Here is a 144179-nt window from a genome sequence, read left to right as displayed (position 1 = left end):
ACCCTTTACTCTCAGTCTAGGTCAGGAGTTCCTAACCTTTTTTATGCAATGGACCCCTACCATTAATTGGACAGTCTGTGGACCCCAGCTTGCGAATCCTTGCTCTAGGTGATTTGTATGATCTGTCCTGGGATCTTGCTACACATGATCCAATTCAGATGAGAAATGCAACCAGTCAGACTAAGCAATGAATTTCAAGCTAGGTTTTCATTGACCTTAGACTCATTTGGGAAGTAAATAAGGAGTCTGAGACAAGTTAGAAAAGGTGTCAAAAGTTGGGGGAAGGAAAAGGTGGAGCTGTCAGTTACTGTGAAGTGGTTTAAACAAGTGATTTTTGTTTCATAATAGTGCCTTTGATTTCTTGTTCTGACAGCAGTTTATTTGTGATCATCTTTTTTTTGGATTCTGCAAGCTTTTATTGAGGATAGAAGTCGGGCTCCTATTGACTTTGAGAATACAGAAGTTCTTGGGTCCATTCTGAGCTCTGTGACACCAAGATTTTAGATTTTAGCTTTGGCAAGTTGGTTCTCTTGCTATGAGTTTATATATGCAATGCTTACACTTCAGCATCCAGTCATTGCCTGCCTGGGCTCTGCTCCATTACATTTTGGACCTATTTATTCAATACTATCAAGATATTAAAGCAACAGCCTCACAATGTACTTTTTCCTGACATATAGATTTAGTCGTACTCTCTTTTGCTGTTCTTCAGATTAAAATAAATCATATTTGAGTTGTGAGTGTGAAGCAGCCTCTGGGTTGTGCTTGATCCAGCCCAAGTCTCCAGTTTGCTCTTCATTCTATTCTCGTGGCTGCTTGGCGAGAATCCAGATGCAAAGTGAGTGATTGTACCCTCTGTTTCCTCCCTGTGCTGCCCAGGAACGAAAGAGGGGAATGCACTGACATCTGAAGAGCGCTTTGCCTGTGGTTCTCTTCAAAGATGTTGGTAGAGTATAAGCAATAAACAATCTGCTGGAAGGATTGGTTGGTCAAACAGCATTCGTGGGAGAAAAGGAAACGTCAACGTTGTTGGCTTGAAACACAGCATCAGGTTGAACATAAATGTGTTTCACACCGATGTAATGTATTTGAAGCTGAACGTGGTACTCCACGGCATTGATGCTTGTGTGATGAAGGTTGTATTTTATTTTCTCCTTGTTTCTATATTACCTTCAATGGTCACTTTACAATCCTCCAAATTCACTGAAAAGACAAGGTGGTGGGGGTGGGGGGCAATGTCGGTGTTCCTTCCCAGGCCAAACTCTGTCAGGGGAAGAGATTACTGGGTAGAGAAAAGAAAAATCAAGGATGTGTTCAAAGACGTTAAGGAAATGCAAAATCCCCTCTAACTCCTGGGAATATCTGGCCCATGACTACTTAGGGTGAAGGAGGAAAATCCAGGGTGGAATTGAGGACTTTGAGGCCATGCATCAGGAATGCACAAGAGGCTCTGCAGAAGCAGTGGAGGGATTGGACCATCTCACAAGCTACACATTCTGCCAGCCACCCCTTGCCCCAGCTCTGGAACAACTTACAGTCTCCACATTGGCTTCCTTAGACACTTCAGAACCCACCAAACTGGAAGGATGTCATCATCGGTCACAAGGAACTGCCTGCAGAGACGAAGTAGATATTTAGACCTGATGTTGCTAAGGTTGTTCTGTTACAGGACCACTGCCAGTTAGAACTTAAGACATGCGTACAACTCCAGATCATAGCACCTGTGAGTACCCAGGCAAATGCACATGGCCAATGGAACATTATTTGAAAGGGATGAGACATAAATCAAATAAAGGCAAAGATTTGTATCAGCCATGATCTGATTAAAATGCAGGAGAACCCAGAAGGGACCAAAAAAGGGGTTAGTCTTTTTCTTCTGTCCAGTTCTGAATGTTTAAAACATCTATTTCAGCTCTTTCCATGCTGAATACAATGAAAGGAAATGTTTCTTTCTTCTGTTTAGTCAATAAGATTCATTTAGATTTTGTTCTGTCATAACTTTTTACATGATTGAAATGATTTCCAGATTTATTTCTCTCTAAGGGCTATCTTGCTTCTGGAATCAATATCAGAGCAGGCCTCACATCAGCTATTCCTCACAGACAATGGGGAGGGGGTGGGGGGCGCTGTGTGGGAGAAGGATGTCTTGTTCTTCCATTTCCTCTTCTTTCAAGCAATTCTCTAATTAGCAATGCAACACAATATCTTAAACTTTTCTTTAACAGTATAGTATTTCTTTTGTTGGATCCAATATATTGTACATTATTTGTTTTGAATATCCTTGCTGGGTTTGTATTATATTGGGACACAGTTGTCATGAGCTTGAGGGCTTCTGCATCGTGCTGAAAAGTGTTGGCTTCCAGGTTTCTCGAGCACCAGTATTTACTAAACGTTGTCTTAAAGTGAGTCGTTAAGCCCTTGTGCTCTGTTTAATCTTGTCAAGTTAATTCTGACTGGCACGGGTTTCCACATTCTATGATTATTTAAAGGGGACTATCATTTTAGAATTTTGGCAGATTCCTTGTGTTTGTGTCAGCTGCTCCTGGGGTGAGTCGCTACCAGCGCCCACAGTGACAGAGCCTGGCATCACTTTACACCTGAGTTGAGTCGATGCCAGTGCCCATTGTGGCACTCAGTGTTACAGAGCTGGTGAATACTATGTTGACTGTTGTCTAGGAGCTTTAGGCCAAATGTTACTTCTTTATTTAAAACTAATGACGAGCACTATATGGGTTTACCTCACACTTGACGATTTTCCCTCTCTACATACCTAAAAGAATAAGAATTAGAGACAGCAGTACTCACAGAACCCTTTGAGCCTGCTCTGCCATTGATGACCTACCTCAATGCCATCTTCCAGCATGGCTCCAACATCTTTTGACCTCCATGAAGCCCAGAAATCTGTTGCTTGTCTGTCATAGAGTCATACAGCATGGAAACAGGCCCCTTGGCCCAAAGTCTATATCAACCAAGTCTGTCATCTAAGCTATTTCCATCTGCCTGCAGTTGGCCCAAATCCCTCTAAGACTTTCCTATCCTTGTAACATCCAAATTCCTTTCAAATGTTGTTAATGAACCTGCCTCAACCATTTCCTCTGATGGCTTATTCCATATACACACCACTCTCTGGTTTTAAAAATTCTCCCCTTTCACCCTAAATGTATGTCTCTAGCTCTTGATTTCTCAATCTGGGGAACAAAAGACTTGCGCATTGACCCAATCTGTGCCCTCAGGATTTAATATACCTCTATAAGATCAGGGGATGGGATGAGGCCTGGCCCCTGCACACAAAGCACGCAGGCCCCCTGGCATGTGGACACGCCCTGATGCTCGTGAACCAGATCCCCAACTACGGGTAAGTAGCCCCACTGCCTTGTGGGCATCCTCGGGGATATACAAAGACTACTGGAGTAACCCCAGACAGCAAATCCGGAGTGGAGCCCCTCAGACGACTGGACATCATTAAACATCCTTCCGGCAGATCCTGTAGCCAAGCTGGTGCCAAAAGTATTGCTTTGCTTTCCTGTGGACCACATTGGTGAGGCCTTGAGAGGGATTTTGATGACTCGGCATCTCAGGATACCTTCTGCTCAGGCTTGTAATGATGATGATCATCACTCATTGTCCTTTGAGGCAGACAGATGCCAACCACCAGTGAGATCATCCCTCATTCTCCTGAGCTTGAAAGTATAAAGTCATAGCCTGCTCAAACTCTCTCCATCATTCAGTCCTTTGAGACAGGGAAACCTTCTCATAAATCTCCTCTGCAGCCTTTGGCAGGGTGACTAAAACTAAATACAATATTCAAATGTGACCTCACCAATATTTTGTACCATGGTTTTGTTGTGGTTTGTGTTGTTTTGCTGAGCATTATGGGAATGCTGTGTTGGCACTGGAATGTGTGGTAACACCTATGGGCCAGGCCCACAGTATATCGTTAGGATGTGGTGGTTGTTAACACAAATGATGCTTTTTGTTCTATGCTTCAATGTATATGTGATAAATAAACAAATCTGAATCTGAACTGCAATATAACATCCCAATGACTACACTCAATGTACTGAATAATGAAAGCCAGGGTACAAAAAGACTTCCTCACCACACAGTCTACCTGCGATGCAGGTTTCACAGAACCATGTACTTGTACTCAAAGATCTTTCTGTTCTACAACACTCCCCAGGGCACTACCATTCACTGTGAGAGTCCTATCCTGATTTGTCTTCCCAAAATGCAACACCTCCCACTTATCTGAATTAATCTCCTTCCTTCTAACCTGAATGAACTCTATGATCGAGCTTCTGCAGTCATTCAAAGTAGAGAAATCCAAAAGTACTGAGTGAAGAAATTTCTTTTCATTTCACTCACGAATGGCATCCCTCTTGTTCTCAATTTGGACCCACTAGACCAGGGGTTCCCAACCTTTTTTTTATGCCATTGACCAGTAACATTAAGCAAGGGGCCCATGGGCCCCAGGTTAGGAACTTCTGCACTAAACGTACACCCTTCACTCAGGGAAAGCAACTTCCCTGAATCTATCCTGGCAAGCCCTTGAAGGATTTTGTAAGTTTTAAATAGACCTCTGCTCACTCTGCGAAACACTAAAACTTATTGGCAAACTGTTTCTGTTCTATCCTCTGGCAATGCAGAAATAAAAGATGCCTATGTTCTTTCTAGCACTGAGTATGATCATTCCATTCACTTTGACACCTATTCTTTAATGTGGAGTTCAGAAAGGAATACAAGAGCATAGGTAGCAAATGTGGGGAAGACTATGTCTACAGAGGCTTTGAACTAACCTCTGTTTTCAATTCGAGCTTTTTTCCAATAACCTGGAGTAGAGATCTGGAAGTTCACTTATGTGTAAAATGGAACACTTTCTTCTGCAGTGTGCTACTACTGCTACTATACCAGGAGTGTAGCACCTACTGTGTTGGAATAGGCATTCAGGATATGGCTGGGTGCACTTTAAAATCCTCATTATAACATGGATCCTGCCTGCATTTTATGAAATTTGTCATAATTCATGACTCACGAACAACCATAGCCACAACAACCCTGGAGAAACACTAGGGTGGGATGGTAGCAAAACGGTTAGCCCAATGCCTTACATCAGTGTTTCTCAAATTGTTTTAGCCCAACACCCCCTAAAGCACTTGCCACGCCCCCCATAAAGCACGTTCATACTTACCAATATTCCTATTAGGCACAAAATACTTTCTGGCACCCCTGTTTTAAACTTGTATTTGTCTTTAAACCCAGCGTACGCTCTACCTGTGCACTGTATGGCAGCTTCGGTATTAATGTGATCCTTGAGCTTGATGGTTTTTAGCAAGAGTTTAAATATCTGGTTCAAGTTGTGACAGCAAATTGCTTAAGACCCCACGCATAACAATGTCCAAGCAGTTTGTGTTTTCTGTGAATATATGGTTCACTGCACTGAAGTCTCTTTCAACAAGGTAGTAGGCTGGAAATGCAATAAAGAGCAGTTTGGCGCTTCTGCAAACACCAGGGAACCATATGACAGTGTAGCCACATAGCACAGAAGCCAACATTTTTGAAAATCATTTTTGCTTCTTCATCATTCTGAATTTTGATAATTTCTTCTTGCAAGCTCTCTTCCTGTTCTTCCACCTTGCAAGGAAATGGGTTGATTACTCAATCCGGAATTTCCAGATCGTTCAAATCCTTGAATTGATTCTGAAAGTCCTTCGTCAGTGACTCCAGATGTAAGCAGTTTCAAATCACTGTCTGTGAAAGAGAGTGCAGGGAAACTGTGAGAACATTCTTCTCCCAAAGTTCTGCTCATATATTTCCAATTTCCCTATAAAAGTGGACACTGCACTATTTGCCTGGATTAAAATGAAAATTTCACTCTGTAGTTTCATATTTAGAATGTTCATTTTGTCATACGGATCAGCTAGGTATGCCACATCTCCACATGGAATTTCAATCTTTTCCCAAGCTCTAGTTGACTTTGAGCAAAAATTCAACCGGAGTGTCAAAAAGATCAAAGAAGCATTTTAAGCAGCAGCCTTTTGACAGCCAACGCACTTCAGTGTGAAGAAGCAAGCATTCAAACCCTTCATCATTATCTTGGCATAACTGGTGAAATATTCTGCTATTTAATGGATGAGCTTTAATTTTGTTGTAGATATTACAAGATAAAGTAGATATTACAAGAGTCATGTTTGAAAAAAGTCACTGGCTGAGGTTTTTGTCTGCAAGACGTTGATGATGAATTACACAATGGATTGCAAACAGACTTGGAATTTCTTCTTTCATAAATAGCACTAAACCAGCATGGCCATCTGTCATATTTGGTGCTCCATCAGTTGCACAAGAAATCATGTTTCTAATCAGAATACTTTTATCCTCAATATACATTTTGAGCTCACCGTAGATTGATTCTCTGTTGATATTTGCTTTTAACATTTTTACAAAAGAGAACCTCTTCATAAACTTTTTCATTTTGATAAACCGTACATATGCCATTAGCAATGCCTCATTGTCTCACACAGTTGACTAATCCAAGTTCTGTTTTCTGTAGCTCTGTGCATAGTTGCTACTCAACGTCTTCACTCATTTCATCAATACGACGAGCTACAGAGTTATTACTCAGAGGAATTGATTTAAAAATACTGGGATCCATTTTGAGAACAGTGGTGAGCACTTCTGATACAGCAGGCATTATTAATCTTTCACCAATTGCATGAGATTTTCCACACTTGGCTATCATTTTGGAAAAGCAAAGAGACCACTACCAAGGTCATTTTTAGCTTTCTTGGCAAATGGCTTGAGTGTGCAATGTTTTTCAAATGCTTCTTTCATCTTCTGGAACTGAGTAATACCATAAGTAGCCCTTCCAGGGGGTCTTTTATGGAAGTGTACCTGCAATCTTGATGGTTTCATGGGTTCATTAGACAGTACAATATTACAAATAAGACACATGGGGCATCGCTGATCTGACGGAAATGGAATAAACCATGCTCCAGGTACGTAACATTATATTGATGCACTTTCTGTAGATTCTGTTTCTTAGCAGGATTAGAATTCAAGGCGTCACCACCTTTAGGCTCAAAGAGATTGTGCCGTATGCATTTATCCATTATTAATGGGCTCAATTAAAATTTAAAAGAAATTAACACTATCTGGGAATGCCTTTTGGATGTTGACAATGACAGTGCACTGACACAGGTAGAATGATGGTGGCGACACACAAGGGATCGGTGATGTGAAGATGAAGATGATCACAACAGCGAAAATTCTGTTGACAAGGATTTGGATTGGAATCTGAACGTTAGTCGGGATAGAGCTGATGTTCAGCAAGCTACCTTTATACTATTCCAGTTAGCACGATTGATCAATCGCGTAAGGTCTCATAATTCCCAAAGATGGTTCTTGACCGCAGATATGAAGCCAAGGTCGCTTTGAACACTTCAAGAGGAATCCTCGGAGTTGGCGGGTCACTGATTGGCTCTATTTCACCATTTGGTTCCGGCCAGCACTGTAACCAGTTGAATGCAATTAATTCTATTGAGCAATGTGTAACCGGTTTTCCATAGATCTGTACAGAAAGTTGAGAGGGTGTACTTGACTTACCAACTGTTAAATTGCATGAACTCATTCCATGCCGTGAAACAAGGGGAACTGCTGGGCACCCTGGCTGCTAATTTATGCATCCCCAATAATGTCGGTTCAATTGGTAAGGCCAGATGAGATTGCCAATTTTCAGACATGTTGTGACGATGTGTGCTCACAGCCTGCAGAGCTATGGTTCTTCCTGTGTTTCAATGCTTTGTCCTTTTGAGTGACCCTAATGACTTCTATTTCTACTAACAGCCCCTTAGAGAACATAGACACCCCGTTGGGGGACAGGACCGTGCCCGCTGGGGATCAAAGCTTTACAGCAAGCGAGATTAGAGTTCAATTCCCACCACTGTCTGTAAGGGGTCTGAATGTTCTCCATGGTAACGCATGGATTTCCTCTGGGTGCTCCAGATTCCCCCAGGTTCCAAAGACATAGAGGTAGGAAATTGTAGGCATACAACGTTGGTGCTGGAAGCATGGACATACTTGTAGGCTGCCCCCAGCATATCCTTGGACTATATTGGTCATTGATGCAAATGATGCATTTCACTGTATGCTTCCGTGTTTCAATGTATATGCAACAAACAAATTTAATCTTTAATCTTTTCTTTAGTAGGCTCTTTGTGGCTTAGTTGTTCATTTCCTCAGAGGTGTCACTTAACATTGCCTTTTGGGCTCCTCTCTGTTTTATAGAAGTGATTCACAACTTCTGGGAACAATTTGGTGGCTTGCTGCTTTTATCTGCTTCAAAGAGAGTCTGAAAGGGATTTTTACATAGACCCAATTTGTTTCAGTTGCTTATTTGAGCTATGATATTCATTCAGCATGCAAACCAAATACCTGGGGAAAAAGACATGAGATCTTATTTAATGCAAAGTGCGTACTAGGTGACCACTTTGCTGAGAAACCCACGCTCCACCTGTCAAGTCCATCTGGTGCTCTCTGCAAGCCACTTTAATCCCTCTTCCTATTCCCACATTGGTCTGACTATCCTTGGTGTCCTTCACTACCTGGATGAGGGTAAATACAAACTAGAAGAATGGTATCTCATATTCTGCCTGGGTAATCTACATGTTGAATTCAGGTAAACCGCTCCCCCTTTGACCCTTTTCTCTCTATTCCTGATCTCCATCCAGTTCCTCCTACGCCCACCCAGTCCCCATCACCCTGCTTCTTTCCCCTCTCCCACCCATTCCAGCCATCCATCACTCACACACTACTTCCTCTTGATTCCTTCCCTTCCCTTACTTATACTGACTTTCTCCCCTCTATCTTTCATACCAGATGAGGAGTTTTGGTGCAAGATGTCAACGTCCATTTCCTTCAATGGATGATGCTTGGGCCATTGAGTTCCTCTAACATCTTACTTGTTGAACGACGTTTTATACAAAACTTTGAATAAATACCTGTATACCACAAATCAGAAAACAAAACAATTGATTTTTAATACAGATCAGAATAAAGAAACTACATCATGGAATGATTTGATTTTATCTGATTTTCATCGGTTTGTTTAGCTTACAACATGAGGAAAGTTCCCATAGAGTTCAACACACCTCGTCTTTGTTCCAAAATAGGAGAACTATATTCCGCAAGTCTATTTTGCAAGTTTCCTGCTGACAAAACAATCAGCATGTCAAAGTTCAAAGTATATTTATTATCGAAGTACATATATGTTCCATATACTAGCCTGAGACTTATCTTCCTCTGGGCATTCATAGTAAACAGAAAGAACCACAATAGAATCAATTAAAAATGCACATGACAGAGATGGAAAAATAACCAGTGTGCAAAAGACAACAAACTGTGCAAATGCAAAAAGAAAAGTAAGTAGATAAATTAGTAAACAAAAAATGTTGAGAACGCAAATTGTAGAGTCCTTAAAAATGAGTCTATGGGTTTTGGAATCAGTGTTGGGGTGAGTGAAGTTATTCCCTCTATTTCAAGAGCCTGATGATTGAGGGGTAATAACCTTTCCCGAATCTGGTGGTGTGGGACTTCCTGACGACAGCAGTGAGAAGAGAGCACCTTTCTGCCGTACAAAGAATCAGGGTATATTCTGGAGTTATGTTACATATATAGCAAATATTAATTTCAACAACAACCAGTCCTCAGATCTGAATGTGGACGGTAGATTGAATTTAAAATGCAGCTCAGAACAATGGCCTTCCTGGCTGACTGCAAGCCAGGAAACGTCCATTAACTTGAGGTGTCTGCATATGCATGATTGCATCTCAGAGACAGCGGTGATTAACACTCATTTTGGGTGTGTTGGTGTGATGATCTAGGAGTTTGAACATTATGTGCAACTTAAAGGAGGCATTATGAATGCAGTGTAACTGTAAAACTTGTCCTGTTGTTACCTTTGTTCTTTAACATATAAATATGTGATGCAATATTGGGGTTGGGAGGCTCTTCCAAGGGTGTCTCCAGTATGAAGCTTGCTTGTTGTGCTGAATAAAGACTCTTACATCACCGGCTTCTGTGTGTTTCTGGTGACTTTAGTCACAGTCACAACACATACCACTTGTTTTTTCAAAACATCTCAGCCCTGCTGGTTTCTCTTTTGGGAATATAATTAATTATTTAAAGAAGTTAAATCCTAGTCAGTATCAGGTACCTCTGAACATTACTTTGGTCCATGGATGCTCAACACTGAGGTAGAGAATCCCCTCCTTCTAGTTATTCCCATCGCTCTCCTAGCACAACTTAACTTCTTAAATAATTTGTACTACAGTTTTACCCTTTGCACATTCAAAGTTATATCAATTTGAATGTGATGTACTAGCCTGCCTCATGGTAGTTAGTACTTTCTATCATAATGTCTAGGAGACACCAGGATCTTCAGAACAAGGCTCTACATTTTATTGGATACTACAACTAACAAGTGTGCTTATGTCATACACATGGAATGCCTTTGATCATATGCATACAAATATACCACTGTTTTCTCCCTTTGGAAAAAAATTCTCATATGCCAACAGCAAATGGGTTCATTTAGTGAAGTAGCTTTCTCAGATAGACCTTCGTAATTGTTTTTAGGTCTCTGATGTGGTAGTAACTTCTTAGCCTGATGGATTTATGACATCCCGAGGCAACACATTGTTGACTTGTGTTCCCCCTGCTGATGTAGTTCTCCATACATCCATGGAAGAACTTCATCTTCATGTATTCCTTCAGCATGATCTGGTGTATCTCTTCTTGCAATCATTTGGACCACGTGGAGATCCTTTTTCCCAAGGTTTAATACTTCAGATGTTTACTACCACATCAACACCCTATTTCCTTTGATCATGCAGTATTTGCTCAATGTTCATTTTGCTTGAACTACTTATCTTTGGTTGTTCCAGTGGGTTGCCAGGATATGAAACCTGATTTTGTTTCTCAACTGCTGTTTTTCACTTGTCTTGAAATTAGGCTGTGGTAAACTAAAGTGCTTTAGAAATCTGCAGCTGCTCCACTGTGTTGATGGATGTGATAAAATGTGACATCTTATTATACGTCTACATCAAGGAAGCTAAGTAGTGATTCACAGTCAAACTCAAACAACATCAGAATAATGCACAAGCAAAGAACTGAAATGAATTGTAACAAGGCACGAGCTACTGACAGTGTTAATATTTGAGGATTGCAGATTATCTTGAAGTTATTTGTGAACTTTCTGCAATTTTAACAGCAGCAAAGGTCTACTGATTCATTTTTATCATCCAATAGGGAACAAGAAGGACGCCTGAGTGTTGGAGAAAATCTTTGAGGAAGCAAATGTTCTCGGGACGTGTAAGCTTCACAATGATTCAATAATTGGCTGACATATTTAAATATGGCATGACTCAATGCCGGTTTTACTCCGGCACAGCTGTAGGTGTCTTGTTGTCTTTGTATAGTTCACGTATTTTATTCAGAAAGAAGCTATATGGTGTTGGGGCAGTACATAGTGATAGAAAGTAGAACGTATCAGCAGTATCCTTTAGGGTACATAGCCCTCTTTGAAATGGTCACAAAATTCACCTCCATTTCTGTTGGGATACCTTTGGTGGTTTTGTTCTGCACTCTCAGCAATGCGTACATGTTGATACAAAACCTTCTTTTATCTTTTGACTTAGAATCTTCTGTCAGAGATAGAGCACTGCAATAGGCTCTACAGCGCCACCAATTAGATCCATGCATCAATTAACCTACTGACCTGTACGCCTTTGGATTGTAGGAGGAAACCGGAGCACCCGGAGGAAACCCTGCACAATCATAGGGAGAACATACAAGCTCCTTACAAATAGCAGCAAGAATTGAACCTGGGCTGCTGGTGCTGTAATAGACCCTCAGCACGCTAACCACTATGCTATTGTGCTGTCCTTCTGATCCTTGCCAATTTCTGGTCAGCATTTGAAGCCCCTGGCAATAGCCTCTATACTGACAATACCAGTATGTTATTGGATGTAACGCATCTGATGATTCATTTTCTCAGATTGTTGAGAATGACAATAATATTCTACATCCCCACTCCATTTCAGGTGTGGTCGAAGAGATTGGTTTAAGGCAATCCTTAGAGGAAGAGTAAGAGGTGGAAAAATATGAAACAAATTAGGAAGCAAATTATATATCTTAGAGCTCCCACAGCTGGAAGGAAATTGGTGCAGGGGAAATTGTTTGGTAATAGCAGCCAGCAATGATCCCTACTATGACCAATGTGACCACTTGCTGGGAAGAAACTCATTTATGCTTGAGATCAAGGACGTCATCCTTCAATATTTGTTACATCCAGCAGAAGTGTACATGTGCTAACATAGCTAAAAGCAGAGAAAATGACACATTGCATTAACTCTAGGGGCAATTGATTTCTAAGGTGCTAGTCACTTTGCTGCACTGAAAATCACCACTTGTTCCATTGGTCCCTGGCAAATTTTGAGTGCCTAGATTGCACTCTTTAAAGGAGTGGGAAGCTCCCTTAATGTGTCAGTCGGGGCTCAAAGGCCAGCTTTATGGCCCTGTCTCTAATTTGTCATTGTGGAGCAGAGCTTGTCCACCAAGCAACATTTCTTAGCGGTCTATACAATAGTCCTTAAAGCAGGAGGTGAGGACCACCTACTCAATGCTCTGTGATATCTTTATTCTCTCTATATGTGTGTGACAGCAGGAGTGGGAGTACAGGGTCAGAGATGGTCTCAGCAAATGACTGAGTGGGAATCAATAGCCTCATGGAGATGCCTCATTTCCAGGCAATCCTTGTTTCACTAGGGTCACATTACAGACACAGTGCCTGATTGCCAAAGGCTCCCGCTACCATATGTATCTCCTACTCAGTGTAACTGCAGAGTCCTCACTCTCAACGCACATGCAATCGTTGGGTTCATCAGTGAAGACCTGGCACAGAAACCTGCTCATGATTACAAAGCACATGAAAACACGATAAGGCGCAAAAGTAACAACTTACACAAGTCACATGACACATTTATCCAATTGCGATCTCTCAGAACACACAAGTGCTGAAATGATTCAGACTAAAGCACTTCCTCGGGAGCAAGTTGTTCCACTTACAGACTGGCATCAGTTGTACAAATACAAAAAGGGAATTTATTTTGGAACAGTTCCCATGTCACGTTGCTAAGCCACTTTAAACAAGATGTGGCATAGAGAGGTTCCTGTGGGCAAAATTATTGTTACAACACATGAGAATGTTCTACATGTAAACTGGGCATGTAATTAGCTCTTCTACTGAGAGAGGTTGGATGTAGCTTGAATTTATAGAACACCACTGTGTTCTGGGCACTATAGGGAGCACTGAGTGAGCAGGAAACATCTACATAATTGTTGCTGTCAATGTGCCCCTACATTATTGGGTAGGGACAATAACGTGTCCATCACTCATGCTTGAAGCAGAACTGTATAAGAGTCTGGGACTTGGTGTCTAATGCCTCTGTTCACTATTGCTTCATTATAAGGTGGCCGATGATGGAACAGTTAGATCTGCTGACCACAGCTCCAGGATCTAGGTTCAGTCCTGACCTTCGCTGCCGTCAGTGTAGAGTTTGCAAATCCCCCTCATTACTGTGGGTTTCTGGTTTCCTCCCTCATCACAAAGATGTGTTGGTAGGTGAACTGACTGGAGGAATTTGACCCTTGGTGTAAGTAAGGGGTAGTGGGTGGCCAAATGAGCAGGAAAGGGGGTGTATGATGAGGGTGAAGGGAACTGATTGGGCTGTCTGCTGGGAACTGGCAGGGTCTGAATGCCCTTCTGTGTTGTGATAACTAGGAGTCCCAGGAAGCTAAGAGACTAAGGAAAGGATTCTTAGCCTTGGTCCAGTCAAGGACTGGAGTGAGTGTGTGTCTGGGAAAGGCAGGAAGCTTTCCTTCAATCCCTTGTTAAGCAACCTCATACACACCTTGTCCTCACCTATCACCCCACCAGCCTCCAGATCCAGCATATTATCCTCTGCAACTTCCGCCACCTTCAACAGGACCCCACCACTAAGCACATCTTTCCCTCTCTACCCCTCTCTGCTTTCGCAGGGATCGTTCCCTCCATGACTGCCTGGTCCACACGTCCCTCCCCACAGATCTTCCACCTGGCACTTATCCCTGCAAGCGTAAGTGCTACACCTGTCCCTACACCTCATCACTTACCACCATTCAGGGCCCCAAACAGTCCTTCCAGGTGAGGTAACACTTCACTTGTGAGTCTGTTGGGGTAATCTATTGCATCCAGTGCTCCCGGTGAAGCCTCCTCTACATCGGCGAGACCCGACGCAGGTCGGGGGACCCCTTCGTTGAGCACCTCCACTCCATCCGCCACAACAGACAGGATCTCCCGGTTGCCACCCACATCAACTCTGCTTCACATTCCCATTCGAATATGTCCATACATGGCCTCCTCTACTGCCATGATGAGGCCAAACTTTGGTTGGAGGAACAACATCTCATATACCATCTGGGTAGCCTCCAGCCCCTTGGTATGAACATCGAATTCTCCAACTTCCGGTAATTCCCTCCCTCTCCCTTCCCCCATCCCACCTTCACTCTGTCTCCTCTTCTAGCTGCCTGTCACCTCTCATTACTCTGCCTTCTTCTACTACCCATAGTGCTTTCCCCTTAGATTCCTTCTTCACCTCTCCTGCCTATCCCTCCTTGCTTCCCCTCCCCCACCCCTTGATCTTTCCTCTGATTGGTTTTCCACCCTCCCCCCACCTTCTTTATAGGGCCCCTGCCCCCTCCTTCTTCAGTCCTGACGAAGGGTCTCGACCTGAAACGTTGACTGCTCCTTTCAACGGATGCTGCCCGACCTGCTGAGTTCATCCAGCTTTTTTGTACGTCTCATACACACCCAGTGGCCACTTTACTAGGTACCTCCTGAACCTAATTAAGTGGCCACTGAGTGTATGTTTATGGTCTTCTGCTGCGGCAGCCCATCCACATAAAGGACTGAAGGGTCTCAGCCAGAAATGCCGACTGTACTTTTTTCCATAATGCTGCCTGGCTTGCTGAGTTCCTCCAGCATTTTATGTGTGATGCTCGGATTTCTAGCATCTGCAGATTCTCTCTTGTTTGCATGTAAAGTTTCTTTGTGTTGTGCATTCAGAGATGCTCTCCTGCACACCACTGTTACAACATGTGGTTATCTGAGTTACTGTTGCCTTCCTGTCAGCTTGAACATTTCCCTCCGACCTCTCTCATTGACAAGGCAGTTTTGCTTACAGAACTGTCACTCACTGGATTTTTTTTTTGTTTTTCACATCATTCTCCATAAACTTTTAACACTGTTTTGCATGAAAACTCAAGAGATGAGCAGTTTCTGAGATACTCAAATCACCCTGAGTGACACTAGCTATCATTCCATGGTCAAAGTCACTTAGATCACATTTCTTCCCTGTTTTGCCGTTTGGTCCGAACAACAACTGAACCTCTTGACCATGTCTGCATGCTTTTATCCATTGAGTTGCTGCCACATGATTGTCTGATTAGATATTTGCATTAACGAGCAGATGTACAGGTGTACCTAATAAAGTGGCTACTGAGTGAATAACACTTTCCCTTCATGTCAATGACTCATCACTTTTACCTCTTACCTGTCCGTGGTCACCGTGATCTTCTTGTGTGCTGTAAGGATAACCCCATTGGTTATTGATCCAACTCAGTTTTATGAGGGTGGTTCTGGTGAAGGGTTTCTGTTTCTCTCTCCACAGATGCTGGTTGACCCGCTGAGTGTTTCTGTCCTCATTTCAGATTTCCAATATCGGCAAAGTTTTATTTTAAATTCACTCTGGAGATTTGTTCTTTCATTGTTGCTGGGTCTAAAAGCTGCAGCTTCCTTCCTAACGACACTATGGGAGTAATTTCATCAGAAGGACAGCAGCATGTCAAGAAAGTGGCTGGTGTGGTATACTGCATCTGGTGCTCCCGGTGTGGCCTTTTATATATTGGTGAGACCCGACACAGACTGGGAGACCGTTTTGCTGAACACCTACGCTCGGTCTGCCAGAGAAAGCAGGATCTCCCAGTGACCACACATTTTAATTCCACGTCCCATTCCCATTCTGATATGTCTATCCATGGCCTCCTCTACTGTCAAGATGAATCCAAACTCAGGTTGGAGGAACAACACCTTATATACTGGCTGGGTAGCCTCCAACCTGATGGCATGAACATCGACTTCTCTAGCTTCTGTTAATGCCCCTCCTCCCCTTCTTACCCCATCCCTGACATATTTAGTTGTTTGCCTGTTCTCCATCTCCCTCTGGTGCTCCCCCCCCTTTCTTTCTCCTGAGGCCTCCCGTCCCATGATCCTTTCCCTTCTCCAGCTCTGTATCTTTTTCGCCAATCACCTTTCCAACTCTTAGCTTCATCCCACCCCCTCCGGTCTTCTCCTATCATTTCGCATTTCCCCCTCCCCCCACTACTTTCAAATCTCTTACTATCTTTCCTTTCAGTTAGTCCTGACGAAGGGTCTCAGCCCGAAACGTCGACAGTGCTTCTCCTGATGGATGCTGCCTGACCTGCTGTGTTCCACCAGTATTTTGTGTGTGTTGCTTGACGAAGGGTCTCGGCCTCAAACGTCGACAGTGCTTCTCCTGATAGATGCTGCCTGGCCTGCTGTATTCCACCAGCATTTTGTGTGTGTTGCTTGACGAAGGGTCTCAGCCCGAAACGTCGACAGTGCTTCTCCTGATAGATGCTGCCTGACCTGCTGTGTTCCACCAGCATTTTGTGTGTGTTGCTTGACAAAGGGTCTCGGCCTCAAACGTCGACAGTGCTTCTCCTGATAGATGCTGCCTGGCCTGCTGTGTTCCACCAGCATTTTGGGTGTGTTGAAGGTGGCTCACTGTCACCTTTTCAAAAGGAATTAAGGACAGGCAACAAATGTGGATTTGCCAGCTGGAATAGGGGTGGCATGGTAGCATAGTGGTTAGTACAACGCTTTTCAGGGCCAGCTGTAAGTCAAGGGTTCAAATCCCGCTGCTGTCTGCGCGTCTTCACTGTGACTGCAAGGTTTTCCTCCATATGCTTCGGTTTCTTCCCACATTCCAGAAATGTACAGCTAGGGTCGATGAGTCGTGGGCGCGCTGTGCTGGCGCATGAAGTGTGGCGATACTTAATCTCTGATTTGATTTGACTCAAGCAACGCACTTCACTGTATGTTTCAATATAGTGACAAATAAAGCTAATCTTTTAATTTTTAATCTTTATCTTTGCCCCGAGCCTGAATAAGCACTAAATGCAAATGACAAATCTCTCTGACTCAACTCCTAACTGCAGGGCTGGTACAGAATTCATAATGCCTTGATAGCACTCTCCACCTGGGAACTCAGATATCCATGTTTGTTCCATTTATAATAGGGCCTAACGGCCCAATAGGCAGAGCTCAACATTCAGTTCCATTGGAAGAGCCAGTGTCGTACTTGAAGGAGTGGGGAATGCTGGGCATCGACAAAACTAACACTGTGCTACTGCTGAGCTGAATATCTGCCACCCAGCAAGCAGCATCAACGTGACGTTCTGAACAAGTCAGTTTACCCACGCAGATATTCCAACTTTCTGAGTAATCCAGCACAGAATCAGTCCCTTTGGCCTGTCTCATATATGCCGACCATAGTGCCCACCAAATTAGTCCCAATTGCCCGCATTTTGCCTACATCTCTTTAAACCCCTCCTATTAAATCTATTCTTGTATCTGCCTCAACTACTTCCTCTGGCAGCCCATTCCATACATGCAGCACTTATAAAATCCCTTTAGAATGTTTCCTTGCAATGCTTTGTTGAAAGAGACACAGGCCTGGATCAGGACTCATTTATTTTATGGGCCAAATATGGCCACGCACAGAAACAGCATGAGACCCAGAGAATGGAGGTGGTGATTTCCCCGTCAGTCACTTCTGTGATTGTTCGGCTGGAAGTGGCTGGTTGACTTTACTCTCCTACCTCTTGGAATGAAACCCCAGTCACTGCCTTTACTGGAGAGAACATTCTGAACTTATCGTGAGAAACTGCTTCGGGTTTATCCATGAGTCTGGAGACACAAGAGACTGCAGATGTTGGAGAGATGGAGTAGTACACGAAGGATCTGGAGGAGCACAGTGAGAGAAATGCTTATTGGTAATTGCAGTGACTTGTGTTTGCTGATACTAAACCAGTCTCCAGGTCTGGTGTACTAAGTTTCAAATGTTCATTTAATATCAGAGAACATATACAGATTACAACCTGAAATTCATGCTCTTCACAGACATCCATGAAACAAGAAACTCCACAGAATGAGTGTGGTGAACTACATATACCTGTCTGGACACGCCCACTGATGACTGCTCCTGTGGCTCCTCCCACAGACCCCTGTATAAAGGTGATGGAGGTCTGAGCCCAGCCTCTCTGTCTCCAGGATGTAGTATGGTGGTCAAGCACTGCTTGTTCCTTCTTCCAGTCAATAAAAGCCGATACCTCGCCTTTACGTCTCAGAGTGAGTTATTGATGGTGCATCAATGAGTGATGGAAAAGTGGAAGTCCGAAGCCCCTCCTCTCCCCTCCCCTCGCACAAGTGGCAGTAAAGGCATTGATCTTGCCCATCCCTCCTCCACTCATGCCAATGCCAATCTGAATAATTCTGCTGGAACGCTCCATACCCCTTCCTACACACAGTTTCAGTTCAAGGTTTGTGTCAGCAGGGGTAGGGATGGAGGAGTAGAGGGCGAGTCAGTGACTGGGAGTCTGTCTCACGGAAAGCAAGTGATGAGATGGGCAAAAGGCCCCTTGTTTCCGTATGCATCAGGGACAAAGGCCTCTTCTTACTTGTCCCTGCACAAACGTCACGACGCTGGCAAACATCCAGTTGCAAGTGCTCTTGTACTCTGTACTCTATATTCTGGGGGCTTTTGGGAAGCCGTATGGTGTCAGACAATGTGGTCTGAATTCCACGCCAGGTATCTTAACCTTCTCCCCTCTGCTATCTTGAAAATGTCTAATCTACAGATTTGTTCAATGAATCTAGGTCATTGGGTATAATTTATGTTACTTACATCTCATCTGCCAGCCTCATGCTGGGTACGCTGCTGTTCGTTGTCATCAGCCAGGAAATTACTCCAGTTCATTTTAAGTAAATTTTGATGGAGGCTGTGCCTGTTTGAATTTCCTATGCAGTAATCATGACAAATTTGCAAGCTGCCTCAGTAATTTTTTTTAAACTAATATTGATTTGCTGTGAAGTAATCTGAAAAATTAAAGACTTATGTTACAATTGGCGCTGCAGTACATAATGGCCCTTTTTATCATGAGTTGCCTTGGAAATGGACTGTTAATCAGAATTAACTCATTGAGAGCTACGTTAGGGTTTGTGCTTGTCGATGGAGCAATGTTGGGGAATTGATTGCTTTGTTTAGCAGAACTGACTTCACAGTGCCAGACGACAGACTAAGGTGACAGCCATTCCAGTTATGAAAGAAACAGTTTTCTCAAAGCGTGATGCCTAACAGAATTGTAAATGTGTTCTTTATAAGTTGATTAATGGCTTGAAAGCACCTGGAACCAGTCTGTACAGTCTCCAACCACTGAAGCTGTCTCTAGAATTTCCTCCCTAAAAAGGAGGCAGGGGTCAAATGCAGGCAGCTGGGATTAAGTGAATCGCTGGAGAAGTGAAAGGGATGCAGGAGTATACTTAAAAAGGACATCAGTAAGGTAAAACGGGGGCATGAGATAGCTTTGGCAGAGAATTGTAAGGAGTATTCAAAGAGATTTTATAAGTATATTAAGGGAACTTAGAATAACTAGAGGCCTTTCACAGACAAAGGAAGACATCTGTGTGTAAAACCACAGTCTTCAATGAGTGTTTCTCCTCTGTTTTCACTGTGATACAAGATAGGAAGAAAATGGAACTCAGAAATGTTTATGGGGATGTCTGGGGATAGTCTGCATTATGTCTTAAAATGTATGAAGATAGATAAATCTTCAGACCTGGTCAAGTATGCACAAGAACATTATGGGAAACAAGAGGAACAGCGGGAGCTCTGCTGGAGGCATATGCATCATTGTTATTTAAGAAGGGCGACACAGAAAAACCACGGGATCTACAGCTCATCGCTGCAGCCGGATCTACAGCTCATCGCTGCACCCACCTGCTTCAAAAGGGTGACAGCTATCCCAGTGCCCAAGATGAGCAGGGTGAGCTGTCTCAGCAACTATCATCCAGTTGCATTCGCATCGACTGTGGTGAACTGGTTTGAGAGGTTGGTCATGGCCAGAATCAACTCATGCCAAAGCAAGGACATGGACCCGCTGCAATTTGCCTTCCTCCTCAATGGATCTACAGTAGATGTAATCTCACTGGCTCTCCACCTGACCTTTGACTGCCTAGACAATAGCAATACCTTCGTAAGGCTGCTGTTTGTTGATTACGGCTTAGTTTTCAACACAATTATATACTCAGTTCTAACCAACAAGCTCCAAAACCTGGGTCTCATTACCTCCCTCTGCAAATGAATCCTTGGCTTCCTCATCAGGAGACCTCAGTCAGCGTGGATCAGTAGTAACATCTCCTCCTCGCTGACAGCTGTCACTGGTGCATTGCTCTACTCTTTCTGTACCCATAACCACGTGGCTAGGCACAGCTCAATTGGCATCTATAAATTTGCCAATGACACAACTATTGTTGGCAGAATTTCAGATGGTGTACAGGAGTGGGATAGATCAGCTGGTTGAGTGGTGTCACTGCAACAACCCTGCACTCAGTGTCAGAAAGACCAAAGAATAGATTGTGGACTTCAGGAATGGGAAGGCAAGAAAACATGCACCAGTCCTAAACGAGGGATCAGCAGTGGAATAAGTGAGCAGTTTTAAGTTCCTGGGTGTCAACATCTCTGAGGATCTATCCTTGGCCCAACATATCGATGCCATTACAAAAAAGAACCAACAGTGGCTATATTTCATTAGGAGTTTGTGGAGGCTTGACATATCGCCAAAGATTCTCACGTTTCTCCAGAAGTAACACGGACAGTGTTCTAACTGGTAGTATCAGAGTTTGGTACAGAGGGGCCACTGCACAGGACCAGAAAATCTGCTGCAAGTTGCAAACTCAACCAGCCAATTATGAGTACTAGCCTCCCAGCAGCAAGGACATCTTCAGAAGGTGATTCTGATTCTGATTCTGACCAGTGAGCCTAACATTTATGGTAGTTAAGTTGCCAGAGGGGATTCTTGGAGATAAGAGATACACTCAGTGCCTACTTTATTAGGTACCTCCTGTACTGAATAAAGTGGCCACTGAGTGTATGTTCATGGTCTTCCGCAGCTGTAGCCCACCCATTTAAAGGTTCGAAGTGTTGTACATTAGAGATTTTCTTTTCCACACCACTGTTGTAACGCAAGGTTATTTAGGTTACTGTCCTCTTCCTGTCAGCTTGAACTAGCTTGGCCATACTCCTCTGACCTCTCTCATTAACAAGGCATTTTCACCCACAGAACTGCTCACTGGATGTTTTATTTTGTTTTTCATACCATTCTCAATAAGCTTTGGAGATTGTTATACATGAAAACCCCAGATCAACAGTTTCTGAGATACTCAAACCACCCAGTTTGACACCAACAAGCATGCTACAGTCAAAATGCCAAAAAAAATCTTTTATTTAATATTTTTTTGCTGAATCAAAGTTGGTGATGAATCAACATGTCAGAGAGAGATTGAAATTTGGTTGAGTGATGACACAACAATGACCTCTCACTAAATGTCAGCAAGACTATAGAGTTGATTATTGACTTCAGACGGAGGAAACTGAAGGTCCATGGGCCAGTCCTCATCAGGAGATCAGAGGCGGAGAGAGTTGGGAACTTTAAATTCCTCATTTCAGAGATTCTGTTCTGGGTCCAGCGTGTAAATGCAATTGCGAAGAAAGCACTGAAGCGCCTCTACTTCCTTAGAAGTTTGCAAAGATTCGGCATGATAGCTAAAACTTTAACATACTCCTATTGGCGTGTGCTGGAGAGTACTGTAGATTGACTTGTAGCACCACGACCTAGTGTGGAAACACCAAAGGAAAATCCTACAAGAAGTAGTGGATATGTCCAAGATCATCATGAGGAAAGCCTTCCCACCATTGAGCACATCTACACAGAGAGCTGTCTCAGGAAAGCAAATTCCATCATCAAGGAATCCACCATCTAGGTCATACTCCAAACTGATGTTTGGAGGCAGAGCACAATAACTGCGAAGTGGGTTTAACAACTGATTGGGAAAATTTTGTTCTTTGTGAGGTAAGAGGTAAATACTGGTCATGATATCAGGGGTAACTCTCCAGCTCTGCTTGGAAAGAGTGCCATGAGATTTTTCACATTTGCACATCCGGGCTGGCAGGTCCTTGCATGAGGGCAGCTCCAGCACAGTATTGCACTGACAACTTCCAACTAGCTCTCTGGCCATAAACCCACAGTCTCCAGCCTTTGGCTGGAATGTATCCAATAAACCACAGCCAACAGAGAGACAATCAAATTCTTCCCCATGTCACTGTTCCCTTGATGCTAAACAGGAATCTTTTATGATACTGATGGCAATGCAAAACTTCATGGCTATTGATGTAGGCAGAGGGTTTTGGAATGCTTAATCAGGCATTGAGATGAAAGAGCATGAGTAGAAGGTGCACGTTTTAATTACCATCACTACTCTCACCATATGTCATCCCCTTATCATACTAGCCTGCAATGACTCAATAAATTTGATTACACTCAGTGGACTGTTATTAATTAAGGATTAATGAATGTTTTTAGTTGCAGAAGATATAATTGCAATATTTGTTGTCTTTTCAAACAATATGGTTACAAAAATAGATTAAGTATTTAGACAGGAGAGAAAGGACCTGTAGTATGAAGCACTACTTTGAAATTTTCTTTGCTCTTGACAATTGCACACTTTGAAATGCTTGAATTAAGCATATTGCCTGCTTACTGAATCTTTAAAATCGGTATCACATCTGCCTTTAGGATGGGCTGAGGTTCACTTTGTTGCGGGTGCAATCTATTTGGTTCAGTACTACTAAGTGCTGTGAGCTGTTCACACAGAAGTGATGTTGATCGTATCCAAGAGGATCTCCTCAGACCAAGCCTCCAGGTCTCAACTATTTACCAGCTCTGGTGAATCATGGTCTTTCCAGATAGCATTTCATTCCCTAACAATAGTTTCAGACTGCAGAAAGTCTATGGAAAGACACAATTTGGTCCCTTGTATCTCCTCCAATTTCAGAGTGTCTCAAAGTGCATACGTTCTGCTGAGAAGTCTGAGTTGGAGCAGATAGTTATGTGGTGATGGATATAATTGAATGTGTGCATTGTTCCTCTCCGGGCCAGGCAGGGTCATGTCTCTGTTAGAACATGAAACTGTACTACACATGAACAGGCCCTTCAGCACACAATGCCTGTGCCAAACTCAGTGCTGAATTAAACTAACTCTCTTCTGCCTGTGCATGATCCGTATTCCTCCATTCCCATCTTTGACTATCTCTAAGTCTCTTAAACTCCACTACCTCCACCACTACATCTGGCAGCCCATTACAGGCACCGACCACTTTCTCTGTGAATTACTTGCCATGCACATCTCCTTTCAACTCTTTCCCTCTCACCATAAATGCATGCCTCGTAGTATTCGATTCCTACCCTTGGAAAAATATACTGAATGTCTACCCTCTCTATGCTTCTCATAATATTATAAATTTCCATAAGGTTTACCTCAACCTCTGATACTCCGGAGGAAGAAATCCAAGTTTATTCAACTTTTCCTTATAACTTATGCCCTTTAACAAAGGAAGCACCCTGGTAATCCTCTTCTGTACCCTTTCCAAATCCTCCCCACTCTTCCTGTAATGGGGTGAACAGAAATGAAGGATTATATTGTGTTATGCTTTCTAACTTCAGAAAGTAATCAAAAGAAAAACACGAGAGCCGGGGTTACTCATGTACTTCATTTATTTTCTTTAGTGAGGCACTCACATTTGATGTGGTGGTGTAATGACTAATGCCATTCACGTAATTCTTACATATGACCAATAATGAATTATGTAAACAAACAATACATGCTTAATCAAACAATATATAATATTTCTCAACTATATCAAAGATAGAATGCACCTCAACTCAGATATGTAACATATTGATCTCTAGTCATCTATATATATATATATAATATACTGCATAATATCTACTATCTAATAGAACTACTATATAAACATCTATAACATAGTAATTTTTAAATGGTCTCATTCAGGACTAAAGATTTAATTGCTGCAGAGGATTTCTTACTCTATGGGACAATGGTGGGGGGGGTGGTCACTCTGCTTGGCAGGTGAGACTTGTGGCTGTGAATCAATCTCAGTTTCTGAGGCCTTCTCCATGGTGATTGTATCTGGGACTGCAGGAAGTGGTCTGACAGCTCTGGATACCTTTCTTCTGGACATGTTCGCATCTCAAATAGTGCATGACAAACTGCTCGATCAGCTGATCAATCCCAGGCCACCAGAGCCAGCGGTTTCATTTTGACCGCATCTTAATGACTGTCCTGTAACTCCTCCAGCACTTTAGCTCTCAGCTTGGATGGTCCAAGACCTTTCTATCTCCATATAAGGAACCCTCCATCAAGGGCAAGTTCATCCCCACACTGGTAAAAATGGGGGAACTGAAATTTCTGCTGCACGTTCCAGCCATTTTGGGTGGCTATGTATACCTGAGACAGGATAGAATCTTTTCTGGTTCCCATTTGGATCACCTCTGCTGTAATAGGGAGACTTGCATTAGGGAGAATATGTCACAAGGAGCATCCTCTTTTGTAAATATTTCAAGTATTTCTTTTTCCAAGGTTAAACAAATAATTCATCAATGTTTCCATTGTTAGCTGTCCTCTTGAATTCCATCTCTGAGTTTGTGCTGTTATTGGTGGAACACCCTTCTGTGAATTGAAAATTGGCAATAGTGGTTGATCAGTAATGAGGGTAAACACTCTCCCAGATAAGTACTAGTTGAAATGTTTTACAACCCAAAGCAAACTCAAGACCTCTCTGTCAAGCTGAGCATAGTTTTTCTCTGCAGTGATAAGGGAACATGATGCAAAGGCTATGGGGTGTTCACTTTCCTCAGTCATAACGTGACGTGACAGCTGCTATATCATACAGCAAGATATTTAAGGCAAGCTTCCTGGTCAATGTGGATCACAGCTTTTGAGCATAGTGTCTGATGTCACCACTTCTTTTGTCTTTTGGAAGGCCACCTCACACTGTGATAGAGGGTCATAGTGGGGAGAAATCCAGAATGGTAAAGAGAAAAGACATGAAAACATGCGGGAGAGTGACTGAGGAAAGAATAGCCAAACTGAGTCAGGAAGAGACAGAGCAAACAAATATAAGTCTGCACAACAACTGGTGTTCAAAGACATATACAGTATAAAGGTGCTATATCTAAATACATGAAGCAATAGTAAGGAAGACAAATTAAGAGTGACATATATAAATAAACTGATACAATTGTGGTGAACTACATATACCTGTCTGGACATGCCCCCCTGCTGTCTGCTCCTGTGACTCCTCCCATAGATCCCTGTATAAAGGCGATTGCAGGCACTGCTCCTCCCTCAGTCTCCAGGATATTGTGTGGTGGCCTCTTGCTGCTGACGGTGCTTTCTTCCAGCCAATAAAAGCCTACCTTAACTCACGTCTCTGAGAGTTATTGATGGTGCATCAACAATATAATGACTTTTACAGCGATTTGGCAGCAGAGGACCAAGATGAGGAGTTGTATTCCTACAGTTCAGAGTAGTGATGAATGAAGTTATCCATGCCAGTTTGGAGCCTGATTGTAGAGTCATAACTGTTCCTGAAGCTGGTGATGTAGAATCTAAGACTCCAGTACCTCCTGCCCAATGGTAGTGGTGAGAAGAGGGCATGGCCTGGAAGGTGAGGGTCTAAGATGATGGATACTGCTTTCTTATGGCAGCTTTCCATGTAGATGTGCTCACTGGTGGCGTGGGCTTCATCTGTGAAGGATTGGGCTGTACCCACTACTTTCTGTAGCCTATTTTGTTCCAGGACATCAGTGTTTCAATACAAGGCTATGATGCAACCAGCTATGATACTTTCCACTGTGCACCTATAGAGGTTTGTCAAAGTTTTTGCTGCCATACTTTCTTTATAATGGCACTTACGTGCTTGTCCTGGTACAGGTCCTCTGATATGTTGACACCAAGGAATTTAATGCTACTGACCCTCTTCACCGGATCCTTTAATGAGGACTGGCTCATAGACCTTTTGCTTCTTTCTTCTGTAGTTGATAATCTGCTCTTTGACATTGAGTAAGAGATTGTTGTTGTGACATCACGCAACCAGATTTTCCATCTCCCTCCTGAGTCTTTGCCTCCTGCTCCCAGAGCTGGTACCAATGGAGATTCAGTTGAGGCGATGGATTGAGAGAAAGAAAAGCTATAACTAGTGAATGACCAAGAGGTATTGAAGCAGTTCATATTGGGGTACTTCTACAGAACATTTTAGGACACAGATAGCTGGACATCTGACAATGATGGAAAATCTGGCCCAGGGCACCTTTCATGTTTTATGTGCTGGTTTTAAATTGAGCATATGCACCATATCCATTGGTAATACCACTGGGGCACTGGGTCTGCTTCACCAGAATGGAGGTGAGCACTGGATCAGCAGGTTAGCTGAAACTCTAATCTGAAGGATTTAGACCAAAAAAGCAAACTTCTCCAAAGAAAGTATTCTCCAAGCTCTTAAGTATTCATATTCTCTGCCTTAAGCTTTTAAGAAGGAATCAGAGCAGAGGAAGAGGAAGAAGAAGGATTAGAGTGAAACTGAAAGGATAAAGGTGGGAGTGAGATTAAGGGTAAACAAGGATGGGAATGAAGAACAGAAGGAATAGTCGAAAGAAATAAAGAGAAACAAGGATTCCCATCATCAGCTACTCCAGGGGTCCATCGGTGGTCCAGAAGTTGAAGCCCAGTGGCTGAAGCCTGGAGACTGGAGGAATTGTTGGAATACTCTCCGTGTGTGTGGATAGGTGGGAGGAAGGAAAGGGGCTTGCTTTGCTGTTGTTGTTTAATTGATATTGCGTTCTGTTTTGTAGTTAGGAATCGCAGGAATCTCCTTAAATTTTATGCAGCTGTTTGTTAGCCTGAGAGGTACATGGCAGAGGTATCAATTTTAAAAGCTTTTCTTTCAATGCTTCAGCTTGATAATAACATCAGATCAGAAATGGGAAGGGGGTGGGAAAAGAGATTTTTTGACTCATTTGGGTTTTTCGCTTATCATTTGGGGGATATGTAGAAATGTTCACGACTGGATCCAGCTGAATTTAGCCAGTTTGCTCTTCTAGTAAGTGTGGTTTGCAATGATTCCAGTATAATATTGTGTGCAGTTCTGGCCACCTACTGTACCCACAGGAAAGAGAGCAATTAGCTTCAAAGAGTGCAGAGAACATTTACAAGGACGTGAGCACCTGAGTTACGGGGAAAGGGTGAACAGGTTTAGATTGTATTACCTGAACTGAAGGTGTACAAAACTGAGGGATATAGTGTAAGTAAATGCAGATGTTTTTCTTCATTGAGGCTAGCTGAGATCAGAACTAGACGTGTCGAACTTCTCCGCTCCAACCGCCACAAGCAGAATTCCCGGTGGCCAAACGCTTTAATTCCCATTCCCATTCCCGATCCGACATGTCTGTCCATAGCCTCCTCTTGAGTCAAAATGAAGCCACACACAGGATGGAGGAGTAACACCTGTTACTTGTTACTGTTACCTGTTATTCCATCTGTGTAGCTTCCAGCCTGATGGCATAAATATTGATATCTCCTTCTGGTAAAAAAATTACCCTCCACCTCCCCTCTTTTTCTACTCCACACTCTGGCCTCTTCTCACCTGTCTATCACATCCCCCAGTGTCCTTTCCTCCTTCCCTTTCTCCTATTATTTCTTCCATTCTTCATTCTCATCCTTGTTTACCCTTCAATCTCACTCCCACCTTTATCCAACAACACACACAAAATGCTGGTGGAACACAGCAGGCCAGACAGCATCTGTAGGGAGAAGCGCTGTTGATGTTTCGGGCCAAGGCCCTTTGTCAGACGAAGGGTCTCGGCCCGAAACGTCGACAGCGCTTCTCCCTATGGATGCTGCCTGGCCTGCTGTGTTCCACCAGCATTTTGTGTGTGTTGTTGTTTGAATTTCCAGCATCTGCAGATTTCCTCGTGTTTGCCCACCTTTATCCTTTCAGTTTCACTCTCATCCTTATTCTTCCTCTTCCTCTACTCTGATTCCACTCATCTCTCCAATCAGATTCCTTCCTCTCCTGCCCTTTACATTTCCCACCCACCTGCCTTCACCTATCACCTTCTAGCTACCCTCCTTCCCCACCAACTTTTTATTCTGGCTGCTTACCCCTTCCTTTCCAGCCCTGAAGAAAGGACTTGGCCTGAAATGTCAACTGTTTATTCATTTTCATAGATGCTGCCTGATCTGCTGAGTTTCTCCAACATTTTGTGTGTGTTGGATAGGTTTAGGGTGAAAGGTGAAGTATTTAAGAGGAACCTAAGGGTTCCTTGTCAGTCAGAGAGTGGTGTGAGTGCAGAATGAGCTACCAGTGCAAGTGGTGAATATGTGCTTAATTGCAACATTAAAGAGCAGTTTGGATAGATGTATGGATGACTGGGGTATTGAGGGTTATGGTCAGGGTGCAGGTATATGGAACTAGGCAGAAAAACAGGACAGCATGGACTAGATGGGCTGAAGAGCTGTTTCTGAGCTGCAGTGTTCAATGACTATAATATAATTAGGTTTTTTGACTGTATTGTTTTTTTAGCAATTTAATTTCTCTTTTATTATGGAAACTGTAGGCAAACTTCCTCTGCGTTTTTAGGCAGTAAAACCACTAACATATACTTTGCTGTTTCTTTACCTGTCGCGGATGCAGGAGATCTCCAATGAGAACATTACGTTGGAGGAATTTCTGATCAGATTATGTCAGTGAATTAGTGACACAGAAGTTTAAAATGGGGAGATGGAATCTGTTGTGGGGGGGGGGTTAGCCCTGGTTACCCTGAAGTTTAATAGAACAGCACCTACTTTTCCACAGTCACTTCCAAAGGAGGTCAGTGTTGGTTGGCTTTGCATTTAGCTGATTATCTTGTGCTACTGTTGAAGGGCAATTTTACCTTCATGAGAGGGCCAAATGTACATGGTTGATGAATCCGTGTTTTTTTAAAAGAAATATACTGTGGTTATTTGCAAAATGACAGGCTTCATATTTACTGACCCTTCATTATTGCCTATGAGAAGGTGGTGGTGGACACTTTCTTGAACTACTACTGTCCTTCTGGTTTTGACTAGGTAGTCCCATTCAGAGATGCTCTTCTGCACAACACTGTTGTAACGTGTGAATATTTGAGTAACTGCTATTTTCCTGTCAACTTGAACCAGACTGGCCATTCTCCCCTGATCTCTCTCATTAACAAAGTGTTTTTGCCCACAGAACAGCTGCTAACTAGATGTTCTTTTTTGTTTTTCACATCATTCTCTGTAAACCTTGGAGACTGTTGTGCATGAAAATCCCAGGAAATCAGCAGTTTGTGAGATACTCAAACCACCCTGTCTGGTACCATTAATCATTCCATGGTCAAAGTCCCTTAGATCACACTCCTTCCCCATTCTGATATTTGCTCTGAACAACAACTGAACCTTTTGACCATGTCTGCGTGCTTTTTTGCCATACAATTGGCTGATTAGATATTTACATTAACGAGCAGGTGTAAAGGTGAACCTAACAAGTGGCCACTGAGCATATGTCCAAGTCAGAATTGTGGGAGACTTGCAAGTGATGGTGCTCCCATCAGCCTCTATCCTTGGCAGTAGTCGAGGTTATGGATTTGGGAAGCACTATCGGAGAAACCTCATTATATTTTGTAATGATGGACTTGACAGTTAAAGCATGCGGATGGTGTGGCGTGGGTGGTGGATGGGATGCTAATCAAGTGAGATGCTTTGTTCTGGATTTTGTCAAGTTTCTTGTTTGTTATTGGAGCTTCACCCATCCAGTGAAGTGGAGAACATTACATCGCACACCTGATTTGTGTCTCGTGAATAGTCGAAAAGCTTCGGGTTGTCAGAGAAACCTTGTTCATCTCTGACCTGCTCCTGCTAAGTTTCACATTGGTGGCAACCTCCTGGACACCAATGGTGATGGGCTTGGTGATGATAATGTTTCAAGAGTAAAGAATGGATCTTTAGACTCCTATTGGATTTGATTAATGTCAAGCACTACTGCATTGTAACTTGTTACCTATCGGCCCTAACCTGAATGTTGATTGGATCTTTATGGAGGGATCATTAGTTCGTTATGTGTCATTTGATGTGGGTGATTATTCTTGATTGTTCTTGGCAAATTTTTTGACAGAAGTGGTTTGCTGTTACCTTCTTCTGGGCAGTGTCCTTACAAGACAGGTGACCCCAGCCATTATCAATACTCTTCAGAGACTGTCGCCTGCTGTCAGGGGTCGCATAACCAGGACCTGTGGCATGCACCGGCTGCTCATACGACCGTCCCCCACCAGCTCCCACGGCTTCACGGGACTCTGATCATGGAGCTAATCAGGCGCTACGCCTTGTCCAAAGGTGACCTGCCGGCTGGCAGATGGAAGGAGCACCTAACGCCTCCTTTGGTCACCCTGTCACCCATATATGAAGGGATAGATTGATTGATTTGCTGTGAATGGAAATAAACATTGGGAAATCATCTGTGGACATCGCTGTTTGAAGCTAAAAATACTGGGGTCACTGAGTTCCTGCAACAATGTTCTGTGCTGGGGTAATCAGTTTCCAACAGCCACAACCTTTCTTTAGGCACGATATGACTCTCATCAATAGACTATTTTACTATTTTTGTCACAAACAAAAGAAAGTCTGCAGATGCTGGAAATACATGACATGCTGGAGGAACTCAGCAGGCCAGGCAGCATCTGTGGAAAAGAATACAGTTGACGTTTTGGGCCGAGACCCTTCGGCAGGACTGGAGAGAAAAAAGTGAGTGGAGTTATAAGGTGGGGGAAACACTAGGTGATAGGTGAAACCGGGAGGGAGAGGGGTGAAGTGAAGAGCTGGGAAGTTGATTGGTGAAAAAGATACAAAGCTGGAGAAGGGGGAGTCTGATAGGAGAGGACAGAAGGCCATGGAAGAGAGAAAAGTGGGGAGGAGCACTGGGGGAGGCAATGGGTAGGCAAGGAGATAAGGTGAGAGAGGGAAAAGGGGATGGGGAATGGTGAAGTGGGAGGGGGGATCATTATCATAAGTTCAAGAAATTGATATTCATGCCATCAGGTTGGAGGCTACCCAGACATAATATAAGGTGCTTTTCCTTCAATCTGAGTGTGGCCTCATCACAATAGTGGATGAGGCCATGAATAGACAGATCGGAATGGGAATGGGAAGTGGAATTAAAATGGGTGGCCATTGGGAGATCCCTCTCTATTTGGTGGATGCAGCATAGGTGCTTGATGAAGCAGTATCCCAATCACCAATATAGAGGAAGCCACATTGGGAGCACCGGACACAGTATATGACCCCAACCGACTCGCAGGTGAAGTGTCGCCTCACCTGGTAGGACTGTTTGGGGCCCTGAATGGTAGTGAGGGAGGAGGTGTAGGGGCTGATTCCGCTTGCAAGGGTAAGTACCAGGAGGGAGATCAGTGGGGAGGGATGAATGGACAAGGGAGTCATGTAGGGAACAATCCCTGCGGAAAGCAGAAAGTGGGGGTGAGGAAAAAAAGTGCTGTTGGTGGGATCCCGTTGGAGATGGCAGAAATTGTGCAGAATTATGTTCTGGGCACAGAGGCTGGTGGGGTGGTAGATGAGGACAAGAGGAACCCTATCCCTGGTAGGGTGGTGGGAGGACGGGGAGAAAGGGAAGAGATGTATGTATGAAAGGGAAGAGATGCAGTTTGATGGTACATTGGTTGAAAACTGTCTTGAAGCTCAAAGCAGTCACTCTTCCCTCAACTCCTAAATTCAGTTTGGACCAAGACTGCATTGGTGTCTGCAGTCAAGTGGCCCTGGCAAGTGAAGCATTGGTGGTTTATGTATTGTTATCCTACCCTGCACATGTCACATCCTGTAGTCTAGGCCGCGCCTTACCTTTGCTTGGTTTTGTATTGTGGTATCAATACACCTATAAAAAACACGAGCTGGCATCCTGTGATTCATAGTGCTTCATTCTACCAGCCTGACACGTCATGCAGTCTTGCTATTGTGAACTCTGGGAATCTACTCTCTTCACGCCGTGTCTATAGGTGCCCTGTGATAAAACTCCATGCATTTTGTGCTGTGTTTTGTTGTTCTATGCTGAATGGCTTTCTGTTGCCCTGTGATGCCACGTGGGTGTGCGTTGGTGATCCACCCTGCACGATGCCCGTTTTGTCCTGCATCCTGCCTTCCTTGGATCTTTGTTCTATGTTTGCTGTTGTTGTATGTGCATTCTGTGCATCCTGAGGTGAACTGTGGATCTCCCATCCTCTGCAGTGTCAAATGTTACTTCATATGCTGATATCCAAAATCTGGTCCCTACCATTTATTGTATGTGCCATGGGCATCCTTTCCTCTATGTGTCAGTCCTCATATCCTGTATCGTGTATCTGATTTCTGCAGCTTATGAACCTTGATACAGGGAGCTGGAGTTTTACATCCTGACCTGCTCTATGTGGGTATCCCATTCCCCATTATGTTGCTAGACATTAGCCTGCTGGTCCTAGGACTTATGTTGTTAAGCTACCATTGCCTTTTCCTTGATTATCCATCATCTGACAATGAAAAGGACAATGGTTAATAGTATCTGTGGCAGAATCTTTCTCCCTGCCATTTTAGTAGCTGAACTGACTGCTATGAACAACAGCCTTAAAATTGTGCTATGATGATATTATCAACATCACAACACCAGAATGATATGTGTAAACAAGCAGTTCACGGCTGCAAGCTACAAGCTGTTTCACGATAACAAATCCCATCAGCCAAATTTATTAACCAAGTGGTGCTGCAATGGAATCAGAAAATGCTGGTAGCATACTGTAGGTCCCTCAACATCTACAGACAAAAACAGATATTGCGATATTTTGTATGTCGTCTTGCCTGGAGTCATCTCCTGACTGAGCTCTCTAATGAGAATCTGTTTTCATTTTAGATTTTCCGTTGTTATTTTTATCATTTGAGTATTGTCTTCTTGCAATAATTTTTTTTCCTGATGGTCTCTGGAGTGCTGTATCAAAGCTTTTCTAAAACTTGGATTGAAAGGCATTATGAATGCATCCGTATTTTGGGTTGTCCTGTGTTTTGGTTTTGCTTGCTGACTTCCATTGGCTCTCAATTAAGCAACAGCACACTTAAAATTCTCATCCTTCCCACCACACCACCAGGACTCCGCCCTTCCCTAACACTTTATCACCTTCAAACGGACAGCCCTCTGAGAAATCCATACTCCTTTAATTCTAAACTCCTGCATATTCCCAGATTATTTCAACAATGTTAGTTGTGACTTCAACTGCCTAGGCGTAGTCTACTAAATTCCCCCACTCTCTTCACTTTTTCCTTTAGGACATGGTTTAAAACCCACCTCTGATAAAGCTTTTGGTCACCTGATCCAATATGATGTGGCTTGATGTAGATTTAGCTTTGCTTGATAATGCCTTTGGAGTTTTTAATCCAGAAATCCTTTGTTGAACATCTACTCGAAGTCCTTATTCCATTCTGTCTAACATTGAGCTGAGGTGTGAAAGTTAGACCATATGATGTAGAGGTCAGGGTAGATGATACCCCACATGGTCCTTGTGATCTACTTTGCCATTCAACCATTTTCTTGTCCTTGATTTCTTAGTGTCCACCAATCTCAGCCATAATTGGACATGACAACTGGTCATCCCCATCCTTAAACATAGAAGACAGAACATTACAGCACAGTATAGGTCCTTCAGCCCACAACGTTGTGCCAACCTTTTAACCTATTCTAAGATTAATCTAACCCTCCCCCTCCCTATTAATCCTCCATTGTTCTATCATCCATTCTCTGTCATGCCTATCTTAGAGTTTCTTAAATGCTCCTAATGTATCTGCCTTTACCACTACCCCTGGCAGGGTGTTCCACACACTCTCCACTCTCTGTGTAAAGAACTTACCTATGACATCCACCCAAAACTTTCTTCCAATCACCTAAAAATTATGCCCCTTTGTTTTAGTCATTTATGCCCTTGGAAAAAGTCTCTGGCTGTCCACTCCATCCTTGCCTCTTGTCATCTTGTACACCTCCTTCAAGTCATCCATCATCCCTCTTCACTCCAAAGAGAAAATCCCAGGCTTGCTCAATCTATCTTCATAAGACATGCCTTCTAATCCAGGCAGCATCCTGGTGAAAGAGGTAATGATTTTTGAAAATGACACAACTCTGTATAGAAAAGGAACATGATTTGCAATAATATGACGCTTGTAGTACATACATTAGTTCAGATTTTCCTGATCAGAGAACATCCTTAAGTTTGTTACTGCCAGCTAGATTCTCCTGAAGAAGAATCTCGCTTGTAATGAAGGAAGTGTATCAGTTGAAAAAAACCAGTAAATCCCAATGGGATTGATGTATGATTCCAGTAAATTTCTGGTTGATGGCTGACATTGAGTGGAGCTGAAACGCCTTCTTCCATTGTTCTTCTCTTCTTGATGTTATCACTCGATCACATCTCGTGTTATTGATTGTATGGCTTTGTCCACCAGAACAAAACGTGTCATTTAATTAAAGAGCTCTTCTTCAGAGTTCAAAGTAAATTTATTATCGAAGTACAAATATGCTAACATATATAACCCCTGAGATTCATTTTCTTGCGGGCATTCACAGTAAGTACAAGAAACACAAGAAAATCTATGAAAGGCCACACCCAAAAGAATGGAGAAACCACAAACAACAAACAGTGCAAATACAAAAAGAAAGAAAAATAATAATGAATAAGCAATAAATTTTGAGAACAAGAGATGAAGAATCCTTGAAATTAAGTCCATAGGTTGTGGGAACAGTTTGGTGATGGGGCAAGCGAAGTTGAGTGAAGTTATCCCCTTTGGTTCAAGAGTCTGATAGTTGAGGGGTAATAACTGTTCCTGAACCTGATGGTGAGAGTACTGAGGCTCTAGTACCACCTTCCTGATGGCAGCAGTGAGAAAAGAGCATGGCCTGGATAGTGGGGGTATTTTGATGATGAACACTGCTCTCCTGTAACAGCTCTCCATATAAATGTGCTCAATGGTGGGGAGGGCTTTACCCATGATGGACTGAGCTCCATCCACTAATTCTGTAGGATTTTCTGTTCAAGGACATTGGTGCTTTCATACCAGGCTGTGAGGCAACTAGTCAATATATTCTCCACCACACATCTACAGTATAGATGATTGTCAAAGTTTTAGATAACATTGCGAAGCTTTGCAAACTTCTAAGAAAGTCGAGGCACTGTCATGCTTTCTTCATAAATGCACTTCTTATGCTGGATCCAGGACTGGTCCTCTGAAATGATAACACCAAGAAATTTAAGGTTGCTGACTCTCTGTCGGGTAGGGCCGCCTCCCAGGCGGAAACACCAGAGGCCTGGGCACGACGCGGACCCCTAGGTGGGTGTGGGGCACAATCCCAGGGTTCGGGTGGAAAAGGAGGATGGGGCAGAGGAGAGCCCTTCCTGGGAGGGCTGCATATGTCCTGGGTAGGGTTACCGCCCAGGCGGAAACACCGGAGGCCTGGGCACGACATGGACCCCTAGGCGGGTGCGGGGCACAATCCCAGGGTTCGGGTGGAAAAGGAGGATGGGGCAGAGGAGAGCCCTTCCTGGGAGGGCTGCATATGTCCTGGGTAGGGTTGCCGCCCAGGCGGAAACACCGGAGGCCTGGGCACGACATGGACCCCTAGGCAGGTGCGGGGCACAATCCCAGGGTTCGGGCGGAAGAGGAGGACGGGGCAGAACCCCCGCCGGGCAGCGGCAGACCGGCCGGGCCTGCCCGACAGAGACAAGGGATAGGAACGGGCAGAACCACCGCCGGGCCGTGGCGGGTCGGCCAGATCCGCCCGACGGAGGCAAGGGGTAGGAACGGGCATAGGTCCAGGGTGGCCAACACAACAGCCATGATAGCAGGAAAATCGGGAAAGGCCGGCAGACAGCGCGACCGCGCGAACAAAACAAACGAGCGGAGAAGCGGGACCAGCGCATGGGAAGAAAGGTGGGGGAGAGGACCAACCTGGCAGTACTGGTACGGGACAGAGGACCATGATGAGGAGTAGATCTGAGCCCAGGCAGGATTACAGAATGCAGAGAAGAGTTCGGAGCCGGCGGGGAAACAGAACAGAATGACCACCCGCCTGGTCCCAGTCCCAAGGCCCCTTATAAACACCTGCAGCTCAATGAGTCACAGGTGTGCCTCCTTGAGCCAGGAGGGTCCTAACTAGTTCACGGGTGACGGGAGGGACAACTGCAGGACCCGGAGTCCAGAGCCCTCGGACCGGATTGAGACCCGGAACGCGGATTCCGGACCGGACCGGACCCTGACACTCTCTCCCCCTGCTGAGGACTGAAGTCACTCAAAGTCAATAATCAGCTCCTTTGTGTTTCTGACGTTCAGTGAGAGGTTGTTGTGACACCACTCAACCAGATTTTCAAGCTTCTTCCTATATGGTGATTTGTAGTGGTTATGTTTGGCAAACCAAAACATAAAGGCTTAGTAAAAAGAAAACACGAAGCCGGAAGATAAGCCATGTATGTTTAGTTTTGTTTTACATTAAGTGAAGCTCACACATATGATGTGGTGGCGTGGAGATGTGTGCTATTTTTACATATAACCCATCATGAATTATTTAAGCAAACAAAGAATGCTCAATCAACAATATATTTACAATATTATTTAAATATTACAGAAATATTTAATATACAACAATCCTCCCTGCTTAGCTATAAACTCCAACTGAATATAGAATGCTGCTATCTGGACATTCATAGCACAGTAAAATTTAAATGGTCCTATTCAGGCCTAAGGATTTAATCACTGTGGAGGATTTCTTAGTCTTGTGGGATAACATTCCTTGAAGGGGAGCGGTGGGGTGGGGGGCACTCGGCGTGGCAGGAGAGATTTGTGTCTGCAGAACAATTTCAGGTTCTGGGGACTTCGCCATGGTGGTTTTAGGCGGTGACTCTGGGACTGCAGGAAGTGGCTCTGACAACCTTGGTCACCTTTTTTTCTGAATGTGTTGTCATCCCAAACAGTGTATAGCAAACCTGACTGGATGGTGTGAATCCTAATGTGTGAGCGCAGCGTCTGACATCACTATTTTATTTACCTTTTGGAAAGCCACCTCACACTGCTTTGTCCGTCGCCATTTCTTCCCATCTGTAGTAATGAGTTCAAGGGATGGAGTCAGTAGCCAGATTTGGCAGGAAACTATTATGATAATTGACAAATCCTAAAAAGTACTACAATTGTGACACATGTTTTGGCTTTGGGGCATCCACTGCTGCTTGAATTTGCTCAGCACACTTGTGTAATTCTTATTTGTCAATGGTGTGATCACAGTAAGTGATGCTTATTTTAAAGAATTTACGCTTGTTGCATAGTGCTCTGAAGTCAAGAAGTCAAGAAGACCCATTCTTCTTGGCTGCTGGAACTACTGGTGTTGCCCATTGGCTCCATTCAACCTTGGAAAGAGTTCCTTCAGCCCCCATGCAATCTAACTCACTGGCTATTTTATCACAGATGGTATAAAGAACCAGGTAGGCATTGTAAAACTTGGGTGTGGGTATTTTATCTTTGATGTGTTTGAGTTTTCCAATGGCATCCTTGAACACTGCTATGGCACCATCCAATATTTTGCATAGTTTGTTTTCAGTTGACTCTATTACAAAGGCTGTGGCATGCAAATGGGGGATGGATTTTCAATCAAGTTGGAGTTGTCTCAGCCACTCACGTCCCCACAGTGCTTGCCATCCTGTTTTTACCACATACAAGATCAATGTGAGTTTTTGATTGTTGTATTTCACTGTTATGAATGTTATCCCCACAAGAATGATCTTTCCTCCAGTATAAGTTCATAGTTGGATATCTGCAGGCTTCAGTTTAGTATCCCTGAAATGTCATTCAAACCCATTTTGTGGAATGACTGAAACGGCCAAGCCAATATCAAATTCCATTTTAATTAATTTGCAGTTCACTTCTGGTGTAAGCAATATTGCTTGCCTCGTGTTAGTTTCACTCCGTAAATCTCAAAGCTACACAGTCCTTTATCACTCTCATCATTATCAGATTTTTCTTCAACAGCTCTTTTTGAAACTGCAACTTGACTTTTTATCTTTTCCACTTCCCTATGCAGTCCATTTATTTTTGTCTACCTGACATGCTCTTTGCATGTGTCCAACTGTGTTGTGCTTCACTTTCAGACCTGCATTGGTCTGATGTACGTGATGGTAACACAATTTGCTCAGTCAGGCTGGTTTCTGTTTAGACATTGCAATCTTGTTCATGCTCACTTTCATTCCTGACTGCAACTCAATTCTGTCTCTGTCTGCTGTTTCCATTGATACAGCAATTTCAACTGTTCTTTTAAATGTAAGTTGTGCTTCAGTTAGGGGCTGTTCTTGAATACTTTCTTGTAAGATTCCCCAAACTAAATGATCTTTCAATGCATCATAAAGCCCATCACTGAACTGACAATGGTCAGACAATCTTTCAATAGAGCCATATACAGTGTGCTGAAATTGACTCCCCTTTCATTTGATTTCACTTTAAATACCTAAAGCATTCTATAATCAACAATGTTTTGGTTCAGAATATTCCTATGCTAATTTCACAATATCAGCAAGATCTTGCTCAATTTGTTTTATGTACAGCAGCTAGGTATCATTTATGCAATCAAATGCATCTAATTTTCTGATGTAGCCAGCCAGTTCAGCTTTTTAAAAGATATTATTCTTATTATTATGATCACTCAGTACTCATTGCTTGTGAACCAGAGAATTTGTCTGTTTTCAGCCTTTTTTTTTAACTTGACAATGTTCTCTCTCTCCCTTCAAAAGAGATGCATGCTGTGCTGCTTTTTTCAAACTTGAATGTTTCTCACTGTGCTTTTTTTTAAAAACTCAAACATCTCATTGTGCCTCAACGAGTAGGTAGCCACCTCAGGTTTGTTATGTTATGTAACTCCAAAACATAAAAACTAATTGAAGAAAAACATAGAGCTAGGAGATAACTCAAGCAATTTTGTTTCATTTTTACTTGATACGAGGTGTGTGCATATGACATGGTGTCGTGATGACATATGCCATTTATGTACTTTCACATATAACCTGCAATAAATTATTTAAATAAAGAATACAACGTATCTACAGTATTACTCAAATATTATTGAAATATTAAATAAGCAACAGTCAACACCTTTGATTCGCCCTATGACAGTGGTGTTGTCAGAAAACTTAAATATGGCATTGGAGCTGTGCTTAGCCACTCAGTCATAAGCATAAAGTAAGTGCTCCATGGCCTTATGGTGCACCTGTGCTGATGGAGATTATCGAGGAGATGTTGTTGCCAATCCGAAATGATTGGTGTCTGCAGGTGAGGAAATTGAGGATCTAATGGCACAAGGAGGTATTGAGGCCCAGGTCTTGAAGTTTATTGATTGGATTTGAGGGGAGGACAGTATTGAATGTCAATCTGTAGCCAATGAAGAGCATCCAGGTGTATACATCTTCACTGTCCAGAAATTCCAGAGTTGAGTGAAAAGCCAATGAAATGGCATCTGCTGTTGACCTTTTGTGCTGGTAGGCAAATTGGACTGGATCTAAGGTGTTTCTCAGGCAGTAGTTGGAATTTTTCATCACTAGCCTCTCAAAGCACTTCATCACAGTGGATGCAAGTGCTGCTGGACGATAGTCATTGAGGCAGGTTATCACATTCTTCTTAGGCACCGGTATAATTGAAGCCTGCTTGAAGCAGGTGGGTACCTTCAACAGCCCCTCAAGGGTGACAATGACTTACCTCCACTCCAGTTCTGTAGGCGATGAGGTGGCTGATGAGGGCACTGTGAGAATTACAACTTCTACATGAGATGAAGCTGGAGGTGGATGACATAGTTTGTAAGGTGATCCTCTCACTTTCTACCATATATCCTTTCTACCTTTCTACCATATATTTAAGGCTTTTGAGAGCTCCCATGGTACTTAGCGCTTTTGAGGGCTCCTAGTGTGTGCACTTGAGATTCTCTATGCCATCCTGAAAGTTCCTGCTCCACTTTGAATAATCATGGGCCAGAGATTCCCAGAAGACATATGCATTTCTTCAAAGCAGCTTTGAGCACATTCTTGTGTCTTTCCCTGATAACTTCTTATCATGATAGGCCTTAGAAAAGCGAGTCTGCTTTGGAAGTTTTGTGTTGGGTGTATAAATGACATGGCCTGTCGGTAGAGCTGCCTGGATGCAATTAGGCCTTCCATTCTAGGGATATTGATCTTGGAGAGGCCTCCATCATTGTTGTCTTCATTCTTCCCGGCTGTAATTTATCAGATGGCTATTCTACATTGCAAACATTATGTAAAGAAGCACACTGAATGAAATTGGGCATTAGTACTTGGGGATAAAAAGAGTACATTACAAAATGTTTTTTTACTTCATGGCCTGCTCTTAAGGCAAAGGTCTCTGTGGTTTTGAGCATGTAGCAGGCATTTACTCCACCCGCTTTGATCAAATTCCCACTACCCTTCACAAAAATTTACCAGATTGATACCCGGCCTTAAGAGGAAAGACTAGTGTAAGCTCTGATGAAGCTCTAATTTTGTTCCCGTCTATTCATTTTCTATTTTTATTTCGGATTCCCAACATTTGCAACGTCCTGCTGTTGTATTTTTGGGCCTTTATTCTCTTGAGTTCAGAAGAATAAGTAGCATAAATGTGGGTGTCAAGAACTATAGATCACAGGCTCGAGGTACGAGATTGGACGTTCAGAAAGACTTCCTTACCCGAAGGCTGGTCAATGTTTGGAATTTCTTATTTAGTGGGGTTCTGGAGGCTACGTCACTGATAGACCTCAACAGGTTTTTGGATATTAAGGGATGCTAAAGTAGTGAAGGAAGGCAGAGCTGTGATTAAAGATCAGTCATTTTCTGATTGAATGGAGGAGCAGGGATGAGAGGGTGGATGGCCAGCCTCCACTTCTATATCTTGGATTCTTATTTTCTTACAGCATAATGATAAACATTGCAAAATTATTCTCTGTTTTACTTAGTCCGGATTAATGAGTCTTTATTTGCCTTTAAATGTTTTCTTTTACTCTCTCTGATAACATTCCTCCTTTTGATGAGAATTGGATTTGAAAATCAGCATCCATTTTTCTCTTTGATCAGCGTTTGACAACTGGTCCTAATCCACACTGAGCTGAGCTGACTTTATTCCTTACATCTTTCACACACACGAGAAGTAAAGATTTCATGTTACGTCTCCGTCTAAATGTGCAATCAATGATTGGCTGATCTCTGGACTCAAGAAGGCAACCAGAGTGGGCACATGCTACCAACTCAATGGGTTTGTTTAGAGTGACGATAGAGCAGAACCTTTCCCCACTGTTACTCATCCTGTGACCGATACTAATCATGATGTTAGTTCCTGTGTTATCATTTTCATCATCCTCCAGTTTTTGCATCCCTTGCTTTCAGTGAGCTCAGAACCCAGTTACTTCCATGTGAACTCAGAGCATTGGCCTGAGCTCTAGGTATTTCCCAGAGTCTGACACCTGGCGGTCTGCACTCTAGTCTGGGTGGCCTGCGTCTATATCTGTGGGTAGCACACAGGGTAAAACGCAAGAAAAAACGCGACCAGTGACTCGTGCAGTTCCTTCCTTCAGACTCAAAGAGAACTTCCAAAGGCAATTAGCCTTCCTGTCCACTTTACATTGAGAACATTACAATCTATCTATTTAAATAATATGCACACAAGTTGTTTGCTCACCACAATTGTTACAAATGTAATAAATGTAACCTAGTATTTGAATATGGATTATAATCAATTAGTTTCATAATTTACAATGGAAATTGCACTTCAAACATAGATCTTTGGCTGCAAATTGCTTCACGTCATGTTGTAACAATGTGCTTTTTTATTTATTTATTGAGATACAGCGTGGGATAGGCCCTTCTGACCCCTCGAGCCACACCACCCAGCAATCCCCTGATCTAACCCTAGCCTAATCACAGGACAATTTATAATAACCAATTAACTTACTACCTTTGGACTGTGAGAGGAAACCGGAGTACCCAGAGGAAATCCACACAGTCACAAGGAGAACGCACAAAATCCTTACGGGCAGTGATGGGAGCTGAACACTGGTCACGGTTACTGTAAAGCATTGTGCTAACCACAATCTTCTGTGGGTTTCTTTTGTTTAATGTACGTTTTACATGTGGAAAGATCCGCCTCTATTTTTAACTTTAATTATATTTTGAAAACTTCTAAAAGAACTTAAGAGAAAATCTGCAGATGCTGGAAATCCAAGCAACACACTCTAAGATGCTGGAGGAACTCAGCAGGCCAGACAGCCTCTGTGGAAAAGAGTACAGTGGATGTTTCGGGCTGAGACCCTTCAGCGGGACTGGAGAAGAAAAAGATGAGGAACAGAATTAAAAGGTGGGGGGAGAGGAGGGAGGAACAGCAGGTGATAGGTGAAACCAGGAGGGGGAGAGGTGAAGTAAAGAGCCGGGAAGTTAATATATTTTTATCCAACTGAAAAAAAAATATTGGTCATCTTCCCAGCCTTCCTTTGGGTTCCAGCGTCACTGACATGGGGTGGCTTGAATACTCCTGAATAAGTTTCTCTTTTGGCTGAAACTGGCCTTGAACATCTGCCTGTGGACAGGGAGAAAGCCAGACGTATCAGGAGTTCTACCTTCCCGTGGGCAGACCCAAGCAATGCTCCAACCCCACAGCAGAAGGGGTTTTCTTCTGGTCTGATTTTAACAAGCAGATGCCTTCCTTATTCCTTCTGCAATCTGAGCCTGGAACACCCCCAGCTAGCACATGGTCACCATCTGCCATTCTCTGCACCCCCCCCCCCCGCATTCCTCTTTACAACAGGAACTTTGGTCTGTGAGGTGCCATCCCGAACCTTTCCAGTCTGCTTGTTCACTCATCTACTCCAGCAGGTGTCTTCTTCTTATCCATGTCCAATCTAAACAGCTTATGACCTCCCTCCTTGTATGTTTCCTGCCTCACTATTTAACAACCACCTTCCTGACTAACAGACCCCAATCTGTTAAGTTAGACAACCTCTCCTCCTCCACTCTCACCCTAAACTCTGGCGTGCCTCAAGGCTGTGTGCTGAGCCCTCTTCTGTACTCCCTTTTCACCTATGACTGCATTCCTGTACATGGTTCTAACTCCATAATCAAGTTCGCAGATGACACCATGGTGGTTGGCCTGATCAGAGGGGATGACGAGACGGCCTACAGGGACGAGGTCCAGCACCTGGCCGTGTGGTGTGCCGACAACAACTTGGCCCTTAACATCCAGAAGACCAAGGAGATCACTGTGGACTTCAGGCATACTAGGAGCCACACTCACGTCCCCATCTACATCAATGGAGCTGTAGTGGAGCATGTATCAAGCTTCAAATTCCTTGGTGTACACATTTCCAATGATCTCACCTGGTCCCTGAACTCCTCCATCCTGATCAAAAAGGCACAACAGCCCCTTTATTTCCTGCGGAGCATCAAGAAAGCTCACCTCTGTCCCAGGAAACTGACGGACTTTTACTGCTGTACCATTGAGAGCATACTCACCAACTGCATCTCAGTGTGGTATGGCAATTGTCCCGTATCGGACCGCAAAGCACTCCAGTGTGTGGTGAAAACTGCCCTGCGGATTATCAGCACCCAATTGCCCACCATTGAGAACATCCACCATAAACGCTGCCTGGGCAGGGCGAAAAGCATTATCAAGGATGCATCTCACCCTAACCATGGACTTTTTACTCTCCTCCCATTCGGTAGGCGCTACATGAGCCTCCGCTCCCGCACCAGCAGGCACAGGAAGAGCTTCTTCCCTGAGGCTGTGACCCTGCTGAGCCTCACCTCACAGCATTAAGCAGTATTGCACCCATGTTGGACTGTCTCAGTACTTTAATATTTGTGTGCTGTAACACTTACTTTTTATCCGCAGTTATTTTGTAAATAACACTATTCTTTGCATTTCTGGTTAGATGCTAACTGCATTTCATTGGCTTTGTATCTGTACTCGGCACAATGACAATGAAGTTGAATCTAATCTAATCTATCTGCCTCTAAGTGGTAATGTGTTACATTACTCTTCATTGTCTTTCCGAGCGCAGCCTCATGAGCGTCTAGGAAGGAAGGTGATAACCAATCCGCCACCTGAGATATCCACCCCACCCACCATAATCATAGAGTGAATAGTGAGTGCACTGTGGGCAACGTGCAGTGTTGCTGCTAAGGTTGGACACATCTCTAGCGATCTTCCAAACTCCTTAGGCAGAAAACATTTTTCTTTCTTAATTTATATGATGAAACATATCAACTCCTGCCTGAGAAGCAACTTGGATTCACTCCAATGTGCCTACCGGAGCAACAGGTCCACAGGAGACGCCATCTCACTGGCTCTTCACTCAATCCTGGAACAAATTGGCAACAAAGGTGCATGCATCAGGATGTTCCTTATCAGCTAGAGCTCAGCATTCAGTACCATCATCCCTTCAAAACTCATCAATAAGCACCAAACCTTGGCCTCAATATCTCATTGTGCAAGTGGACCCTCGATTTCTTCACTTGCAGACGCCAGTCAGACCAGATTGACAACAATATCCCCTCTATGATCTCCATCAACACAGGTGCACCTCAGGGCTGTGTGCTTAGCCCCCTCCTCTACTCGCTTTACACTTATGACTGTGAGGTTAAGCACAGCTCCAATGCCATATTTAAGTTTGCTGAAGACACCACTGTCGTAGCCTGAATCAAAAGTGATGATGAATTAGCATACAAGAGGGAGGTTGAAAATCTGGCTGAGAGGTGTTGTAACATCAGCCTCTCACTCAATGTCAGCAAGGCCAAAGAGCAGATTATAGACTTCAAGAAGAGGAATCCAGTGGTTCATGAGCCAGTCCTTATCAGAGAATCAGAAGTGGAGAGGGTCAGCAACTTTAAATTCCTTGGTGTTATTATTTCTGAGAACCTGTGCAGGGCTTAGCATGTGAGTGCAATTACAAAGAAAGCACAGCAGCACCTCTACTTCTTTAGGAGTTTGCGAAAGTTCGGAATGACATCTAAAACTTTGACAAACCTGTATAGAGGTGTGGTGGAGAGTACATTGACTGGCTGCATCACAGCCTGGTACAGAAACACCAATGCCCTAGAATGGAAAACCCTACAGAAGCAGTGAATATGGCCCACTCCATCACCGGTAAAACTTTCCCACTTTCGAGCACATCTACATGAAATGATGTCACAAGGAAGCAGCGTCCATCATCAGCGACTCCCACTACCCAGTTTATGTTCTCTTTTCACTGCTGCCATCAGGAAGAAGGTACAGGAGCCTCAGAACTCCACACCACCAGGATCGGGATCAGTTATTACCCCTCAACCATCAGACTCTTAAACCAAAGAGGATAACTTCACTCAACATCACTTGCCCCATCATTGAAATATTCCCACAACCTTTGGGCTCCAGTTCAAGAACTCTTCATTTCATATTCATGATATTTATTGCTTATTTATTTATTATTATTATTTCTTTAGTTTTGTATTTGCACAGTTTGTTGTCTTTTGCAGGGTAGTTGAACACCCAAGAAGACGCGGTCTTTCACTGATTCTATTATAGATATTATTCTATTATGGATTTATTGTGTATGCCTGCAAGAAAATGAATCTCAGGGTTGTATATGGTGATATACATGTACTTAGATATTAAATTTACTTTGAACTTTGAATAACAATAAAAATACTTTGCAACAATGCTTAAAACAGCCAGAATGGAGGTAGTTGAGTAATCAATCCTTGTGATCACTTTGCCTTGAGGGATTGTGATGGACTTCACACACAGAAGTTATATTTATCTTTGTTCCTGTCACTGCATTTATTTGTCTGCAGTAATGGCCCTGCTTTTGCTGGGAGAAGTTGTTGTGGTCTGTTTCCACTGCTTCTCCGTTACTGAATAAATTGTCTTTACAATTAGCTGTTTGCTGTGATCTTCCACCCCTCCTCCTCCATTGATAGACATGGTGTTGGGAATGAGTACTCTGAAAGTTAAAATTGGTGAAAGAAGATTAATTTAATTCAAAATAACCACCAGGTTCAGGAACAGTTATTACCCGACACCATCAGGCTCCTCATCTGACATGAATAGCCTTCAACACTGAATGGATTCCAGAACCAATGGATTAACTTTCAAGGACTCTGCAACTTATACTCTCAATATTGTTTGTTTGTTTATTTATTTATTATTATTTGTATTTGCACAGTTTGTCTTATATTGCACACTGGGTGTTTGTCAGTCTTTATGTGTAGTCTTTCATTGATTTTATTGTATTTTCTCTACTGTGAATGCCCAAAAGGAAATGAATCTCAGGGAAGTACTGTATATGGTGACGAATACATACTTTAATAATAAATTTACTTTGAACTTCAAAGAAAAGTTCTTTACAATCTTTCCAATGGATGGTCCCACAACAGAATCCAGATATTAATCTCAGACATAGGGATTACTTCATTGGATATCCTATTGGGTATTGAATTCCAGGCTTCATGTCATGTTCCAATGCTGCAGCTTTATGCTTCCGTTCTACACTTGGCTGTAACCATGTGCCAGTCCCAAGTCTGGCAGATCACTGGATGTGCACTCAAGGGTGGACCTTTTTCTGGATCCCAGATGCACAGTTCATACCTACACAGTTCATTAGCCTCAACTGTTCAATTGACCATAATTACTTAAATGGCCCTGATCCTCATCAATGCCCTGTATTTCATGGGCCTTCTATTTCCTATAATTGTGGTTGGTTGTGATATATGATAAATATATAAATTGGATTCCAGTTAATTGGGCCATCTGCTAATTGCTGCAGCCAGTTATTTGGGACAACTCTAAAAACAATCAAAAAATAGCTGGGACTCCCTTCATTTATTTGAGAAGCTATGCTGCTTAATTGGGACAGGGGACTATTGCCTAACAGTTTCTAACTAGCCCAGCCACGTGCACGTCTTGTCGTTGTTAAAAACTACACTGTGCTTAGAGCAAACAGCTTTTATATAGTGTCACTTGCGTGTATTTTTGTTCAAAAAGCAGTGTTTTTGTCACTAATGGTTGGCAAGTAATAAGCAGTAAGACATTTCAAAACTGTTTTGCTCACTGCGGTTTCAGGAATTCAGGCTTGGAGATGCCAGAAACAGCTGGGAGTGAAAATAAAACAATTTCACTACTTCAACAAGTTAGGAACTATAAAGAATTTGAAGGTATTGACAATCATCTTGAATGTTACAATGATAATGAATATTTGGAGGATGCAGTCATTGAAAACATTGTTTCAAGGCAGTCCATTATCTGCATTAGGTGTCTGCCCTGCTTTTGTTCATTTCCAGTCAATCAAAAGAATATGGCAGCATTCTCTGGATTAATTAGACCATAAGACATAGGAGCAGAATTAGGCACTTCAGCCCATTGAGACTGCTCTGCCATTCCATCATGGCTGATCCCGGATCCCACTCAACCCCATATACCTGCCTTCTCGCCATATTCTTTGATGCCCTGACCAATCAGAAAACAACCAATTTCCAACTTAAATATACGCACCAACTTGGCCTCCACTGAAGTCTGTGGTACAGCATTCCACAGATTCATTACACTCTGGCTAAAAAAAATTTGCTCCTTACCTCTGTTTGAAAAGGTCGCCCCTCAGTTTTGAGGCTGTGCCCACTAGTTCTGGATACCCCACCATAGGAAGCATTCTCTCCACATCTACCCTATCTAGTCCTTTCAACATTTGGTAGGTTTCAATGAGATCCCCCTTCATTCTTCTAAATTCCAGAGAGTACAGTCCCAAAGCTGCCAAATGCTCCTCGTATGTTAACTACTTCATTTCCAGAATCATCCCCGTGAACATCCTCTGGACTCTCTCCAATGACAACACATCCTTTCGGAGATATGGGGTCCAAAACTGTTGACAATACTCCGTGTGGCCTGACTAATGTCTTATAAAGCCTCAGCATTATCTCCTTGCTTTTATATTCTATTCCCCGTGAAATAAATGCCAACATTGCATTTACCTTCTTTACCACAGACTCAATCTGTAAATTAACCTTCTGGGAGTCTTGCACGAGGATTCTTAAGTCCCTCTGCACCTCTGTTGATAATTGCTAATAAGTAATACATTGTTTTATAGTACTGTAATATTTTTTGGGAGTATTCCAATTTTGTTTTGTATTTCAGTTAAATACGTGGTTTTAAAGAGCAAACACGAGGAAATCTGCAGATGCTGGAAATTCAAACAACAACACACACAAAATGCTGGTAGAACACAGCAGGCCAGGCAGCATCAATAGGGAGAAGCGCTGTCGACGTTTCGGGCCGAGACCCTTCATCAGGACAGTGGTTTGTTTCTCAGTAAATGGCAGTTTGTCTTTTTTATATCTTTTTAATGATTTCCATGAAACTTCGGCTAATTGGGGCAGCTGTTTTATTCAGCCAAAATGTACTGGTCCCAATGCGTCCCAATTAATCGGAATCCCCTGTATATGAATTAATACAACCTCTCCTTAATGTGGAAATATAGACATTGTGATATGGGCAGAAGGTCCTGTTTCTATGCCTTAGAATGTGCAACCAGATACCATTGAATATAAAATTGTCTCCTCTTTACAAACAATAATAAAAACTGGTCACCCACTCTGTCTTTGTAATACACTGCAGTGAGAATGGTTAGAACTGACCTCAGGTGTATGCTACATTATTTTTATTTATGAAACACAGATGCTTTGATATATGTTGTCAACAAAACCTACTTTTGGGCAGTAGAGGCTCAGTGATGACGATAGGTACTATGGGATTTGCATGGACTGTATGGCACTGTGCCATTGTGAATTTATTTGCAGTAAACCATTACTTCCCAATGCGTACACGTGTTTTCAGAACCTTGGTCTGGTTGACATTTACCTTTGTCACAGTGCTAGTGTTAAACCATTTGTATAGCAAACAAAACCATGCCTGTGGAAAATAGACAGTTTGAAAATATTTGTAATTGTAATAGTCCTTGCTTTTGCGAGCAAGAAGACTTGTAATAACCCTGGCAAAAATTCATTTTTGGTGTATTAATCCATTTATTCAGTCACTGCTCACACCACTACCGAAGAAGGATTTTGAATAATCAGCTGGTTAAGTTGTATAAGCTCTGCTGAGTGTGAATGAGGTATGGCTGATGTATCTGATGTAGGTTTTTGACCTGAAATGCCAACATTTCCTTTTCTCCCACAGAAACTGTTTGACCTGCTGGAGGACCTCATTGCACCAGTTTATCCTCAGTCATGGGAAAGGGGTAGAACCAACTGTTTGTTAACATGTGTGTATTGATAGAAATATGGATTTGTTAAAGGCAAGTTGTGTTGATCTAATTTGGTAGAGTTGTTTTTTGCCAAGGTAACAGAAACTTGAGGTGGCTTTTCAAAGAGGTGTTTGATTATGAGGTGCATCAATGGCTTATTATCAATCTTGATATCTGTGGAATACAATGGACAGAGGTTTGTTGGTCAAAATGGGTTAATTGGTCAAGGTGGTGCCAGGCTGTAGTCTCCGTCGTGGTTGTGACTCAGACTGAGCCGCTTTTATAGGTAGGTAGAGATAGATCTGGAGACAGAGAGGAGAGTTAAGGGTCAGGTTAGGGTTTAGAGACAGGGATGTGGGGGAAGTTAGAGGTTAGGTCAGAGTCTAGGCCTCTGCTCTGTGCTCCATGTTTGAGGGCCAGCAATGTGTGTGTGCGTTGAAGGACATCCGTGGATAGATGTTGGGCCAGCAAGCACTGTGCATGAAGATCAACAAGGATGAGGGCTGGTGGACCCTAAGGTGAACAGATCCCAGGAGACAGCAAGGCTGTTGTCCCCCTGGGCTGGCAAGTCCAGAGTTCGAAGCCTGGAATTCTGGGTCCTGTCATCGTCGAGTCTGGAGTCTGTGGCCTGGGATTCGGGTTCCCATCAGCAATGAGTTCAGGGTTTGGTAATGAAGATGGAAGCCTGAAGGTTGAAGGCCAAAGTCTGTGAGTCTGGAAGTTGGGGCCCAATGGTCAAAGCCTTGAATCTGCAAGACTGCAAGTCTACTGGGGAAGTCAGAAGCCTGATGTCTGTGAGAATGTGAGTCCAGTTGGAGGCTGCAGGCCCAAAGTCAGCCTGTCCTGGGGTGTGGTATGAGTGGATGGGTGCTTGGGAGGGAGAAAGGGGCTTGCTCTGCTGTTGTTGTTGCTGTTGCTTGTGTTCTGCTGATCATTGTGGGCCTGCTATGTTGGCACTGGAATGTGTGGCGACTCCTGTGGGCTGCCCCCAACACACCCTTAAGTTGTGCTGGTTGTGGTAACGCCAACAGTGCATTTCACTGTATGTTTCAATGTGCATGTGATAAATAAATGAATTTGAATGTGAATCTGGATTGGCTAGGTGAAGTAGTGGTGGACAGGTGTGCTTTAAATTGGAGGGAAATGCGCAGCAGTGTTCCTGAGAGATCAGCTCAACGTTCTTTGCTTCCCCTGATAGATCCTTCACTTGGGTCTGCAGGTCGTAATTTCAATACCTGCAGGTGATCCTAAACTTGGAGATGTAGGGGACTCTAAGGAGAATAGCAAAAGACTTCAAGAGGACATGTTCAGTCCAGTGCAACAGGAGGACATGAAGCAGATGAAATTTTACAAAGGGAAATGGGAAATGGCAATATGTACAGTGTTACTGGGCACAGGGTACAGGAATAGGCATATCTTGGAAATATTTGCACATGAATTGCAGAGAGGGCAGGTTGAGAAAGTGAGTAAAATGCACTTTGGATCCTTGACTTTATAAACCAAGATTCAGAGTACAAGAACAAGGGGGTTATGGAGCTCGGGTTTTCCACAACTGTTGCATCGTATCTAGTTTCTGGGCACAATACTTTGGCAAACCAGGTTAGAATGATTTGTCTTCACCCAAATAGTTATTAACTCCCTTCCCACACTGCTCCCAAAATCTACCTAGACTCAGGAACGTCTCGCAGACTGGTCTCTGCGCAGTTGGCTTTCACCTAGTGCTGAGATGAAGCTGCCACAAGTGACTTCATAAAACATCATCTGTTCTCCTGGGCCATTTTCACAGGGGCACAGTTCTTTTCTTAAAGAGAGACCAGATTATCATGTCAGACAGTACAGTCAGAAATGCCTTTGTTATTCACTCTAGTTATATTGAAGTGCAATATTCTGATATTTCATGACCATAGGCTTAACTTTGCTTCATGGGGAGAACACCCCAGCCATGTAGGAGGTACTGTGCATGTCCTGTCTAAGTGCCCTCACACGCAGTCCAAGTACACCCAGCAGGCTGAGGGACAATAGTCTTTAGAGCAAGTAATAGAAATAAATGTTTCACTTCAGTTTCACACCTAGTCTTTGTAATATTTCACACAAAGAGATTCTGCAGATATTGGAAATCCAGAGAAACACACACAAAATATCGGAGCAACTCAGCAGGTCAGGCAGCATCTCTGGAAATGAATAAACAATCCTTCATCAGTTACTTTCAAATACTTTATGGCATTTCATATCACACTATACTAGTTGTTGATGGTGCCCTTCCCTTCCAACTAGAAGGCTTTCTTGAAACTTGCTGTAAGCTCTTTTGAAGTTTGATGAACAAACAGTGAGCTTATTTTTTCCTTGGGTTCCAGACTTTAAAGAGTTAATCCCAGGACTTGTTACCATGGTGCAGAACCAGAGTTTCCACACCAAGAAATTTCCATTGCTATTTATATAAAGCTAATTGTGCAAAGATGTTGGTTTAGCTCTCTCATAGGTAAAGTAGGAATGATAAACCGTACACTCTACTCACAGACTGTTCATGTCACTCCCACCAGGGAGGAGGCTACGTATTATCCACACCAGGGCTACTAGATTCAAAAACAGTTACTTTCCCCAACAGTAAGACTGATCAAACATTTCCACCACTAACTCCACCACTACTTCATTATCTCCCCTCAGTCACCTTATGTGCAGCCGAGTGTCACTTTATGGATGCACAATCAATCTATGTTTACAAGTTATGCATTTATATTTATTGTGTTTTATTATTATGTTGTCTTTTCTGTTTGTTTTTTTTGTACTGCATCAGATCTGGAGTAACAACTATTTTTTTCTCCTTACACTTGTATAAAGGAAATGGGATTTTCTTGAATCTTGAAGGTGACTCCTGATTCTTAAACTACAGACTGAAAGTTACAGGTTCAACAGTGTGCCACATATTGAAATATTCCCTATAAATATCCTTCAGATTATTATATCTTTTAGTGTGATAGGGGTACCATGCGCAATCTGCTCTGTGTTGGTGACAAATGAGATTGCCACACCCAGTTAATATAGGGTGACCTTTATGCTCAGAAGAAAATGTTGTATAATTCAAAGAATACATTGTAAGTGTACACTGTTACCAGAGTGGCAGGAGGCACTGTCCTCAAAACACACTGGTAAGATACCAGCTCTTTCAGTATTTAGAGGAATGCAATGGGAATGGAACAATTATCTTATTTCAATGTTCCAGCTGCCGCGAATGATTTTATAAAACACCAGCTGTTCCCTCCTGGGTAGTTTTCTGTCCTTGAGGAAAGATCAGCTTATCATATCAACAGGAATGACTTTATTATTCACTCTAGTCATCTTGAAGTGAAGTACTATGAGATACAGTGCGGCCACACGCTAGAATCTGTACAATTATATTTGAGCAACAGTTTGCATTGTTGATTTTAGGTTTTCACGATTCTTATTGCATTGATTATTTTATTCCTTGATTCTCCCCTGCAATAGAAACCTGAAGCCACCATCAGCTCAGAGGTAGATGCAGCAGAGCTTTGAAGTAGTTACTGGGAAGGCCACACAATGACATACTCGATACTTGAGAACATACACGACTCGAGCTCTGGAAATATTTAGCAGAGCATTGGAAATTCTGCTGAGACCTGGTCACCCTAATTCTGAGTCAGAAGGTGCTGGGATCAAGTCCCACTTCAGAAATCCGAGTCAGGATTACCTCTGAACGGGGGTATTGAAGGAGATGGACATTGTTAAAGGTACTGCCTTTTGGATGGAATGTTAAACTGAGCTCCCATCTATGCCAGTTCTGACCCGGCAGTCCAGATATAGGCTTTTGACCTGAAATATTGACTATCTAGTTCACTCCTGCTGAGTTCCTCCAGCACCTCAACTTCTTTTTACTCCAGATTTCAGCATCTGCAGGTTGTTGTGACCCACGGCTATTCTCTTGGGTGGATGCCCATGGGGTATTTCCTAAAAGCGCAGAGAGTGTAGTTAATATACCTCAAAGTCATAGAGTCATGAAGAAACAATGCAGAAACAGGCCTTTTGGCCCATTGAGTCTATGTCAAACATTTGCTACATGAATCCCTGCATTCTCATCGATTCCATATAGATTCTCACTCTCATCTACATGTTAAGGGCTAATTGACAGTGACCAAATCATCTACCAACCTGAACATTTTTGGGAAGTGGAAGGAAACAGGAGCACTGGTCACTGTGAGAATGTGACCAAGTCAGGATTGAACCTAGATCTCAGGAGTTGTGAGACAGCAGCTCTACTGGCTGCTCAATATGTCTTATTGTCAGGACGCTGAAGCAGGCACCCAATCGCAGACCAAGTACTGTGCACACTGCGATATTTACCGAGTAGAGGAGCAACAAGCCAGTGTCAAAGTTCAGGCGGAGATAAAAAATTCCACAGAATTCCAAAAAACCAGAATCAGGAAACAGAGTTCAGATACAAATGCTGGAAAGGCTCAGGAAAACTCACTGGCACAATCTGGCAACAAACAGGTGAAGACACAGGACTGAAATACACTGAGCAATAAACAGAGAGGCAGATGTTATATGGAGCACAATGAGACAGAAGTGGCAGCAAGACAGGTAATAATGAGAAACAGGTGAGAGGCGGAGTACTCAGTGATACAGGGGCCGGAGTAGAGTAGGAGTGGAGACAGGAGCACATGGGGCATGAAAACAAACAAGAACACATGGCAATACAAAACCACAGACTGACGGCTAGGGGAAAAACACACAAAAAGACAGAGTTCAGCTGGAGGTTCTGACACTTATTGCCTTTTGCACACATTATACTAAGCATCTACTTGACCAGTTTCCAATCATGGGCAAAGGGAGATGAATACAATGTAGCTTCATTTGGCTTCCCCAAGAACAAGCAATGATTGACTTTAATGAGGGAGAGAGTGTGAGGACGCTGCACCGTCCTGGCCTCATTTGACTCGGTGTAGAGTGCAATTGCTATTTAAAGCTGACCAATTTGCTGCCTCTGAAGCCTGAAGATTTGATGTGGGGACTTGAAGTCTTTTTCCTGAATAATTTGCAGAGTAATTATAGAACAGGATATAATTCACTGAACCGAGCTTGGCTCAGAATTTGGAAAATCTAATGAACTACTGGCAGGAAAGTAATGGCAGTATTGTAAAGGAGATAATTCACAGAACAAAGCTTGGTTAAGAATTTGGAAAATCTAATGATCTAAAGGCATTGACCAGAGATTTAAAGGACCTGTTTTTACATGACATAACTCTATGATTATAACTACTCTTAGGGCATAAGATCATAAGCCAACCTTTTACATTCCACGTGTCAATATTTTCACGCACGAGTTCAGATGCGCCAAACAACTCTTGTACCCCCATTCAATTCTTGTAAAAATATGTTAATATAGACATATTTAGCATTTTTACATGATATATTGATTTAATATAAAAACAAGATGAGACTTGTAACAAATATATTTTGTCTTCTTTTGATTTCTTTCTTTTTCTTAATCACATATTCTTTCCATAACTCAGACCCAAGCACTAGCTTCAGTTTTCCTTCTATTTCAGTCTGATCATGTCTGATATTAAGATCATGTCTTCTATTATGTGAGAAAGTTTTCACAAACAATGCACAACAGTTTTCCTGACTATAAATAAGAACTCATTTTCCCACTGTTCATTGAATTCACACTTACTATCACTTTCTGCTATTCTTTTGCTCATTTTCTTTTGCACTGTGATGGGTAACTGAATGTAAAAACAAGGCTTAATTTTTGAAAAAGTACAAAACTGCAAGTGTTCACAAAGGACGAACAAAGCACAACTCCATAGTGCACGAGTGTCAATTGCAAACTGACTGGCAAAAACCTGCGACACACCGCTGGTGCAGACGCCTGGCGCCTCAGGATCTAACAAGTGTCAAACGTGTATCGAACAGTTATGGAACGACTGCAGAACAATAGTCCTTCTTTCCTGGTTTGACTCATTGAGCATTTTTTAAAAAGTGAAAACAGATTAATGTGAAAGAAGATAACATTTGCCAAAAGATGTGCATGAAATAATAAAATCACTAAAAATAACTGCTAAGTTTTAGATTTATTCTCAGTAAACCCCATTTCTAGCTCTAAGCTACTTGAATTCCTGTTATAGATTTTTTTTCTACAGATCGGTTTTTGGTTAATACTTTTTGCATGAGTAGGCTTACTTTTTTATTATTATCACTGGGGTGCAATGCACCACTTTTGGCACATGCGCCAGAAGGTTGGCTATTTCTGCCATAAGACATAAGACCATAAAGACATCTAAAGGCATTGACCAGAGATTTAAAGGACCTGTTTTTACATGACATAACTCTATGATTATAACTACTCTTAGGGCATAAGACCATAAGCCAACCTTTTACATTCCACGTGTCAATATTTTCACGCACGAGTTCAGATGCGCCAAACAACTCTTGTAACCCCATTCAATTCTTGTAAAAATATGTTAATATAGACATATTTAGCATTTTTACATGATATATTGATTTAGAATTAGGCCATTTGGCCCATCAAGTCTGCTCCGTCATTCAATCATGACTGATCCTTTTCTTTTTCTCTTCCTCAACGCCAGTTCCCGACCTTCTCCCCGTAACCTTTGGTGCCATGTCCAATCAAGAAACTATCAATCTCTGCCTTAGATAGCCCCAACGACCTGGCCTCCACAGCTGTATGTTGCAACAAGTTCCACAAATTCACCATCCTTTGGCTAAAGAAATTTCTCCGCATCTCTGTTTTGAAAGGGTGCCCCTCTATCCTGAGGCTGTTCCCTCTTGTCCTAGACTCTCTCACCAATGGAAACATCCTTTCCACATCTACTCTGTCTAGTCCTTTCAATATTTAAAAGGTTTCAATGAGATCCCCCCTCATCCCTCTAAATTCCAGCAAGTACAGATCCAGAACCATCAAACATTCCTCATATGATAACCCTTTCATTCCTGGAGTCATCCTTGTGAACCTCCTCTGGACCCTCTCCAATTCCAGCACATCTCTTCTAAGATAAGGAGCCCAAAACTGTACACAATACTCAAAGAAGGGCCTCACCATTGCTTTATAAAACCTCAGCATTACATCTCATTTATCTTTTATTTTTAACATACTTGAAAAAACCTTTACTATCCACTTTGATATTATTTGCTAGCTTGCTTTCATGTTTTATTGTTTCCCTTCTAATGATCTTTTTAGTTGCTCTTTGTACATTTTTAAAAACTTCCCAATCCTCTATCTTCCCAGTCATTTTTGCTATGTTGTATGCCCTTTCTTTTGCTTTTACAATAGCTTTGACTTCCGTTATCAGCCACGGTTGTACTATTTTACCATTTGAGTATTTCTTCATTTTTGACATATGCATGTCCTGCACCTTCCTCATTTTTTTCAGAAATGCACGTCATCGCTACTCTGCTGACATCCCTGCCAGCAGCTCCTTCCAATTTACATTGTCCAACTCCTCTCTCATACCACTGTAATTTCCCTTACTCCACTGAAGTATTGTTACATCAGACTTTACTTTCTCCCTATCAAATTTCAAATTGAACACTAACATATTGTGATCACTGGTTCCTAAGGGTTCTTTTACCTTAGGCTCTCTAATCGCCTCCGGTTCATTGCATAACACCCAATTCAGTATAGCTGATCTCCTAGTAGGCTCAACGACAAACTGCTCGAAAAAGCTATCACTTAGGCATTCAACAAACTCACTCTGTTGAGATACAATACCAACCTGATTTTCCCAATTGATCTGCATGTTAAAATCTCCCATGACTATCATAACATTGCCCTTTTGACTTGCCTTTTCAATTTCTTGTTACAATCTGTGGTCCACCTCCCAGCCGCTGTTGGGAGGCCTGTATATAACTGATATCAACATCCTTTTACCTTTGTAGTCTCTTAACTCAACCCACAAGGATTCAACATCTTCCAATCCTATGTCATATCTTTCTATTGATTTGATGCCATTCTTTACCAGTAGAGCCACACCTCCCCCTCTGCCTACCTTCCTATCTCTCCGATATAAAGTGTAACCTTTGACATTCAGTTCCCAACTACAACCATCCTTCAGGCACAATTCAGTGACGGCCACAACATCATACCTGGCAATCTGTAATATTGCAACAAGATCATCCACCTTATTTCTTATACTACGTGCATTTAAATACAACACCTTGAGTACCATATTTGCTATGCTTTCTGACTCTGCATCCCTAATGATTTGACACTCAGCCTGTTGGTTGCAACTAAGTCCCATCACCTGCCTGCCCTTCCTGACAAAGACTTCAGGCATGGATGCATAAAAATGTAACATCTTCATAATAGTGAATTTGCAGATGGCCTTATTCCCGAAATAGCCAGTAACTGGTTATGATAACAAGGTTACAGATGTCCATGTGTAGCAGAAACTTTATTTAATCAGATTTTATCAGCAGGCAGCATAGGTATCCTAGATGTAAAACAGTTACTAAGTTACCCACCGTGACAGAGAAGCGTACATTAATGCATTTCTGAGCCAATGTCACAATATGAGAGGGGTCTTTGGAGGCTTGACACATCAGACTGTCTCATTGGACCATTGCATGTCCTAATAGGGATAATGGCCTCAATTTTATGTCTCCTTTTACCAGACTGGTTTACCAGACTGACTGTGCTAAACACACAGTATTAAACACACAAGCTTTGAAACAGCATTTAGTTAAATTTTGGGACGAGGCAGTTGAAAGCTCTATCTGTTTTGACAGACTGCTGCCAGCTGTCATTTGACTCTTTACTATTGTTACATTGATCACCACTTTCTTGATTTTCTGTTCTTTCTGCTTCCCCTTTGCTGATTTTCCTGTTCCACTTTGAAACAACGTCCTTTTGCTTTCGGCTAATTTTCTTCAACTGGTCCAATATCCCTTCTCACCACCCTCATCTATGGGTTACCCCCATCTCAAGTGTTCTTTATAAGCAAACTGGTTGGGTTTCCTAGCAGTGTCCACAGCTTGTGGCTTGACCTAAGTCAGTGAGGGTTGGGGGTGTTGAGGTTGTGGAAGAGGGTGTTGGACCTCCCTGTGAACCAACCCTTCCTAGTGCAGGAATTTGTCCAATTAACATACAGGCCTCAAAAATCATTGAACTCTTCAATAGTGCAACATTACTCCCACTCAACGGTTCCTTCCTAATTATATAGTTTATCTCCTTAATCTCATAAAAAATTGCGACATCCTGCGCAGTATGCACCGGCTTCTCCATTTACTGCAGACTTTACCCTGGTTCAGGACACAACTTTCTCAGTTTTAATAAGTACCTACCTTAAAAAAATGCTCTGTCCGCCAGAGAAAGCAGGATCTCTCAGTGGCCACACATTTTAGTTCCATGTTCCATTCCCATTCTGATATGTCTATCCATGGCCTCCTCTACTGTCAAGATGAAGCCACACTCAGGTTGGAGGAACAACACCTTATATACTGGCTGGGTAGCTTCCAACCTGATGGCATGAACATTGACTTCTCTAACTTCCGTTAATGCCCCTCCTCCCCTTCTTACCCCATCCCTGATTTATTTATATTCCCCTGCTCCTTTTTTTTCTCTCTCTCTCTGCCCATCACTCTGCCTGTTCTCCATCTCCCTCTGGTGCCCCCCTCCCCCTTTCTTTCTCCTTAGGCCTCCCGTTCCATGATCCTTTCCCTTCTCCAGCTCTGTATCCCTTTTGCCAATCACCTTTCCAGCTCTTAGCTTCACCCCACCCCCTCCGGTCTTCTCCTATCATTTCGCATTTCCCCCTCCCCCTCCTACTTTCAAATTTCTTACTATCTTTCCTTTCAGTCAGTCCTGACGAAGGTTCTCGGCCCAAAACATCGACAGTGCTTCTTCCTATAGGTGCTGCCCGGCCTGCTGCGTTCCAACAGCATTTTGTGTGTGTTGCTTAAAAATTCATCCTCTAGTTTTCAACTTTGTGCTGTCAAAATGCTATATGATCTCAGTCATGATCATTACTTTCAAGGATGTGCCTTTCAAGATGCAGGTTCATGGATTGAGTACATTTATACACAAGCTATGGGCCAGTTCCATTTGTCTGTGGAAAAGTAATGATGGCATTGTCCAGTAATACCAGCTGTGACAATGGGTGACTTCGAATGATATTATTATTGTCATTACCAATTTAATATTATAGAAGTAGGATAAACAAGTATTTGTTTTTATATAAAGGAATATATTCTGTTTATATAAGATAAACGACCTTTAACAAAACCCAAACAAAAATTGCAAGCATCGTGTTACAACCATATCAATAGTCTCAGAGTGAGGGATTGTTTTACCAGCATCACATGACTGCGCAGAAGCTTCGGAACAGAGGCAGAGTGCCACTTCCTACTGCAGAACTTTTCTGACTATTTGTGCTCTGCAGATCAGCTTCCAAATAAGCTAGAAATGGAAACCATTGTGCATGCATGGAGATCTGAGGTTTGCTGGTCAGTGCACTTGCTCCTAAGAGAATGGAACTGAATGTTATCTGCAAAGTGAATGATTTGTAACTCATGAATTTTGAATGGCCAAAGCGATAAATTTTAAACCAGGATACATTTGGTTGACACATCACATACAGAGTATTTTGAAGGCTTTGCTATATTTAACACACCCTTTCCTGACCAGTCCTCATTAGCCTGTCAACTCGATAAGACCAGACCCATTGCAACCTCAGACTTGCCCTATCAGAGATATTCCCCCTGTCCTTTCCATCCCTCACCTATCTTCTCAGCAACTTCAAATTAAATTGCTTTCTCAACTTTAAAGAGTTTTCAACCTGAAAAACTTCTCTTTTCATGCATGTTATCTAATCTGCTGGATGTTTCTGACATTTTTGACTCTTATTTGCAAGTTTCTGATTATCATTTCATTCAGACAGGACATGAAGATCTATCCTCTCATTTTCCACAATTACATTCCTTTATCACATGCACAATTCTTCTTTGAAATGCTGTTTATATGTGTTTATGTCTCCACCCTAATCCATGAGATACAATAAGGATGTTGAAAAATAAATCCATTTCATCCAGCAATATAAGGTTGTGGCCCACAGTGGTCTTTGCACTAGTCTGACTCATCCAGTGAAGTGTCATTTCATTGTTAAATAATGGGGTCCAATACTCTGCACATGCTGCCTTATCCATCATTTTAAACACGTTGTCACCGAGGTTCATTATCCCTCACACCCCTTCATCATACTCATTACAAACTTGACCTCCGCTGGATTCATTATTCCCTACACCCTTTCATCATCCTCATTACAAACTCCCCTGCTCAGGGTTCATTATCCCCTACACTCTTCCATCATCCTCATTTCAAAATCCCCCTCCTCTGGGTTCATTATCAACTACACCATTTCATCATCCTCATTTCATACCTCTCTCCTCTGGGTTCATTATTCCCTACACCCTTTCATCATCCTCATTTCAATCTCCCCTCCTCAGGGTTCATTATCCCCTACACCCTTTCATAATCCTCATTACAAATTCCCCTTCAGTGGGCTCATTATCTCCTGCACCCTTTCATCATCGTCAATCCAACCTCCCCCTATTCTGGGTTCATTATCCCGTACACCCTTTCATCATCCTCATTATGGACTCCCCTTCCTCTGGGTTCATTATCCCCACTCCCTTTGATCATCCTCATTACAAACTGCCCCTCCGCTGGGTTCATTATTCCCCACACACTTTCATCATCCTCATTACAAACTCTCCCTTTTCACAGTTCATTATCCCCATTCCCTTTCATCATCCTCATTACAAACACCCCCTCCTCTGGATTGATTATTCCACACACACTTTCATCATCCTCATTAAAAACACCCTGTCCACTGGATTAATTATCTCCTACACAATTTCATCATCCTCATTACAACCTCCCCCTCCTCTGGGTTCATTATCCCCTACACCCTTTCATCATCCTCATTACAACCTCCCCCTCCTCAGGGTTCATTATCCCCTACACCCTATGATAATCCTCATTACAAACTCCCCCTGTTCTGGGTTGATTATCACCAAAACCCTTTCAACGTCCTCATTGCAAACTCCCCTACCTCTGGGTTCATTATCCTCTACACCTCTTCATCCTACTCATTACAAATTCCCCCTCCTCTGGGTTCATTATCCCACACACCCTTTCTCATTATCATTACAAACTCCCCGTACTCTGGGTTCATTATCCCCTACACCCTTTCATCATCCTCATTACAACCTCCCTCTCCTGGGCGTTCAATATTCAAAACACCCATTCATCATCTACATTACCATCTCCCCCTCCTCTGGGTTCATTATCCCCTACACCCTTTCATCATCCTCATTACAAACTCCCTTTCCTCTGGGTTCTTTATCCCCCACACCCCTTCATCATCCTCAATACAACCTCCCCCTATTCTGTGTTCATCATCCCGTACACCCTTTAATCATCCTCAATACAACCACCCCCTATTCTGGGTTCATTATCCCGTACACCCTTTCATCATTCTCATTATGGACTCCCATACCTATTGTTTCATTATCCCCTACGCCCTTTATTCATCCTCATTACAAACTCCACCTCTTCTGGGCTCATTATCCCAAACACCCTTTCATCATCCTCATCACAAACTTCACTTCCTCTGGGTTCATTATCCCCCATACCCTTTCATCATCCTCGTTACAAACTCCCCTCCTCAGGGTTCATTATCCCCTACACACTTCCATCATGCTCATTACAAACTCCCCTTCCTCTGGGTTCTTTATCTCCAACACCCCTTCCTCATGCTCAGTACAACCTCCCCCTATTCTGGGTTTAATATCCCGCACACCCTTTCATTATCCTCATTACAACCTCCCCGTATTCTGGGTTCATTATCCCATACACCCTTTCATCATCCTCATTATAGACTCCCCTTCCTGTGGGTTAATTATCCCCTACACCCTTTATTCATCCTCATTGCAAGCTCCTCCTCCTCTGAGCTCATTATCCCCAACACCCCTTCATCATCCTCATTACAAACTCTCCCTTTTCTCAGTTCATTATCCCCATTCCCTTTCATCATCCTCATTACAAACTCCCCTCCTCAGGGTTCATTATCCCCTACACACTTCCAACATCCTCATTAAAAACACCCTGTACACTGGATTAATTATCTCCTACACAATTTCATCATCCTCATTACAAACTCCCCCTCTTCTGGGTTCATTATCCCCTACACCCTTTCATCATCCTCATTACAACCTCCCCCTCCTCAGGGTTCATTATCCCCTACACCCTATGATAATCCTCATTACAAACTCCCCCTGTTCTGGGTTGATTATCACCGAAACCCTTTCAACGTCCTCATTGCAAACTCCCCTACCTCTGGGTTCATTATCCTCTACACCTCTTCATCCTACTCATTACAAATTCCCCCTCCTCTGGGTTCATTATCCCACACACCCTTTCATCATTATCATTACAAACTCCCCGTACTCTGGGTTCATTATCCCCTACACCCTTTCATCATCCTCATTACAACCTCCCACTCCTCTAGGTTCATTATCCCCTATACCCTTTCATCATCCTCATTACAAACTCCCTCTCCTCTGGGTTCTTTATTCCGCACACCCTTTCATCATCCTCATTTCAATCTCCCCTTCTCAGGGTTCATTATCCCCTACACCCTATGATAATCCTTATTACAAACTCCCCCTGTTCTGGGTTGATTATCACCGAAACCCTTTCAACGTCCTCATTGCAAACTCCCCTACCTCTGGGTTCATTATCCTCTACACCTCTTCATCCTACTCATTACAAATTCCCCCTCCTCTGGGTTCATTATCCCACACACCCTTTCATCATCCTCATTACAACCTCCCCCTCCTCTGTGTTCATTATCCCCTACACCCTTTCATCAACCTCATTACAAACTCCCCATCCTCTGGGTGCATTATCCCCCACACCCTTTCATCATCATCATTACAAACTCCTACTCCTCTGGGTTCATTATCCCCTACACACTTTCATCATCCCCATTACAAACTCCCCTCCTCAGGGTTCATTATCCCCAGCAACCTTTCATCCTCCTCATTAGAATCTTCCCGTCTTCCGGGTCCAATATCCCCAACACCCTTTCATCATCCTCATTACAAACTCCCCCTCCTCTGGGTTCATTATCCCCTACACCCTTTCATCATCTTCATTTCAAACTCCCCCTCCTCTCGCTTCATTGTTCCCCACACCCATTCATCAACCTCATTACAAACTCCCCATCCTCTGGGTGCATTATCCCCCACACCCTTTCATCATCCTGATTACAAACTCCCCCTTTTCTGCGTTCATTATCCCTTACACCCTTTCATCATCCTCATTTCAAACTCCCCCTCCTCTTGCTTCATTGTTCCCCACACCCATTCATCAACCTCATTAGAAACTGCCCTCCTCAGGGTTCATTATCCCCAACACCCTTTCAACCTCCTCATTACAATCTCCCCCTCTTCTGGGTTCATTTTCCCCTACGGCCTTTCATCATCCTCATTGCTAACTCCCCCTTTTCTAGGTTCATTATACCCTACTCCATTTCATCATCCTCATTGCAAACTCCCTATCCTCTTGGTCGATAATCCCCCACAGACTTTCATCATCCTCATTACAACCAGCCCATCCTCTGGGTTCATTATCCCCTACACCCTTTCATCAACCTCATTAAAAACTCCCCCTTTTTGGGCTTCATCATCCCACACTCTTTCATCATCCACTCTACCATCTCCCCCTCCTCTGGGCTCATTATCCCCCACACCCCTTCATCATTCTTATTACAAATACCCCATCCTGTGGGTTCATTGTCCCCCACATGCTCCACACCCTTTCATCATCCTCATTACAAACTCTCCCTTTTCTGGGTTCATTATCCCTTACACCCTTACATCATCGTCATTACAAATGCCTGCTCCTCTGGGTTCATTATCAACTACACCATTTCATCATCCTCATTTCAAACCTCTCTCCTCTGGGTTCTTTATTCCCTACACAATTTCATCATCCTCATTTCAAACTCCCCTCCTCAGGGTTCATTTTCCCCTACACCCTTTCATAATCCTCATTACAAATTCCCCTTCAGTGTGTTCATTATCCCCTGCACCCTTTCATCATCCTCATTTCAAACTCCCCTTCCTCTGGGTTCATTATCAACTACACCATTTCATCATCCTCATTTCAAACCTCTCTCCTCGGGGTTCTTTATTACCTACACCCTTTCATCATCCTCATTTCAATCTCCCCTCCTCAGGGTTCATTTTCCACTACACCCTTTCATACTCCTCATTACAAATTCCCCTTCAGTGGGTTCATTATCCCCTGCACCCTTTCATCATCATCATTACAAACTCCCACTACTCTGGGTTCATTATTCCCCACACCGTTTAATCATCCTCATTACAATCTCCCCCTTTTCTGGGTTCATTATCCCATACACCCTTACATCATCCTCATTACAAACTCCCACTCCTCTGGGTTCATTATCCCACTCAGACTTTCATCATCCTCATTTCAAACTCCCTCTCCTGGGCGTTCAATATTCAAAACACCCATTCATCATCTACATTACCATCTCCCCCTCCTCTGGGTTCATTATCCCCTACACCCTTTCATCTTCCTCATTACAAACTCCCCTTCCTCTGGGTTCTTTATCAACAACACCCCTTCCTCATCCTCAGTACAACCTCCCCCTATTCTGGGTTTAATATCCTGCACACCCTTTCTTTATCCTCCAATCAACCTCCCCGTATTCTGGGTTCATTATCCCATACACCCTTTCATCATCCTCATTATAGACTCCCCTTCCTGTGGGTTCATTATCCTCTACACCCTTTATTCATCCTCATTGCAAGCTCCTCCTCCTCTGAGCTCATTATCCCCATTCCCTTTCATCATCCTCATTACAAACTCCCCTCCTCAGGGTTCATTATCCCCTACACACTTCCATCATCCTCATTAAAAACACCCTGTCCACTGGATTAATTATTTCCTACACAATTTCATCATCCTCATTACAACCTCCCCCTCCTCTGGGTTCATTATCCCCTACACAATTTCATCATCCTCATTACAACCTCCCCCTCCTCTGGGTTCATTATCCCCCACACCCCTTCATCATCCTCAATACAACCTCCCCCTATTCTGTGTTCATCATCCCGTACACCCTTTAATCATCCTCAATACAACCACCCCCTATTCTGGGTTCATTATCCCGTACACCCTTTCATCATTCTCATTATGGACTCCCATACCTATTGTTTCATTATCCCCTACGCCCTTTATTCATCCTCATTACAAACTCCACCTCTTCTGGGCTCATTATCCCAAACACCCTTTCATCATCCTCATCACAAACTTCACTTCCTCTGGGTTCATTATCCCCCATACCCTTTCATCATCCTCGTTACAAACTCCCCTCCTCAGGGTTCATTATCCCCTACACACTTCCATCATGCTCATTACAAACTCCCCTTCCTCTGGGTTCTTTATCTCCAACACCCCTTCCTCATGCTCAGTACAACCTCCCCCTATTCTGGGTTTAATATCCCGCACACCCTTTCATTATCCTCATTACAACCTCCCCGTATTCTGGGTTCATTATCCCATACACCCTTTCATCATCCTCATTATAGACTCCCCTTCCTGTGGGTTAATTATCCCCTACACCCTTTATTCATCCTCATTGCAAGCTCCTCCTCCTCTGAGCTCATTATCCCCAACACCCCTTCATCATCCTCATTACAAACTCTCCCTTTTCTCAGTTCATTATCCCCATTCCCTTTCATCATCCTCATTACAAACTCCCCTCCTCAGGGTTCATTATCCCCTACACACTTCCAACATCCTCATTAAAAACACCCTGTACACTGGATTAATTATCTCCTACACAATTTCATCATCCTCATTACAAACTCCCCCTCTTCTGGGTTCATTATCCCCTACACCCTTTCATCATCCTCATTACAACCTCCCCCTCCTCAGGGTTCATTATCCCCTACACCCTATGATAATCCTCATTACAAACTCCCCCTGTTCTGGGTTGATTATCACCGAAACCCTTTCAACGTCCTCATTGCAAACTCCCCTACCTCTGGGTTCATTATCCTCTACACCTCTTCATCCTACTCATTACAAATTCCCCCTCCTCTGGGTTCATTATCCCACACACCCTTTCATCATTATCATTACAAACTCCCCGTACTCTGGGTTCATTATCCCCTACACCCTTTCATCATCCTCATTACAACCTCCCACTCCTCTAGGTTCATTATCCCCTATACCCTTTCATCATCCTCATTACAAACTCCCTCTCCTCTGGGTTCTTTATTCCGCACACCCTTTCATCATCCTCATTTCAATCTCCCCTTCTCAGGGTTCATTATCCCCTACACCCTATGATAATCCTTATTACAAACTCCCCCTGTTCTGGGTTGATTATCACCGAAACCCTTTCAACGTCCTCATTGCAAACTCCCCTACCTCTGGGATCATTATCCTCTACACCTCTTCATCCTACTCATTACAAATTCCCCCTCCTCTGGGTTCATTATCCCACACACCCTTTCATCATCCTCATTACAACCTCCCCCTCCTCTGTGTTCATTATCCCCTACACCCTTTCATCAACCTCATTACAAACTCCCCATCCTCTGGGTGCATTATCCCCCACACCCTTTCATCATCATCATTACAAACTCCTACTCCTCTGGGTTCATTATCCCCTACACACTTTCATCATCCCCATTACAAACTCCCCTCCTCAGGGTTCATTATCCCCAGCAACCTTTCATCCTCCTCATTAGAATCTTCCCGTCTTCCGGGTCCAATATCCCCAACACCCTTTCATCATCCTCATTACAAACTCCCCCTCCTCTGGGTTCATTATCCCCTACACCCTTTCATCATCTTCATTTCAAACTCCCCCTCCTCTCGCTTCATTGTTCCCCACACCCATTCATCAACCTCATTACAAACTCCCCATCCTCTGGGTGCATTATCCCCCACACCCTTTCATCATCCTGATTACAAACTCCCCCTTTTCTGCGTTCATTATCCCTTACACCCTTTCATCATCCTCATTTCAAACTCCCCCTCCTCTTGCTTCATTGTTCCCCACACCCATTCATCAACCTCATTAGAAACTGCCCTCCTCAGGGTTCATTATCCCCAACACCCTTTCAACCTCCTCATTACAATCTCCCCCTCTTCTGGGTTCATTTTCCCCTACGGCCTTTCATCATCCTCATTGCTAACTCCCCCTTTTCTAGGTTCATTATACCCTACTCCATTTCATCATCCTCATTGCAAACTCCCTATCCTCTTGGTCGATAATCCCCCACAGACTTTCATCATCCTCATTACAACCAGCCCATCCTCTGGGTTCATTATCCCCTACACCCTTTCATCAACCTCATTAAAAACTCCCCCTTTTTGGGCTTCATCATCCCACACTCTTTCATCATCCACTCTACCATCTCCCCCTCCTCTGGGCTCATTATCCCCCACACCCCTTCATCATTCTTATTACAAATACCCCATCCTGTGGGTTCATTGTCCCCCACATGCTCCACACCCTTTCATCATCCTCATTACAAACTCTCCCTTTTCTGGGTTCATTATCCCTTACACCCTTACATCATCGTCATTACAAATGCCTGCTCCTCTGGGTTCATTATCAACTACACCATTTCATCATCCTCATTTCAAACCTCTCTCCTCTGGGTTCTTTATTCCCTACACAATTTCATCATCCTCATTTCAAACTCCCCTCCTCAGGGTTCATTTTCCCCTACACCCTTTCATAATCCTCATTACAAATTCCCCTTCAGTGTGTTCATTATCCCCTGCACCCTTTCATCATCCTCATTTCAAACTCCCCTTCCTCTGGGTTCATTATCAACTACACCATTTCATCATCCTCATTTCAAACCTCTCTCCTCGGGGTTCTTTATTACCTACACCCTTTCATCATCCTCATTTCAATCTCCCCTCCTCAGGGTTCATTTTCCACTACACCCTTTCATACTCCTCATTACAAATTCCCCTTCAGTGGGTTCATTATCCCCTGCACCCTTTCATCATCATCATTACAAACTCCCACTACTCTGGGTTCATTATTCCCCACACCGTTTAATCATCCTCATTACAATCTCCCCCTTTTCTGGGTTCATTATCCCATACACCCTTACATCATCCTCATTACAAACTCCCACTCCTCTGGGTTCATTATCCCACTCAGACTTTCATCATCCTCATTTCAAACTCCCTCTCCTGGGCGTTCAATATTCAAAACACCCATTCATCATCTACATTACCATCTCCCCCTCCTCTGGGTTCATTATCCCCTACACCCTTTCATCTTCCTCATTACAAACTCCCCTTCCTCTGGGTTCTTTATCAACAACACCCCTTCCTCATCCTCAGTACAACCTCCCCCTATTCTGGGTTTAATATCCTGCACACCCTTTCTTTATCCTCCAATCAACCTCCCCGTATTCTGGGTTCATTATCCCATACACCCTTTCATCATCCTCATTATAGACTCCCCTTCCTGTGGGTTCATTATCCTCTACACCCTTTATTCATCCTCATTGCAAGCTCCTCCTCCTCTGAGCTCATTATCCCCATTCCCTTTCATCATCCTCATTACAAACTCCCCTCCTCAGGGTTCATTATCCCCTACACACTTCCATCATCCTCATTAAAAACACCCTGTCCACTGGATTAATTATTTCCTACACAATTTCATCATCCTCATTACAACCTCCCCCTCCTCTGGGTTCATTATCCCCTACACCCTTTCATCATCCTCATTACAACCTCCCCCTCCTCAGGGTTCATTATCCCCTACACCCTATGATAATCCTCATTACAAACTCCCCCTGTTCTGGGTTGATTATCACTGAAACCCTTTCAACGTCCTCATTGCAAACTCCCCTACCTCTGGGTTCATTATCCTCTACACCTCTTCATCCTACTCATTACAAATTCCCCCTCCTCTGGGTTCATTATCCCACACACCCTTTCATCATTATCATTACAAACTCCCCGTACTCTGGATTCATTATCCCCTACACCCTTTCATCATCCTCATTACAAACTTCCTCTCCTATACGTTCAATATTCCCAACACACATTCATCATCCACATTACCATCTTCCCCTCCTCTGGGTTCATTATCCCTTACACCCTTTCATCATCCTCATTACAACCTCCCCCTATTCTGGTATCGTCATCCCGTACACCCTTTCATCATCCTCAATACAACCTCCCCCTGTTCTGGTATCGTCATCCCATACACCCTTTCATCATCCTCATTATGGACTCCTCTTCCTGTTGGTTCATTATCCCCTACGCCCTTTATTCATCCTCATTACAAACTCCACCTCTTCTGGGCTCATTATCCCCAACACCCCTTCATCATCCTCATCACAAACTTCCCTTCCTCTGGGTTCTTTATCTCCAACACCCCTTCCTCATTCTCGTTACAAACTCCCCTCCTCAGGGTTCATTATCCCCTACACACTTCCATCATCCTCATTACAAATTCCCCTTCCTCTGGGTTCTTTATCTCCAACACCCCTTCATCATCCTCAGTACAACCTCCCCCTATTCTGGGTTTAATATCCCGCACACCCTTTCATTATCCTCAAATCAACCTCCCCGTATTCTGGGTTCATTATCCCATACACCCTTTCATCATCCTCATTATAGACTCCCCTTCCTGTGGGTTCATTATCCCCCCAAATCATTTCATCATCCTCATTACAAACTCCCCCTTTTATGGGTTCATTATCCCTTACACCCTTACATCATCCTCCTTAGAAACTCCCACACCTCTGGGTTCATTAACCCCACACCCTTTGATCCTCCTCATTACAAACTCCCCCTCCTCTGGGTTCATTATCAACTACACCATTTCATCATCCTCATTTCAAACCTCTCTCCTCTGGGTTCTTTATTCCCTACACAATTTCATCATCCTCATTTCAAACTCCCCTCCTCAGGGTTCATTTTCCCCTACACCCTTTCATAATCCTCATTACAAATTCCCCTTCAGTGGGTTCATTATCCCTTGCACCCTTTCATCATCCTCATTTCAAACTCCCCCTCCTCTGGGTTCATTATCAACTACACCATTTCATCATCCTCATTTCAAACCTCTCTCCTCTGGGTTCTTTATTCCCTACACAATTTCATCATCCTCATTTCAAACTCCCCTCCTCAGGGTTCATTTTCCCCTACACCCTTTCATAATCCTCATTACAAATTCCCCTTCAGTGGGTTGATTATCCCTTGCACCCTTTCATCATCCTCATTTCAAACTCCCCCTCCTCTGGGTTCATTATCAACTACACCATTTCATCATCCTCATTTCAAACCTCTCTCCTCTGGGTTCTTTATTCCCTACACAATTTCATCATCCTCATTTCAAACTCCCCTCCTCAGGGTTCATTTTCCCCTACACCCTTTCATAATCCTCATTACAAATTCCCCTTCAGTGGGTTCATTATCCCCTGCACCCTTTCATCATCCTCATTTCAAACTCCCCTTCCTCTGGGTTCATTATCAACTACACCATTTCATCATCCTCATTTCAAACCTCTCTCCTCGGGGTTCTTTATTACCTACACCCTTTCATCATCCTCATTTCAATCTCCCCTCCTCAGGGTTCATTTTCCACTACACCCTTTCATACTCCTCATTACAAATTCCCCTTCAGTGGGTTCATTATCCCCTGCACCCTTTCATCATCATCATTACAAACTCCCACTACTCTGGGTTCATTATTCCCCACACCGTTTAATCATCCTCATTACAATCTCCCCCTTTTCTGGGTTCATTATCCCATACACCCTTACATCATCCTCATTACAAACTCCCACTCCTCTGGGTTCATTATCCCACTCAGACTTTCATCATCCTCATTTCAAACTCCCTCTCCTGGGCGTTCAATATTCAAAACACCCATTCATCATCTACATTACCATCTCCGCCTCCTCTGGGTTCATTATCCCCTACACCCTTTCATCTTCCTCATTACAAACTCCCTTTCCTCTGGGTTCTTTATCTCCCACACCCCTTCATCATCCTCAATACAACCTCCCCCTATTCTGTGTTCATCATCCCGTACACCCTTTAATCATCCTCAATACAACCACCCCCTATTCTGGGTTCATTATCCCGTACACCCTTTCATCATTCTCATTATGGACTCCCATACCTGTTGTTTCATTATCCCCTACGCCCTTTATTCATCCTCATTACAAACTCCACCTCTTCTGGGCTCATTATCCCAAACACCCTTTCATCATCCTCATCACAAACTTCACTTCCTCTGGGTTCATTATCCCCCATACCCTTTCATCATCCTCGTTACAAACACCCCTCCTCAGGGTTCATTATCCCCTACACACTTCCATCATCCTCATTACAAACTCCCCTTCCTCTGGGTTCTTTATCAACAACACCCCTTCCTCATCCTCAGTACAACCTCCCCCTATTCTGGGTTTAATATCCTGCACACCCTTTCTTTATCCTCCAATCAACCTCCCCGTATTCTGGGTTCATTATCCCATACACCCTTTCATCATCCTCATTATAGACTCCCCTTCCTGTGGGTTCATTATCCTCTACACCCTTTATTCATCCTCATTGCAAGCTCCTCCTCCTCTGAGCTCATTATCCCCATTCCCTTTCATCATCCTCATTACAAACTCCCCTCCTCAGGGTTCATTATCCCCTACACACTTCCATCATCCTCATTAAAAACACCCTGTCCACTGGATTAATTATCTCCTACACAATTTCATCATCCTCATTACAACCTCCCCCTCCTCTGGGTTCATTATCCCCTACACCCTTTCATCATCCTCATTACAACCTCCCCCTCCTCAGGGTTCATTATCCCCTACACCCTATGATAATCCTCATTACAAACTCCCCCTGTTCTGGGTTGATTATCACCGAAACCCTTTCAACGTCCTCATTGCAAACTCCCCTACCTCTGGGTTCATTATCCTCTACACCTCTTCATCCTACTCATTACAAATTCCCCCTCCTCTGGGTTCATTATCCCACACACCCTTTCATCATTATCATTACAAACTCCCCGTACTCTGGGTTCATTATCCCCTACACCCTTTCATCATCCTCATTACAACCTCCCTCTCCTGGGCGTTCAATATTCAAAACACGCATTCATCATCTACATTACCATCTCCCCCTCCTCTGGGTTCATTATCCCCTACACCCTTTCATCATCCTCATTACAAACTCCCTTTCCTCTGGGTTCTTTATCCCCCACACCCCTTCATCATCCTCAATACAACCTCCCCCTATTCTGTGTTCATCATCCCGTACACCCTTTAATCATCCTCAATACAACCACCCCCTATTCTGGGTTCATTATCCCGTACACCCTTTCATCATTCTCATTATGGACTCCCATACCTATTGTTTCATTATCCCCTACGCCCTTTATTCATCCTCATTACAAACTCCACCTCTTCTGGGCTCATTATCCCAAACACCCTTTCATCATCCTCATCACAAACTTCACTTCCTCTGGGTTCATTATCCCCCATACCCTTTCATCATCCTCGTTACAAACTCCCCTCCTCAGGGTTCATTATCCCCTACACACTTCCATCATGCTCATTACAAACTCCCCTTCCTCTGGGTTCTTTATCTCCAACACCCCTTCCTCATGCTCAGTACAACCTCCCCCTATTCTGGGTTTAATATCCCGCACACCCTTTCATTATCCTCATTACAACCTCCCCGTATTCTGGGTTCATTATCCCATACACCCTTTCATCATCCTCATTATAGACTCCCCTTCCTGTGGGTTAATTATCCCCTACACCCTTTATTCATCCTCATTGCAAGCTCCTCCTCCTCTGAGCTCATTATCCCCAACACCCCTTCATCATCCTCATTACAAACTCTCCCTTTTCTCAGTTCATTATCCCCATTCCCTTTCATCATCCTCATTACAAACTCCCCTCCTCAGGGTTCATTATCCCCTACACACTTCCAACATCCTCATTAAAAACACCCTGTACACTGGATTAATTATCTCCTACACAATTTCATCATCCTCATTACAAACTCCCCCTCTTCTGGGTTCATTATCCCCTACACCCTTTCATCATCCTCATTACAACCTCCCCCTCCTCAGGGTTCATTTTCCCCTACACCCTTTCATAATCCTCATTACAAATTCCCCTTCAGTGGGTTCATTATCCCTTGCACCCTTTCATCATCCTCATTTCAAACTCCCCCTCCTCTGGGTTCATTATCAACTACACCATTTCATCATCCTCATTTCAAACCTCTCTCCTCTGGGTTCTTTATTCCCTACACAATTTCATCATCCTCATTTCAAACTCCCCTCCTCAGGGTTCATTTTCCCCTACACCCTTTCATAATCCTCATTACAAATTCCCCTTCAGTGGGTTGATTATCCCTTGCACCCTTTCATCATCCTCATTTCAAACTCCCCCTCCTCTGGGTTCATTATCAACTACACCATTTCATCATCCTCATTTCAAACCTCTCTCCTCTGGGTTCTTTATTCCCTACACAATTTCATCATCCTCATTTCAAACTCCCCTCCTCAGGGTTCATTTTCCCCTACACCCTTTCATAATCCTCATTACAAATTCCCCTTCAGTGGGTTCATTATCCCCTGCACCCTTTCATCATCCTCATTTCAAACTCCCCTTCCTCTGGGTTCATTATCAACTACACCATTTCATCATCCTCATTTCAAACCTCTCTCCTCGGGGTTCTTTATTACCTACACCCTTTCATCATCCTCATTTCAATCTCCCCTCCTCAGGGTTCATTTTCCACTACACCCTTTCATACTCCTCATTACAAATTCCCCTTCAGTGGGTTCATTATCCCCTGCACCCTTTCATCATCATCATTACAAACTCCCACTACTCTGGGTTCATTATTCCCCACACCGTTTAATCATCCTCATTACAATCTCCCCCTTTTCTGGGTTCATTATCCCATACACCCTTACATCATCCTCATTACAAACTCCCACTCCTCTGGGTTCATTATCCCACTCAGACTTTCATCATCCTCATTTCAAACTCCCTCTCCTGGGCGTTCAATATTCAAAACACCCATTCATCATCTACATTACCATCTCCGCCTCCTCTGGGTTCATTATCCCCTACACCCTTTCATCTTCCTCATTACAAACTCCCTTTCCTCTGGGTTCTTTATCTCCCACACCCCTTCATCATCCTCAATACAACCTCCCCCTATTCTGTGTTCATCATCCCGTACACCCTTTAATCATCCTCAATACAACCACCCCCTATTCTGGGTTCATTATCCCGTACACCCTTTCATCATTCTCATTATGGACTCCCATACCTGTTGTTTCATTATCCCCTACGCCCTTTATTCATCCTCATTACAAACTCCACCTCTTCTGGGCTCATTATCCCAAACACCCTTTCATCATCCTCATCACAAACTTCACTTCCTCTGGGTTCATTATCCCCCATACCCTTTCATCATCCTCGTTACAAACACCCCTCCTCAGGGTTCATTATCCCCTACACACTTCCATCATCCTCATTACAAACTCCCCTTCCTCTGGGTTCTTTATCAACAACACCCCTTCCTCATCCTCAGTACAACCTCCCCCTATTCTGGGTTTAATATCCTGCACACCCTTTCTTTATCCTCCAATCAACCTCCCCGTATTCTGGGTTCATTATCCCATACACCCTTTCATCATCCTCATTATAGACTCCCCTTCCTGTGGGTTCATTATCCTCTACACCCTTTATTCATCCTCATTGCAAGCTCCTCCTCCTCTGAGCTCATTATCCCCATTCCCTTTCATCATCCTCATTACAAACTCCCCTCCTCAGGGTTCATTATCCCCTACACACTTCCATCATCCTCATTAAAAACACCCTGTCCACTGGATTAATTATCTCCTACACAATTTCATCATCCTCATTACAACCTCCCCCTCCTCTGGGTTCATTATCCCCTACACCCTTTCATCATCCTCATTACAACCTCCCCCTCCTCAGGGTTCATTATCCCCTACACCCTATGATAATCCTCATTACAAACTCCCCCTGTTCTGGGTTGATTATCACCGAAACCCTTTCAACGTCCTCATTGCAAACTCCCCTACCTCTGGGTTCATTATCCTCTACACCTCTTCATCCTACTCATTACAAATTCCCCCTCCTCTGGGTTCATTATCCCACACACCCTTTCATCATTATCATTACAAACTCCCCGTACTCTGGGTTCATTATCCCCTACACCCTTTCATCATCCTCATTACAACCTCCCTCTCCTGGGCGTTCAATATTCAAAACACGCATTCATCATCTACATTACCATCTCCCCCTCCTCTGGGTTCATTATCCCCTACACCCTTTCATCATCCTCATTACAAACTCCCTTTCCTCTGGGTTCTTTATCCCCCACACCCCTTCATCATCCTCAATACAACCTCCCCCTATTCTGTGTTCATCATCCCGTACACCCTTTAATCATCCTCAATACAACCACCCCCTATTCTGGGTTCATTATCCCGTACACCCTTTCATCATTCTCATTATGGACTCCCATACCTATTGTTTCATTATCCCCTACGCCCTTTATTCATCCTCATTACAAACTCCACCTCTTCTGGGCTCATTATCCCAAACACCCTTTCATCATCCTCATCACAAACTTCACTTCCTCTGGGTTCATTATCCCCCATACCCTTTCATCATCCTCGTTACAAACTCCCCTCCTCAGGGTTCATTATCCCCTACACACTTCCATCATGCTCATTACAAACTCCCCTTCCTCTGGGTTCTTTATCTCCAACACCCCTTCCTCATGCTCAGTACAACCTCCCCCTATTCTGGGTTTAATATCCCGCACACCCTTTCATTATCCTCATTACAACCTCCCCGTATTCTGGGTTCATTATCCCATACACCCTTTCATCATCCTCATTATAGACTCCCCTTCCTGTGGGTTAATTATCCCCTACACCCTTTATTCATCCTCATTGCAAGCTCCTCCTCCTCTGAGCTCATTATCCCCAACACCCCTTCATCATCCTCATTACAAACTCTCCCTTTTCTCAGTTCATTATCCCCATTCCCTTTCATCATCCTCATTACAAACTCCCCTCCTCAGGGTTCATTATCCCCTACACACTTCCAACATCCTCATTAAAAACACCCTGTACACTGGATTAATTATCTCCTACACAATTTCATCATCCTCATTACAAACTCCCCCTCTTCTGGGTTCATTATCCCCTACACCCTTTCATCATCCTCATTACAACCTCCCCCTCCTCAGGGTTCATTATCCCCTACACCCTATGATAATCCTCATTACAAACTCCCCCTGTTCTGGGTTGATTATCACCGAAACCCTTTCAACGTCCTCATTGCAAACTCCCCTACCTCTGGGTTCATTATCCTCTACACCTCTTCATCCTACTCATTACAAATTCCCCCTCCTCTGGGTTCATTATCCCACACACCCTTTCATCATTATCATTACAAACTCCCCGTACTCTGGGTTCATTATCCCCTACACCCTTTCATCATCCTCATTACAACCTCCCACTCCTCTAGGTTCATTATCCCCTATACCCTTTCATCATCCTCATTACAAACTCCCTCTCCTCTGGGTTCTTTATTCCGCACACCCTTTCATCATCCTCATTTCAATCTCCCCTTCTCAGGGTTCATTATCCCCTACACCCTATGATAATCCTTATTACAAACTCCCCCTGTTCTGGGTTGATTATCACCGAAACCCTTTCAACGTCCTCATTGCAAACTCCCCTACCTCTGGGTTCATTATCCTCTACACCTCTTCATCCTACTCATTACAAATTCCCCCTCCTCTGGGTTCATTATCCCACACACCCTTTCATCATCCTCATTACAACCTCCCCCTCCTCTGTGTTCATTATCCCCTACACCCTTTCATCAACCTCATTACAAACTCCCCATCCTCTGGGTGCATTATCCCCCACACCCTTTCATCATCATCATTACAAACTCCTACTCCTCTGGGTTCATTATCCCCTACACACTTTCATCATCCCCATTACAAACTCCCCTCCTCAGGGTTCATTATCCCCAGCAACCTTTCATCCTCCTCATTAGAATCTTCCCGTCTTCCGGGTCCAATATCCCCAACACCCTTTCATCATCCTCATTACAAACTCCCCCTCCTCTGGGTTCATTATCCCCTACACCCTTTCATCATCTTCATTTCAAACTCCCCCTCCTCTCGCTTCATTGTTCCCCACACCCATTCATCAACCTCATTACAAACTCCCCATCCTCTGGGTGCATTATCCCCCACACCCTTTCATCATCCTGATTACAAACTCCCCCTTTTCTGCGTTCATTATCCCTTACACCCTTTCATCATCCTCATTTCAAACTCCCCCTCCTCTTGCTTCATTGTTCCCCACACCCATTCATCAACCTCATTAGAAACTGCCCTCCTCAGGGTTCATTATCCCCAACAGCCTTTCAACCTCCTCATTACAATCTCCCCCTCTTCTGGGTTCATTTTCCCCTACGGCCTTTCATCATCCTCATTGCTAACTCCCCCTTTTCTAGGTTCATTATACCCTACTCCATTTCATCATCCTCATTGCAAACTCCCTATCCTCTTGGTCGATAATCCCCCACAGACTTTCATCATCCTCATTACAACCAGCCCATCCTCTGGGTTCATTATCCCCTACACCCTTTCATCAACCTCATTAAAAACTCCCCCTTTTTGGGCTTCATCATCCCACACTCTTTCATCATCCACTCTACCATCTCCCCCTCCTCTGGGCTCATTATCCCCCACACCCCTTCATCATTCTTATTACAAATACCCCATCCTGTGGGTTCATTGTCCCCCACATGCTCCACACCCTTTCATCATCCTCATTACAAACTCTCCCTTTTCTGGGTTCATTATCCCTTACACCCTTACATCATCGTCATTACAAATGCCTGCTCCTCTGGGTTCATTATCAACTACACCATTTCATCATCCTCATTTCAAACCTCTCTCCTCTGGGTTCTTTATTCCCTACACAATTTCATCATCCTCATTTCAAACTCCCCTCCTCAGGGTTCATTTTCCCCTACACCCTTTCATAATCCTCATTACAAATTCCCCTTCAGTGTGTTCATTATCCCCTGCACCCTTTCATCATCCTCATTTCAAACTCCCCTTCCTCTGGGTTCATTATCAACTACACCATTTCATCATCCTCATTTCAAACCTCTCTCCTCGGGGTTCTTTATTACCTACACCCTTTCATCATCCTCATTTCAATCTCCCCTCCTCAGGGTTCATTTTCCACTACACCCTTTCATACTCCTCATTACAAATTCCCCTTCAGTGGGTTCATTATCCCCTGCACCCTTTCATCATCATCATTACAAACTCCCACTACTCTGGGTTCATTATTCCCCACACCGTTTAATCATCCTCATTACAATCTCCCCCTTTTCTGGGTTCATTATCCCATACACCCTTACATCATCCTCATTACAAACTCCCACTCCTCTGGGTTCATTATCCCACTCAGACTTTCATCATCCTCATTTCAAACTCCCTCTCCTGGGCGTTCAATATTCAAAACACCCATTCATCATCTACATTACCATCTCCCCCTCCTCTGGGTTCATTATCCCCTACACCCTTTCATCTTCCTCATTACAAACTCCCCTTCCTCTGGGTTCTTTATCAACAACACCCCTTCCTCATCCTCAGTACAACCTCCCCCTATTCTGGGTTTAATATCCTGCACACCCTTTCTTTATCCTCCAATCAACCTCCCCGTATTCTGGGTTCATTATCCCATACACCCTTTCATCATCCTCATTATAGACTCCCCTTCCTGTGGGTTCATTATCCTCTACACCCTTTATTCATCCTCATTGCAAGCTCCTCCTCCTCTGAGCTCATTATCCCCATTCCCTTTCATCATCCTCATTACAAACTCCCCTCCTCAGGGTTCATTATCCCCTACACACTTCCATCATCCTCATTAAAAACACCCTGTCCACTGGATTAATTATTTCCTACACAATTTCATCATCCTCATTACAACCTCCCCCTCCTCTGGGTTCATTATCCCCTACACCCTTTCATCATCCTCATTACAACCTCCCCCTCCTCAGGGTTCATTATCCCCTACACCCTATGATAATCCTCATTACAAACTCCCCCTGTTCTGGGTTGATTATCACTGAAACCCTTTCAACGTCCTCATTGCAAACTCCCCTACCTCTGGGTTCATTATCCTCTACACCTCTTCATCCTACTCATTACAAATTCCCCCTCCTCTGGGTTCATTATCCCACACACCCTTTCATCATTATCATTACAAACTCCCCGTACTCTGGATTCATTATCCCCTACACCCTTTCATCATCCTCATTACAAACTTCCTCTCCTATACGTTCAATATTCCCAACACACATTCATCATCCACATTACCATCTTCCCCTCCTCTGGGTTCATTATCCCTTACACCCTTTCATCATCCTCATTACAACCTCCCCCTATTCTGGTATCGTCATCCCGTACACCCTTTCATCATCCTCAATACAACCTCCCCCTGTTCTGGTATCGTCATCCCATACACCCTTTCATCATCCTCATTATGGACTCCTCTTCCTGTTGGTTCATTATCCCCTACGCCCTTTATTCATCCTCATTACAAACTCCACCTCTTCTGGGCTCATTATCCCCAACACCCCTTCATCATCCTCATCACAAACTTCCCTTCCTCTGGGTTCTTTATCTCCAACACCCCTTCCTCATTCTCGTTACAAACTCCCCTCCTCAGGGTTCATTATCCCCTACACACTTCCATCATCCTCATTACAAATTCCCCTTCCTCTGGGTTCTTTATCTCCAACACCCCTTCATCATCCTCAGTACAACCTCCCCCTATTCTGGGTTTAATATCCCGCACACCCTTTCATTATCCTCAAATCAACCTCCCCGTATTCTGGGTTCATTATCCCATACACCCTTTCATCATCCTCATTATAGACTCCCCTTCCTGTGGGTTCATTATCCCCCCAAATCATTTCATCATCCTCATTACAAACTCCCCCTTTTATGGGTTCATTATCCCTTACACCCTTACATCATCCTCCTTAGAAACTCCCACACCTCTGGGTTCATTAACCCCACACCCTTTGATCCTCCTCATTACAAACTCCCCCTCCTCTGGGTTCATTATCAACTACACCATTTCATCATCCTCATTTCAAACCTCTCTCCTCTGGGTTCTTTATTCCCTACACAATTTCATCATCCTCATTTCAAACTCCCCTCCTCAGGGTTCATTTTCCCCTACACCCTTTCATAATCCTCATTACAAATTCCCCTTCAGTGGGTTGATTATCCCTTGCACCCTTTCATCATCCTCATTTCAAACTCCCCCTCCTCTGGGTTCATTATCAACTACACCATTTCATCATCCTCATTTCAAACCTCTCTCCTCTGGGTTCTTTATTCCCTACACAATTTCATCATCCTCATTTCAAACTCCCCTCCTCAGGGTTCATTTTCCCCTACACCCTTTCATAATCCTCATTACAAATTCCCCTTCAGTGGGTTGATTATCCCTTGCACCCTTTCATCATCCTCATTTCAAACTCCCCCTCCTCTGGGTTCATTATCAACTACACCATTTCATCATCCTCATTTCAAACCTCTCTCCTCTGGGTTCTTTATTCCCTACACAATTTCATCATCCTCATTTCAAACTCCCCTCCTCAGGGTTCATTTTCCCCTACACCCTTTCATAATCCTCATTACAAATTCCCCTTCAGTGGGTTCATTATCCCCTGCACCCTTTCATCATCCTCATTTCAAACTCCCCTTCCTCTGGGTTCATTATCAACTACACCATTTCATCATCCTCATTTCAAACCTCTCTCCTCGGGGTTCTTTATTACCTACACCCTTTCATCATCCTCATTTCAATCTCCCCTCCTCAGGGTTCATTTTCCACTACACCCTTTCATACTCCTCATTACAAATTCCCCTTCAGTGGGTTCATTATCCCCTGCACCCTTTCATCATCATCATTACAAACTCCCACTACTCTGGGTTCATTATTCCCCACACCGTTTAATCATCCTCATTACAATCTCCCCCTTTTCTGGGTTCATTATCCCATACACCCTTACATCATCCTCATTACAAACTCCCACTCCTCTGGGTTCATTATCCCACTCAGACTTTCATCATCCTCATTTCAAACTCCCTCTCCTGGGCGTTCAATATTCAAAACACCCATTCATCATCTACATTACCATCTCCGCCTCCTCTGGGTTCATTATCCCCTACACCCTTTCATCTTCCTCATTACAAACTCCCTTTCCTCTGGGTTCTTTATCTCCCACACCCCTTCATCATCCTCAATACAACCTCCCCCTATTCTGTGTTCATCATCCCGTACACCCTTTAATCATCCTCAATACAACCACCCCCTATTCTGGGTTCATTATCCCGTACACCCTTTCATCATTCTCATTATGGACTCCCATACCTGTTGTTTCATTATCCCCTACGCCCTTTATTCATCCTCATTACAAACTCCACCTCTTCTGGGCTCATTATCCCAAACACCCTTTCATCATCCTCATCACAAACTTCACTTCCTCTGGGTTCATTATCCCCCATACCCTTTCATCATCCTCGTTACAAACACCCCTCCTCAGGGTTCATTATCCCCTACACACTTCCATCATCCTCATTACAAACTCCCCTTCCTCTGGGTTCTTTATCAACAACACCCCTTCCTCATCCTCAGTACAACCTCCCCCTATTCTGGGTTTAATATCCTGCACACCCTTTCTTTATCCTCCAATCAACCTCCCCGTATTCTGGGTTCATTATCCCATACACCCTTTCATCATCCTCATTATAGACTCCCCTTCCTGTGGGTTCATTATCCTCTACACCCTTTATTCATCCTCATTGCAAGCTCCTCCTCCTCTGAGCTCATTATCCCCATTCCCTTTCATCATCCTCATTACAAACTCCCCTCCTCAGGGTTCATTATCCCCTACACACTTCCATCATCCTCATTAAAAACACCCTGTCCACTGGATTAATTATCTCCTACACAATTTCATCATCCTCATTACAACCTCCCCCTCCTCTGGGTTCATTATCCCCTACACCCTTTCATCATCCTCATTACAACCTCCCCCTCCTCAGGGTTCATTATCCCCTACACCCTATGATAATCCTCATTACAAACTCCCCCTGTTCTGGGTTGATTATCACCGAAACCCTTTCAACGTCCTCATTGCAAACTCCCCTACCTCTGGGTTCATTATCCTCTACACCTCTTCATCCTACTCATTACAAATTCCCCCTCCTCTGGGTTCATTATCCCACACACCCTTTCATCATTATCATTACAAACTCCCCGTACTCTGGGTTCATTATCCCCTACACCCTTTCATCATCCTCATTACAACCTCCCTCTCCTGGGCGTTCAATATTCAAAACACCCATTCATCATCTACATTACCATCTCCCCCTCCTCTGGGTTCATTATCCCCTACACCCTTTCATCATCCTCATTACAAACTCCCTTTCCTCTGGGTTCTTTATCCCCCACACCCCTTCATCATCCTCAATACAACCTCCCCCTATTCTGTGTTCATCATCCCGTACACCCTTTAATCATCCTCAATACAACCACCCCCTATTCTGGGTTCATTATCCCGTACACCCTTTCATCATTCTCATTATGGACTCCCATACCTGTTGTTTCATTATCCCCTACGCCCTTTATTCATCCTCATTACAAACTCCACCTCTTCTGGGCTCATTATCCCAAACACCCTTTCATCATGCTCATTACAAACTCCCCTTCCTCTGGGTTCTTTATCTCCAACACCCCTTCCTCATGCTCAGTACAACCTCCCCCTATTCTGGGTTTAATATCCCGCACACCCTTTCATTATCCTCAAATCAACCTCCCCGTATTCTGGGTTCATTATCCCATACACCCTTTCATCATCCTCATTATAGACTCCCCTTCCTGTGGGTTAATTATCCCCTACACCCTTTATTCATCCTCATTGCAAGCTCCTCCTCCTCTGAGCTCATTATCCCCAACACCACTTCATCATCCTCATTACAAACTCTCCCTTTTCTCAGTTCATTATCCCCATTCCCTTTCATCATCCTCATTACAAACTCCCCTCCTCAGGGTTCATTATCCCCTACACACTTCCAACATCCTCATTAAAAACACCCTGTACACTGGATTAATTATCTCCTACACAATTTCATCATCCTCATTACAAACTCCCCCTCTTCTGGGTTCATTATCCCCTACACCCTTTCATCATCCTCATTACAACCTCCCCCTCCTCAGGGTTCATTATCCCCTACACCCTATGATAATCCTCATTACAAACTCCCCCTGTTCTGGGTTGATTATCACCGAAACCCTTTCAACGTCCTCATTGCAAACTCCCCTACCTCTGGGTTCATTATCCTCTACACCTCTTCATCCTACTCATTACAAATTCCCCCTCCTCTGGGTTCATTATCCCACACACCCTTTCATCATTATCATTACAAACTCCCCGTACTCTGGGTTCATTATCCCCTACACCCTTTCATCATCCTCATTACAACCTCCCACTCCTCTGGGTTCATTATCCCCTATACCCTTTCATCATCCTCATTACAAACTCCCTCTCCTCTGGGTTCTTTATTCCGCACACCCTTTCATCATCCTCATTTCAATCTCCCCTTCTCAGGGTTCATTATCCCCTACACCCTATGATAATCCTTATTACAAACTCCCCCTGTTCTGGGTTGATTATCACCGAAACCCTTTCAACGTCCTCATTGCAAACTCCCCTACCTCTGGGTTCATTATCCTCTACACCTCTTCATCCTACTCATTACAAATTCCCCCTCCTCTGGGTTCATTATCCCACACACCCTTTCATCATTGTCATTACAAACTTCCCGTACTCTGGGTTCATTATCCCCTACACCCTTTCATCATCCTCATTACAACCTCCCCCTCCTCTGTGTTCATTATCCCCTACACCCTTTCATCAACCTCATTACAAACTCCCCATCCTCTGGGTGCATTATCCCCCACACCCTTTCATCATCATCATTACAAACTCCTACTCCTCTGGGTTCATTATCTTCCACAGTCTTACATCTTCCTCATTACAAACACCCTCCCCCCTGGGTTCATTATCCCCCACACCCTTTCATCATCCTCATTTGAAACTCCCCTCCTCAGGGTTCATTATCCCCAACACCCTTTCATCTTCCTCATTACAACCAGCCCATCCTCTGGGTTCATTATCCCGCACACCATTTCATCATCCCCATTACAAACTCCCCTCCTCAGGGTTCATTATCCCCTACACCCTATGATAATCCTTATTACAAACTCCCCCTGTTCTGGGTTGATTATCACCGAAACCCTTTCAACGTCCTCATTGCAAACTCCCCTACCTCTGGGTTCATTATCCTCTGCACCTCTTCATCCTACTCATTACAAATTCCCCCTCCTCTGGGTTCATTATCCCACACACCCTTTCATCATTATCATTACAAACTTCCCGTACTCTGGCTTCATTATCCCCTACACCCTTTCATCATCCTCATTACAACCTCCCCCTCCTCTGTGTTCATTATCCCCTACACACTTTCATCATCCCCATTACAAACTCCCCTCCTCAGGGTTCATTATCCCCTGCAACCTTTCATCCTCCTCATTAGAATCTTCCCGTCTTCCGGGTCCAATATCCCCAACACCCTTTCATCATCCTCATTACAACCTCCCCCTCCTCTGGGTTCATTATCCCCTACACCCTTTCATCATCCTCATTACAACCTCCCCCTCCTCAGGGTTCATTATCCCCTACACCCTATGATAATCCTCATTACAAACTCCCCCTGTTCTGGGTTGATTATCACCGAAACCCTTTCAACGTCCTCATTGCAAACTCCCCTACCTCTGGGTTCATTATCCTCTACACCTCTTCATCCTACTCATTACAAATTCCCCCTCCTCTGGGTTCATTATCCCACACACCCTTTCATCATTATCATTACAAACTCCCCGTACTCTGGGTTCATTATCCCCTACACCCTTTCATCATCCTCATTACAAACTCCCCTGCTCAGGGTTCATTATCCCCTACACTCTTCCATCATCCTCATTTCAAAATCCCCCTCCTCTGGGTTCATTATCAACTACACCATTTCATCATCCTCATTTCATACCTCTCTCCTCTGGGTTCATTATGCCCTACACCCTTTCATCATCCTCATTTCAATCTCCCCTCCTCAGGGTTCATTATCCCCTACACCCTTTCATAATCCTCATTACAAATTCCCCTTCAGTGGGCTCATTATCTCCTGCACCCTTTCATCATCGTCAATCCAACCTCCCCCTATTCTGGGTTCATTATCCCGTACACCCTTTCATCATCCTCATTATGGACTCCCCTTCCTCTGGGTTCATTATCCCCACTCCCTTTGATCATCCTCATTACAAACTGCCCCTCCGCTGGGTTCATTATTCCCCACACACTTTCATCATCCTCATGACAAACTCTCCCTTTTCACAGTTCATTATCCCCATTCCCTTTCATCATCCTCATTACAAACACCCCCTCCTCTGGATTGATTATTCCACACACACTTTCATCATCCTCATTAAAAACACCCTGTCCACTGGATTAATTATCTCCTACACAATTTCATCATCCTCATTACAACCTCCCCCTCCTCTGGGTTCATTATCCCCTACACCCTTTCATCATCCTCATTACAACCTCCCCCTCCTCAGGGTTCATTATCCCCTACACCCTATGATAATCCTCATTACAAACTCCCCCTGTTCTGGGTTGATTATCACCAAAACCCTTTCAACGTCCTCATTGCAAACTCCCCTACCTCTGGGTTCATTATCCTCTACACCTCTTCATCCTACTCATTACAAATTCCCCCTCCTCTGGGTTCATTATCCCACACACCCTTTCTCATTATCATTACAAACTCCCCGTACTCTGGGTTCATTATCCCCTACACCCTTTCATCATCCTCATTACAACCTCCCTCTCCTGGGCGTTCAATATTCAAAACACCCATTCATCATCTACATTACCATCTCCCCCTCCTCTGGGTTCATTATCCCCTACACCCTTTCATCATCCTCATTACAAACTCCCTTTCCTCTGGGTTCTTTATCCCCCACACCCCTTCATCATCCTCAATACAACCTCCCCCTATTCTGTGTTCATCATCCCGTACACCCTTTAATCATCCTCAATACAACCACCCCCTATTCTGGGTTCATTATCCCGTACACCCTTTCATCATTCTCATTATGGACTCCCATACCTATTGTTTCATTATCCCCTACGCCCTTTATTCATCCTCATTACAAACTCCACCTCTTCTGGGCTCATTATCCCAAACACCCTTTCATCATCCTCATCACAAACTTCACTTCCTCTGGGTTCATTATCCCCCATACCCTTTCATCATCCTCGTTACAAACTCCCCTCCTCAGGGTTCATTATCCCCTACACACTTCCATCATGCTCATTACAAACTCCCCTTCCTCTGGGTTCTTTATCTCCAACACCCCTTCCTCATGCTCAGTACAACCTCCCCCTATTCTGGGTTTAATATCCCGCACACCCTTTCATTATCCTCATTACAACCTCCCCGTATTCTGGGTTCATTATCCCATACACCCTTTCATCATCCTCATTATAGACTCCCCTTCCTGTGGGTTAATTATCCCCTACACCCTTTATTCATCCTCATTGCAAGCTCCTCCTCCTCTGAGCTCATTATCCCCAACACCCCTTCATCATCCTCATTACAAACTCTCCCTTTTCTCAGTTCATTATCCCCATTCCCTTTCATCATCCTCATTACAAACTCCCCTCCTCAGGGTTCATTATCCCCTACACACTTCCAACATCCTCATTAAAAACACCCTGTACACTGGATTAATTATCTCCTACACAATTTCATCATCCTCATTACAAACTCCCCCTCTTCTGGGTTCATTATCCCCTACACCCTTTCATCATCCTCATTACAACCTCCCCCTCCTCAGGGTTCATTATCCCCTACACCCTATGATAATCCTCATTACAAACTCCCCCTGTTCTGGGTTGATTATCACCGAAACCCTTTCAACGTCCTCATTGCAAACTCCCCTACCTCTGGGTTCATTATCCTCTACACCTCTTCATCCTACTCATTACAAATTCCCCCTCCTCTGGGTTCATTATCCCACACACCCTTTCATCATTATCATTACAAACTCCCCGTACTCTGGGTTCATTATCCCCTACACCCTTTCATCATCCTCATTACAACCTCCCACTCCTCTAGGTTCATTATCCCCTATACCCTTTCATCATCCTCATTACAAACTCCCTCTCCTCTGGGTTCTTTATTCCGCACACCCTTTCATCATCCTCATTTCAATCTCCCCTTCTCAGGGTTCATTATCCCCTACACCCTATGATAATCCTTATTACAAACTCCCCCTGTTCTGGGTTGATTATCACCGAAACCCTTTCAACGTCCTCATTGCAAACTCCCCTACCTCTGGGTTCATTATCCTCTACACCTCTTCATCCTACTCATTACAAATTCCCCCTCCTCTGGGTTCATTATCCCACACACCCTTTCATCATCCTCATTACAACCTCCCCCTCCTCTGTGTTCATTATCCCCTACACCCTTTCATCAACCTCATTACAAACTCCCCATCCTCTGGGTGCATTATCCCCCACACCCTTTCATCATCATCATTACAAACTCCTACTCCTCTGGGTTCATTATCCCCTACACACTTTCATCATCCCCATTACAAACTCCCCTCCTCAGGGTTCATTATCCCCAGCAACCTTTCATCCTCCTCATTAGAATCTTCCCGTCTTCCGGGTCCAATATCCCCAACACCCTTTCATCATCCTCATTACAAACTCCCCCTCCTCTGGGTTCATTATCCCCTACACCCTTTCATCATCTTCATTTCAAACTCCCCCTCCTCTCGCTTCATTGTTCCCCACACCCATTCATCAACCTCATTACAAACTCCCCATCCTCTGGGTGCATTATCCCCCACACCCTTTCATCATCCTGATTACAAACTCCCCCTTTTCTGCGTTCATTATCCCTTACACCCTTTCATCATCCTCATTTCAAACTCCCCCTCCTCTTGCTTCATTGTTCCCCACACCCATTCATCAACCTCATTAGAAACTGCCCTCCTCAGGGTTCATTATCCCCAACACCCTTTCAACCTCCTCATTACAATCTCCCCCTCTTCTGGGTTCATTTTCCCCTACGGCCTTTCATCATCCTCATTGCTAACTCCCCCTTTTCTAGGTTCATTATACCCTACTCCATTTCATCATCCTCATTGCAAACTCCCTATCCTCTTGGTCGATAATCCCCCACAGACTTTCATCATCCTCATTACAACCAGCCCATCCTCTGGGTTCATTATCCCCTACACCCTTTCATCAACCTCATTAAAAACTCCCCCTTTTTGGGCTTCATCATCCCACACTCTTTCATCATCCACTCTACCATCTCCCCCTCCTCTGGGCTCATTATCCCCCACACCCCTTCATCATTCTTATTACAAATACCCCATCCTGTGGGTTCATTGTCCCCCACATGCTCCACACCCTTTCATCATCCTCATTACAAACTCTCCCTTTTCTGGGTTCATTATCCCTTACACCCTTACATCATCGTCATTACAAATGCCTGCTCCTCTGGGTTCATTATCAACTACACCATTTCATCATCCTCATTTCAAACCTCTCTCCTCTGGGTTCTTTATTCCCTACACAATTTCATCATCCTCATTTCAAACTCCCCTCCTCAGGGTTCATTTTCCCCTACACCCTTTCATAATCCTCATTACAAATTCCCCTTCAGTGTGTTCATTATCCCCTGCACCCTTTCATCATCCTCATTTCAAACTCCCCTTCCTCTGGGTTCATTATCAACTACACCATTTCATCATCCTCATTTCAAACCTCTCTCCTCGGGGTTCTTTATTACCTACACCCTTTCATCATCCTCATTTCAATCTCCCCTCCTCAGGGTTCATTTTCCACTACACCCTTTCATACTCCTCATTACAAATTCCCCTTCAGTGGGTTCATTATCCCCTGCACCCTTTCATCATCATCATTACAAACTCCCACTACTCTGGGTTCATTATTCCCCACACCGTTTAATCATCCTCATTACAATCTCCCCCTTTTCTGGGTTCATTATCCCATACACCCTTACATCATCCTCATTACAAACTCCCACTCCTCTGGGTTCATTATCCCACTCAGACTTTCATCATCCTCATTTCAAACTCCCTCTCCTGGGCGTTCAATATTCAAAACACCCATTCATCATCTACATTACCATCTCCCCCTCCTCTGGGTTCATTATCCCCTACACCCTTTCATCTTCCTCATTACAAACTCCCCTTCCTCTGGGTTCTTTATCAACAACACCCCTTCCTCATCCTCAGTACAACCTCCCCCTATTCTGGGTTTAATATCCTGCACACCCTTTCTTTATCCTCCAATCAACCTCCCCGTATTCTGGGTTCATTATCCCATACACCCTTTCATCATCCTCATTATAGACTCCCCTTCCTGTGGGTTCATTATCCTCTACACCCTTTATTCATCCTCATTGCAAGCTCCTCCTCCTCTGAGCTCATTATCCCCATTCCCTTTCATCATCCTCATTACAAACTCCCCTCCTCAGGGTTCATTATCCCCTACACACTTCCATCATCCTCATTAAAAACACCCTGTCCACTGGATTAATTATTTCCTACACAATTTCATCATCCTCATTACAACCTCCCCCTCCTCTGGGTTCATTATCCCCTACACCCTTTCATCATCCTCATTACAACCTCCCCCTCCTCAGGGTTCATTATCCCCTACACCCTATGATAATCCTCATTACAAACTCCCCCTGTTCTGGGTTGATTATCACTGAAACCCTTTCAACGTCCTCATTGCAAACTCCCCTACCTCTGGGTTCATTATCCTCTACACCTCTTCATCCTACTCATTACAAATTCCCCCTCCTCTGGGTTCATTATCCCACACACCCTTTCATCATTATCATTACAAACTCCCCGTACTCTGGATTCATTATCCCCTACACCCTTTCATCATCCTCATTACAAACTTCCTCTCCTATACGTTCAATATTCCCAACACACATTCATCATCCACATTACCATCTTCCCCTCCTCTGGGTTCATTATCCCTTACACCCTTTCATCATCCTCATTACAACCTCCCCCTATTCTGGTATCGTCATCCCGTACACCCTTTCATCATCCTCAATACAACCTCCCCCTGTTCTGGTATCGTCATCCCATACACCCTTTCATCATCCTCATTATGGACTCCTCTTCCTGTTGGTTCATTATCCCCTACGCCCTTTATTCATCCTCATTACAAACTCCACCTCTTCTGGGCTCATTATCCCCAACACCCCTTCATCATCCTCATCACAAACTTCCCTTCCTCTGGGTTCTTTATCTCCAACACCCCTTCCTCATTCTCGTTACAAACTCCCCTCCTCAGGGTTCATTATCCCCTACACACTTCCATCATCCTCATTACAAATTCCCCTTCCTCTGGGTTCTTTATCTCCAACACCCCTTCATCATCCTCAGTACAACCTCCCCCTATTCTGGGTTTAATATCCCGCACACCCTTTCATTATCCTCAAATCAACCTCCCCGTATTCTGGGTTCATTATCCCATACACCCTTTCATCATCCTCATTATAGACTCCCCTTCCTGTGGGTTCATTATCCCCCCAAATCATTTCATCATCCTCATTACAAACTCCCCCTTTTATGGGTTCATTATCCCTTACACCCTTACATCATCCTCCTTAGAAACTCCCACACCTCTGGGTTCATTAACCCCACACCCTTTGATCCTCCTCATTACAAACTCCCCCTCCTCTGGGTTCATTATCAACTACACCATTTCATCATCCTCATTTCAAACCTCTCTCCTCTGGGTTCTTTATTCCCTACACAATTTCATCATCCTCATTTCAAACTCCCCTCCTCAGGGTTCATTTTCCCCTACACCCTTTCATAATCCTCATTACAAATTCCCCTTCAGTGGGTTCATTATCCCTTGCACCCTTTCATCATCCTCATTTCAAACTCCCCCTCCTCTGGGTTCATTATCAACTACACCATTTCATCATCCTCATTTCAAACCTCTCTCCTCTGGGTTCTTTATTCCCTACACAATTTCATCATCCTCATTTCAAACTCCCCTCCTCAGGGTTCATTTTCCCCTACACCCTTTCATAATCCTCATTACAAATTCCCCTTCAGTGGGTTCATTATCCCCTGCACCCTTTCATCATCCTCATTTCAAACTCCCCTTCCTCTGGGTTCATTATCAACTACACCATTTCATCATCCTCATTTCAAACCTCTCTCCTCGGGGTTCTTTATTACCTACACCCTTTCATCATCCTCATTTCAATCTCCCCTCCTCAGGGTTCATTTTCCACTACACCCTTTCATACTCCTCATTACAAATTCCCCTTCAGTGGGTTCATTATCCCCTGCACCCTTTCATCATCATCATTACAAACTCCCACTACTCTGGGTTCATTATTCCCCACACCGTTTAATCATCCTCATTACAATCTCCCCCTTTTCTGGGTTCATTATCCCATACACCCTTACATCATCCTCATTACAAACTCCCACTCCTCTGGGTTCATTATCCCACTCAGACTTTCATCATCCTCATTTCAAACTCCCTCTCCTGGGCGTTCAATATTCAAAACACCCATTCATCATCTACATTACCATCTCCGCCTCCTCTGGGTTCATTATCCCCTACACCCTTTCATCTTCCTCATTACAAACTCCCTTTCCTCTGGGTTCTTTATCTCCCACACCCCTTCATCATCCTCAATACAACCTCCCCCTATTCTGTGTTCATCATCCCGTACACCCTTTAATCATCCTCAATACAACCACCCCCTATTCTGGGTTCATTATCCCGTACACCCTTTCATCATTCTCATTATGGACTCCCATACCTGTTGTTTCATTATCCCCTACGCCCTTTATTCATCCTCATTACAAACTCCACCTCTTCTGGGCTCATTATCCCAAACACCCTTTCATCATCCTCATCACAAACTTCACTTCCTCTGGGTTCATTATCCCCCATACCCTTTCATCATCCTCGTTACAAACACCCCTCCTCAGGGTTCATTATCCCCTACACACTTCCATCATCCTCATTACAAACTCCCCTTCCTCTGGGTTCTTTATCAACAACACCCCTTCCTCATCCTCAGTACAACCTCCCCCTATTCTGGGTTTAATATCCTGCACACCCTTTCTTTATCCTCCAATCAACCTCCCCGTATTCTGGGTTCATTATCCCATACACCCTTTCATCATCCTCATTATAGACTCCCCTTCCTGTGGGTTCATTATCCTCTACACCCTTTATTCATCCTCATTGCAAGCTCCTCCTCCTCTGAGCTCATTATCCCCATTCCCTTTCATCATCCTCATTACAAACTCCCCTCCTCAGGGTTCATTATCCCCTACACACTTCCATCATCCTCATTAAAAACACCCTGTCCACTGGATTAATTATCTCCTACACAATTTCATCATCCTCATTACAACCTCCCCCTCCTCTGGGTTCATTATCCCCTACACCCTTTCATCATCCTCATTACAACCTCCCCCTCCTCAGGGTTCATTATCCCCTACACCCTATGATAATCCTCATTACAAACTCCCCCTGTTCTGGGTTGATTATCACCGAAACCCTTTCAACGTCCTCATTGCAAACTCCCCTACCTCTGGGTTCATTATCCTCTACACCTCTTCATCCTACTCATTACAAATTCCCCCTCCTCTGGGTTCATTATCCCACACACCCTTTCATCATTATCATTACAAACTCCCCGTACTCTGGGTTCATTATCCCCTACACCCTTTCATCATCCTCATTACAACCTCCCTCTCCTGGGCGTTCAATATTCAAAACACCCATTCATCATCTACATTACCATCTCCCCCTCCTCTGGGTTCATTATCCCCTACACCCTTTCATCATCCTCATTACAAACTCCCTTTCCTCTGGGTTCTTTATCCCCCACACCCCTTCATCATCCTCAATACAACCTCCCCCTATTCTGTGTTCATCATCCCGTACACCCTTTAATCATCCTCAATACAACCACCCCCTATTCTGGGTTCATTATCCCGTACACCCTTTCATCATTCTCATTATGGACTCCCATACCTGTTGTTTCATTATCCCCTACGCCCTTTATTCATCCTCATTACAAACTCCACCTCTTCTGGGCTCATTATCCCAAACACCCTTTCATCATGCTCATTACAAACTCCCCTTCCTCTGGGTTCTTTATCTCCAACACCCCTTCCTCATGCTCAGTACAACCTCCCCCTATTCTGGGTTTAATATCCCGCACACCCTTTCATTATCCTCAAATCAACCTCCCCGTATTCTGGGTTCATTATCCCATACACCCTTTCATCATCCTCATTATAGACTCCCCTTCCTGTGGGTTAATTATCCCCTACACCCTTTATTCATCCTCATTGCAAGCTCCTCCTCCTCTGAGCTCATTATCCCCAACACCACTTCATCATCCTCATTACAAACTCTCCCTTTTCTCAGTTCATTATCCCCATTCCCTTTCATCATCCTCATTACAAACTCCCCTCCTCAGGGTTCATTATCCCCTACACACTTCCAACATCCTCATTAAAAACACCCTGTACACTGGATTAATTATCTCCTACACAATTTCATCATCCTCATTACAAACTCCCCCTCTTCTGGGTTCATTATCCCCTACACCCTTTCATCATCCTCATTACAACCTCCCCCTCCTCAGGGTTCATTATCCCCTACACCCTATGATAATCCTCATTACAAACTCCCCCTGTTCTGGGTTGATTATCACCGAAACCCTTTCAACGTCCTCATTGCAAACTCCCCTACCTCTGGGTTCATTATCCTCTACACCTCTTCATCCTACTCATTACAAATTCCCCCTCCTCTGGGTTCATTATCCCACACACCCTTTCATCATTATCATTACAAACTCCCCGTACTCTGGGTTCATTATCCCCTACACCCTTTCATCATCCTCATTACAACCTCCCACTCCTCTGGGTTCATTATCCCCTATACCCTTTCATCATCCTCATTACAAACTCCCTCTCCTCTGGGTTCTTTATTCCGCACACCCTTTCATCATCCTCATTTCAATCTCCCCTTCTCAGGGTTCATTATCCCCTACACCCTATGATAATCCTTATTACAAACTCCCCCTGTTCTGGGTTGATTATCACCGAAACCCTTTCAACGTCCTCATTGCAAACTCCCCTACCTCTGGGTTCATTATCCTCTACACCTCTTCATCCTACTCATTACAAATTCCCCCTCCTCTGGGTTCATTATCCCACACACCCTTTCATCATTGTCATTACAAACTTCCCGTACTCTGGGTTCATTATCCCCTACACCCTTTCATCATCCTCATTACAACCTCCCCCTCCTCTGTGTTCATTATCCCCTACACCCTTTCATCAACCTCATTACAAACTCCCCATCCTCTGGGTGCATTATCCCCCACACCCTTTCATCATCATCATTACAAACTCCTACTCCTCTGGGTTCATTATCTTCCACAGTCTTACATCTTCCTCATTACAAACACCCTCCCCCCTGGGTTCATTATCCCCCACACCCTTTCATCATCCTCATTTGAAACTCCCCTCCTCAGGGTTCATTATCCCCAACACCCTTTCATTTTCCTCATTACAACCAGCCCATCCTCTGGGTTCATTATCCCGCACACCATTTCATCATCCCCATTACAAACTCCCCTCCTCAGGGTTCATTATCCCCTACACCCTATGATAATCCTTATTACAAACTCCCCCTGTTCTGGGTTGATTATCACCGAAACCCTTTCAACGTCCTCATTGCAAACTCCCCTACCTCTGGGTTCATTATCCTCTGCACCTCTTCATCCTACTCATTACAAATTCCCCCTCCTCTGGGTTCATTATCCCACACACCCTTTCATCATTATCATTACAAACTTCCCGTACTCTGGCTTCATTATCCCCTACACCCTTTCATCATCCTCATTACAACCTCCCCCTCCTCTGTGTTCATTATCCCCTACACACTTTCATCATCCCCATTACAAACTCCCCTCCTCAGGGTTCATTATCCCCTGCAACCTTTCATCCTCCTCATTAGAATCTTCCCGTCTTCCGGGTCCAATATCCCCAACACCCTTTCATCATCCTCATTACAACCTCCCCCTCCTCTGGGTTCATTATCCCCTACACCCTTTCATCATCCTCATTACAACCTCCCCCTCCTCAGGGTTCATTATCCCCTACACCCTATGATAATCCTCATTACAAACTCCCCCTGTTCTGGGTTGATTATCACCGAAACCCTTTCAACGTCCTCATTGCAAACTCCCCTACCTCTGGGTTCATTATCCTCTACACCTCTTCATCCTACTCATTACAAATTCCCCCTCCTCTGGGTTCATTATCCCACACACCCTTTCATCATTATCATTACAAACTCCCCGTACTCTGGGTTCATTATCCCCTACACCCTTTCATCATCCTCATTACAACCTCCCTCTCCTGGGCGTTCAATATTCAAAACACCCATTCATCATCTACATTACCATCTCCCCCTCCTCTGGGTTCATTATCCCCTACACCCTTTCATCATCCTCATTACAAACTCCCTTTCCTCTGGGTTCTTTATCCCCCACACCCCTTCATCATCCTCAATACAACCTCCCCCTATTCTGTGTTCATCATCCCGTACACCCTTTAATCATCCTCAATACAACCACCCCCTATTCTGGGTTCATTATCCCGTACACCCTTTCATCATTCTCATTATGGACTCCCATACCTGTTGTTTCATTATCCCCTACGCCCTTTATTCATCCTCATTACAAACTCCACCTCTTCTGGGCTCATTATCCCAAACACCCTTTCATCATGCTCATTACAAACTCCCGTTCCTCTGGGTTCTTTATCTCCAACACCCCTTCCTCATGCTCAGTACAACCTCCCCCTATTCTGGGTTTAATATCCCGCACACCCTTTCATTATCCTCAAATCAACCTCCCCGTATTCTGGGTTCATTATCCCATACACCCTTTCATCATCCTCATTATAGACTCCCCTTCCTGTGGGTTAATTATCCCCTACACCCTTTATTCATCCTCATTGCAAGCTCCTCCTCCTCTGAGCTCATTATCCCCAACACCCCTTCATCATCCTCATTACAAACTCTCCCTTTTCTCAGTTCATTATCCCCATTCCCTTTCATCATCCTCATTTCAATCTCCCCTTCTCAGGGTTCATTATCCCCTACACCCTATGATAATCCTTATTACAAACTCCCCCTGTTCTGGGTTGATTATCACCGAAACCCTTTCAACGTCCTCATTGCAAACTCCCCTACCTCTGGGTTCATTATCCTCTACACCTCTTCATCCTACTCATTACAAATTCCCCCTCCTCTGGGTTCATTATCCCACACACCCTTTCATCATTGTCATTACAAACTTCCCGTACTCTGGGTTCATTATCCCCTACACCCTTTCATCATCCTCATTACAACCTCCCCCTCCTCTGTGTTCATTATCCCCTACACCCTTTCATCAACCTCATTACAAACTCCCCATCCTCTGGGTGCATTATCCCCCACACCCTTTCATCATCATCATTACAAACTCCTACTCCTCTGGGTTCATTATCTTCCACAGTCTTACATCTTCCTCATTACAAACACCCTCCCCCCTGGGTTCATTATCCCCCACACCCTTTCATCATCCTCATTTGAAACTCCCCTCCTCAGGGTTCATTATCCCCAACATCCTTTCATCTTCCTCATTACAACCAGCCCATCCTCTGGGTTCATTATCCCGCACACCATTTCATCATCCCCATTACAAACTCCCCTCCTCAGGGTTCATTATCCCCTACACCCTATGATAATCCTTATTACAAACTCCCCCTGTTCTGGGTTGATTATCACCGAAACCCTTTCAACGTCCTCATTGCAAACTCCCCTACCTCTGGGTTCATTATCCCCAACACCCTTTCATCATCCTCATTACAAACTCCCCCTCCTCTGGGTTCATTATCCCCTACACCCTTTCATCATCTTCATTTCAAACTCCCCCTCCTCTCGCTTCATTGTTCCCCACACCCATTCATCAACCTCATTACAAACTCCCCATCCTCTGGGTGCATTATCCCCCACACCCTTTCATCATCCTAATTACAAACTCCCCCTTTTCTGCGTTCATTATCCCTTACACCCTTTCATCATCCTCATTTCAAACTCCCCCTCCTCTTGCTTCATTGTTCCCCACACCCATTCATCAACCTCATTAGAAACTGCCCTCCTCAGGGTTCATTATCCCCAACACCCTTTCAACCTCCTCATTACAATCTCCCCCTCTTCTGGGTTCATTATACCCTACTCCATTTCATCATCCTCATTGCAAACTCCCTATCCTCTTGGTCGATAATCCCCCACAGACTTTCATCATCCTCATTACAACCAGCCCATCCTCTGGGTTCATTATCCCCTACACCCTTTCATCAACCTCATTAAAAACTCCCCCTTTTTGGGCTTCATCATCCCACACACTTTCATCATCCACTCTACCATCTCCCCCTCCTCTGGGCTCATTATCCCCCACACCCCTTCATCATTCTTATTACAAATACCCCATCCTGTGGGTTCATTGTCCCCCACATGCTCCACACCCTTTCATCATCCTCATTACAAACTCTCCCTTTTCTGGGTTCATTATCCCTTACACCCTTACATCATCGTCATTACAAATGCCTGCTCCTCTGGGTTCATTATCAACTACACCATTTCATCATCCTCATTTCAAACCTCTCTCCTCTGGGTTCTTTATTCCCTACACAATTTCATCATCCTCATTTCAAACTCCCCTCCTCAGGGTTCATTTTCCCCTACACCCTTTCATAATCCTCATTACAAATTCCCCTTCAGTGGGTTGATTATCCCTTGCACCCTTTCATCATCCTCATTTCAAACTCCCCCTCCTCTGGGTTCATTATCAACTACACCATTTCATCATCCTCATTTCAAACCTCTCTCCTCTGGGTTCTTTATTCCCTACACAATTTCATCATCCTCATTTCAAACTCCCCTCCTCAGGGTTCATTTTCCCCTACACCCTTTCATAATCCTTATTACAAATTCCCCTTCAGTGTGTTCATTATCCCCTGCACCCTTTCATCATCCTCATTTCAAACTCCCCTTCCTCTGGGTTCATTATCAACTACACCATTTCATCATCCTCATTTCAAACCTCTCTCCTCGGGGTTCTTTATTACCTACACCCTTTCATCATCCTCATTTCAATCTCCCCTCCTCAGGGTTCATTTTCCACTACACCCTTTCATACTCCTCATTACAAATTCCCCTTCAGTGGGTTCATTATCCCCTGCACCCTTTCATCATCATCATTACAAACTCCCACTACTCTGGGTTCATTATTCCCCACACCGTTTAATCATCCTCATTACAATCTCCCCCTTTTCTGGGTTCATTATCCCATACACCCTTACATCATCCTCATTACAAACTCCCACTCCTCTGGGTTCATTATCCCACTCAGACTTTCATCATCCTCATTTCAAACTCCCTCTCCTGGGCGTTCAATATTCAAAACACCCATTCATCATCTACATTACCATCTCCGCCTCCTCTGGGTTCATTATCCCCACTCCCTTTGATCATCCTCATTACAAACTCCCCCTCCACTGGGTTCATTATTCCCCACACTCTTTCATCATCCTCACTACAAACCCCTCCTCCTCTGGGCTCATTATCCCCATACCCTTTCATCATCCTCATTACAAACTCTCCTTCCTTTGGATTCATTATCCCCTACACCATTTCATCATCCTGATTACAAACCCCCTCTCCAATGGTTTCATTAACCCCTACACCCTTTCATCATCCTCATTACAAACGCCCCTTCCTCTGGGTTCATTATCCACTACACCCTTTCATCATCCTCATTACAAACGCCCCTTCCTCTGGGTTCATTATTCCCTACACCGTTTCATCATCTTTATTACAAACTCCCCCTTTTCTGGATTCATTATCCCATACACCCTTACATCATCCTCATTACAAACACCGACTCCTCTGTGTTCATTATCCCCACTCCCTTTGATCATCCTCATTACAAACTTCCCCTCCGCTGGGTTCATTATCCCACACAGACTTCCATCATCGTCATTACAAACTGCCTCTCCCATACGTTCAATATTCCCAACACCCATTCATGATCCACATTACCATCTCGCCTCCTCTGGGTTCATTATCCCTTACACCCTTTCATCATCCTCATTACAAACTCCCCTTCCTGTGGGTTCAGTATCCCCTACATCCTTTCATCACCCTCATTACAAACTCCCCCTCCTCAGGGTTCATTATCCCCATTCCCTTCCATCATCCTCATTACAAACACCCTCTGTACTGGGTTCATTATCTCCTACACCATTTCATCATCCTAATTACAGACTCCCCATCCGCTGGGTTCATTATCCCCAAAATCGTTTCATCATCCTCGTTACAAACTCCCCCTTTTCTGGGTTCATTATCCCTTACACACTTACATCATCCTCCTTACAAACTCCCCCTCCTCTGGGTTCATTATCAACAACACCATTTCATCATCCTCATTTCAAACCTCTCTCCTCTGGGTTCTTTATTCCCTACACCCTTTCATCATCCTCATTTCAATCTCCCCTCCTCAGGGTTTATTTTCCCCTACACCCTTTCATAATCCTCATTACAAATTCCCCTTCAGTGGGTTCATTATCCCCTGCACCCTTTCATCATCCTCATTTCAACCTCCCCCTTTTCTGGGTTCAATATCCCATACACCCTTACATCATCCTCATTACAAACTCCCACTCCTCTGCGTTCATTATCCCACACAGACTTTCATCATCCTCATTACAAACTCCCTCTCCTGGGCGTTCAATATTCAAAACACCCATTCATCATCTACATTACCATCTCCCCTCCTCTGGGTTCATTATCCCCATTCCCTTCCATCATCCACATTACAAACACCCTCTCCACTAGGTTCATTATCTCCTACACCATTTCATCATCCTAATTACAAACTCCCCATCCTCTGGGTTCATTATCCCCCCAAATCGTTTCATTATCCTCATTACAAACTCACCCTTTTGTGGGTTCATTATCCCTTACACCCTTACATCATCCTCCTTAGAAACTCCCACACCTCTGGGTTCATTAACCCCACTCCCTTTGATCCTCCTCATTACAAACTCCCCCTCCGCTGGGTTCATTATCAACTACACCATTTCATCATCCTCATTTCAAACCTCTCTCCTCAGGGTACTTTATTCCCTACACCCTTTCATAATCCTCATTACAAATTCCCCTTCAGTGGGTTCATTTTCCCCTGCACCCTTTCATCATCCTCATTTCAAACTCCCCTTCCTCTGGGTTCATTATCAACTACACCATTTCATCATCCTCATTTCAAACCTCTCTCCTCAGGGTTCATTTTCCCCTACACCCTTTCATCATCCTGATTACAAACTCCCTTTCCTCTGGGTTCTTTATCACCCACACCCCTTCATCATCTTCAATACAACCTCCCCCTATTCTGTGTTCATCATCCCGTACACCCTTTAATCATCCTCAATACAACCACCCCCTATTCTGGGTTCATTATCCCGTACACCATTTCATCATTCTCATTATGGACTCCCATACCTGTGGGTTCATTATCCCCTATGCCCTTTATTCATCCTCATTACAAGCTCCTCCTCCTCTGTGCTTATTATCCCCAACACCCCTTCATCAACCTCATTACAAACTCTCCCTTTACTCAGTTCATTATCCCCGTTCCCTTTCATCTTCCTCATTACAAACTCCCCTCCTCAGGGTTCATTATCCCCTACACACTTCCATCATCCTCATTAAAAACACCTTGTCCACTGGGTTCATTATCTCCTACACAATTTCATCATCCTCGTTAAAAAACTCGCCCTTCTCTGGGTTCATTATTCCCTACACCCATTCGGCATCCTAATTACAAACTACCCATCATCTGGGTTCATTATCCCCTACACCCTTACATGATCCTCATTACAAACACCGACACATCTGGGTTCATTAACCCCACTCTCTTTGATCATCCTCATTACAAACTCCCCCTCCACTGGGTTCATTATCCCCACACACTTTCATCATTCTCATTATAAACTTCCCCTCCTCTGGGTTCATTATCCCTTACACCCTTTCATCATCCTGATTACAAACTCCCGCTTCAGTGGATTCATTAAACCTTACACCCTTTCATCATCCTCATTACAAACTCCCCCTCCTCTGGGTTCATTATTCCGCACACCCATTCATCATCCTCATTACAAACTCCCCTCCTCAGAGTTCATTATCCCCAACACCCTTTCATCATCCTCATTTCAATCTCCCCTCCTCAGGGTTCATTATCCCCAGCAACCTTTCATCCTCCTCATTAGAATCTTCCCGTCTTCCGGGTCCAATATCCCCTACACCGTTTCATCATCCTCATTAAAAACTCCTCCTTTTCTGGCTTCATCATTCCACACTCAGATTCATCATCCACATTACAACCTCTCCCTCCTCTGGGTTCATTTCCCCTACACCCTTTCATCATGCTCATTGCAAACTCCCCCTCCTCAGGGTTCATTTTTCCAAACACCCTTACATCATGCACATTTCCATCTCCCTCTCCCCTGGGTTCATTATCCCCTACACCCTTTCATCATCTTCATTTCAAACTCCCCCTCCTCTCGCTTCATTGTTCCCCACACCCATTCATCAACCTCATTACAAACTCCCCATCTTCTGGGTTCATTTTCCACTACAGCCTTTCATCATCCTCATTGCTAACTCCCCCTTTTCTGGGTTCATTATACCCTACTCCATTTCATCATCCTTATTACAAACTCCCTATCCTCTTGGTCGATTATCCCCCACAGACTTTCATCATCCTCATTACAACCAGCCCATCCTCTGGGTTCATTATCCCCTACACCCTTTCATCAACCTCATTAAAAACTCCCCCTTTTTGGGCTTCATCATCCCACACTCTTTCATCATCCACTCTACCATCTCCCCCTCCTCTGGGCTCATTATCCCCCACTCCCCTTCATCATCCTTATTACAAACTCCCCTTCCTGTGGGTTCATTGTCCCCCACACCCTTCTCACCCTTTCATCATCCTCATTACAAACTCTCCCTTTTCTGGGTTCATTATTCCGTACACCCTTACATCATCATCATTACAAACTCCCCCTCCTCTGGGTTCATTATCCCCTACACCGTTTCATCATCATCATTACAAACTCCCCATTCACTGGGTTCATTATCCCCCAGACCCTTTCATCATCCTTATTACAAATTCCCCCTATTCTGTGTTCATTATGCCTTTCATCCTTACATCATTGTCATTGCAAACTCCCACTCCTCTGGGTTCATCATTCCCTACACCGTTTCATCATCGTCATTACAAACTGCCTCTCCCATACGTTCAATATTCCCAACACCCATTCATGATCCACATTACCATCTCGCCTCCTCTGGGTTCATTATCCCTTATACCCGTTCATCATCCTCATTACAAACTCCCCTTCCTGTGGGTTCAGTGTCCCCTACATCCTTTCATCACCCTCATTACAAATTCCCCCTCCTCAGGGTTCATTATCCCCATTCCCTTCCATCATCCTCATTACAAACACCCTCTGTACTGGGTTCATTATCCCTTACACACTTACATCATCCTCCTTACAAACTCCCCCTCCTCTGGGTTCATTATCAACTACACCATTTCATCATCCTCATTTCAAACCTCTCTCCTCTGGGTTCTTTATTCCCTACACCCTTTCATCATCCTCATTTCAATCTCCCCTCCTCAGGGTTTATTTTCCCCTACACCCTTTCATAATCCTCATTACAAATTCCCCTTCAGTGGGTTCATTATCCCCTGCACCCTTTCATCATCCTCATTTCAACCTCCCCCTTTTCCGGGTTCAATATCCCATACACCCTTACATCATCCTGATTACAAACTCCCACTCCTCTGCGTTCATTATCCCACACAGACTTTCATCATCCTCATTGCAAACTCCCTCTCCTGGGCGTTCAATATTCAAAACACCAATTCATCATCTACATTACCATCTCCCCCTCCTCTAGGTTCATTATCCCCATTCCCTTCCATCATCCTCATTACAAACACCCTCTCCACTAGGTTCATTATCTCCTACACCATTTCATCATCCTAATTACAAACTCCCCATCCTCTGGGTTCATTATCCCCTACACACTTCCATCATCCTCATTACAAACTCCCCTTCCTCTGGGTTCTTTATCTCCAACACCCCTTCATCATCCTCAGTACAACCTCCCCCTATTCTGGGTTTAATATCCCGCACACCCTTTCATTATCCTCAAATCAACCTCCCCGTATTCTGGGTTCATTATCCCATACACCCTTTCATCATCCTCAATATAGACTCCCCTTCCTGTGGGTTCATTATCCCCCCAAATCATTTCATCATCCTCATTACAAACTCCCCCTTTTATGGGTTCATTATCCCTTACACCCTTACATCATCCTCCTTAGAAACTCCCACACCTCTGGGTTCATTAACCCCACACCCTTTGATCCTCCTCATTACAAACTCCCCCTCCTCTGGGTTCATTATCAACAACACCATTTCATCATCCTCATTTCAAACCTCTCTCCTCTGGGTTCTTTATTCCCTACACAATTTCATCATCCTCATTTCAAACTCCCCTCCTCAGGGTTCATTTTCCCCTACACCCTTTCATAATCCTCATTACAAATTCCCCTTCAGTGGGTTCATTATCCCCTGCACCCTTTCATCATCCTCATTACAATCTCCCACTACTCTGGGTTCATTATTCCCCACACCGTTTCATCATCCTCATTACAATCTCCTGCTTTTCTGGGTTCATTATCCCATACACCCTTACATCATCCTCATTACAAACTCCCACTCCTCTGGGTTCATTATCCCACTCAGACTTTCATCATCCTCATTTCAAACTCCCTCTCCTGGGCGTTCAATATTCAAAACACCCATTCATCATCTACATTACCATCTCCCCCTCCTCTGGGTTCATTATCCCCTACACCCTTTCATCATCCTCATTACAAACTCCCTTTCCTCTGGGTTCTTTATCCCCCACACCCCTTCATCATCCTCAATACAACCTCCCCCTATTCTGTGTTCATCATCCCGTACACCCTTTAATCATCCTCAATACAACCACCCCCTATTCTGGGTTCATTATCCCGTACACCCTTTCATCATTCTCATTATGGACTCCCATACCTGTTGGTTCATTATCCCCTACGCCCTTTATTCATCCTCATTACAAACTCCACCTCTTCTGGGCTCATTATCCCCAACACCCCTTCATCATCCTCATCACAATCTTCACTTCCTCTGGGTTCATTATCCCCCATACCCTTTCATCATCCTCGTTACAAACTCCCCTCCTCAGGGTTCATTATCCCCTACACACTTCCATCATCCTCATTACAAACTCCCCTTCCTCTGGGTTCTTTATCTCCAACACCCTTTCCTCATCCTCAGTACAACATCCCCCTATTCTTGGTTTAATATCCCGCACACCCTTTCATCATCCTCCCCCTATTGTGGGTTCATTATCCCATACACCCTTTCATCATCATCATTATAGACTCCCCTTCCTGTGGGTTCATTATCCCCTACACCATTTATTCATCCTCATTACAAGCTCCTCCTCCTCTGAGCTTATTATCCCCAACACCCCTTCATCCTCATTACAAACTCGCCCTTTTCTCAGTTCATTATCCCCGTTCCCTTTTGTCATCCTCATTACAAACTCCCCTCCTCAGGGTTCATTATCCCCTACACACTTCCATCATCCTCATTAAAAACACCCTGCCCACTGGGTTCATTATCTCCTACACAATTTCATCATCCTTGTTAAAAAACTCGCCCTTCTCTGGGTTCATTATTCCCCACACCCATTCGGCAACCTAATTACAAACTACCCATCATCTGGGTTCATTATCACCTACACCCTTACACGATACTCATTACAAACACCCACACATCTGGGTTCATTAACCCCACTCTCTTTGATCATCCTCATTACAAACTCCGCCTCAACTGGGTTCATTATCCCCACACACTTTCATCATTCTCATTATAAACTTCCCTTCCTCTGGGTTTATTATCCCCCATACCCTTTCATCATCCTCATTACAAATTCCCCCTTTTCTGTGTTCATTATGCCTTACATCCTTACATCATTGTCATTGCAAACTCCCACTCCTCTGTGTTCATTATCCCTTACACCCTTTCATCATCCTCATTACAAACTCCCGCTTCAGTGGATCCATTAAACCTTACACCCTTTCATCATCCTCATTACAAACTCCCCCTCCTCTGGGTTCATTATTCCGCACACCCATTCATCATCCTTATTACAAACTCCCCTCCTCAGAGTTCATTATCCCCAACACCCTTTCATCATCCTCATTTCAAACCTCTCTCCTCTGGGTTCTTTATTCCCTACACCCTTTCATCATCCTCATTTCAATCTCCCCTCCTCAGGGTTTATTTTCCCCTACACCCTTTCATAATCCTCATTACAAATTCCCCTTCAGTGGGTTCATTATCCCCTGCACCCTTTCATCATCCTCATTTCAACCTCCCCCTTTTCCGGGTTCAATATCCCATACACCCTTACATCATCCTGATTACAAACTCCCACTCCTCTGCGTTCATTATCCCACACAAACTTTCATCATCCTCATTGCAAACTCCCTCTCCTGGGCGTTCAATATTCAAAACACCAATTCATCATCTACATTACCATCTCCCCCTCCTCTAGGTTCATTATCCCCATTCCCTTCCATCATCCTCATTACAAACACCCTCTCCACTGGGTTCATTATCTCCTACACCATTTCATCATCCTAATTACAAACTCCCCATCCTCTGGGTTCATTATCCCCTACACACTTCCATCATCCTCATTACAAACTCCCCTTCCTCTGGGTTCTTTATCTCCAACACCCCTTCATCATCCTCAGTACAACCTCCCCCTATTCTGGGTTTAATATCCCGCACACCCTTTCATTATCCTCAAATCAACCTCCCCGTATTCTGGGTTCATTATCCCATACACCCTTTCATCATCCTCAATATTGACTCCCCTTCCTGTGGGTTCATTATCCCCCCAAATCATTTCATCATCCTCATTACAAACTCCCCCTTTTATGGGTTCATTATCCCTTACACCCTTACATCATCCTCCTTAGAAACTCCCACACCTCTGGGTTCATTAACCCCACACCCTTTGATCCTCCTCATTACAAACTCCCCCTCCTCTGGGTTCATTGTCAACAACACCATTTCATCATCCTCATTTCAAACCTCTCTCCTCTGGGTTCTTTATTCCCTACACAATTTCATCATCCTCATTTCAAACTCCCTCCTCAGGGTTCATTTTCCCCTACACCCTTTCATAATCCTCATTACAAATTCCCCTTCAGTGGGTTCATTATCCCCTGCACCCTTTCATCATCCTCATTACAATCTCCCACTACTCTGGGTTCATTATTCCCCACACCGTTTCATCATCCTCATTACAATCTCCTGCTTTTCTGGGTTCATTATCCCATACACCCTTAAATCATCCTCATTACAAACTCCCACTCCTCTGGGTTCATTATCCCACTCAGACTTTCATCATCCTCATTTCAAACTCCCTCTCCTGGGCGTTCAATATTCAAAACACCCATTCATCATCTACATTACCATCTCCCCCTCCTCTGGGTTCATTATCCCCTACACCCTTTCATCATCCTCATTACAAACTCCCTTTCCTCTGGGTTCTTTATCCCCCACACCCCTTCATCATCCTCAATACAACCTCCCCCTATTCTGTGTTCATCATCCCGTACACCCTTTAATCATCCTCAATACAACCACCCCCTATTCTGGGTTCATTATCCCGTACACCCTTTCATCATTCTCATTATGGACTCCCATACCTGTTGGTTCATTATCCCCTACGCCCTTTATTCATCCTCATTACAAACTCCACCTCTTCTGGGCTCATTATCCCCAACACCCCTTCATCATCCTCATCACAATCTTCACTTCCTCTGGGTTCATTATCCCCCATACCCTTTCATCATCCTCGTTACAAACTCCCCTCCTCAGGGTTCATTATCCCCTACACACTTCCATCATCCTCATTAAAAACACCCTGCCCACTGGGTTCATTATCTCCTACACAATTTCATCATCCTTGTTAAAAAACTCGCCCTTCTCTGGGTTCATTATTCCCCACACCCATTCGGCAACCTAATTACAAACTACCCATCATCTGGGTTCATTATCTCCTACACCCTTACACGATCCTCATTACAAACACCCACACATCTGGGTTCATTAACCCCACTCTCTTTGATCATCCTCATTACAAACTCCGCCTCAACTGGGTTCATTATCCCCACACACTTTCATCATTCTCATTATAAACTTCCCTTCCTCTGGGTTCATTATCCCCCATACCCTTTCATCATCCTCATTACAAATTCCCCCTTTTCTGTGTTCATTATGCCTTACATCCTTACATCATTGTCATTGCAAACTCCCACTCCTCTGGGTTCATTATCCCTTACACCCTTTCATCATCCTCATTACAAACTCCCGCTTCAGTGGATCCATTAAACCTTACACCCTTTCATCATCCTCATTACAAACTCCCCCTCCTCTGGGTTCATTATTCCGCACACCCATTCATCATCCTCATTACAAACTCCCCTCCTCAGAGTTCATTATCCCCAACACCCTTTCATCATCCTCATTTCAATCTCCCCTCCTCAGGGTTCATTATCCCCTACACCCTTTCATAATCCTCATTACAAACACCCCCTCCTCTGGGTTCATTATCCCACACACCCTTTCATCATTATGATTACAAACTCCCCGTACTCTGGGTTCATTATCCCCCGTGCCCTTTCATCATCCTCATTACAAACTCCCCCTTTTCTACGTTCAGTATCCCTTACACCTTTACATCATCGTCATTACAAGCTCCCACTCCTCTGGGTTCATAATCTCCCACAGCCCCTCATTCTCCTCATTACAAACTCTCTCTCCTCTGTGTTCATTATCCCCCACAACCTTTCATCATTCTCATTAAAAACTTTCCCTTTTCTGGCTTCACCATTCCACATACACATTCATCATCCACATTACAACCTCTCCCTCCTCTGGGTTCATTTCCACTACACCCTTTCATCATCCTCATTGCAAACTCCCCCTTTTCTGGGTTCATTATTCCCCACACCCATTCGGCAACCTAATTACAAACTACCCATCATCTGGGTTCATTATCTCCTACACCCTTACACGATCCTCATTACAAACACCCACACATCTGGGTTCATTAACCCCACTCTCTTTCATCATCCTCATTTCAATCTCCCCTTCTCAGGGTTCATTATCCCCTACACCCTATGATAATCCTCATTACAAACTCCCCCTGTTCTGGGTTGATTATCACCGAAACCCTTTCAACGTCCTCATTGCAAACTCCCCTACCTCTGGGTCCATTATCCTCTACACCTCTTCATCCTCCTCATTACAAATTCCCCCTCCTCTGGATTCATTCTCTCTCACACCCTTTCATCATTATCATTACAAACTCCTCGTACTCTGGGTTCTTTATCCCCCACACCCTTTCATCATCTTCATTGTAAACTACCCGTGCTCTGCGTTCATTAGCTCCTACACGCTTTCATCATCCTCATTACAAACTCCCCCTCCTCTGGGTTCTTTATTCCGCACACCCATTCATCATCCTAATTACAAACACTCTGTTTTCTGGGTTCATTATCCCGTACTCCCTTACATCATCCTCATTATAAACTCCCCATCCGCTGGGTGCATTATCCCCCACACCCTTTCATCATTCTCATTACAAACTCCCCCTTTTATGCGTTCATTATCCCTTACACCCTTACATCATCGTCATTACAATCTCCCACTCCTCTGGGTTCATTATCTTCCACAGCCTTACATCTTCCTCATTACAAACACCCTCTCCCCTGGGTTCATTATCCCCCACACCCTTTCATCATCCTCATTTGAAACTCCCCTCCTCATGGTTCATTATCGCCTACACCCTTTCATCATTAAATTCTTCCCCTTTTCTGCCTTCATCATCCCCTACTCCATTTCATCATCCTCATTACAAATCCCCTCCTCTGGGTTCATTATCCCCTACACCTTTTCATCCCATTCATTACAAACTTCCCCTGCTATGCATTCATTATCTCCTACACCCTTTCATCATCTTCATTATAAACTCCCCCTCCTCTGGCTTCTTTATTCCGCACACCCTTTCATCATCCTCATTTCAATCTCCCCTTCTCAGGGTTCATTATCCCCTACACCCTATGATAATCCACATTACAAACTCCACCTGTTCTGGGTTGATTATCACCGAAACCCTTTCAACGTCCTCATTGCAAACTCCCCTACCTCTGGTTTCATTATCCTCTACACCTCTTCATCCTACTCATTACAAATTCCCCCTCCTCTGGGTTCATTATCCCACACACCCTTTCATCATTATCATTACAAACTCCCCGTACTCTGGGTTCATTATCCCCTACACCCTTTCATCATCCTCATTACAACCTCCCCCTCCTCTGGGTTCATTATCCCCTACACCCTTTCATCATCCTCATTACAAACTCCCTCTCCTCTGGGTTCTTTATTCCGCACACCCTTTCATCATCCTCATTTCAATCTCACCTTCTCAGGGTTCATTATCCCCTACACCCTATGATAATCCTTATTACAAACTCCCCCTGTTCTGGGTTGATTATCACCGAAACCCTTTCAACGTCCTCATTGCAAACTCCCCTACCTCTGGGATCATTATCCTCTACACCTCTTCATCCTACTCATTACAAATTCCCCCTCCTCTGGGTTCATTATCCCACACACCCTTTCATCATTGTCATTACAAACTTCCCGTACTCTGGGTTCATTATCCCCTACACCCTTTCATCATCCTCATTACAAACTCCCTCTCCTCTGGGTTCTTTATTCCGCACACCCTTTCATCATCCTCATTTCAATCTCACCTTCTCAGGGTTCATTATCCCCTACACCCTATGATAATCATTATTACAAACTCCCCCTGTTCTGGGTTGATTATCACCGAAACCCTTTCAACGTCCTCATTGCAAACTCCCCTACCTCTGGGTTCATTATCCTCTACACCTCTTCATCCTACTCATTACAAATTCCCCCTCCTCTGGGTTCATTATCCCACACACCCTTTCATCATTATCATTACAAACTCCCCGTACTCTGGGTTCATTATCCCCTACACCCTTTCATCATCCTCATTACAAACTCCCTCTCCTCTGGGTTCTTTATTCCGCACACCCTTTCATCATCCTCATTTCAATCTCACCTTCTCAGGGTTCATTATCCCCTACACCCTATGATAATCCTTATTACAAACTCCCCCTGTTCTGGGTTGAATATCACCGAAACCCTTTCAACGTACTCATTGCAAACTCCCCTACCTCTGGGTTCATTATCCTCTACACCTCTTCATCCTACTCATTACAAATTCCCCCTCCTCTGGGTTCATTATCCCACACACCCTTTCATCATTATCATTACAAACGTCCCGTACTCTGGGTTCATTATCCCCTACACCCTTTCAACAAACTCATTACAAACTCCCCATCCTCTGGGTGCATTATCCTCCACACCCTTTTATCATCGTCATTACAAACTCCTACTCCTCTGGGTTCATTATCTTCCAAAGTCTTACATCTTCCTCATTACAAACACCCTCTCCCCTGGGTTCATTATCCCCCATACCCTTTCATCATCCTCATTTGAAACTCCCCTCCACAGGGTTCATTTTCCCCAACACCCTTTCATCTTCCTCATTACAACCAGCCCATCCTCTGGATTCATCATCCCGCACACCATTTCATCATCCCCATTACAAACTCCACTCCTCAGGGTTCATTATCCCCAGCAACCTTTCATCCTCCTCATTAGAATCTCCCCGTCTTCCGGGTCCAATATCCCCTACACCCTTTCATCATCCTCATTAAAAATTCCTCCTTTTCTGGCTTCATCATTCCACACTCAGATTCATCATCCACATTACAAACTCTCCCTCCTCTGGGTTCATTTCCCCTACACCCTTTCATCATGCTCATTGCAAACTCCCCCTCCTCAGGGTTCATTTTTCCAAGCACCCTTACATCATGCACATTTCCATCTCCCTCTCCCCTGGGTTCATTATCCCCAACACCCTTTCATCATCCTCATTACAAACTCCCCCTCCTCTGGGTTCATTATCCCCTACACCCTTTCTTCATCTTCATTTCAAACTCCCCCTCCTCTCGCTTCATTGTTCCCCACACCCATTCATCAACCTCATTAGAAACTGCCCTCCTCAGGGTTCATTATCCCCAACACCCTTTCATCCTCCTCATTACAATCTCCCCCTCTTCTGGGTTCATTTTCCCCTACAGCCTTTCATCATCCTCATTGCTAACTCCCTCTTTTCTGGGATCATTATACCCTACTCCATTTCATCATCCTCATTACAAACTCCCTATCATCCTGGTCGATTATCCCCCACAGACTTTCATCATCCTCATTACAACCAGCCCATCCTCTGGGTTCATTATCACCTACACCCTTTCAGCAACCTCATTAAAAACTCCCCCTTTTTGGGCTTCATCATCCCACACTCTTTCATCATCCACTCTACCATCTCCCCCTCCTCTGGGCTCATTATCCCCCACACCCCTTCATTATTCTTATTACAAATTCCCCATCCTGTGGGTTCATTGTCCCCCACACCCTTCACACCCTTTCATCATCCTCATTACAAACTCTCCCTTTTCTGGGTTCATTATCCCTTACACCCCTACATCATCGTCATTACAAATGCCCGCTCCTCTGGGTTCATTATCCCGCACAGCCTTTCATCGTCCACATTACAAACTCCCCCTCCTCTGGTCTCATTATCCCCCACTCCCCTTCATCATCCTTATTACAAACTCCCCTTCCTGTGGGTTCATTGCCCCCACACCCTTCACACCCTTTCATCATCCTCATTACAAACTCTCCCTTTACTGGGTTCATTATTTCGTGCACCCTTACATCATGATCATTACCAACTCCCACTCCTCTGGGTTCATTATCCCCCACATCCTTTAATCTTCCTCATTACAATCTCCCCCTCCTCAGGGTTCATTATCCCCTACTCCATTTCATCATCCTTATTACAAACTCCCCATCGTCTGGGTGCATTATCCCCCACACCCTTTCATCATCGTCATTACAAACTCCTACTCCTCTGGGTTCATTATCCCCTACATCGTTTCATCATCATCATTACAAACTCCCCATCCTCTGGGTTCATTATCCCCCAGACCCTTTCATCATCCTCATTACAAATTCCCCCTTTTCTGTGTTCATTATGCCTTACATCCTTACATCATTGTCGTTGCAAACTCCCACTCCTCTGGGATCATTATACCCTACTCCATTTCATCATCCTCATTACAAACTCCCTCTCCTCTGGGTTCTTTATTCCGCACACCCTTTCATCATCCTCATTTCAATCTCACCTTCTCAGGGTTCATTATCCCCTACACCCTATGATAATCCTTATTACAAACTCCCCCTGTTCTGGGTTGATTATCACCGAAACCCTTTCAACGTCCTCATTGCAAACTCCCCTACCTCTGGGATCATTATCCTCTACACCTCTTCATCCTACTCATTACAAATTCCCCCTCCTCTGGGTTTATTATCCCACACACCCTTTCATCATTATCATTACAAACTCCCCGTACTCTGGGTTCATTATCCCCTACACCCTTTCATCATCCTCATTACAAACTCCCTCTCCTCTGGGTTCTTTATTCCGCACACCCTTTCATCATCCTCATTTCAATCTCACCTTCTCAGGGTTCATTATCCCCTACACCCTATGATAATCATTATTACAAACTCCCCCTGTTCTGGGTTGATTATCACCGAAACCCTTTCAACGTCCTCATTGCAAACTCCCCTACCTCTGGGTTCATTATCCTCTACACCTCTTCATCCTACTCATTACAAATTCCCCCTCCTCTGGGTTCATTATCCCACACACCCTTTCATCATTATCATTACAAACTCCCCGTACTCTGGGTTCATTATCCCCTACACCCTTTCATCATCCTCATTACAAACACCCTCTCCTCTGGGTTCTTTATTCCGCACACCCTTTCATCATCCTCATTTCAATCTCACCTTCTCAGGGTTCATTATCCCCTACACCCTATGATAATCCTTATTACAAACTCCCCCTGTTCTGGGTTGAATATCACCGAAACCCTTTCAACGTACTCATTGCAATCTCCCCTACCTCTGGGTTCATTATCCTCTACACCTCTTCATCCTACTCATTACAAATTCCCCCTCCTCTGGGTTCATTATCCCACACACCCTTTCATCATTATCATTACAAACGTCCCGTACTCTGGGTTCATTATCCCCTACACCCTTTCATCAAACTCATTACAAACTCCCCATCCTCTGGGTGCATTATCCCCCACACCCTTTCATCATCGTCATTACAAACTCCTACTCCTCTGGGTTCATTATCTTCCAAAGTCTTACATCTTCCTCATTACAAACACCCTCTCCCCTGGGTTCATTATCCCCCATACCCTTTCATCATCCTTATTTGAAACTCCCCTCCTCAGGGTTCATTTTCCCCAACACCCTTTCATCTTCCTCATTACAACCAGCCCATCCTCTGGATTCATCTTCCCGCACACCATTTCATCATCCCCATTACAAACTCCACTCCTCAGGGTTCATTATCCCCAGCAACCTTTCATCCTCCTCATTAGAATCTCCCCGTCTTCCGGGTCCAATATCCCCTACACCCTTTCATCATCCTCATTAAAAATTCCTCCTTTTCTGGCTTCATCATTCCACACTCAGATTCATCATCCACATTACAAACTCTCCCTCCTCTGGGTTCATTTCCCCTACACCCTTTCATCATGCTCATTGCAAACTCCCCCTCCTCAGGGTTCATTTTTCCAAGCACCCTTACATCATGCACATTTCCATCTCCCTCTCCCCTGGGTTCATTATCCCCAACACCCTTTCATCATCCTCATTACAAACTCCCCCTCCTCTAGGTTCATTATCCCCTACACCCTTTCTTCATCTTCATTTCAAACTCCCCCTCTTCTCGCTTCATTGTTCCCCACACCCATTCATCAACCTCATTAGAAACTGCCCTCCTCAGGGTTCATTATCCCCAACACCCTTTCATCCTCCTCATTACAATCTCCCCCTCTTCTGGGTTCATTTTCCCCTACAGCCTTTCATCATCCTCATTGCTAACTCCCTCTTTTCTGGGATCATTATACCCTACTCCATTTCATCATCCTCATTACAAACTCCCTATCATCCTGGTCGATTATCCCCCACAGACTTTCATCATCCTCATTACAACCAGCCCATCCTCTGGGTTCATTATCACCTACACCCTTTCAGCAACCTCATTAAAAACTCCCCCTTTTTGGGCTTCATCATCCCACACTCTTTCATCATCCACTCTACCATCTCCCCCTCCTCTGGGCTCATTATCCCCCACACCCCTTCATTATTCTTATTACAAATTCCCCATCCTGTGGGTTCATTGTCCCCCACACCCTTCACACCCTTTCATCATCCTCATTACAAACTCTCCCTTTTCTGGGTTCATTATCCCTTACACCCCTACATCATCGTCATTACAAATGCCCGCTCCTCTGGGTTCATTATCCCGCACAGCCTTTCATCGTCCACATTACAAACTCCCCCTCCTCTGGTCTCATTATCCCCCACTCCCCATCATCCTTATTACAAACTCCCCTTCCTGTGGGTTCATTGCCCCCACACCCTTCACACCCTTTCATCATCCTCATTACAAACTCTCCCTTTACTGGGTTCATTATTTCGTGCACCCTTACATCATGATCATTACCAACTCCCACTCCTCTGGGTTCATTATCCCCCACATCCTTTAATCTTCCTCATTACAATCTCCCCCTCCTCAGGGTTCATTATCCCCTACTCCATTTCATCATCCTTATTACAAACCCCCCTCCTCTGGGTTCATTATCCCCTACATCGTTTCATCATCATCATTACAAACTCCCCATCCTCTGGGTTCATTATCCCCCAGACCCTTTCATCATCCTCATTACAAATTCCCCCTTTTCTGTGTTCATTATGCCTTACATCCTTACATCATTGTCGTTGCAAACTCCCACTCCTCTGGGATCATTATACCCTACTCCATTTCATCATCCTCATTACAAACTCCCTATCATCCTGGTCGGTTATCCCCCACAGACTTTCATCATCCTCATTACAACCAGCCCATCCTCTGGGTTCATTATCCCCTACACCCTTTCAGCAACCTCATTAAAAACTCCCCCTTTTTGGGCTTCATCATCCCACACTCTTTCATCATCCACTCTACCATCTCCCCCTCCTCTGGGCTCATTATCCCCCACTCCCCTTCATCATCCTTATTACAAACTCCCCTTCCTGTGGGTTCATTGCCCCCACACCCTTCACACCCTTTCATCATCCTCATTACAAACTCTCCCTTTACTGGGTTCATTATTTCGTGCACCCTTACATCATGATCATTACCAACTCCCACTCCTCTGGGTTCATTATCCCCCACATCCTTTAATCTTCATCATTAGAAACTCCCCCTCCTCAGGGTTCATTATCCCCTACATCGTTTCATCATCATCATTACAAACTCCCCATCCTCTGGGTTCATTATCCCCCAGACCCTTTCATCATCCTCATTACAAATTCCCCCTTTTCTGTGTTCATTATGCCTTACATCCTTACATCATTGTCGTTGCAAACTCCCACTCCTCTGGGTTCATTATACCCTACTCCATTTCATCATCCTCATTACAAACTCCCTATCCGCTTGGTCGATTATCCCCCACAGACCTTCATTATCCTCATTACAACCAGCCCATCCTCTGGGTTCATTATCCCCTACACCCTATCATAAACCTCATTAAATCTCCCCCTTATTGGGCTTCATCATCCCACACTCTTTCATCATCCACTCTACCATCTCCCCCTCCTCTGGGCTCATTATCCCCCAGACCCCTTCATTATTCTTATTACAAATTCCCCATCCTGTGGGTTCATTGTCCCCCACACCCTTCACACCCTTTCATCATCCTCATTGCAAACTCTCCCTTTTCTGGGTTCATTATCCCTTACACCCTTACATCATCGTCATTAAAAACTCCCACTCCTCTGGTTTCATTATCGCCTACAGCCTTTGATCTTCCTTATTACAAACTCCCCCTTCTCTGGGTTCATTATCCCCAACACCCTTTCATCCTCCTCATTACAATCTCCCCCTCTTCTGGGTTCATTATCTCCTACACCCTTTCAACACCCTCATTAAAAACTCCCCCTTTTTGGGCTTCATCATCCCACACTCTTTCATCATCCGCTTTACCATCTTCCCCTCCTCTGGGCTCAATATCCCCCACACCCCTTCATCATCCTTATTAAATACTCCCCATCCTGTGGGGTCATTGTCTCCCACACCCATCACACCTTTTCATCATCCTCATTACAAACTCTCCCTTTTCTGGGTTCATTATTCCTTACACCCTTACATCATTGTCATTACAAACTCCCACTCTGGGTTCATTATCCCATACAGTCCTTAATCATCCTCATTACAAACTCCCCTCCTCTGGGTTCATTATCCCCAACACCCTTTCGTCCTCCTCATTAAAAACTCCCCCTTTTCTGGCTTCATCATCCCACGCACACTTTCATCATCCTCATTATAAACTACCCCTCCTCTAGGCTCATTATCCCCCACACAACTTCATCATCCTCATTACACACTCTCCCTTTACTCAGTTCATTATCCCCATACCCTTTCATCATCCTCATTACAACCTCCACCACCTCTGGGTTCATTATAACCCTCACCCATTCATCATCCTCATTACAAACTCTCCATCCTCTGGGTTCATAATCCCCCACACCCTTTAATCATCCTCATTACAAACTCCCCCTTTTCTGGGTTCATTATCCCTTACACCCTTACATCATTGTCATTACAAATGCCCACTACTCTGCATTCATTATCGCGCACAGCCTTTCATCTTCCTCATTACAAACTCCCCCTCTTCTGAGTTCATTATCCCCTACACCCTTTCATCATGCTCATTAAAAACTCCCCCTTTTCTGCGTTCATTATCCCTTACACCCTTACATCATCGTCATTACAAACTCCCACACCACTGGGTTCATTATCCCCCGCAGCCTTTAATCTTCCTGATTAGAAACTCCCCCTCCTCTGGGTTCATTATCCCCCACACCGTTTCATCCTCCTCGTTACAAATTCCCCCTCTACTGGGTTCATTATCCCCAACACCCTTTCATCATCGTCATTAAAAACTCCCCCTTTTCTGGCTTCATCATCCCACGCACCCTTTCATCATCCACATTACCATTTCCTCCTCCTCTGGGCTCATTATCCCCCACACCCTTTCATCATCGTCATTACAAACTCCTACTCCTCTGGGTTCATTATCCCCTACATCGTTTCATCATCATCATTACAAACTCCCCATCCTCTGGGTTCATTATCCCCCAGACCCTTTCATCATCCTCATTACAAATTCCCCCTTTTCTGTGTTCATTATGCCTTACATCCTTACATCATTGTCGTTGCAAACTCCCACTCCTCTGGGATCATTATACCCTACTCCATTTCATCATCCTCATTACAAACTCCCTCTCCTCTGGGTTCTTTATTCCGCACACCCTTTCATCATCCTCATTTCAATCTCACCTTCTCAGGGTTCATTATCCCCTACACCCTATGATAATCCTTATTACAAACTCCCCCTGTTCTGGGTTGATTATCACCGAAACCCTTTCAACGTCCTCATTGCAAACTCCCCTACCTCTGGGATCATTATCCTCTACACCTCTTCATCCTACTCATTACAAATTCCCCCTCCTCTGGGTTTATTATCCCACACACCCTTTCATCATTATCATTACAAACTCCCCGTACTCTGGGTTCATTATCCCCTACACCCTTTCATCATCCTCATTACAAACTCCCTCTCCTCTGGGTTCTTTATTCCGCACACCCTTTCATCATCCTCATTTCAATCTCACCTTCTCAGGGTTCATTATCCCCTACACCCTATGATAATCATTATTACAAACTCCCCCTGTTCTGGGTTGATTATCACCGAAACCCTTTCAACGTCCTCATTGCAAACTCCCCTACCTCTGGGTTCATTATCCTCTACACCTCTTCATCCTACTCATTACAAATTCCCCCTCCTCTGGGTTCATTATCCCACACACCCTTTCATCATTATCATTACAAACTCCCCGTACTCTGGGTTCATTATCCCCTACACCCTTTCATCATCCTCATTACAAACACCCTCTCCTCTGGGTTCTTTATTCCGCACACCCTTTCATCATCCTCATTTCAATCTCACCTTCTCAGGGTTCATTATCCCCTACACCCTATGATAATCCTTATTACAAACTCCCCCTGTTCTGGGTTGAATATCACCGAAACCCTTTCAACGTACTCATTGCAATCTCCCCTACCTCTGGGTTCATTATCCTCTACACCTCTTCATCCTACTCATTACAAATTCCCCCTCCTCTGGGTTCATTATCCCACACACCCTTTCATCATTATCATTACAAACGTCCCGTACTCTGGGTTCATTATCCCCTACACCCTTTCATCAAACTCATTACAAACTCCCCATCCTCTGGGTGCATTATCCCCCACACCCTTTCATCATCGTCATTACAAACTCCTACTCCTCTGGGTTCATTATCTTCCAAAGTCTTACATCTTCCTCATTACAAACACCCTCTCCCCTGGGTTCATTATCCCCCATACCCTTTCATCATCCTTATTTGAAACTCCCCTCCACAGGGTTCATTTTCCCCAACACCCTTTCATCTTCCTCATTACAACCAGCCCATCCTCTGGATTCATCTTCCCGCACACCATTTCATCATCCCCATTACAAACTCCACTCCTCAGGGTTCATTATCCCCAGCAACCTTTCATCCTCCTCATTAGAATCTCCCCGTCTTCCGGGTCCAATATCCCCTACACCCTTTCATCATCCTCATTAAAAATTCCTCCTTTTCTGGCTTCATCATTCCACACTCAGATTCATCATCCACATTACAAACTCTCCCTCCTCTGGGTTCATTTCCCCTACACCCTTTCATCATGCTCATTGCAAACTCCCCCTCCTCAGGGTTCATTTTTCCAAGCACCCTTACATCATGCACATTTCCATCTCCCTCTCCCCTGGGTTCATTATCCCCAACACCCTTTCATCATCCTCATTACAAACTCCCCCTCCTCTAGGTTCATTATCCCCTACACCCTTTCTTCATCTTCATTTCAAACTCCCCCTCTTCTCGCTTCATTGTTCCCCACACCCATTCATCAACCTCATTAGAAACTGCCCTCCTCAGGGTTCATTATCCCCAACACCCTTTCATCCTCCTCATTACAATCTCCCCCTCTTCTGGGTTCATTTTGCCCTACAGCCTTTCATCATCCTCATTGCTAACTCCCTCTTTTCTGGGATCATTATACCCTACTCCATTTCATCATCCTCATTACAAACTCCCTATCATCCTGGTCGATTATCCCCCACAGACTTTCATCATCCTCATTACAACCAGCCCATCCTCTGGGTTCATTATCACCTACACCCTTTCAGCAACCTCATTAAAAACTCCCCCTTTTTGGGCTTCATCATCCCACACTCTTTCATCATCCACTCTACCATCTCCCCCTCCTCTGGGCTCATTATCCCCCACACCCCTTCATTATTCTTATTACAAATTCCCCATCCTGTGGGTTCATTGTCCCCCACACCCTTCACACCCTTTCATCATCCTCATTACAAACTCTCCCTTTTCTGGGTTCATTATCCCTTACACCCCTACATCATCGTCATTACAAATGCCCGCTCCTCTGGGTTCATTATCCCGCACAGCCTTTCATCGTCCACATTACAAACTCCCCCTCCTCTGGTCTCATTATCCCCCACTCCCCATCATCCTTATTACAAACTCCCCTTCCTGTGGGTTCATTGCCCCCACACCCTTCACACCCTTTCATCATCCTCATTACAAACTCTCCCTTTACTGGGTTCATTATTTCGTGCACCCTTACATCATGATCATTACCAACTCCCACTCCTCTGGGTTCATTATCCCCCACATCCTTTAATCTTCCTCATTACAATCTCCCCCTCCTCAGGGTTCATTATCCCCTACTCCATTTCATCATCCTTATTACAAACCCCCCTCCTCTGGGTTCATTATCCCCTACATCGTTTCATCATCATCATTACAAACTCCCCATCCTCTGGGTTCATTATCCCCCAGACCCTTTCATCATCCTCATTACAAATTCCCCCTTTTCTGTGTTCATTATGCCTTACATCCTTACATCATTGTCGTTGCAAACTCCCACTCCTCTGGGATCATTATACCCTACTCCATTTCATCATCCTCATTACAAACTCCCTATCATCCTGGTCGGTTATCCCCCACAGACTTTCATCATCCTCATTACAACCAGCCCATCCTCTGGGTTCATTATCCCCTACACCCTTTCAGCAACCTCATTAAAAACTCCCCCTTTTTGGGCTTCATCATCCCACACTCTTTCATCATCCACTCTACCATCTCCCCCTCCTCTGGGCTCATTATCCCCCACTCCCCTTCATCATCCTTATTACAAACTCCCCTTCCTGTGGGTTCATTGCCCCCACACCCTTCACACCCTTTCATCATCCTCATTACAAACTCTCCCTTTACTGGGTTCATTATTTCGTGCACCCTTACATCATGATCATTACCAACTCCCACTCCTCTGGGTTCATTATCCCCCACATCCTTTAATCTTCATCATTAGAAACTCCCCCTCCTCAGGGTTCATTATCCCCTACATCGTTTCATCATCATCATTACAAACTCCCCATCCTCTGGGTTCATTATCCCCCAGACCCTTTCATCATCCTCATTACAAATTCCCCCTTTTCTGTGTTCATTATGCCTTACATCCTTACATCATTGTCGTTGCAAACTCCCACTCCTCTGGGTTCATTATACCCTACTCCATTTCATCATCCTCATTACAAACTCCCTATCCGCTTGGTCGATTATCCCCCACAGACCTTCATTATCCTCATTACAACCAGCCCATCCTCTGGGTTCATTATCCCCTACACCCTATCATAAACCTCATTAAATCTCCCCCTTATTGGGCTTCATCATCCCACACTCTTTCATCATCCACTCTACCATCTCCCCCTCCTCTGGGCTCATTATCCCCCAGACCCCTTCATTATTCTTATTACAAATTCCCCATCCTGTGGGTTCATTGTCCCCCACACCCTTCACACCCTTTCATCATCCTCATTGCAAACTCTCCCTTTTCTGGGTTCATTATCCCTTACACCCTTACATCATCGTCATTAAAAACTCCCACTCCTCTGGTTTCATTATCGCCTACAGCCTTTGATCTTCCTTATTACAAACTCCCCCTTCTCTGGGTTCATTATCCCCAACACCCTTTCATCCTCCTCATTACAATCTCCCCCTCTTCTGGGTTCATTATCTCCTACACCCTTTCAACACCCTCATTAAAAACTCCCCCTTTTTGGGCTTCATCATCCCACACTCTTTCATCATCCGCTTTACCATCTTCCCCTCCTCTGGGCTCAATATCCCCCACACCCCTTCATCATCCTTATTAAATACTCCCCATCCTGTGGGGTCATTGTCTCCCACACCCATCACACCTTTTCATCATCCTCATTACAAACTCTCCCTTTTCTGGGTTCATTATTCCTTACACCCTTACATCATTGTCATTACAAACTCCCACTCTGGGTTCATTATCCCATACAGTCCTTAATCATCCTCATTACAAACTCCCCTCCTCTGGGTTCATTATCCCCAACACCCTTTCGTCCTCCTCATTAAAAACTCCCCCTTTTCTGGCTTCATCATCCCACGCACACTTTCATCATCCTCATTATAAACTACCCCTCCTCTAGGCTCATTATCCCCCACACAACTTCATCATCCTCATTACACACTCTCCCTTTACTCAGTTCATTATCCCCATACCCTTTCATCATCCTCATTACAACCTCCACCACCTCTGGGTTCATTATAACCCTCACCCATTCATCATCCTCATTACAAACTCTCCATCCTCTGGGTTCATAATCCCCCACACCCTTTAATCATCCTCATTACAAACTCCCCCTTTTCTGGGTTCATTATCCCTTACACCCTTACATCATTGTCATTACAAATGCCCACTACTCTGCATTCATTATCGCGCACAGCCTTTCATCTTCCTCATTACAAACTCCCCCTCTTCTGAGTTCATTATCCCCTACACCCTTTCATCATGCTCATTAAAAACTCCCCCTTTTCTGCGTTCATTATCCCTTACACCCTTACATCATCGTCATTACAAACTCCCACACCACTGGGTTCATTATCCCCCGCAGCCTTTAATCTTCCTGATTAGAAACTCCCCCTCCTCTGGGTTCATTATCCCCCACACCGTTTCATCCTCCTCGTTACAAATTCCCCCTCTACTGGGTTCATTATCCCCAACACCCTTTCATCATCGTCATTAAAAACTCCCCCTTTTCTGGCTTCATCATCCCACGCACCCTTTCATCATCCACATTACCATTTCCTCCTCCTCTGGGCTCATTATCCCTTACACACTTTTATCATCCTCATTACAATCTCCCCCTCCTCTGGGCTCATTATCCTCCACAAACCTTCATCATCCTCATTACACTCTCTCCCTTTTCTGAGTTCATTATCCCCTACACCATTTCATCATCCTTATTACAAACCCCCTCCTCTGGGATCATTATTCCCCACACACTTTCATCATCCTCATTACAAAGTCCCCCTCCTCTGGGCTCATTATCCCCCACACACATTCACACCCTTTAATCATCTTCATTACAAACTCCCCCTCCTCTGGGTTCATTATTCCCACACACATACATCATCGTCATTAAAAACTCCCACTCCTCTGGTTTCATTATCGCCCACAGACTTTCATCTTCCTCATTACAAACTCACCCTTCTCTGGGTTCATTATCCCCAACACCCTTTCATCCTCCTCATTACAATCTCCCCTTCTTCTGGGTTCATTTTCCCCTACAGCCTTTCATCATCCTCATTGCTAACTCCCCCTTTTCTGGGTTCATTATACCCTACTCCATTTCATCATCCTCATTACAAACTCCCTATCCTCTTGGTCGATTATCCCCCACAGACTTTCATCCTCATTACAACCAGCCCATCCTCTGGGTTCATTATCCCCTACACGCTTACATCAACCTTATTAAAAACTCCCCCTTTTTGGGCTTCATCATCCCACACTCGTTCATCATCCACTCTACCATCTCCCCCTCCTCTGGCCTCATTATCCCCCACACCCCATCATTCTTATTACAAATTCCCCATCCTGTGGGTTCATTGTCCCCCACACCCTTCACAGCCTTTCATCATCCACATTACAAACTCCCCCTCCTCTGGTCTCATTATCCCCCACTCCCCTTCATCATCCTTATTACAAGCTCCGCTTCCTGTGGGTTCATTGTCCCCCACACCCTTCACACCCATTCATCATCCTTATTACAAAATCTCCCTTTTCTGGGTTCATTATTCCGTACACCCTTACATCATCATCAGTACAAACTCCCAGTCCTCTGGGTTCATTATCCCCCACAGCCTTTAATCTTCCTCATTACAAACTCCTCTCCTCAGGGGTTATTATCCCCTACTCCATTTCATCATCCTTTTTAAAAAAAAAAGCCCTCCTCTGGGTTCATTATCCCCTACACCGTTTCATCATCATCATTACAAACTCCCCATCCACTGGGTTCATTATCCCCCAGACCCTTTCATCATCCTTATTGCAAATTCCCCCTATTCTGTGTTCATTATGCCTTACATCCTTAAATCATTGTCATTGCAAACTCCCACTCCTCTGGGTTCATTATCCCTTACACCCTTTCATCATCCTCATTAAAACTCCCCCTCCTCTGGGTTCATTATTCCGCACACCCATTCATCATCCTCATTACAAACTCCCCTCCTCAGAGTTCATTATCCCCAACAACCTTTCATCATCCTCATTTTAATCTCCCCTCCTCAGGGTTCATTATCCCCTACACCCTTTCATAATCCTCATTACAAACACCCCCTCCTCTGTGTTCATTATCCCCCACACCCTTTCATCATCCGCATTACAAACTCCCCCGCTATGCGTTCATTATACCCTACACCCTTTCATCATCTTCATTTCAAACTCCCCCTCCTCTCGCTTCTTTGTTCCCCACACCCATTCATCAACCTCATTACAAAGTCCCCATCCTCTGGGTGCATTATCCCCCATACCCTTTCATCATCCAGATTACAAACTCCCCCTTTTCTGCGTTCATTATCCCTTACACCCTTTCATCATCCTCATTTCAAACTCCCCCTCCTCTTGCTTCATTGTTCCCCACAGCCATTCATCAACCTCATTAGAAACTGCCCTCCTCAGGGTTCATTATCCCCAACACCCTTTCATCCTCCTCATTACAATCTCCCCCTCTTCTGGGTTCATTTTCCCCTACAGCCTTTCATCATCCTCATTGCTAACTCCCCCTTTTCTGGGTTCATTTTACCCTACTCCATTTCATCATCCTCATTACAAACTCCCTATCCTCTTGGTCGATTATCCCCCACAGACCTTCATTATCCTCATTACAACCAGTCCATCCTCTGGGTTCATTATCCCCTACACCCTATCATCAACCTCATTAAAAACTCCCCCTTATTGGGCTTCATCATCCCACACTCTTTCATCATCCACTCTACCATCTCCCCCTCCTCTGGGTTCATTATTCCGCACACCCATTCATCATCCTCATTACAAACTCCCCTCCTCAGAGTTCATTATCCCCAACACCCTTTCATCCTCCTCATTTCAATCTCCCCTCCTCAGGGTTCATTATCCCCTACACCCTTTCATAATCCTCATTACATACACCCCCTCCTCTTGGCTCATTATCCCACACACCCTTTCATTATTATGATTACAGACTCCCCGTACTCTGGCTTCATTATCCCCCACACCCTTTCATCATCCGCATTACAAACTCCCCCGCTATGCGTTCATTATCGCCTACAACCATTCATCATCCTCATTACAACCTCCCCCTCCCCTGGGTTCATTATCCCCTACACCCTTTCTTCATCCTCATTTCAAACTCCCCCTCCTCTCGCTTCATTGTTCCCCACACCCATTTATCAGCCTCATTACAAACTCACCATCCTCTGGGTGCATTATCCCCCACACCCTTTCAACATCCTCATTACAAACTCCCCCTTTTATGCGTTCATTATCCCTTACACGCTTACATCATCATCATTACAAACTCCTACTCCTCTGGGTTCATTATCTCCCACAGCCTTACATCTTCCTCATTACAAACACCCCCTCCTCTGGGTTCATTATCCCTTACACCGTTTCATCATCATCATTACAAACTCCCCATCCACTGGGTTCATTATCCCCCAGACCCTTTCATAATCTTATTACAAATTCCCCCTATTCTGTGTTCATTATGCCTTACATCCTTAAATCATTGTCATTGCAAACTCCCACTCCTCTGGGTTCATTATCCCTTACACCCTTTCATCATCCTCATTAAAACTCCCCCTCCTCTGGGTTCATTATTCCGCACACCCATTCATCATCCTCATTACAAACTCCCCTCCTCAGAGTTCATTATCCCCAACAACCTTTCATCATCCTCATTTTAATCTCCCCTCCTCAGGGTTCATTATCCCCTACACCCTTTCATAATCCTCATTACAAACACCCCCTCCTCTGGGTTCATTATCCCCCACACCCTTTCATCATCCGCATTACAAACTCCCCCGCTATGCGTTCATTATACCCTACACCCTTTCATCATCTTCATTTCAAACTCCCCCACCTCTCGCTTCTTTGTTCCCCACACCCATTCATCAACCTCATTACAAAGTCCCCATCCTCTGGGTGCATTATCCCCCATACCCTTTCATCATCCAGATTACAAACTCCCCCTTTTCTGCGTTCATTATCCCTTACACCCTTTCATCATCCTCATTTCAAACTCCCCCTCCTCTTGCTTCATTGTTCCCCACAGCCATTCATCAACCTCATTAGAAACTGCCCTCCTCAGGGTTCATTATCCCCAACACCCTTTCATCCTCCTCATTACAATCTCCCCCTCTTCTGGGTTCATTTTCCCCTACAGCCTTTCATCATCCTCATTGCTAACTCCCCCTTTTCTGGGTTCATTTTACCCTACTCCATTTCATCATCCTCATTACAAACTCCCTATCCTCTTGGTCGATTATCCCCCACAGACCTTCATTATCCTCATTACAACCAGTCCATCCTCTGGGTTCATTATCCCCTACACCCTATCATCAACCTCATTAAAAACTCCCCCTTATTGGGCTTCATCATCCCACACTCTTTCATCATCCACTCTACCATCTCCCCCTCCTCTGGGTTCATTATTCCGCACACCCATTCATCATCCTCATTACAAACTCCCCTCCTCAGAGTTCATTATCCCCAACACCCTTTCATCCTCCTCATTTCAATCTCCCCTCCTCAGGGTTCATTATCCCCTACACCCTTTCATAATCCTCATTACATACACCCCCTCCTCTTGGCTCATTATCCCACACACCCTTTCATTATTATGATTACAGACTCCCCGTACTCTGGCTTCATTATCCCCCACACCCTTTCATCATCCGCATTACAAACTCCCCCGCTATGCGTTCATTATCGCCTACAACCATTCATCATCCTCATTACAACCTCCCCCTCCCCTGGGTTCATTATCCCCTACACCCTTTCTTCATCCTCATTTCAAACTCCCCCTCCTCTCGCTTCATTGTTCCCCACACCCATTTATCAGCCTCATTACAAACTCACCATCCTCTGGGTGCATTATCCCCCACACCCTTTCAACATCCTCATTACAAACTCCCCCTTTTATGCGTTCATTATCCCTTACACGCTTACATCATCATCATTACAAACTCCTACTCCTCTGGGTTCATTATCTCCCACAGCCTTACATCTTCCTCATTACAAACACCCCCTCCTCTGGGTTCATTATCCCTTACACCGTTTCATCATCATCATTACAAACTCCCCATCCACTGGGTTCATTATCCCCCAGACCCTTTCATAATCTTATTACAAATTCCCCCTATTCTGTGTTCATTATGCCTTACATCCTTAAATCATTGTCATTGCAAACTCCCACTCCTCTGGGTTCATTATCCCTTACACCCTTTCATCATCCTCATTAAAACTCCCCCTCCTCTGGGTTCATTATTCCGCACACCCATTCATCATCCTCATTACAAACTCCCCTCCTCAGAGTTCATTATCCCCAACAACCTTTCATCATCCTCATTTTAATCTCCCCTCCTCAGGGTTCATTATCCCCTACACCCTTTCATAATCCTCATTACAAACACCCCCTCCTCTGGGTTCATTATCCCCTACAGCCTTTCATCATCCTCATTGCTAACTCCCCCTTTTCTGGGTTCATTTTACCCTACTCCATTTCATCATCCTCATTACAAACTCCCTATCCTCTTGGTCGATTATCCCCCACAGACCTTCATTATCCTCATTACAACCAGTCCATCCTCTGGGTTCATTATCCCCTACACCCTATCATCAACCTCATTAAAAACTCCCCCTTATTGGGCTTCATCATCCCACACTCTTTCATCATCCACTCTACCATCTCCCCGTACTCTGACTTCATTATCCCACACACCCTTTCATCATCCGCATTACAAACTCCCCCGCTATGCGTTCATTATCGCCTACAACCATTCATCATCCTCATTACAACCTCCCCCTCCCCTGGGTTCATTATCCCCTACACCCTTTCTTCATCCTCATTTCAAACTCCCCCTCCTCTCGCTTCATTGTTCCCCACACCCATTTATCAGCCTCATTACAAACTCACCATCCTCTGGGTGCATTATCCCCCACACCCTTTCAACATCCTCATTACAAACTCCCCCTTTTATGCGTTCATTATCCCTTACACGCTTACATCATCATCATTACAAACTCCTACTCCTCTGGGTTCATTATCTCCCACAGCCTTACATCTTCCTCATTACAAACACCCCCTCCCCTGGGTTCATTATCCCCCACACCCTTTCATCATCCGCATTACAAACTCCCCCGCTATGCGTTCATTATACCCTACACCCTTTCATCATCTTCATTTCAAACTCCCCCACCTCTCGCTTCTTTGTTCCCCACACCCATTCATCAACCTCATTACAAAGTCCCCATCCTCTGGGTGCATTATCCCCCATACCCTTTCATCATCCAGATTACAAACTCCCCCTTTTCTGCGTTCATTATCCCTTACACCCTTTCATCATCCTCATTTCAAACTCCCCCTCCTCTTGCTTCATTGTTCCCCACAGCCATTCATCAACCTCATTAGAAACTGCCCTCCTCAGGGTTCATTATCCCCAACACCCTTTCATCCTCCTCATTACAATCTCCCCCTCTTCTGGGTTCATTTTCCCCTACAGCCTTTCATCATCCTCATTGCTAACTCCCCCTTTTCTGGGTTCATTTTACCCTACTCCATTTCATCATCCTCATTACAAACTCCCTATCCTCTTGGTCGATTATCCCCCACAGACCTTCATTATCCTCATTACAACCAGTCCATCCTCTGGGTTCATTATCCCCTACACCCTATCATCAACCTCATTAAAAACTCCCCCTTATTGGGCTTCATCATCCCACACTCTTTCATCATCCACTCTACCATCTCCCCCTCCTCTGGGTTCATTATTCCGCACACCCATTCATCATCCTCATTACAAACTCCCCTCCTCAGAGTTCATTATCCCCAACACCCTTTCATCCTCCTCATTTCAATCTCCCCTCCTCAGGGTTCATTATCCCCTACACCCTTTCATAATCCTCATTACATACACCCCCTCCTCTTGGCTCATTATCCCACACACCCTTTCATTATTATGATTACAGACTCCCCGTACTCTGGCTTCATTATCCCCCACACCCTTTCATCATCCGCATTACAAACTCCCCCGCTATGCGTTCATTATCGCCTACAACCATTCATCATCCTCATTACAACCTCCCCCTCCCCTGGGTTCATTATCCCCTACACCCTTTCTTCATCCTCATTTCAAACTCCCCCTCCTCTCGCTTCATTGTTCCCCACACCCATTTATCAGCCTCATTACAAACTCACCATCCTCTGGGTGCATTATCCCCCACACCCTTTCAACATCCTCATTACAAACTCCCCCTTTTATGCGTTCATTATCCCTTACACGCTTACATCATCATCATTACAAACTCCTACTCCTCTGGGTTCATTATCTCCCACAGCCTTACATCTTCCTCATTACAAACACCCCCTCCCCTGGGTTCATTATCCCCAACACCCTTTCATCATCCTCATTACAAACTCCCCCTCCTCTGGGTTCATTATACCCTACACCCTTTCATCATCTTCATTTCAAACTCCCCCTCCTCTCGCTTCTTTGTTCCCCACACCCATTCATCAACCTCATTACAATGTCCCCATCCTCTGGGTGCATTATCCCCCATACCCTTTCATCATCCAGATTACAAACTCCCCCTTTTCTGCGTTCATTATCCCTTACACCCTTTCATCATCCTCATTTCAAACTCCCCCTCCTCTTGCTTCATTGTTCTCCACAGCCATTCATCAACCTCATTAGAAACTGCCCTCCTCAGGGTTCATTATCCCCAACACCCTTTCATCCTCCTCATTACAATCTCCCCCTCTTCTGGGTTCATTTTCCCCTACAGCCTTTCATCATCCTCATTGCTAACTCCCCCTTTTCTGGGTTCATTTTACCCTACTCCATTTCATCATCCTCATTACAAACTCCCTATCCTCTTGGTCGATTATCCCCCACAGATCTTCATTATCCTCATTACAACCAGTCCATCCTCTGGGTTCATTATCCCCTACACCCTATCATCAACCTCATTAAAAACTCCCCCTTATTGGGCTTCATCATCCCACACTCTTTCATCATCCACTCTACCATCTCCCCCTCCTCTGGGTTCATTATTCCGCACACCCATTCATCATCCTCATTACAAACTCCCCTCCTCAGAGTTCATTATCCCCAACACCCTTTCATCCTCCTCATTTCAATCTCCCCTCCTCAGGGTTCATTATCCCCTACACCCTTTCATAATCCTCATTACATACACCCCCTCCTCTTGGCTCATTATCCCACACACCCTTTCATTATTATGATTACAGACTCCCCGTACTCTGGCTTCATTATCCCCCACACCCTTTCATCATCCGCATTACAAACTCCCCCGCTATGCGTTCATTATCGCCTACAACCATTCATCATCCTCATTACAACCTCCCCCTCCCCTGGGTTCATTATCCCCTACACCCTTTCTTCATCCTCATTTCAAACTCCCCCTCCTCTCGCTTCATTGTTCCCCACACCCATTTATCAGCCTCATTACAAACTCACCATCCTCTGGGTGCATTATCCCCCACACCCTTTCAACATCCTCATTACAAACTCCCCCTTTTATGCGTTCATTATCCCTTACACGCTTACATCATCATCATTACAAACTCCTACTCCTCTGGGTTCATTATCTCCCACAGCCTTACATCTTCCTCATTACAAACTCCCCCTCCTCTGGGTTCATTATACCCTACACCCTTTCATCATCTTCATTTCAAACTCCCCCTCCTCTCGCTTCTTTGTTCCCCACACCCATTCATCAACCTCATTACAATGTCCCCATCCTCTGGGTGCATTATCCCCCATACCCTTTCATCATCCAGATTACAAACTCCCCCTTTTCTGCGTTCATTATCCCTTACACCCTTTCATCATCCTCATTTCAAACTCCCCCTCCTCTTGCTTCATTGTTCTCCACAGCCATTCATCAACCTCATTAGAAACTGCCCTCCTCAGGGTTCATTATCCCCAACACCCTTTCATCCTCCTCATTACAATCTCCCCCTCTTCTGGGTTCATTTTCCCCTACAGCCTTTCATCATCCTCATTGCTAACTCCCCCTTTTCTGGGTTCATTATACCCTACTCCATTTCATCATCCTCATTACAAACTCCCTATCCTCTTGGTCGATTATCCCCCACAGACCTTCATTATCCTCATTACAACCAGTCCATCCTCTGGGTTCATTATCCCCTACACCCTATCATCAACCTCATTAAAAATTTCCCCTTATTGGGCTTCATCATCCACTCTACCATCTCCCCCTCCTCTGGGCTCATTATCCCCCACACCCCTTCATTATACTTATTACAAATTCCCCATCCTGTGGGTTCATTGTCCCGCACAGCCTTTCATCATCCACATTACAAACTCCCCCTCCTCTGGTCTCATTATCCCCCACTCCCCTTCATCATCCTTATTACAAACTCCCCTTCCTGTGAGTTCATTGTCCCCCACACCCTTCACACCCTTTCATCATCCTCATTACAAACTCTCCCTTTACTGGGTTCATTATTTCGTGCACCCTTACATCATGAGCATTACCAACTCCCACTCCTCTGGGTTCATTATGCCCCACATACTTTAATCTTCCTCATTACAAACTCCCCCTCCTCTGGGTTCATTATTCCACACACCCATTCATCATCCTCATTACAAACTCCCCTCCTCAGAGTTCATTATCCCCAACACCCTTTCATCCTCCTCATTTCAATCTTCCCTCCTCAGGGTTCATTATCCCCTACACCCTTTCATAATCCTCATTACATACACCCCCTCCTCTGGGCTCATTATCCCACAAACCCTTTCATTATTATGATTACAGACTCCCCGTACTCTGGGTTCATTATCCCCCACACCCTTTCATCATCCTCATTACAACCTCCCCCTCCCCTGGGTTCATTATCCCCTACACCCTTTCTTCATCCTCATTTCAAACTCCCCCTCCTCTCGCTTCATTGTTCCCCACACCCATTTATTAACCTCATTACAAACTCACCATCCTCTGGGTGCATTATCCCCCACACCCTTTCAACATCCTCATTACAAACTCCCCCTTTTATGCGTTCATTATCCCTTACACCCTTACATCATCGTCATTACAAACTCCTACTCCTCTGGGTTCATTATCTCCCACAGCCTTACATCTTCCTCATTACAAACACCCCCTTCCCTGGGTTCATTATCCCCAACACCCTTTCATCATCCTCATTACAAACTCCCCCTCCTCTGGGTTCATTATACCCTACACCCTTTCATCATCTTCATTTCAAACTCCCCCTCCTCTCGCTTCTTTGTTCCCCACACCCATTCATCAACCTCATTACAATGTCCCCATCCTCTGGGTGCATTGTCCCCCATACCCTTTCATCATCCAGATTACAAACTCCACCTTTTCTGCGTTCATTATCCCTTACACCCTTTCATCATCCTCATTTCAAACTCCCTATCCTCTTGGTCGATTATCCCCCACAGACCTTCATTATCCTCATTACAACCAGTCCATCCTCTGGGTTCATTATCCCCTACACCCTATCATCAACCTCATTAAAAACTCCCCCTTATTGGGCTTCATCATCCCACACTCTTTCATCATCCACTCTACCATGTCCCCCTCCTCTGGGCTCATTATCCCCCACACCCCTTCATTATTCTTATTACAAATTCCCACTCCTCTGGGATCATTATCCCCCACATCCTTTAATATTCCTCATTACAAACTCCCCCTCCTCAGGGTTCATTATCCCCTACTCCATTTCATCATCCTTATTACAAACCCCTCTCCTCTGGGTTCATTATCCCCTACATCGTTTCATCATCATCATTACAAACTCCCCATCCTCTGGGTTCATTATCCCCCAGACCCTTTCATCATCCTCATTACAAATTCCCCCTTTTCTGTGTTCATTATGCCTTACATCCTTAAATCATTGTCGTTGCAAACTCCCACTCCTCTGGGTTCATTATACCCTACTCCATTTCATCATCCTCATTACAAACTCCCTATCCTCGGTCGATTATCCCCCACAGACCTTCATTATCCTCATTACAACCAGCCCATCCTCTGGGTTCATTATCCCCTACACCCTATCATCAACCTCATTAAAAACTCCCCCTTATTGTGCTTCATCATCCCACACTCTTTCATCATCTACTCTACCATCTCCCCCTCCTCTGGGCTCATTATCCCCCACACCCCTTCATTATTCTTATTACAAATTCCCCATCCTGTGGGTTCATTGTCCCCCACACCCTTCACACCCTTTCATCATCCTCATTGCAAACTCTCCCTTTTCTGGGTTCATTATCCCTTACACCCCTCCATCATCGTCATTACAAATACCCGCTCCTCTGGGTTCATTATCCCGCACAGCCTTTCATCATCCACATTACAAACTCCCCCTCCTCTGGTCTCATTATCCCCCACTCCCCTTCATCATCCTTATTACAAACTCCCCTTCCTGTGGGTTCATTGTCCCACACACCCTTCACACCCTTTCATCATCCTCATTACAAACTCTCCCTTTACTGGGTTCATTATTTCGTGCACCCTTACATCATGATCATTACCAACTCCCACTCCTCTGGGTTCATTATCCCCCTCATCCTTTAATCTTCCTCATTACAAACCCCCCTCCTCTGGGTTCATTATCCCCTACATCGTTTCATCATCATCATTACAAACTCCCCATCCTCTGGGTTCATTATCCCCCAGACCCTTTCATCATCCTCATTACAAATTCCCCTTTTCTGTGTTCATTATGCCTTACATCCTTACATCATTGTCGTTGCAAACTCCCACTCCTCTGGGTTCATTATTCCGCACACCCATTCATCATCCTTTTTTCAAACACTCCCTTTTCTGGGTACATTATCCCATACTCCCTTACATCATCCTCATTACAAACTCCTCCTTCTCTGGGTTCATTATCCCTTACACCCTTACATCATCGTCATTAAAAACTCCCACTCCTCTGGTTTCATTATCGCCTACAGCCTTTCATCTTCCTTATTACAAACTCCCCCTTCTCTGGGTTCATTATCCCCAACACCCTTTCATCCTCCTCATTACAATCTCCCCCTCTTCTGGGTTCATTATCTCCTACACCCGTTAATCACCCTCATTAAAAACTCCCCCTTTTTGGGCTTCATCATCCCACACTCTTTCATCATCCGCTTTACCATCTCCCCCTCCTCTGGGCTCATTATCCCCCACACCCCTTCATCATCCTTATTACAAACACCCCTTCCTGTGAGTTCATTGTCCCCCACACCCTTCACACCCTTTCATCATCCTCATTACAAACTCTCCCTTTTCTGGGTTCATTATTCCTTACACCCTTACATCATTGTCATTACAAACTCCCACTCTGGGTTCATTATCCCATACAGTCCTTTATCATCCTCATTACAAACTCCCCTCCTCTGGGTTCATTATCCCCAACACCCTTTCGCCCTCCTCATTAAAAACTCCCCCTTTTCTGGCTTCATCATCCCACGCACACTTTCATCATCCTCATTATAAACTACCCCTCCTCTGGGCTCATTATCCCCCACACAACTTCATCATCCTCATTACACACTCTCCCTTTTCTCAGTTCATTATCCCCATACCCTTTCATCATCCTCATTACATCCTCCACCACCTCTGGGTTCATTATAACCCTCACCCATTCATCATCCTCATTACAAACTCCCCATCCTCTGGGTTCATAATCCCCCACACCCTTTAATCCTCCTCCTTACAAACTCCCCCTTTTCTGGGTTCATTATCCCTTACACCCTTATATCGTTGTCATTACAAATGCCCACTAATCTGCATTCATTATCACGCACAGCCTTTCATCTTCCTCATTACAAACTCGCCTTCTTCTGAGTTCATTATCCCCTACACCCTTTCATCATGCTCATTAAAAACTCCCCCTTTTCTGCGTTCATTTTCCCTTACACCCTTACATCATCGTCATTACAAACTCCCACACCACTGGGTTCATTATCCCCCGCAGCCTTTAATCTTCCTGATTAGAAACTCCCCCTCCTCTGGGTTCATTATCCCCCACACCGTTTCATCCTCCTCGTTACAAATTCCCCCTCTACTGGGTTCATTATCCCCAACACCCTTTCATCATCGTCATTAAAATCTCCCCCTTTTCTGGCTTCATCATCCCACACACCCTTTCATCATCCACATTACCATTTCCTCCTCCTCTGGGCTCATTATCCCTTACACACTTTTATCATCCTCATTACAATCTCCCCCTCCTCTGGGCTCATTATCCTCCACACACGTTCATCATCCTCATTACACTCTCTCCCTTTTCTGAGTTCATTATCCCCTACACCATTTCATCATCCTTATTACAAACCTCCTCCTCTGGGATCATTATTCCCCACTCACTTTCATCATCCTCATTACAAAGTCCCCCTCCTCTGGGCTCATTATCCCCCACACACATTCACACCCTTTAATCATCTTCATTACTTACTCTCCCTTTTCTGGGTTCATTATCCCTTATACCCTTACATCATCGAAATTACAAACTCCCCCTCCTCTGGGTTCATTATTCCCACACACATACATCATCGTCATTAAAAACTCCCACTCCTCTGGTTTCATTATCGCCCACAGACTTTCATCTTCCTTATTACAAACTCACCCTTCTCTGGGTTCATTATCCCCAACACCCTTTCATCCTCCTCATTACAATCTCCCCCTCTTCTGGGTTCATTTTCCCCTACAGCCTTTCATCATCCTCATTGCTAACTCCCCCTTTTCTGGGTTCATTATACCCTACTCCATTTCATCATCCTCATTACAAACTCCCTATCCTCTTGGTCGATTATCCCCCACAGTCCTTCATTATCCTCATTACAACCAGCCCATCCTCTGGGTTCATTATCCCCTACACCCTATCAACAACCTCATTAAAAACTCCCCCTTATTGGGCTTCATCATCCCACACTCGTTCATCATCCTCTCTACCATCTCCCCCTCCTCTGGGCTCATTATCCCACACACCCCTTCATTCGTATTACAAATTCCCCATCCTGTGGGCTCATTGTCCCCCACACCCTTCACACCCTTTCATCATCCTCATTACAAACTCTCACTTTTCTGGGTTCATTATCCCATACACCCTTACATCATCGTCATTACAAATTCCCCTCCTCAGGGTTCATTATTCCCACACCCTTTCATCATCCTCATTACAAACTCCCCATCCTCTGGGTTCATTATTCCCCACAGCCTTTAATCTTCCTCATTACAAACTCCCCCTCTTTTGAGCTCATTATCCTCTACAACCTTTCATCATCCTCATTACAAACTCCCCCTTTTCTGGGTTCATTATCCTTTACACCCTTACATCATCATCATTACAAATCCCACTCCTCTGGGTTCATTATCCCCCACACCCTTTCATCATCCTCATTACAATCTCCCCTCCTCAGAGTTCATTATCCCCCACACCCTTTCATCCTCCTCGTTACAAATTCCCCCTCTTCTGGATTCATTATCCCCTACACCCTTTCATTATTCTCATTACAAACTCACCCTATCTGGGTTCATTAACCCATACACCCTTACATCATCGTCATTACAAACTCCCCTCCTCAGGGTTCATTATCCCCCACAGCCTTTCCTCCTCCTCGTTACAAATTCCCCCTCTTCTAGGTTCATTATCCCCTACACCCTTTCATCATTCTCATTACAAACTCGCCCTTTTCTGGGTTCATTATCCCTTACACCCTTACATCATCGTCATTACAAATGCCCGCTCCTCTGGGTTCATTATCCCGCACAGCCTTTCATCATCCTCATTACAAACTCCCCCTCCTCTGGGCTCATTATCCCCCACTCTCCTTCATCATCCTTATTACAAACTCCCCATCCTGTGGGTTCATTGTCCCCCACACCCTTCACACCCTTTCATCATCCTCATTACAAACACCCCCTCCTCTGGGCTCATTATCCCCCACTCTCTTTCATCATCCTTATTACAAACCCCCCTCCTCTGGGTTCATTATCCCCTACATCGTTTCATCATCATCATTACAAACTCCCCATCCTCTGGGTTCATTATCCCCCAGACCCTTTCATCGTCCTCATTACAAATTCCCCCTTTTCTGTGTTCATTATGCCTTACATCCTTACATCATTGTCGTTGCAAACTCCCACTCCTCTGGGTTCATTATACCCTACTCCATTTCATCATCCTCATTACAAACTCCCTATCCTCTTGGTCGATTATCCCCCACAGACCTTCATTATCCTCATTACAACCAGCCCATCCTCTGGGTTCATTATCCCCTACACCCTATCATCAACCTCATTAAAAACTCCCCCTTATTGGGCTTCATCATCCCACACTCTTTCATCATCCACTCTACCATCTCCCCCTCCTCTGGGCTCATTATCCCCCACACCCCTTCATTATTCTTATTACAAATTCCCCATCCTGTGGGTTCATTGTCCCCCACACCCTTCACACCCTTTCATCATCCTCATTACAAACTCTCCCTTTTCTGGGTTCATTATCCCTTACACCCCTACATCATCGTCATTACAAATGCCCGCTCCTCTGGGTTCATTATCCCGCACAGCCTTTCATCATCCTCATTACAAACTCCCCCTCCTCTGGGCTCATTATCCCCCACTCTCCTTCATCATCCTTATTACAAACTCCCCATCCTGTGGGTTCATTGTCCCCCACACCCTTCACACCCTTTCATCATCCTCATTACAAACACCCCCTCCTCTGGGCTCATTATCCCCCACTCTCTTTCATCATCCTTATTACAAACCCCCCTCCTCTGGGTTCATTATCCCCTACATCGTTTCATCATCATCATTACAAACCCCCCATCCTCTGGGTTCATTATCCCCCAGACCCTTTCATCGTCCTCATTACAAATTCCCCCTTTTCTGTGTTCATTATGCCTTACATCCTTACATCATTGTCGTTGCAAACTCCCACTCCTCTGGGTTCATTATACCCTACTCCATTTCATCATCCTCATTACAAACTCCCTATCCTCTTGGTCGATTATCCCCCACAGACCTTCATTATCCTCATTACAACCAGCCCATCCTCTGGGTTCATTATCCCCTACACCCTATCATCAACCTCATTAAAAACTCCCCCTTAATGGGCTTCATCATCCCACACTCTTTCATCATCCACTCTACCATCTCCCCCTCCTCTGGGCTCATTATCCCCCACACCCCTTCATTATTCTTATTACAAATTCCCACTCCTCTGGGTTCATTATCCCCCACATCCTTTAATATTCCTCATTACAAACTCCCCCTCCTCAGTGTTCATTATCCCCTACTCCATTTCATCATCCTTATTACAAACCCCCCTCCTCTGGGTTCATTATCCCCTACATCGTTTCATCATCATCATTACAAACTCCCCATCCTCTGGGTTCATTATCCCCCAGACCCTTTCATAGTCCTCATTACAAATTCCCCCTTTTCTGTGTTCATTATGCCTTACATCCTTACATCATTGTCGTTGCAAACTCCCACTCCTCTGGGTTCATTATACCCTACTCCATTTCATCATCCTCATTACAAACTCCCTATCCTCTTGGTCGATTATCCCCCACAGACCTTCATTATCCTCATTACAACCAGCCCATCCTCTGGGTTCATTATCCCCTACACCCTATCATCAACCTCATTAAAAACTCCCCCTTATTGGGCTTCATCATCCCACACTCTTTCATCATCCACTCTACCATCTCCCCCTCCTCTGGGCTCATTATCCCCCACACCCCTTCATTATTCTTATTACAAATTCCCCATCCTGTGGGTTCATTGTCCCCCACACCCTTCACACCCTTTCATCATCCTCATTGCAAACTCTCCCTTTTCTGGGTTCATTATCCCTTACACCCCTACATCATCGTCACTACAAATACCCGCTCCTCTGGGTTCATTATTCCCCACATCCTTTAATCATCCTCATTACAAACTCCCCTCCTCTGGGTTCATTATCCTCTACACCCTTTCATCATTCTCATTACAAACTCGCCCTTTTCTGGGTTCATTATCCCATACACCCTTACATCATCAGCATTACAATCTCCCGCTCCTCTGGGTTCATTATCCCCAACACCCTTTCATCAACCTCATTAAAAACTCCCCCTTTTCTGGCTTCATCATCCCACGCACCCTTTCATCATCCACATTACCATCTCCTCCTCCTCTGAGTTCATTATCACCTACACCATTTCATCATCCTTATTACAAACCCCCTACTCTGGGATCATTATTCCCCACACACTTTCATCATCCTCATTACAAAGTCCCCCTCCTCTGGGCTCATTATCCCCCACACACATTCACACCCTTTCATCATCCTCATTACATACTCCCCCTTTTCTGGGTTCATTATCCCTTATACCCTTACATCTTCCTCATTACAAACTCTCCCTACTCTGGGTTCATTATTCCCACACCCTTTCATCATCCTCATTACAAACCCCATCCTCTGGGTTCATTATTCCCCACAGCCTTTAATCTTCCTCATTACAAACTCCCCCTCTTCTGAGTTCATTATCCTCTACAACCTTTCATCATCCTCATTACAAACTCCCCATCCTCTGGGTTCATTATTCCCCACAGCCTTTATTCTTCCTCATTACAAATGCCCACTCCTCTGGGTTCATTATCCCCCACACCCTTTCATCATCCTCATTACAATCTCCCCTCCTCAGAGTTCATTATCCCCCACACCCTTTCATCCTCCTCGTTACAAATTCCCCCTCTTCTGGATTCATTATCCCCTACACCCTTTCATTATTCTCATTACAAACTCACCCTATCTGGGTTCATTATCCCATACACCCTTACATCATCGTCATTACAAACTCCCCTCCTCAGGGTTCATTATCCCCCACAGCCTTTCCTCCTCCTCGTTACAAATTCCCCCTCTTCTAGGTTCATTATCCCCTACACCCTTTCATCATTCTCATTACAAACTCGCCCTTTTCTGGGTTCATTATCCCTTACACCCTTACATCATCGTCATTACAAATGCCCGCCATCTGGGTTCATTATCCCGCACAGCCTTTCATCATCCTCATTACAAACTCCCCCTCCTCTGGGCTCATTATCCCCCACTCTCCTTCATCATCCTTATTACAAACACCCCATCCTGTGGGTTCATTGTCCCCCACACCCTTCACACCCTTTCATCATCCTCATTACAAACTCCCCCTCCTCTGGGCTCATTATCCCCCACTCTCCTTCATCATCCTTATTACAAACTCCCCATCATGTGGGTTCATTGTCCCCCACACCCTTCACACCCTTTCATCATCCTCATTACAAACTCTCCCTTTACTGGGTTCATTATTTCGTGCACCCTTACATCATGATCATTACCAACTCCCACTCCTCTGGGTTCATTATCCCCCACATCCTTTAATCTTCCTCATTACAAACTCCCCCTCCTCAGGGTTCATTATCCCTTACTCCATTTCATCATCCTTATTACAAACCCCCCTCCTCTGGGTTCATTATCCCCTACACCGTTTCATCATCATCATTACAAACTCCCCATCCTCTGGGTTCATTATCCCCCAGACCCTTTCACCATCCTCATTACAAATTCCCCGTTTTCTGTGTTCATTATGCCTTACATCCTTACATCATTGTCGTTGCAAACTCCCACTCCTCTGGGTTCATTATCTCTTATACCCTTTCATCATCCTGATTACAAACTCCCCCTCCTCTGTGTTCATTATTCCGCACACCCATTCATCATCCTTTTTTCAAACACTCCCTTTTCTGGGTACATTATCCCTTACTCCCTTACATCATCCTCATTACAAACTCCTCCTTCTCTGGGTTCATTATCCCTTACACCCTTACATCATCGTCATTAAAAACTCCCACTCCTCTGGTTTTATTATCGTCTACAGCCTTTCATCTTCCTTATTACGAACTCCCCCTTCTCTGGGTTCATTATACCCTACACCCTTTCATCATCTTCATTTCAAACTCCCCCTCCTCTCGCTTCTTTGTTCCCCACACCCATTCATCAACCTCATTAGAAACTGCCCTCCTCAGGGTTCTTTATCCCCAACACCCTTTCATCCTCCTCATTACAATCTCCCCCTCTTCTGGGTTCATTTTCCCCTACAGCCTTTCATCATCCTCATTGCTAACTCCCCCTTTTCTGGGTTCATTATACCCTACTCCATTTCATCATCCTCTTTACAAACTCCCTATCCTCTTGGTCGATTATCCCCCACAGACCTTCATTATCCTCATTACAACCAGCCCATCCTCTGGGTTCATTATCCCCTACACCCTATCATCAACCTCATTAAAAACTCCCCCTTATTGGGCTTCATCATCCCACACTCGTTCATCATCCTCTCTACCATCTCCCCCTCCTCTGGGCTCATTATCCCCCACACCCCTTCATCATTCTTATTACAAGTTCCCCATCCTGTGGGTTCATTGTCCCCCACACCCTTCACACCCTTTCATCATCCTCATTACAAACTCCCCCTCCTCTGGGCTCATTATCCCCCACTCTCCTTCATCATCCTTATTACAAACTCCGCAACCTTATTGAATTTTTTGAAGTAGTTACGAGGAATGTTGACGAGGGTAAGGCAGTGGATGTAGTCTATATGGACTTCAGCAAGGCCTTTGACAAAGTTCCACATGGAAGGTTAGTTAAGAAGGTTCAGTCGTTAGGTATTAATGCTGGAGTAATAAAATGGATTCAACAGTGGCTAGATGGGAGATGCCAGAGAGTAGTGGTGGATAATTGTTTATCGGGATGGAGGCCGGTGACTAGCGGGGTGCCTCAGGGATCTGTTTTGGGCCCAATGTTGTTTGTAATATACATAAATGATCTGGATGATGGGGTGGTAAATTGGATTAGTAAGTATGCCGATGATACTAAGGTAGGAGGTGTTGTGGATAATGAGGTGGGTTTTCAAAGCTTGCAGGGAGATTTATGCCGGTTAGAAGAATGGGCTGAACGTTGGCAGATGGAGTTTAATGCTGAGAAGTGTGAGGTTCTACATTTTGGCAGGAATAATCCAAATAGAACATACAGGGTAAATGGTAGGGCATTGAGGAATGCAGTGGAACAGAGAGATCTAGGAATAACAGTGCATAGTTCCCTGAAGGTGGAGTCTCATGTAGATAGGGTGGTGAAGAAGGCTTTTGGAACGCTGGCCTTTATAAATCAGAGCATTGAGTACAGAAGTTGGGATGTAATGTTAAAATTGTACAAGGCATTGGTAAGGCCAAATTTGGAATATTGTGTACAGTTCTGGTCACCGAATTATAGGAAAGATATCAATAAATTAGAGAGAGTGCAGAGACGATTTACTAGGATGTTACCAGGGTTTCAGCACTTAAGTTACAGAGAAAGGTTGAACAAGTTAGGTCTCTATTCATTGGAGCGTAGAAGGTTGAGGGGGGATTTGATCGAGGTATTTAAAATGTTGAGAGGGATAGATAGAGTTGACGTGAATAGGCTGTTTCCATTGAGAGTAGGGGAGATTCAAACGAGAGGACATGATTTGAGAGTTAGGGGGCAAAAGTTTAAGGGAAACACGAGGGGGTATTTCTTTACTCAGAGAGTGATAGCTGTGTGGAATGAGCTTCCTGTAGAAGTAGTAGAGGCCAGTTCAGTTGTGTCATTTAAGGTAAAATTGGATAGGTATATGGATAGGGAAGGAGTGGAGGGTTATGGGCTGAGTGCGGGTAGGTGGGACTAGGTGAGATTAAGAGTTCGGCACAGACTAGGAGGGCCGGAATGGCCTGTTTCCGTGCTGT

This window comes from Hemitrygon akajei, chromosome 7 (assembly GCF_048418815.1).
Source record: "Hemitrygon akajei chromosome 7, sHemAka1.3, whole genome shotgun sequence".
NCBI lineage: Eukaryota > Metazoa > Chordata > Chondrichthyes > Myliobatiformes > Dasyatidae > Hemitrygon > Hemitrygon akajei.
Note: the sequence above shows the minus strand (reverse complement) of the source record.